Source organism: Zingiber officinale, chromosome 7B (genome assembly GCF_018446385.1).
Source record: "Zingiber officinale cultivar Zhangliang chromosome 7B, Zo_v1.1, whole genome shotgun sequence".
Taxonomy (NCBI): domain Eukaryota; kingdom Viridiplantae; phylum Streptophyta; class Magnoliopsida; order Zingiberales; family Zingiberaceae; genus Zingiber; species Zingiber officinale.
The window spans coordinates 92,622,877-92,725,943 of NC_055999.1; the positions used below are offsets into that span (position 1 = coordinate 92,622,877).

Here is a 103,067-nt window from a genome sequence, read left to right on the forward strand (position 1 = left end):
ACATTCGCCCATCGCAATGTATTCGGCTTCGGTGGTTGATAATGCAACACATTGTTGCTTACGACTAAACCAACTAACTAAAGATGATCCTAGTAATTGATATCCTCCACTAGTACTCTTTCTATCTAACTTACACCCGTCATAATCAGAATCAGAATATCCGATCAAGTCAAATTGCGAAGTTCTAGGATATAATATTCCTACATTAATAGTTCCCTTTAAATATTTAATAACTCTTTTAACCAATGATAAATGAGACTCTTTCGCATAAGTTTGGTATTGGGCGCACATACTGACGGCAAATAAAATGTCGGGTCGGTTTGCCGTTAGATAAAGTAAACTTCCTATCATGCTTCTGTATAATTTTAAGTCAACAGATTTTCCATTTTCGTCACTATCAAGATTTATGTTACTTGCCATAAGTGTTTTAATTTCTTTGAAGTTTTCCATACCAAATTTTTTAATAAAGTCTTTTGTGTATTTAGTTTGTTGTACATAGTTACCATCTTTAGTTTGTATAATTTGAACACCTAAGAAATAGGTTAATTCACCAACTAAACTCATTTCAAATTCATTTTCTATTAAAGTGACAAATTCTTTTAAGAATTTTGAGTTGGTTGATCCAAATACAATATCGTCAACATAGACTTGAGCTAAGAAAATGTCTAAATTAAAAGTTTTAATAAAAAGTGTAGGATCAATTTGTCCTTCTTTAAACCCATTTGATTTAAGAAAACTAGAGAGTCTTTCATACCAAGCCCTAGGTGCTTGTTTTAATCCATATAAAGTCTTTTTTAGCTTAAAGACATGGGTTGGTTTTTCTACATCCTCAAATCCGGGTGGTTGACTTATGTAGACTTCTTCCTTAATATGTTCATTTAGGAAGGCCGATTTAACACACATTTGGTATAACTTGAAACCTTTAAATGCTGCATAGGCTAGCAACATTCTAATTGATTCAAGTCTAGCTACCGGAGCATAAGTTTCGTCGTAATCGAGTCCTTCGACTTGACTGAACCCTTTCGCTACTAGACAGACTTTATTTCTTAATATTTCTCCTTGATCATCTAATTTATTCCTAAAAATTCATTTAGTGTTAATGACTGACTTATCTATTGGTGGAGGAACTAAATCCCAAACATGATTTCATTCAAATTGGTTTAACTCTTCTTGCATTGCAATTACCTAGTCAAGTTCTGCCATTGCATCAGTTATATTTTTAGGTTCAATTTTGGATATTAGGGCTATTTGACTTAAGTTCCTAAAAGCAGATCTTGTTTGAACTTGTAATTCAGGATTTCCTATGATTTGATCAATTGGATGATTAGGGTTAGTTTTTACTATTCTTGAAGTAGAATTTTCAAGTTGATTGGTTTGTGTAAACTTGTCTTCTTCGTCGTTATCAACTAAACCATGTTTATTAATAGACATGTCATCGTATTCGTTAAAGGTTACATTAGTGGTTTCTTCAATTATTAAAGTAAACTTATTATAAACCCTATAGGCTCTACTTGTAGATGAATAATCTAGAAATATTCCTTGTTGAGTTTTTGAAGTAAATTTACCTAAGTAATCTTTAAGATTTAATATATGTACATTACATCCAAATACTTTAAAATATTTTATGTTTTGAATTTTATTAAAATAAATTTCATAATATGTTTTATTTAGATATTTATTAATTGTAATTCTATTTTGGACATAACAAGCTGTATTAACAGCTTCAGCCCATAAATACTTTGGTAAATTATATTCGTTTAACATTGTTCGTGAAGCTTCTTGTAAAGTTCTATTTTTACGTTCTACTAAGTCATTTTGTTGTGGAGTTCTTGGACATGAAAATTCATGGTGATAACCATTTTCTAGGCAAAAATTATTAAAAATTTTGATTTTTAAATTCTCCTCCATTATCACTTCTTATTTTCTTAATTTTAATTTCTTTTTCGATTTCTATTTGTTTACAGAAATATTTAAATATTTCAAAGGTTTCATTTTTATTAGATAAGAATTTTACCCAAGTATATCTAGAGTAGTCATCAATAATTGCTAAGCAGTAAAGACTTCCACTTAAAGATTTTATTCCATGAGAATCAAATAAATCTAAGTGTAATAGGTCTAATATTCGATTTGTTCTGTTTTGATTAGTAGGTTTATGAGTTGATTTAATTTGTTTTCCTTGTTGACAAGAATTACAAAATTTATTTTTAGGATTCCCTAATTTTGGTAAACCCTTGATTAAACCATTTTTGTTTAAGTTTAATAAATTTCTAAAGTGGGTGTGAGCTAATCTCCTATGTCATAACCAAGTTTCATCATGATTCGTTAGAAAACATTTGGGTAATGTTTTAGGTAGATGAATTGAATATATATTTTTATCTCTAAAACCTTTGAGTAATATATTGGTAGAATCATTGTAACTAATTAAGCATTCAGAAGATAGAAATTTTACTTTAAATCTTGAATCACATAGTTGACCTATACTAAGCAAATTATAATGAAAATGTTCAACAAGTAAAACCTTTTTGATTGATATGTTAGATTGTAATTGAATTTCACCTGTTCTGATTACCTTTAGTTTGCCATTGTTTCCAAAAGCAACTGAGCCTAAGTTTTTGAATTCGATGTTTGTAAATTTATGCCGATTCCCAGTCATATGTCTGGAGCAGCCGCTGTCCAAGATCCATTTATCCATAGCTTTGGATTCCTACAAAAATGTAGGGGTTAAGCCAAAGTTTGGTTAAAGGATAAGTTTATGTTTTGTTAGTATTGTTAATAATTTTTAAGTTTTAAAATAATATAATTAAGTTTTTTTAAAAAAATAATAATTTTAATTAGGTTTTAAAAGGATTTTAATTAAGTTAAAAAATTTGATTAGGTTTTAAAATAATTTTGATTAGGTTTTAAAATAATATTTTAATTAGATTTTATTTTTAATATTTTAATTATATTTTAAAATAATTTTAATTAGGTTTTAAAAATAATATTTTAATTAGATCTTAAAAAAAATTTAATTAGATTTTATTTTAATATTTTAATTAGATTTTAAAATAATTTTAATTAGGTTTTTAAAATAATATTTTAATTAGATTTTATTTTTAATATTTTCAATAATTTTAATTAGGTTTTTAAAATAATATTTTAATTAGATTTTATTTTAATATTTTTAATTAGGTTTTTGAAATAATATTTTAATTAGATTTTATTTTAATATTTTTAATAATTATTATAATAACAATTATTTATTTATTTATTTATTTATAATAACAATTAATTATTTATTAAATTTTAAATTCTTTATTGAAAAAGGTTGTTGTATCCATGTTAGATTCAAACTTAGCTTTGGGTTAATCAAGCAAGCTTCCTAAGGATAAGCTTTCAGTTCAGTGGCGAGGCTTAAGGCCTTCTTGTATATCAATGGTGGACCACTTGCTAAGACTTTCCAAACTGTTCAAGCTCAAAAAACTTAATACTAAATTTTGGTCTAATTAGCCCATGTTTGACTGGGGTAGCTTCGGTCAAATCCACTAAGTCTAGTGCACCAGGTAGAATACACAAGATTCAGCCTAGACATGTCTTCGACAAAGTTTCCTTGACGTACTATCATCCCAATCCATTCTGATGCTATGTTGTAGGGTTTGGTAAACCTTTTTTATCTAGCCATTCTAAGCAGAAAATAAACCTAATCCTAAGTGTATGAGTTTGGTTAATCAAGTTTGTTGTATTGACTTTCTACTTGCTCCCCCTGAATCATAGCTTAGATAAGGTCTATCTAAGTAATGAATCTGACTCTTAGGGATTATGTATAGGTTTAGTTCAATTGGTTTGGTTAAAAGTTTTGTTTGAACCCATGTTTGGACTTGACTTCTAACATTTTGACTGATTAAAGATAAATATGATTTGTTTGTTCTATTCGGTTTATAACCAAGCCCCGATTTGTTGTACACGGCTCGTTGCGACCCCAGTACCATATTTAGGCATTTGGATCCCAGTTCGAACTTTTCTAACGTTTTCTTGAGTTGCTCGACTTGACCTTTTAAGTCAGAATTTTCTTCCTTAAGTTTTTCAACTTGAGTTGAGGTTCCGATTTGAACTTGGTTAGTTATTTTGTTTTTCAGATCTTGACAATTTCTTAAACAAACATTTAACTACTTTCAACAAATTAGACTTAGAATAAATCGTTACCATATTTGGATCTTCCTATCCGTGGCTTCTCTCAGACTCGATGCGGTTCTCAGACTCGTACTCTTCATCGGACTCGGACTCGGAGTCTTCGTTTCTTAGATTGTTCGTGTAATTCTAATTCACAGAATAACTCGTCTAACTTAAGAATTGAAAGATCCTTGGAGACTTTGTACGCATCTACAATTGATGCCCACGAAGCATTCCTCGGAAAAGTATTTAAAGCGTACCTTATCGTGTCGCGATTTCCCAGGTTGTGTCCGATCAGGTGGAGGCCATTAAGTACGTCCTTCAGTCGAGCGTGTAGTTGCGAGGCCGTCTCTCCGGGAACCATTTTTATATTAAATAAATTATTTAAGAGTAAGTCCCGTTTATTTAACTTCGATTCGTCGGTCCCTTCGTGTAGTTGGACTAGAGAGTCCCACAGTTCTTTGGCGTTGTCGTAGGGGCCGACTCGGTTCAACTCCTCCATAGTAAGCCCGCACTGAATGGTGTTGATCGCCTTGTAGTTTAATTGCGCCTTCTTGATCATTGGGGGAGTCCAATCTTCAGGTTCAAGAGGCGTTCCATCTTTTGTCGGGGGAGTGTAGCCTTTCAAGATCGTGAACCAGAGCTCGATGTCGGACTTCAAGTAATACTCCATTCTATTCTTCCAATAACTAAAATTTTCTCCTTTAAATAGTGGAGACCGAACAGTACTGTAACCTTTTTGATACGAGTTTGACATCCTTGCAAGAAAAGACTTAAAAAAATATTTTCAAGACTTTTGTCTTGGGATTAGTAGTGCTTGAAAAATAAAGATAAAAAAAATTAAGGAAAAGACAAAGTTTTTAAAAATGCTTTGAAAATTGATTAAGAACTTTCAGAGCTAACGAGGCTCTGATACTAATTGATAGATCGAATAAGAGCGATAGAGCGGGCGTGGGGTTGAATATCGTGCTTTAAAATCTTTCTCTTTTAACTTTGAAACCAGAGTCGTGCACAGCGGAAAGTAAAAGAATAGACAAGTTTGTTTACTTCGTTCGGAGTCTAGGTCGACTCCTACTCGAAGGCCCGCGGTACTCAAAGGCCCGCGGTTCTTGACCGCACCGATGGGCAAAGCACTATAACCATTCTTTCCGAAATCCTCGGAAAGAAGTGGATCGTACAGATACAAAGATGTAAGATAGTAACACTCCTACTATCTTATATGAAATTAAGTGCAGTACAAAATAAATATACCGACAGTAGGATTTGAAAGTCGAAGCTCGGTCGCAATAACGGACGGAATGACTTGCAGAGTTGATGAAGATTTATAGCACGAGCAGCTTGCAGAAGAGAACTTGAGTCGATCAGAAGTAAGTCTCAGCCTCAGACTTCGAACCTCCTTTTATAGGTATACTGAACGTTCGGTCGACTGAACACGCTCCCCTCCTTCCTGGCTGGAGTCTGACGCTGGCTCAATATTCTGCATTAACTGGTCTTTAATGGTTCGGTCGACTGATCCATCTTTTCGGTCGACCGAACAAGCTCTTTCCCTGTTCGTCGAAATCTGCCGAGATCCTTATTTAATGCGCCTTTAATGTTGATTGGATCGATCGACCGATCCATGGGTTCGGTCGACCGATCAGCCCAAGTTTCCTTTTCCTTCTGATTGACACCGATGATCTATTCTGTGCTGAGTCATCATAGTTCGGTCGATCGATAGTCCGGTTCGGTCGACCGATCAAGTTTTGACCGGACTCTGGTATGATATGTTCTGAACTGATAACTGCTTTGAGTTGACCTGGTTCGGTCGACTGATCCTCCTGTTCGGTCGATCGATCAGGTCGGACCTGTAAAACAGTGTTAAGCAAAACATCCTGCAAAACAAATGTTAGCATAATAATATTACAATGCATGAGTAATATAAAAAACAGTAGAACTGTCTTGATCTCAACTTGGAAACCTTCTCGGTTTCTTCAGTTGGATCAACGACCTAAGGTTGTTCCCTTCTGGAACCCGACCTCACTGTCGCTCCTCCAGTTGTTTACCTCAACGTACCTGCCAAACTTAGATCCTCTAGATCTAGTTTGGACTTTTCACTTAGCTTTGATCGGCTCGCCAGAACTTTTTCCTTGATCTTCGGTCTTGCAGACCTCTCGATCTCACCACCAAGCTTCGGGTCTCCTCAACCTACTTGGACTTGCACCTGGGTTCCACGATCTACTAAGATTTCTCCTGCCTAGCCTCCAACTAGGTCTTTCTTGGTTGAGTAAACAGCCTGCACACTCAGTCAACTTGTTAGATCACAACAAGACTTAACTTGAACCTTTGACAACATCAAAACTTAGGTCTGATTCTGGTGCAACTTGCACCAACACGTTGACCACGCAAATACATCATGATTTTGCTGCAGGCAAGGCGATCAACTCTGCCTTCTGCTTGGCTTCCAGATCGGACGCTATGAAAGATGTTGCCTCTGCTCGGCGAGAGTGGATTTGAACCTCCTCTTTGTCTTCATAGACTAGGGTAGGAGACTTTTCACTAATAGCGCTAACCTCTAGTCATGGGTTCTTCCGAGCGGACCTGGCTTCGGTCTTGATCATTTCGACATAGCAACGCCGGGCGGCAGCTGGTCACCCTTGACTTCCCCGACTCAGTCGTCTACCGGAAATTTGATCTTCTGGCAGTAGGTTGAAACTATTGCCCGGAACTCATTGAGGGTCGATCGGCCCAGGATGACATTGTAAGCTGAGGAAGCGTCTACCACAATGAAGTTTGTGGTCCTGGTCCTTCTGAGCGGCTCCTTCCCGAGTGACATGACCAACTTGGTTTGGCCGATCGGCAAAACCTCACTGCACGTGAATCCGTACAGCGGGGTCGTCATTGGCAGTAGTTCGCCTTGGTCGATCTGGAGCTGATCGAAAGCCTTTTTGAAGATTATGCTTCATCGAGCTCCCTGTGTCAATAAAAATTCGGTGAATGGTATAATTTATGATTACCGCTCAGATGATGAGGGCGTCATCATGAGGAACTTCTATTCTCTCTAGGTCCCGGGGTCCGAAGCTGATTTCGGGCCCGCTCGCCTTCACTCTGCTGTAGCCTACTGTATGAATTTCCAACCGTCGGGCATATGTCTTTCTGGGTCGGTTAGAGTCACCGCTGGTCGGTCCTCCTGCGATGATGTTTATTTCTCCTAGAGCGGTATTATCTCTGTTTTCCTCCTCTCGAGCGGATGGCCTGTTCCTCTCGTGCGCGACTCGAGAAGGGTCAGTACCTTCCCTTCGCTAATGATGCTGTTGTCGCTTGGGTGATCTTCTTGCATCTTCCTGTCGCCCAGCGGATTAATGCCCGTGTCGCCAGTTGGGAGAGGGAGATCGACGACGATAGACCCTCAGGGTTGGCCTGGCGATCGGTGTCAGGCCGCGACAGTCACGTGCGTTGTGTGACGCCGACTAGTGGAAAGAGCAAAATATGGACGTCATACCTTGCCTTTCGATGTCTTTGGCTGGCCGGAAGCCACATGCTGTACGACATGCGACCTCATTTCTTGGTGTGGCCGGCCTTCGACTCTTGGCCCTTTCGACGGTTGGTGGCTGCTCGATGGTCGGCGTTCGGTCGGCGCTGAGGGCTCTGCTGGTGCCTCCTTCCTTCTTATCGCCTGGGACTCCTCCATATTTATGTACTCATTAGACTTCTTGAGCATGTAGTCGTAGTCGCAGGGTCTTTCTGATAAGCGATCAAAAGAAATCCCCCTCAATGAGCCCCTATGTAAAGGCATTCATCATGGTATTGGATGATACCGAGAGGATATCCATAGCTACATGGTTGAAGCGCTGGATGTACGCTCGAAGAGTTTCTCTCGGCCCTTGATTCAGGGAAAACAAACTGATGCTCATCTTCTGGTAACGCCTGCTACTCGTGAAATTGTGTAGGAAGGCCGTTCGGAAATCCTTGAAGCTTTGTATCGATCCGTCCGGCAGTCTCCTGAACCAGCATTGTGCCGATCCGGAGAGTGTGGTGTGGAAGACCCGACACTTCACCCCATCCATGTATTGGTGGAGTGTAGCCGCATTGTCGAACTTACCCAAATGATCATCCGGGTCTGTCGATCCGTTGTACTCTCCGATCGCCAGTGGAGCATAGTGCTTAGACAATGGGTCATGCAATATTACTTCGGCGAAATGGCGGTTGATCCGTTCAGGAGACATGTCACCTCGCGCCGCCTTGCTTTTCCGTGCGTCCCGAACGGGCGCTTCGTCTGAAGAGGACCCCCGCTCTTGATTCACCTGTGCGATCTCTGAGGGCGTTTGGAACAGAGCCTGGTGGAATGATATCGGGGTGGGCGATGCCTCCCCATGGGTGTCAGTCGACCCTCTGTTTTATCCCCAGATGGAGAGCTGTTCCGGTCGATCCTCGTGCGCCACTCGACCCCCTGATACCGATGTTGCCTGCTGCGCTAGTCGATCGACTAGCGCCTTTTGCTGTTACTGCTCGACTATCTTCTGTGCTCGAGCCTGTATGAACATGTTGAGCTCCTCTTGGGTGAGCGTCACGATGTGAAGTCGTCCAGCGTCTTCCATTTTCTCGGCTCGGATGCAGTTGTATTCCCACAGACGGTGCCAAATTTGATCCTGTTCGAGAGTCGAGGCGATGGATGCTGGGGGACGTGACTCTCCTATTGACCGTGCGTGGACTCCGAGCTAGAGGGACCTGCAACCACAGCAGTATCAGTGCCGAGCCAGGTAGGGGTTCCAGGCGATGACCCTCCGACGCTCAAGTCAGTCACCGACGATGTGGAAACAGAGTAACAGTATGACTACAGTAAAGTTTTTCATACCTCCGTTGAAGCTTGGGACCCTTTATATAGGGCTCCGGGGGCACGCATGCACGCTCCTCGAGGCATGCACGCTTCTCAAAGCTTTCCTTGAAAAGACTTGTCAGGAAAGTGTCCCTGACACCATACCTTAACGACCCGAGCATAACTCTGATGTGACAGTGGAAGCTTCTGTCGTACGATCCATTGCCTGACCCTGCCGCAGACCATGCTGTCTGTCGGTGGCACGGGCTCGTAGAAGGATATCACATATCCTCCTTTTGTCCGTTATTGGGCTAATAGGGTGAGTCATTCGACCAACCATCAGCCATCCGGATGCTACCGTTCTCAGGCCGAGCAGGATGGCTGCTCGGACAACCTCCCACTGTCCAAGCTCCGCTTTGAATGTAATCTGCTAAGTCGTGGCTCCGCTTGGCTGGTTCCGAGGTTTGATGTAAGCTCGAGCGGGCTAGCCGCTCGGCGTGTGCCTCACCGACACACTTTTCTAAGCGTCAGAAGCTCAGTATGTGGCTGAGCTATAATGATATTGGGTCGGACCTTCTCTATTTCGGTCGGGCGAGTGGGCCGCCCGATCGGCCGGTGGTATAGGGGCGTTGACCGTCCTGACTTTGACTTCCACCGTGACAATGACCCTCCACTGGATGGGCCCCTCATTACCGCATCAATATTGATTTCATTTTAAGCTGGAGACAGATTCAGAATGTATGAAGTGAAAGATATAAAGATGGAAGATGCCAAGGCATGTTCTCCATGGCCAGGACCTTGAACGATTACAATGAGGTGATGGAAGATGCTTCGTGATTGCGATCTGCCAACAAAATGCATTTCGACTCGACAGTAACAATTGATGATTTTCTAGTGCATGCAATTACCAAGTGAAAGATATATATAAAGGGTGGAAGATGCCAAGGGATGTTCTGCTGTCACAATGGAAGTGAAATCCCTGGAAGGTTCCTTCATCAGCCATTAGCATTGTCAGGTTAGTGCAAAGCTAGCGATCAATGATAACATTAGGTCCCTGGCAGAAATCAAAAGAGAAAGGGGGGGACTGGAAAAGGCTGGCTCAATGGAATTGTTCCAACTTAAGAAGGTATATCCTGTGGCATATCCAAATCCATGCGCACACTGTCTCATCTCACCTGCTGCTATAAGAGGAAGGTGCGAGAGTTGCAGTAATGGCAGTGGACCTCCATGAGCAACAACAGCCTGAAGAGGAAGAGAAGAAGCATTAATTTTGCGAGGTTTGAGAATCACAGTGCAGTTCTCCTTTGGCAGGAAGGCGAAGTGAACTGGTGAATTAATAATTAGGTGGTGGCCTTTAAATTTGCTTTTCATGCCAAAGGAGAATTGCCCTGCCATTCACCTCACAAGCATCTCTGAAGTTGCAGGTTAAATGCCTCTCTTTAATTTTGTCTGCATTTAGTGGATCGTAGGAATTTTTAAGGTGTGAGAGATCATCTCACAGTATATTAACATTTAATCATAAAATTTCACTATAAGATGTTTAATTTCTTCATATAGGCTGATTCATTATGAAAAATATGAGCACTAGCTACAAATACAATTTACTTCTCATTTAAGAAATTTGAACTGGTTAATGTTATAAACTGCATGCATGCACTGCTACTAATTACAATATAAAATTAAGCAACATGGAGTCCTAATTAAACATCAACAAAACATGAACGATGACTGCACTGCTACTAATTAAAACATAAAATTAAGCAACATGGAGCCCTAATCTATCATATGTTAGCATCGAAGAGGGCGTCGATGGTGCCCCAGCAGCCCACCAAGCCCCATATCAGCGCCGGGTGTGCCCTCCAAATCCAATAGACTAATGGATTAATGGTTCAACGGCTTGTTAATTTGGCGCTGATCCAGCCAAGTTCATCAGTCGGCACAATCGAAGTTCATGTTCTTAGTTCAGTCGACAGAGACCACTTCAGTCGGGTTTTATAACTATAATCAAAATAGAATTTGTTGTTTCTCTTTTTGTTTTATTTTATTTTTTTTGAAATAAGACCTAAGCTCACTCGCAATTGAAGGGGAAAATGTTGGGGCCGATGGGAACCAGCGGCGGCGCCGGAATCACTTTCAAAGTCGGAGTCATCGGCACAGGAGTCACCGGCGACGTTGGAGTCGGGGGTGCCAGATCAGGAACGAGCGGAGTAGTGGAGGAGGAGGAGGAGGCGCAGTGGTGATATCACTGGAGGACCATGCATAGTATCCTCCACCGCGCTGCCGCCGGCGGCGGCCTGCGCGATGGCGTGGCACCATGTCTACCACCACTGCCGCATTAATATTTTCTTGAGGTGATTCAGCTAATTACGTGGGGAGTAGCAGCTCTTCTCGTCGACGAAGCCTCCACCTTCCACTTCTCCGCTCATGGACCGAGAAGCCATCTCGGAACCAAAGAGATAGAATGGAATTGCAGCGCAGGAAGTGACTGTGTGTGTCTATACACACACATGAATGAAAACAGAGATGGAGATGGAGAAAGCCATTAATGCAGCACGAGAAGGTACGCAGAGGATTAGTTCCAAAGAGTACTAAAGACTTAAATTTGCATGCGAAGATGGAGAAGACTCGTCAACACGTAGCGAGCAACGGAGAGGCTTCGTCATGGAAGAATTTTTCAAGATCTATTGCATGGTTAAATTAAAAGGGGTAGTTTCTAGGCAGATATGTACCAATTTAGAGATCAATGGAGTTGCCTTTGCTGCTCTAAATCGATTAGAACAAGATAAGAATTATGCACCAACAAGGGAGAAGAGGGCCGCTAGTTTCTCCTTCTAGCCGTTGCCGTTGTCTCCAAATCTAGAAGAGAAAGGGTCGGTATTTATTTATTTATTTATTTTTCTTTACTTATTTTCTGAATCATGATTCATGACGATAATAAAAAATAATTTAAATTAATTAAAATTTATTATATTTGGTATCACAATCAATATCATCATAATCAAAATAATCAAATAGCAAAAAATAATATTTCTAAATCTATTATATTTATTTCGATGCTTATAAATTATATGTCATATTTAATCTTTCTTTTTTAGACAACTTTTATAAATAAACCTATTGATTTTAGTAAATATCAATGAAAGAATTATTCTCTATTCTATTTCTTTTCATCTATTAGTTCCAACATAATATCAGAGTCATCTTCTCTTCTTTCTAATTTTCCTCTTCCGAATTTTTGTTACAGCAGCTAGAGGAGTTTCTACATCGAGATTGCATATCATCGTCTATAATACGACAACCTCGGTAACTTCGACAATGACAACTTCAGTAGCAGTACGATAACAATTTTGACAGCGTCAATCGTAGCAAAGTAAAGTTGTTATTCGTTCGTTTTATTTTTCTTTTCTTATCCGGTTTTTTTCCGTTTATGTTAAAAAAAACAGAGAAAGAAAAAAACGAGTAAAAAAACAAAAAGGAGGGAAAAGAAATGAGCGGACAAAAAAAGAAGAAAAAAATAGAGCAGTAAAAAACATAGAGACAAAAAAAAAATCGAAAAAATGTCTTCTTTCAGTTCTACTAAGATCTCTGCGTCATCACAAAATATATCTTTTTCTTTTCATATGATTTCTTCTTTTTCCGTTAAGCTTGATCATGATAACTATTTATCTTATGCTATTTGGTTTAAAAGGATAATTAGTCCTGTCTTGATTAATCTCATCAATTACTGAGTTTATACTTTCAATGCTCATTGGCCTCAACACCTCTCGTCAGGTTTGGAAAGCTCTTGATCATTCTTTTGCATCCCACTCTCAATCATGGGTTCTAACTTTGTCTACAATTACAGTCTGTGCAACGAGGAGATGCCACTATCAGTGGCTATATGCAATTAGTCAAGATCATTGCCAATAACCTAGTTGCAATTGGACATCCGGTATTTGATTCAGAACTATGAATACATGTTCTTGTAGGTTTGGGCCTTCAATATGATAGCTTTGTTCCTAGTGTGACAACTCGCATGGATCAAGTATCACTTAAAACTATTCATGGTATGTTATCCTCTCATGAAAGGTCCACAAATACATTCTCAAAGCATGTCAGATTCTATGTCTTTATCAGCATACATGATTAGCAAAGCTCCACAATATGATCAACACAATCATTCTCCTCCCCAACATGGTCATCAAAATCAGATTGGAGGTTTAAGAGGTCGAGGTCGAGGTCGAGGTCAAGGATGCTATCATATTTGCTTCAACTATAGTCATTATGCTCAAAATTGTTATAAAAGATATGATTTAAATTTTCGAGGAGGACTTGCATCATCAAATCGACCCCCTCCCTCATCTTGACAATCTAGTACTCAATCATCTCATTCTGGAGCATTCTCACTCTCTATCCCTCCTAATGCAACGACATCAATTCTTAAAACCCCATGATGACATCCAGATTCTAGAGCAACTCATCATGTTACATCGGAATATGATATTCTTACATAAGTTTTGCCTTATCATGGACCTAACGTGGTACCAATAGGCAATGACTCAGGTTTACAAATTGCTCACATTGGAAACATATCCTTTCATTCATATGGTCATACTTTTCACATGTGCAACACTTTTCATGTTCCTTCTATCACTAAAAATTTATTTTTTGTACGTCAATTTGCTCTTGATAATAATGTGTTTTTTGAATTTCATTCTTATCATTGTCTTATGAAGGATCTCGTGACAGGAACTATTCTACTCCAAGGGGACACTAAAAACAGTCTTTATCATCTTCAACCCACCTCTCTCAAAACCTTTGTTGGAGAACACATGGACAAATTCTCTTGCATGCACGTCTTGGTCATCTATCTCTATCCCTTGTTCAGGACATTATTAATCGTTTTGGTTTACTAGCTTCTTTAGCGTCATCATCTCATTTATGTGAAGCTTGTATGAAAGTAAAATTTCATAAACTACCTTTTGTATCTTCTACTTACAACTCTAGCTTTCCTTTGGAAATTATTCACTCTGATGTATGTGTTGGAATGTATACTAAAAGTCTAGCTTTTGTATAAACATTTATAAGAATCACATTGGTCAAGTGTCTACATTTATATATACCAAATGTAGATGTTCAATTAATTTATATTATAGATAGCATAGTGTGTGGTGTCACACACAGAAGATTGTGTTATCGGTTCTTTATAAATTATAAACAGTAGCTCACGACTAATATGGAAAGGAACAAACCATTGGAATAGTCGTAGTGTAATTAGGCATTAGTTTATCTTGACTAATAAATTACACTAGTACACTTTAAGTGTATTGAGCAGGATCATTTAAGGTAAGTTCTTTTTATACTGATTTAATAAAAGAACTAGACCTTAGTTATTATGGAAGTGTGTGCTCTTAATCCTAATATAATAACAAGCACATATATTTAATATTTATTTCTTTGACTTATCAAAGGGTGAGATTTAGTTCGATAAATCAAAATGCTCGATAAGTTGGGAAATGATATTACTTATAGTGTGACTTGTTGATTATAGAAGGAAACTGTGTCCTAGTAATCTAGGTTGATAATGTCCCCAAGAGGAGCTCATAAAGATTGTCATGTTAAACCCTGCAGGTGGACTTAGTCCGACATGACGATAAGGTTGAGTGATACTACTCTTGGACTAAGATATTAATTAAATGAGTTGTCAGTAACTCACTTAATTAGTGGACATTCAACATCTTAAACACAGGGAGACTAACACACTCATAATAAGAAGGAGCCCAAAAATGTAATTTGGGATTGGTGCGGTAGTTCAATAATAGTTCTTTAGTGGAATGAATTATTATTGATGAAATTAAGTTGTGTGTTCAGGGCGAACATGGGAAGCTTAATTTCATCGGGAGACCAAAACCAATTCCTCTTCTCGGTCCCTATCGTAGCCTCTTGTATATAGAAATTTATACCCACCACATACCCACCTTCTTACCCAACCTATAGGGGTCGGCCAAGCTAAGCTTGAAGCTCAAGCTTAGGGTCGGCTAAGCCTAAAGGTTGAGCCTTAAGGTGGCCTGCCAATAGCTTGGAGCCCAAGCTTAGGTGGCCGACCACATCATATTTAAAAGGGATTTTTATTAAAATTATTTCTTATGTGGATATCATGGTTTTAAAAGAGAGTTTGAAATTTAAATCTTTCCTTTTATAGCTTTCTACAAAAGATTTAGAAAAGATTTAAAATCTTTCCTTATTTGTAGATTAAAAGGTAGATTTTTATTTTTAAGAAAACTTTCCTTTTTAACCATGTTCATGATTTAAAAGAGAGTTTAAAAATTAAATATTTCTTTTATAAAGCTTCTACAAAAGATTAAGAAAAGATTTGATATCTTTCCTTATTTGTAGATTAAAAGAGATTTTAATTTTTTAGAGATAACTTTCTTTTTATCCACATGTTTAAAAGAAAGATTTTAATTTATAAAATTTTCTTTTTACAAACCATCATGGAGTTAAAATTATTGGAGAAATTTTTATAAATTTCTGGAGACAAATTAGGAAGTTTTAATTAATTAAAACTCTCCTTGTTTATAGCTTGTGGTGGTCGGCCATTATTATTAAGAGAAGAAATTTGTTTTTAATTAAAATAAATTTTTTTTTCATGGCAAAGAAATTAAGGAAGTTTTTATTTAAAATTTCCTTATTTGCCAAGACCAAGGATTATAAAAGAGGGGGTAGAGGTGCCTTAATTGCTAACGACTCTATTCTTTTCTTCCTCTCTTTTCTTCCTTGGTGTGGCCGGCCCTAGGGTCTCCCCTTCTCCTTCTTTTCTCTTCCTCCTTTGTGGCCGGCGACATCAACTTAAGGGAAGTCCATGGTGGCGGGTTCTAGCTAGGAGAAGAAGGAGAGAAAGAAGGCTTCGTTTCTAGCATCCCTTGGAGCTTGGTGGTGGTGGCCGGACCTTTACTTCTCATGGAAAATTAATGGTGGCCGAAACTAGCTTGGAGAAAAAGGAGCTTGGTGGTTCTCATCTCGGAAGATCGTTGCTCATACAACGTCCGAGATAAGAAGAAGAATACGGTAGAAGATCAAGAGGTCATTAAAGTTTACAAAGAAAGGTATAATTAGTAATTAATTTCGCATCATACTAGTTGTATTTCTTTTGCATGAATTCCAAACACAAGAGGCATTAGATCTAGTTTTTCGAATTAGTTGAAAGAGTTTGTGTTTTCTTCTTTTTCGAATTTGTGATTCGATTGTTCTTTTTGGTTAACCTAGAGTTATTTAAGGAAATTAAATATTAGCTTTCCTTAAAAGATTTTGTCTAGGCGGTGGTGGTTGCTCCCATATCCAAGAAGGCCATGTACCTCGCCATGCAGTCCTGGAAGCTAATTTTGGAAATTAATATTTAATGAAATTAATAACATAGGTGGATTTGAATCAATAGTGTTAAGTTCCGCTTGCGATTCAAATCTAAACCATTAAGAACATATAAGTTAAATTTGGAATCAATGATGTTAAGTTCCGTCTGCGATTCCTAATTTAACTTCTAAAGAACACAATAGGTTATTTAAGGAAAGGTTCGACACTTGTACAAAAAATTTTGTACAGTGGAACTGGTACGTTTTCCTAGGATTAACCAACAGTATGGGGTCCTGATCCTATTCTTTCTAATCAGGGTTTTCTTTACTATGCTATTTTTATTAATAACTTTAGCAAGTTCACTTGGATTTTTCCTATGAAAAGAAAATATGATCTCTTCGATATTTTTTGTCATTTTTAAAAGCATGTTGAGAGTTATTTTGATCGTAAAATACTCTCCTTTCATTCTGATTGGGGTGGAGAGTATCAAGCGCTTCATCGTCATCTTACTTCCTTTGACATCCTCCATCGAGTCTCTTGCCCCCACACTCCTAAATAAAATGGATCCACCGAGAGAAAATATCATCATGTGGTTGAAACTGCCTTAGCTCTTCTTAATCATGTCTCAGTTCCACTTAAATTTTAGGATGACGTTGTCCAAACCATAATCTACCTTATCAATCGTCTACCTACTCCACTACTTGAAAATAAGTGTCTATTGGAAAGATTTTATAATTGTCTTCCAGATTACTCTTTCTTTCATATCTTTAGTTGCGCATGTTATCCTTAACTACGACCTTACTCTAAACACAAGTTAAACTCTCGCTCTCTACAATGTGTTTTCCTTGGTTATAGTAATTTGCATCATGGGTACCGTTGCCTCCATATTTTGACCGAATGAATATATATTTCTTGACATATTGTTTTTCATGAATCTCTTTTTTCGTTTGCAGTTGTTATCTCGGATCCTCCTTCAGACAATCAAGGCACCTATCTAATATCACCGAGTACTATACTAGAATCCTCATATATTGATTCATCAGGACATATTGAAAGTACAAGGGGAGATGGTATCTTGGGTCATGCTCCATCTCCATATATTCCTGTAGACTTAGCAACTAGTGGTGATCTACTCTCCAGTTCTGATTCTCATCTGTCTAACCATTCATCTTCGAGTAGCTCTGATGATGATACTCCTCAGTGAATGCTTCCTCTAAGCGCTATTTATGCACGATGTCAACTAGTTTCCACTTGTTATCCTCTTCCACGTGCTCTTATTACTTCTTCAAATTTTGTTGAACCTTTTAGCCTTAAACAGGCAGTCAAAGATCCAAATTGGCGTACAACGATGACTATAGAATTTGATGCTCTTCTTCACAATACAACCCGAAACTTAGTTCATCGTACTCCATCTATGAATATTGTGGGCTCCAAATGGATTTACCGAATTAAATATCGTGCAGATGGATCTATTGAACGTTACAAAGCCAACCTTATTGTTAAAGGCTATAATTAACAACTAGGTATTAACTTTCAATGATACTTTTAGTGCAGTCATCAAAATTATAGCTATCAGATTGCTACTATCTATAGCCGTTAGTTCCAATTGGACGATATGATAATTAGATGTTTCCAATGTTTTCCTTCATGAACACCTTGAAGAAACTGTTTATATGGAGCAATCACCTGGATTCATCCACCCACAACTTCCAACACATGTGTGTCAACTTCAGAAATCTATATATGGTCTTCGGTAAGCACCTCATGCATAGTTTCATCGTCTATCTATCTGGCTTCATACTTAGGGGTTTCTGGTTCAAAAACTGACTCTTCCTTATTCTACAAATGTAATGAGAAATTTTAAATATTTGTTTTGATTTATATGGATGATATATTAATAATTGGTAGTGATCAAAATGACATAACTACTTTAATCCATCTTCTTTGTCAAGAGTTTCCTATTCGAGATCTTAGCAATGCTCGTTTTTTCTTTGGCATAGAGTTTCTCTCATATTTTGAAGGTTGTCTTCTCTCTCAAAACAAATATATTACTGGACTTCTACAACGAGCTAAAATCGATGGTGCACACCCTATCTATTGGTGCAATCGACCTCTAGGGTTTTGATGTTTGACAATGTATCTTAGTCTGGTTAGTTTGACCAAGGGTTTAATATTTGGAAGAGAAAATTGACCAACAGGGGTAAGTTGTAACCAAAGGATAAGCAGGTGAGAAGTCTACTAAGTGGCTAGTCCTAACTGGAGGTTAGGGAAGGGGAAGTCCTAGTGAGTGAAGCCGGACCCTAATGAATGAAGCTAGGTGCTGGAAGTCCTAGTGAGTGAAATCGGACCCTAGTGAGTGAAGCTAGGTGGTGGAAGACCTGGTGAGTGAAGTCGGGCCCTAGTGAGTGAAGCTAGGTGGTGGAAGTCCTGGTGAGTGAAGTTAGACAATGGAAGTTCTAGTGAGTGAAGCTAGGCATCCCTTGGGGGAGGTAACCCTGGGTAATATGTGATTGACCGGACCAGCGAATTATTAATAATGCTAACACTATTTTTCCTTACTATTTTTATATCTATTGTGGTAACTCAGTGTTGCAGGCAAGTCTTAGTAGATCAGCTTGGTCAGCTACTAAGCAAAACCAGTGAAAGTCCAAACAGGCTTGAAGGACTAGATGTTTGGCAAGTAAGTAAAGGTTGTTGGGGCAATTTTCCTAGGTCAAGTTTGACCAGTTTGACTAACCTTGAGTTGAGTCAAGCTTGAGTCGGGATTTGAGTTTTGATGTTTGACAATATATGGAGATTGCTGGAGCAATCGTCCGATTGTGGAGATGGTCAAGGGATTGACCAGGTTGATGAAAAGACAAGTCAAGTGGGTCAGTGTTGACCGGAGACTTGACCTGGTAAGTTCTAACTAGAGTTTAGGCAATGGGAAAGTCCTAACTGGAGCTTAGGCATCTGGGAAAGCCCTAACTAGAGGTTAGGTAAGAGAGAAGTCAAGTAGGTCAAGGTTGACAAGAGACTCAACTGGGAAAGTCCTAATTGGAGATTAGGCAAAGGTAAGTCCAACAGGAAGGTTGGCAAGAGTGAAAATCTAAGTAGGTCAGTGTTGACCAGACTTGGTGGTGAAAGTCCTGATAAGTGAGATTAGGCAATTGAAAAGTTCTAGTATACCTAGGCAAAGGGAAAGTCCTGGTGAGGAGCCAGGCAACTGGAAAGTCCAAGTGTGATCTTGGCAAAAGGAAAGTCCTGGTAAGGAGCCAGGCAATTGGAAAGTCCAAGTGTGATCTTGGCAAAAGGAAAGTCCTAGTAAGGAGCCAAGCAATTGGAAAGTCCAAGCATGTGGTCTTGGCAAGGTAAGTTCTAGTGTGACTTGGCAAGGAGAACTTGACAAATAGGATGAGACCGAAGGAAGCTCCTGAAGGCAAGGCGTGAAGGATGGGTAGATATCTGAGGGACGCAATGCTGATGGAGGAGGCTAGAAGGCTAGCTCGAGGTTGATCGAGTGTGGTGTATAATCCGACAACTAGGATGAGGCCGAAGGAAACTCCTGAAGGCAAGGTTCCAGATTTTATTAGAATACATATATTCTAATTCTGTTATTCATTACTCTTTGCCAAGATGTTGCATCTTTATCTTGGAGTGCTTCGTCATATGTCCGGAGATCAGGTTCATGTCCTCCAGGGATCAAGTCCAAAAAACTCTCCCAAAACATGAATCTTTTAAGGTTGCCTAATAACCCTCCCACTACGACGAGGCACTTCCTGCAATTGTGTATCATTTGTGATACGTGTTGTAGTTTCCTTGTGGTATCTTATCTTGTACAATTGGTACTAGATTAGACATGTCTTTTATTAAGAACAAATTTACTTATGGGCTTATGGTTCATTATATAGTCCTCTAAAAATCAGTCATTGATGCTAACAATGACCTTCTGATTTTTAAGACTATAAACCTACTTTCATTTCTCTAGGATAACCCATAAATAAGTGAATTTCTATCCAGCTTATCATTGTCTCTCTTCAGCATATGTGCTGGACTACCCGAATCCGAATATGCTTCAAAATAGGCTTACGCCTATTCAGCAATTCTATATGAGTAGAGAGTTCTGACTTTGAAAGGAACTATGTTCACTTTCTTTTCCAGAGTATATCCTTAAAACGAACTTGGTAATTTTCTGAATAACTCATCATCAATCTAATTATTTTCATAAGAGTCCTATACCTTCTTTCTACTACAACATTCTGTTGGGGTGAACCAGGTGCAGTTAGTTGGGAGTAAATCCCTACTTTTGATAAGTAACTCCTAAATTGTCCCAAGAGGTACTTACCACTACGATCTTACCATAGTGACTTGATACTTTTACTTTAACGTTTCTCCGCATCAGCCTTGTACTCTTTGAACTAATCAAAGCACTTAGTCTTGCGGCACATTAAGTAAATGTATTTGTATTTTGAATAGTTATCTATAAAATAGACGAAATATTCGATACTACCTCTTGACTGGATAGTCATAGGATCACACAAATCAGAATGAACCAATTCAATATATCTTTGGCTCCATACCCCTTAGACTTAAAAGCTTCTTGGTTATTTTTCCTTCCAAGTAAGACTCGCAGGTTGGAAAGATTTCCACTACTAATGAACCCAAAAGTTCATCAGCTACCAATGAATCCTACTCAAGTTAATATAACCTAGCCTTAGATGCCAAAGATGTAATTGGTTCATTTCCGAAGGTTGCTTTCTCTTAAAGTTAGAAGATGTGTTACTAATTTCCATTTGTTGCATCGTGGGAGTTATTGGATTATAATTTGTCAACCAACATACCAGAATAGATAACTTCCCTATTTTTCTTGATAACAACTTTGTTATCAAAATAGACACAATATCTATTCTATAATAGTTTAGAAACTGAAATCAGGTTCTTTCTAAACTTAGTATGTAAAGACAGTTTCTAATAATCCATATTTTATTCCTATTAGAGAATAAACCTCTCCCACTGCAACAGCTGTTACTTTTGCAGTAGTGCCCATGTGGACGGTGTTTTTATTTTCATTTAGTTGTCGGGTTTCCTGGAACCCTGCAATGAATTTGCAGACATGATTAATGGCATCTATATCCACACTCCAGGTTCTGGTAGATAACACCATTAAACATGTTTCTACTAATGAATTAAATACACCTATATTGTTCTTAGTTCTAAGAAGACAGTCAACCTTAATGTCCAAGTCTTATTTCCAATCATTACAATTGGGACTACTAAGTCTTTTCTATAGTATAACAACTAGGGGATTGACAAACATTTTAAATCCTAATAATCACAAAAATATTTGGTCAAGATCAATTCTTTAAAATCCCCATGAATTTTGTATGCCACGATAGTGTGGACGTATACAAAATCAAAGAGGAGATTTTATCCATTAATTTTATTATCTCGTCAACTTTACTTTATGACGAATAAAATTAATAGTTGATCTGTCTTTGATCAAATATTTGGTCAAAACTTTTTGAATTTAAAATAACATTGTTTCCTCAAATAATATTATTTAAATTCACCAACACCTCAAACACCGTAAATTTTGCATGCAACGATAGTGTGGACGTATGCAAAATTTAAACATTTGTAAGAGGAGGGTTTTACCCATTAATTATCTTGTCAATAAATCTTTATGACAAATAAAATTATCTCAAACACCGTGAATTTTGTATGCCACGATAGTGTGGACGTATACAAAATCAAACATTTGTAAGAGGAGTTTTAATTTTATTATCTTGTCAACCTACTTATTTGATAAATTAATAGTTGATTTTCTTCGGTCACACAAATAATAGCAGTGACTCCGATGGGGAGGATACTATTAGACGTGCCTAAGTGTTTACCATTACTTGACACTAAATCCATTAATAAGATTGTGCCTCTTCCGATGGGGAAGATCACACGCTCTCAATTAACTTCCTATAGTCATCCAAAATGGAAGTTTAAGCTAGTGATTCGCAAACAAGCTCATCCGATATGGAGGAAGGCACTCAGAGCCAACGCGTAAGCTTGTTGCATCACTTATAAACCAGTAATGGAGACCGTGGTATTTATTTAAAAATAAATCCCTCTCCCACTTAGTTATTTAAAGTGAGGAATTTTGACTATGCTAGCCTACTTAGCATGCATACTAACAAGCACACACAACACAACATAAAAAACAATAAATAGAAAAATTAATTTTCAACTATTATGGCTTTTTATGTATTGCTGTCCTCCGTGTGTCGCCAACCCTAGCTGCTGCTATCTTTGGCCACCGCCACCGGGTCTAGTTGTCGCATCCATCTTGCTCCTTGTTCCGCTGCGCCTCTGGTCCTCAAAAGGTTCCACGCCTTGCAAGATTCGATTCGCGACATAAATAGAATTTTACATTTTTCGATCCTATATTCCTTGAAGGAATGTACATGTAAACTAGATCGAACATAAAATAAAATTTACATCCATCGATCCTATATTCCATAAAAGGAATGTACATGTAACTAGATCAAAAAAAATAAAATCCTAATAAAACTAAATACAGCTCCTGCTGTATTTTATAATACAATCATGCACACACAATAAAATGTCCTTGACATGTCCAAGGATCCAATCACACACACAATATCTATAAGCCATAATAGTTGGATCCTGCATCCACAAAGTTAGCACATCCTACTATTAACCTACCTAAATTATGTATGACATGTGCATAATTAAACTAATACCAAATACACAGAGGCAAAACCCTAGCTCTGATACCAATTGTTGGTTGCTACTCGGAAAACCTAATGGTTCCACTGTACAAAAATTTTGTACAAAAGTCTGAACCTTTTCCTAGCTACTATGTGTTCTTTTAAATTAAATTTGGATCGCCTGCAGAACTTAACACATTTGATCCAAAGTTTAATCTATTTGTTCTTTTAGGTTTTGACTTGGATCTCCTGCGGAACTTAACACGTTCGATCCAAATCACCTAAGTTATTAATTCCATTAAATATTAATTTCCATAATTGGTTCCCAGTACTGACGTGGCGAGGCACAAAGCCTTCTTGGATATGGGAGCAACCACCACCGACTAGACAAAACCTTTTAACGAAAGCTAATATTTAATTTCCTAAAATAACTTTATGTTAACCGAAAGGAACAATCAAATCACAAGGAAAAGAAAAAACAAAGAACATAACATCGAAAACAAATTCGAAATACTAAAATCGTATGCCTTTTGTATTTGGTATTATTTCCTAAAATAACTAGTATGATGCGGAAAGGAAAAATACTAGTTATACCTTTTAGAAAGACCTCTTGATCTTCTACCGTATTCCTCTTCTAACCTCGGACGTTGTGTGGGCAACGATCTTCCGAGATGAGAAACCACCAAAGCACCTTCTCCTTTCTTCAAGTTTCGGCCAAGCACAATGCTTCCAAAAGATGAAGATCTTTTTCCACCAACCAAGCTCCAAGGGATGTAAGCTTTCTCTCCTTCTTCTCCAAGCTAAAATCCGGCCACCACTTGATCTCCAAGGAGGAAGAGAGGTTCGGCCACAAGGATGGAGAGAAGAGAAGGGGAAGGGCCGGCCACACCAAGGAAGAAAAGAGGGAGAAAAATAATAGAGTCGTTCACCCATGAAGGCACCTCTACCCCCTCTTTTATAATCCTTGGTCTTGGCAAATAAGGAAATTTAAATAAAAACTTCCTTAATTCTTTTGCCATGAAAAGGAAATATTTATTTAATTAAAAATAATTTTTCTCTTCTCAATTTACAATGGCCGGCCATATACAAATCTCCAAGCAAATAAAATTTTAAACACAAATTAAAACTTCCTTATTTGCTTCCAGAAATTTATAAAATATTTCAATAATTTTTATCCCTTCATGATTGGTTAATAAAAAGGAAATTTTATAAATTAAAATCTTTCTTTTAAACATGTGGATAAAAAGAAAGTTATCTCTAAAAATTAAAATCTCTTTCAATCTACAAATAAGGAAAGATATCAAATCTTTTCTTAATCTTTTGTAGAAACTTATAAAAGAGACTATTTAATTTTTAAACTTTCTTTTAAATCATGAATATGTTTAAAAAGGAAAGTTTTCTTAAAATTTAAAATCCACCTTTTAATCAACAAATAAGGAAAGGTTTCAAATTTTTAAACTCTCTTTTAAACATGTGGATGATTTACAAATAAGGAAAGTTTTTACTAAAAATTAAAACCATCCTTTTAATCTACAAATAAGGAAAGAGATTAATCTCTTCTCTTAATCTTTTGTAGAAAGCTATAAAAGGAAATTTTAATTTTTAAACTCTCTTTTAAATCATGATATCCACATAAGAAATAATTTTAATAAAAAAACTCTTTTAATATTCTAGTGGCCGGCCACCTCAAGCTTGAACCCAAGCTAGGGTCGGCCACCTTGAAGCACCCATGAACCAAACTTTGGCCTGCCTTAGCTTGGTCTCCAAGCTAGCTTGGCCGGCCCCTATGGGATGGGTAAGAAGGTGGTATAGGTGGGTATAGTACTCTATAATTAAGAGACTACGATAGGCACCGAGAGGAGGAATTGGTTTTGGTCTCCTGATAAAATTAAGCATCCCGTGTTCGCCCCGAACACACAACTTAATTTTATCAATAATAATTCATTCCACTAGAGAACTATTATTGAACTACCGCACCAATCCCAAATTACATTTTGAGCTCCTTCTTATTATGAGTGTGTTAGTCTCCCTGTGTTTAAGATAACAAATGTCCACTAATTAAGTAAGTTACTGATAACTCACTTAATTAATATCTAGCTCCAAGAGTAGTACCACTCAACTTCATCGTCATGTCGAACTAAGTCCACCTGCAGGGTTTAACATGACAATCCTTATGAGCTCCTCTTGGGAACATTCTCAACCTAGATTACTAGGACACAGTTTCCTTCTATAATCAACAACACACACTATAAGTGATATCATTTCCCAACTTATCGGGCTTATTGATTTATCAAACTAAATCTCACCCATTGATAAATTAAAGAAATAAATATCAAATATATGTGCTTGTTATTATATTAGGATTAAGAGCACACACTTCCATAATAACTGAGGTCTTTGTTCCTTTATAAAGTTAGTATAAAAGAAACGACCTCAAATGGTCCTACTCAATACACTCTAAGTGTACTAGTGTAATTATATAGTTAAAGATAAACTAATACCTAATTACACTACGACCTTCCTATGGTTTGTTCCTTTCCATCTTGGCCGTGAGCTACTATTTATAATTTATAAGGTACTGATAACATGATCCTCTGTGTGTGACACCACACACCATGTTATCTACAATATAAATTAATTGAACAACTACATTTATCATAAATGTAGACATTTGACCAATGTGATTCTTATTTCTAGATAAATGTTTATACCAAAAGCTAGGCTTTTAGTATACATCCTAACAGTTGAGTGTAGGTGAAACCACAAATGCAAGTGATCTTTGGAAAAAGATCATTGCCTATCATGAAAACCCTACACAAGTCCAAGGAGTGGAAGAGCCCAAGGAAAAGGGCTCATTGGTCCAAGAAGAGAAGGACCAATCTGATGTTGACACGAGGTCAACATCCGAAGAAGAGGAGGAAGAAAAGAGGCAATCCGATGTTGACAAAAGGTCAACATTCGAGGAAGAAAAGGAAGAAGAGGAAGAGGAGAAGGAAGATGAGGGGAGATCTTCTACATCCTCAAGAGAGGATGAGATGGAAGTATCCATATCCTCAAGAGAAGAAGAAGATGATGATGCCACCTTCGCAACACAAGAAAAATCGAATGGAGGATCAAGCATCAACCCTACAAGCAAAGGTATAAAGATTTCAATTATCAAAGATAAAAATCATATCATTTGCTTTGAGTGTAGGGAGCATGGGTACTACAAGAGTAAGTGTCCCAAATTGGCCAAGAAGAAGGGCCGAGTAGCATCCAAGGGCAAGGAGAAGCCCAAGGAGATTGGTCCCACGAAACGCAAGAGCAAGGAGCACATTGTGTGCTTCTCATGCAATCAAAATGGGCATTACCGAAGTCAATGCCCTAAAGGGAAGATGTCAATCAAGGTGATTAGAGGAAGCACGAATCTAGGGGGAGCTTGTAAGAGCAAACCCAAGGTAAATTTTATTAATGCAAATTCTCTTAGAAATGATGAAAAGCATGCTAAGTCAAATTTAAATCATTTTAATGCTATTTATCATGAAAATAGAATGCATGATAAACCTAAGGGTAAATACATACCTCCTCATGCTATATCTACCATACCGAAGGTTAGGAAGGTAGACAACTACTTAGGCAACAATTCTAAGGATTTTAGATATATGCCTAAGGCTAGCAATGCTCATTGGAATCAAGAAAAATCCAAATCTATGGATTTAGTAAAGGAAAACCAAGTCTTGAGGTCAAGACTTGATAACTTAGAAAGAACCCTAGCAAGAATGGAAAACTTGCTTAAGGGGCAAAAAGAGCATCACTTAGGGAGAGCTAGACAAGAGCCATCTAATGACTATAGAGGTTTGGGATACAAACCAAAAGTCAAGAAGGATGTGACTTCTTTTGGCTATAGGATTCCATATAGCTATGGGGTCAACCCTAAGCTTAGAGGTCAAGTCAAAGATACTAGGGAAGGAATCCCTAAGGGTACTTTTGGCAAGACCAATGTGACTAAGACTTCTAAGAAGTCTAATAATGTCACAAAGAAGGTCACAAGGGAGGTCATCCCTAGAGTTGACTTAGTAAAGGTGACTAAGGTCTCAAAAAGGTCCAATAAAATCACAAAGAAGGTTACAAGGTAAGCAATCCCTAGAAGTGACCTAGCGGAAGTAACCAAGGCTTCTAAGAAGCCTTGAAAGGTCCTTAGGAAGGTATCTAGGGAAGTCATCCCTAGTGAGTACCTAGAGCATCCAAGGAGCACCAATAGGTTTTGGGTTCCTAGGAGCATATTCTCTACACCCTAGATGGGTTTAGAGAGTGTCAACTCAAATTGGAAGGGTAGTTAACCCAACCTTGTTAAAGTTGACACTTGAGAGCATTTTCAAGGTTATTGTTAACCTTTGAAAATGAAGAGGATTATAGGGTTACTCCTTGAAAGAGTAATACATGTGCCAAAATCTAAGAAAAGTGGATTTAATTTAACTTGACACAATTGGGAAAACATAAGAAATACCAAATTAGGGGTGTTGGTATTGTCTTAGGATAATTAAAGGAAAATCTAGGTCCTAATGTAAGATGTTCACTCTTTGGAAGAGTAAAATGTGTCAAACTTTGAGGACTTGAACTTAAGTTAAATGGACACATTTAGAAAAGGATCAGAAATGTCAAGTTGGGGTTTTGACATTTTTCTTAGAAGGCTAAAGGTGAATCTAAACCTTAATTTGATTTCAATTACTCTTTGGAAGAGTAAGTTGTGCCAAACTTTGAGGAATCACATCTAATGTAAGTTTGCACACTTGGAAACAGGATAAGGAATTGTCTAGTTGAGATATTAGTATGTTCTTAAGGGATTAAGGGCAAATTTAAGTCTCAATCTAAATATTTAATCCTTAAAAGGAGTAATATGTGTCAAACAAATATTTGAGGATTGAATTCTTAATTTCAATTGGCACAAATAAAAAGGAGATAAAAGAAATGTCAAGTTGGGTTTTGACATTTCTTCAAGAGATAAGCAATCTAGGCTTAATTTTAAGGTTTTAGCTAAGATTTAAGGGTACTTAGATAGATTATCTAGGTATATTTTATTTATGCTAAAATTATATGATTGATTGTTTATTATATGTCATGACATCATATTTATTTTTGCATTCATTTCTATTATGAGAAACAAAAAACAAAAATATTGTGTCATGTCATACATACATCATGTAGTTATAGCATGTTTTTCTTTTAAAAATTATTTATTTTGATGTATGCTATTGATCATCATGCATTATGTCAATTTCCTTATAATTAAGGACAAAGGGCATTTATCATGAATGGTAAATATCCCAATTAGTGGGATTATACCAAATGACATTCTAGGTGAATAATCATAAGTCTTATAATGCCTAGATAGATATGCATCATCCCTTAGGTTAGGGTAAAAACAAATATGCATCTCACAAGAACTATAAGGTGACTTGAATATGTTTGAATACACATTAGATACAAGTGAGATGTTAGGATAGTGAACAAAACTCAAGATGTTGATTTAGTGCATCTTGTTGAGTTTTAGGTTCATCAAAACACATAGTTATGTGTCTTCCAATCATTGGGAAAGCTATTGTACAAGTCATGTGTTTTGAGCCCAAAGAACATGATTGGATATTGGTTTTGAAAATCTTTTAAAATGCTTTTGTAAAACCTTGGTGAAGACTATCTTTTAATAGTAATCATCATTGAATAGTTGAGCACAAACTTGGAAGAAAACACTAGAGTTTTTACAAGTTTCAAAGTTTGTGTCAATCTTTGAAAATAGGAAGTATTTTCATAGAAAACTATTTTTCCTTGATAGTATATACCCTAAGTAGTGTCTACATGAATTTTCATGATTTTTAGTTTTTTGTAGAATTTTTGGGGAGTTTCTAAAGTTCGCTGAAATTGAATTTCAGGAAATCAAAAACTCAATCGATCAGCCGATCGATTGAATTAGCTTCAATCGATCAACCGATCGATTGGGAAGTTAATTCCCGCGAATAGAAGGGTAGTGAATCGATCAGCCGATCGATTGACCCAGTCTGGATCGATCAGTCGATCGATTCAGAGGGAATTTCTGCGAGCAGTAGCTTGCGGAATCGATCAATGGATCGATTGAAGTGATTTCAATCGATTGAGTCCCAACTTCAATCTATTAGGAAGTCTGATTTTGGCCTAAAAAGTGTGATTTCAGCACTTCAAGTCACTTCGAGTCCCAATAACCATTCCAAACCCCTTGGAATACATTTGTACACAGTTAGGGGGAGTTTTCATGATGAAAACAAGTATGGATTGGTTAAAAGAAACCAAAGTGAAGTTTAGGATAAGGTTAAGTTTCAATTCTGAATTTTGGAACCTTAAAACTTCAAGTTTTGATTTTCAAGGGTCATTAACCATTCCTAACCCTTTGGCATACACTTGTATCCATTTAGAGGGAGTTTTCATGTTGAAAGCAAGTATGGATTGGTTAAGGTAGACTTAGGTGAAGTTTAGGTTAAGGTTTAGCTTCTTTATTGAATTTTGAACCTCAAAACTTCGAGTTTTGGTTTTCCTAATTATTTAGGAACCCCAAGTCATTGTTGGTGCAATGATAGAAATTTGACCATGTTTTTAGGGGAAGTTACTCTTTGAAAACATAAAAATCTTTTCAAAGACCTTGGAAGATGGGTTAAACCTTCGTAATGAATTAATACTCAGGGTCGAGTATTGGGGAGCAATGGAATATTAGTTATCTTCATTGCTAGGATGATAAATGATCTTGGACGAGCATTGTGGAGTAGATTACTGCTCAAGGGGGAGCATTGGGTTAATGAAGGGGATCGGACCTTCATTGGCAAAGTGAAACATGCTCTTGGATGAGCATTAAGAAGAAGATTACTACTCAAGGGGGAGCATTGAATACAATGAATGAGAGTTTCATTGGAAAGTTAATGCATGCTCTAGGTTGAGCATTGTGGAGTCAGGTAAAGCTTTGGAGACAATGAAGAGTATGTGATCTTCATTGTGAGGTTAACTCTTATGGGGAAGAGTTGTTTTCTATTTTTGATGTATGACAAAGGGGAGAATTGAAGGTTACGTTAGGCCTTCATTCATACTTTGTTACGAAAAGGTTAAGACTATGAGATTTAGCCTTGTGATAAAGAAGAAGTTAAAGCTATGAGATTTAGCCTTGGTATAAAGAAAAAATTAAGGCTATGAGACTTAGCCTTGGTATAAGGAAAAGGTTAAGGCTATGAGATTTAGCCTAACTTAGAGGAATTGTCAAACATCAAAAAGAGGGAGATTGTTGGGGCAATTTCCCTAGGTCAAGTTTGACCAGTTTGACTAAGCTTGAGTTGAGTCAAGCTTGAGTCGGGATTAGAGTTTTGATGTTTGACAATATATGGAGATTGCTGGAGCAATCGTCCGATTGTGGAGATGGTCAAGGGATTGACCAAGTTGATGAAAAGACAAGTCAAGTAGGTCAGTGTTGACGAGAGACTTGACCGGGTAAGTCCTAATTGGAGTTTAGACAATGGGAAAGTCCTAATTGGAGCTTAGGCATCTGGGAAAGTCCTAACTGGAGGTTAGGCAAGAGAGAAGTCAAGTAGGTCAAGGTTGACAAGAGACTCAACTGGGAAAGTCCTAATTGGAGATTAGGCAAAGGTAAGTCCAACAGGAAGGTTGGCAAGAGTGAAAATTCAAGTAGGTCAGTGTTGACCAAACTTGGTGGTGAAAGTCCTGATAAGTGAGATCAAGCAATTGAAAAGTCCTAGTATAGCTAGGCAAAGGGAAAGTCCTGGTGAGGAGCCAGGCAACTGGAAAGTCCAAGTGTGATCTTGGCAAAAGGAAAGTCCTGGTAAGGAGCCAGGCAATTAGAAAGTCCAAGTGTGATATTGGCAAAAGGAAAGTCCTGGTAAGGAGCCAGGCAATTGGAAAGTCCAAACATGTGGTCTTGGCAAGGTAAGTTCTAGTGTGACTTGGCAAGGAGAACTTGACAACTAGGATGAGGCCGAAGGAAGCTCCTGAAGGCAAGGCGTGAAGGATGGGTAGATATCCGAGGGACGCAAGGCTAATGGAGGAGGCTAGAAGGCTAGTTCGAGATTGATCGAGTGTGGTGTATAATCCGACAACTAGGATGAGGTCGAAGGAAGCTCCTGAAGGTAAGGCGTGAAGGATGGAAGATATCCGAAGGACGCAAGGCTGACGGAGAACACTAGAAGGCTAGTTCAAGGTTGGTCGGATATGGCTAAATGCTAGACATGGAAACCCAACAGGCCACGGTTGATCTGGAGTTGGGTTGAGGGCTTTGGACTTGAGTTTGAGTCAAGTCCAGGCAGTTCAATCCATCGGGCAATCGATTGAACCGAGCTCCAATTGATCGGTAGATCGATTGGAGTGTGCTGCGAGTGTGGGCTGGCTCCAATCGATCGGCCGATCGATTGGGGAGGAGAAGCTCTCGCGCGTACGCGAGAGCTCGCACAGAATGGTTCTGAATCGATCGGCCGATCGATTCAGATGGTCCCAATCGATCGGTCGATCGATTGGGAAGTGACCGTTGGGCAGGAAACAAGCGATGGACAGTTGGGATGAAGCGGTGCTGACGTGGCAATCGATTGGGGATGGATTGGATCGATTGGGAGCACTGTTTAAAGCCTTGGCGGAGCGTTTTCTCCGTAGTTCTTGGCGAGCTTCATCTGCGACTTTTCTACGATTCTTCACTCGAGCTTTCAAATATTCACTGCCAGTTCTTGAAGGCACTTGGAGGTGTTTCTCCAAGGTTCAAGAGGCAACAACGAGCAACAAGTAAGCAAGAAGAAGTGTATTTCATTTGTATTTCTGTATTCTCTTCTTGTAGTGGTGTTGTGTTGTTGTGTGAGTTTGTACGAGGCTTCTCCGCCTCCGACTGGGATCGAGAAGGAGGTTTGCATAGTGGAGATTGTGTTGTGTGTGTGGATCATTGGATTAGTCACCTCTTCTTGAGGTGGACACCAAGTAAACCCTCGGTATTAACATTGTGAGTATTTTGTTTTGTTTTGTCTTTGTATTCCGCTGCACATTATCAAGACGAAGCAAACGACGTAAGGAGTGCGACGAGATGCTATTCACCCCCCTCCCCTCTAGCGGACATCAAGGTCCCAACAAAGGTAAGTCACTAAAGGAGAGTGACTTAGTGAGGACGTGTTCCCCGTTGAGGTAACTATAGGCTTCGATCCAACTTAGACCCATTTGGGAAGCCTAAGTTGAGATCTTGACTAGATTCTAATTTCGAAGAGATAGGATCTAATTGCTACCTTATCTTGTATGTTTGCTAACTCTGCTTTGCAGGGTAGATATAATTTTTGATTGTCCAGACTAACCTTTTCTTGGAGGAAGAAGGCTGCTGGAGAAAGGACTTCGAGCGCCCGGAAGGGATCCGGGCGCCTAATGTCCGGGGGCCTGGAGTCCGAGCTCCCAAAGCAGGCTCGCCCGAGCACAGACGTGGGCGCCCAGGCAGTTCGAACTCCCAGACTTGGTCTAGGTGCCCGGACCTGAAAACTCATCCACAAGCTTATATGGAGCGCGTCGATTGACCGAACCACGTGATCCAGACACCCATAATGGACTTATTTAAAGGCCCTCATCCAGGAGCTTCAAAACAATAACGACTACAAGTTTTCTTCTTGCTCGGTGCTCCGAAAAGGCTCCCGCAATGCTGCTACGCTCCACTGGCGACCAAGACTTTTCAATTCTATTGTTGTTGGGTAACTTTTTCTAGTTCTTGTACTTAACTCCTATGACCTTTTGCGAATTGTTAGTGGATTGCCCAACGAAAGCACTCGACAAGTGCGGACATTGGAGTAAGAGTCGTCGAAGGCTCCGAACCAAGTAAAACTCTGTTTGTTAACATTGGTTCATTTTTTTCTTCCATTGCATACTTCGATTAATTCGATATCGATTTTCGCAATCGTTATTCTCCCCCTTCTAGCGTTCTTTTCAATCTTACACTATCTCGACACCAATCATTGAAGGTGGTTTCACTGCACCTTCATCATCCTCTTCAATGTCTGACCCTCAAATCTACCAAAGTATTGTTGATGCCCTACAATATGCCACCATTTCATGACCCGATATTGCTTTCACTATGAATCATGCCTGTCAATTTATGCATGCTCCTACTGAAAACCATTGGAAAGGTGTTAAGAGAATTCTTCAATATCTCAAAGGCACTATTCTACATAGTCTTCTTTTTTTTTTTATCAGTCCTCATGAGAGTTGATTTTCTATAGTGATGCAGATTGGGCTGGATCTCTCGAAGATAGACATTCTACTAGTGGATATATCATATTTATTGGACAAAATCTTATTTCTTGGCTTTCAAAGAAGCAACCTATAGTCTCTCGCTCAAGTACTGAAACTGAATATAAAGCTATAGCTAACGCAACATTAGAAATTATTTAGCTACAATCTCTTCTTTCTGAATTACCCTAAAATTTGATGTGATAATATTGGAGCAACTTATCTTGCGGCAAATCCTATTTTTCATACTCATACCAAGCATATAGAGATTAATTTTTATTTTGTTCATGAGCGTGTGACAACTCGACAACTTTCAATTTCTTACATCTCTACTAAAGATCAAATTATTGATATATTTACCAAGTCATTATCCAGACAATATTTCATCAAATTAGCACTCAAACTCAACATTCAGGTACCCCCGTTGAGTTTGTTGGGGGATAATGACAATAATGGAAAATAATTTTGAATTGATTTTAATCAATTGTGATTTATTATATTTGACATCACAATCAAGATCGACATCACAATCAAGATCGATATGAATCAAATAGTAAAAAATAAAACTTCCAAATCTATTATATTTATTACTATGCTTATAAATTGTATATCATATTTAATCTTTCTATTATTGTTTAGACAACTTGTATAAATAAGTTTATTGGCTTTAGTAAATATCAATGAAATAATTATTCTCTATTCTATTTCTTTTCTTCATCTATTAATTCCAACAATGATTTGATCAAACACTTGAGCCTAAAGCTTTACGCAGTCACATTCTTCTTCTTTAGTGGATGTTGCAAGAGCTCAATCGAAGATGGGAGTTTAGGCCACCGCCTTCGTTTTTGTTATGACTACTATTAGATCTGGCAAGCAAAAGGGCATGGCAGGTTACTGTGGCCATGACCGTGCCCTTGTTTCCACAGTAGCAACTCCTCAATGTCTGTGAATTGTTGCTGAATCAACACACATGCTACTGAGATGAAAAGAAAGAGAAAAAGATGCAGAGGGGCAAATAGAGACAAGAAGTGATCAATGGACATGGCAGAAGGGAAGATGGGGTTATTAGAAAAGAGAAAAAGGTGGTAGTGTAGCTACAACAGTAGCAATAACTATGACAGTAGAAGTGACAATTGAAGCATGTGGAAGAAAAAGATCTCGGCAAAAAGTGAAAGCGAAGAAAAAAAGGAGAGGAGGAGAGGGTTGTCGTCAGGAGGTAGAGGCAACATGAGAGGTGAGCTAGTGTTGCCTATGATGAAGGAAGAAGAGTAATAGCTCTAATGCCTTGAAAGAAATGAGATTGGACAGAAACTATGAAGGATAAAATAATAAAATTGTTGATTACTTTGGTTTGTCCATAAATGAATAATTTATAGATATATTATAAGACTCTGTCAATTGACAGAGTAATAAAGAAAAGAAATATTATAAGACTTCGTCAATTGACAGAGTAATAAACGAAAGGAAAAATTAACGAGTCTTAATTTTATTTTGATGTAATCACATTAAATGATTCTCTTTTATGATGTACTTCCATATTACTTTGAACTATTTCTCATGATACATAGCTAGAGATCATAATTTAACATTGATTATTCATAATAAACGAAACTTGTACACTAATGTTATTGATGTTGTGGGATCTTGTACTCTCCACGTGTCTCATGAGGTCAAAAGTTATACTAAGTTGTTAGTCAAAGTCAAAATGAGTCAAGCGTGATCCAAATGGAATTGGACAAAGCCCAAATTAAATTCGGGTTTGATCAAACTGGCTTAGCACACTCATCCCAAGGAATGAAGTTTGCCTGAAGACAAGATAATTACTAAGACTTAGTTTTAGACACCGACATCATCCCTGTCTTGAACTCAGTTATCGAAGACAAGATAGTTATTAAAACTTAGTTTTAGCCACCGACATCATCCCTGTCTTGAACTCAGTTATCGACATCCTCCCTATCTCGGCCTCAGATCCCTACATCTCACCTGTCTCGGCCTCAGATCCCTACATCTCCCTTGACTCGTCCTCGGTCGCTGACATCCTCTATGCCTCGACCTTAGTTGCCAACATCCTCCCTGCTTCAACTTTAGTCGTCGACATTCTCCTTTCCTTAGACTTGGATCCCAACATTATATATGTCTTAGTCTCATATCCTAGCATCATTCATATCTTGGCCTCAAATCTCAACATCATCCATGTCTTAGTCTCAAATCCCAATATCTTCACTGTCTAGACCTCAGATACAACATCTCCCCTAACCCATCCTTGATCGCCAACATCCTCTATGTCGCCGTCTCGATCGCCAACTTCACGACCACTCAACATCAATGTCATTTAATTCCTCATCCATCCTCGGATCATACCGACATTTTATAGGGCCCGCTGAAACAACGTGAGTGACATATGGATAAGGAGGCAGCACAATCGTCTCACGAATGAGGTCATTTCTTCCAGGAGATGCGGACAATGACTGGAAATATTTTGGAACACATGGTAGTGGATGAATGGAAATGTAGTCAACTGGTTGTCATATATAGTCTCTTAGATGTCCTCCTTCAAACATGTGGCACTTGGCGAATTAAAAGCAACTAACGATTGTCAGGTTTGGTCCCCTCACTGGCTCATACGAGGATGAGGGAGGAGAATACAACTCTGACATGGAAATGCTCTTCAAACAGTTATATAAACTTTAAAGAAGGTAAGTGCACGGGGACTCTTTCTTCGGCTCTAGGAATTTCTATCTTTCTTCTTCTTCCTCCTTCAGTTTCATACCTCAAACAAATCCTAACTTGAGCATTGGAATGACTTATCGAGATCCCTCTCTAACGTTATTCTAATTCTTTGTTGAAGTGCTTTTCAGGTCCTCTAATCCTCCTTGATGCGCCCCACGGTCCATGCCCAAGAAGTCCCCAAGACTCTGCCACAAGCAAACATGACCTACAGACGGAGATATAGTCCTAGTTCTTATGGACCTTAAAAATAAGGGATTGGAAACAACCCCGTGCTCGGTACACCCCTGAAAAGCTTAAGTCCATACGAACTCTGAGGATAAGAGACTGGGAACAACTTTGCTGGGTACATCCCTAGAAAGCTTAAGTCCTAAGGATAAGAGATTGGGAACAACCCTGCTAAGTAAATCCCTAGGAAGGTTAGTCCTCATGAGCTCAAAAGTAAGGGATTGGGAATAACCCTATTTATTGGATATATCCCTGAAACTCTCTGATGGTAAGGGTACTTTCTTAGGTAAACCCCTACCCGTCTTCACACTCTACAGCTTATGGATAGTCCAAGAGCATCCTCGCTAGGCAATGTCTGTGACCCGTTATCGAGGCTAGCGAGAATATCCCTTATGAGAATATCTCCTCTAGGTTCCTCCCCTCCAACTACTCTTTTTTACTGTCTCCAACGACACTCTTTTTACCAACAGTCCATCACGTGACCTGTCAAGCTGGCCGCAAGAATAGTCCAGAAGGATGTTTCCTCCCATGCCATCTAATTCCTTTCATCACGATGTCTCCCTTGACTCCCACAGAAATTGCGACGGTTAAACTAAATCGAATGTTAAATTCAGAAAGACATTTCCCAAATCATAAGGTGTCCCACCCTACACCTAGAAAGACAGGCCGTCACTTGACACCTAGGGATTGGTTCCTACGCGTTTGTGGCGGAAAAGAAGCAGGGCACATCAAGGCGTGCCTCTGACACCCTAGCATGGTCGCTTGACGCTGAAATGGTTTCTTGTCCATAGTGTATAAAGATGATATGACATGAGTGATGGGATAAAAAGAACTAGGTTTCATTTCTAGAAGAAGCAACGGAGGTCCGAATCAAAAAGAGATGAATCATCTAGGTCTTCTTCTCCTTCCTCTTGACTCCTCTTTTTCTCTGATTGCAATTGAAGCCTTCTTCTAATGGAAGGCACCCCAGCCCACAACTGGCTAAAAGCCTTCTCCTTTGAAGGCCTATCTTTTATAGCTTAAGCCCTCACTCTGAGGGAGACACTTCATTTATTCGTCCTGTTGTTGACTTAGGGATCAGAGGGGTGAAGCCGACAACACCGTCCCTCATTCACCGGTGTTCTATTTGTTGTTCAAGCTTGGAGGCGCACTAAGTTGCAAATAGAGAGATAGCAAAACCCTGAAGATCAAAGGATGATGGTAGGATTATCGAAAGCGAAGGCTCTACCACTGCGAACCCTTATTGAAGTGTTGTGACAGAAAAAGAGGTCCAGGGCAGTGGAGGAGGAGATTCTAACCGCATCACTCCTCACCAACGATCTTCAGAGAGTACGTATGTCAGCCCGTTCGATGACTAATAATTTGACCATCCACTATGGTACAGTGACAGGGCATCCAGGTTATCACCCAAGTACCTACGATTCGATCCTCAACTATGATGAATTTACATGAATTTTCTTTGAGTTTCTTTATCACCCATCGTAAGTGCTTCTCGATTTATCCTGATAGCCAGTAAAAAAATTTTATATGATTGAGTTCACTAACTGAGTTTATCATTTATTCATTTTTTTTTAGAATACTAATCATACAAAATCACAAATGAATTGCTACTTGAGAAAAAGAGATATGGGGACGATAGAAATTTCCCACACAAATAGTCCTTGCTATCCAACGTAAAAGCTCTTTATATAGACTCCAATTAGCAATACTATTATTGGTAAATCTCAATGACCAAAATTTGGTCAGTAAAAAAACTGAATATAAAATATTTCATTTAATACATGTCTTCTTAATTAATATATACCAGTTAAAAATTAAATATAAAGGTTGCATCCTAATTATCCTAATATTAAACATAGATTATTATTATTATTATCTTCACCTGCCTAACTTAACAGTTAGTCATATAATGATCATCGTTTTTATTCACGATCAGGCAATTATAGGGTAAATTTCACCCTGCCTGTATAGACAGTGCCCCAACCTCTCACAATGAGGTGATGAGACCCACTACTTAAGTGTGGGTCTCATCATCCCAATGTGAGAGGTTGGGGCACTGCCTGTACAGGCAGGATCGAATTAACCCAATTATAGATTCATCATAATTAATGATTTGACCGTTCAAGATTGATCATTAATGCATTCGTTACGTGTCTTTTTCCATGATTTTTTCGTTCACAATTTTTCCAACACGCTGCTTAGGGCATCTCCAATCCATCATCAAAATATCAAATTTGATATCAATTTAACACCAAATATGGTGTTGCACTATTCACATCACCATATTTGGTGATGTAGAGATTTTTTTTTTTTTGATTTTATTATATTATTATAAAATCAAATGTAATTAATTAATAATAATTATTTTCTTTATCTTTATTTATAGTATAATTAAATGTAATTATTATTTATTATAAATTTAAATTAAGTGTATTTAATAGCATATTTAAATTTTATTATGTATATTGGTAAACATTTAATTTATTAAAATTATTATTTTAATTTTATTTAATATATTTTAATTATAATTATATTTATAAATTATCACTAATTTCATAAACATAATACAATAAAATATTAAAATTTTTGATATGCATAAATATACAATACATTACCCATTTATTGACATACAGATAGCAATGACATTAAATTAAAATATTAAATTAAATATAATAATTATCATATAAAAAAATTAATAAGAGTAATAGAATATTCTAAAGAATATTTTTTTTTGGTATAATATGATGATGATAGATTAGAGTTGAAATAGTATTTGATGTTGAAATTGTATTATTTTAATGTGAAAATTATATCAAATTTGATGATATGAATTGAAGATGATCGTTGTGCATACTTATTCCTACGTACTCTTATCCAAATGGTCGTGCTTGATTGTGGTCAGGAACTCTTATGCATTGAGGATCATACGAAAAGTAATTTAGTTGAAAAAAGGTATTTTTGATTAATAAGATAAAAAAAATATATAAGAAGTCTTTTTATGATTTAAAAAAAAATGCACCGCCTCTTTGATTGTTGATCTAGGCTTTCAACTACCTTGAAATTTTGGCGCTAGATACATGAACGGTGCCTGTCGTTTTTTGCATTAATCTTGACAGTTGACAGCTAGCATCATGGTAAATTGACAGTGATTATCAGCATTATTCACATATATTTTTATTTTTTAAGTTGACAATCATGTGCAAAAGGAACGTATATACAAACCATCTGATTGTTATTTGTTAGGGTCATCGTTTTGATTTTTTCAAATAGGAAAACGGGGAGAAATTAAGACTTCAGTAAGAACAATTAAATATATAATAATATGCACAAGGAAAAAAATTTAGGAAAAAATTCAGGGGATAAACATATCATGTGATGGGTCCAAAAAAAAAAAAATGATGAACGAACTATAAATTTATGCATTCATACCTTTTTTAAGATTTTTTACTTCGGCATATAATTACTCTAAATATATAAACCCAAGTAGCCAATTAAGACGAAGTCCTTCTTGACCCGTTAAGCCGTTAAGATAATCCCTGATTTCCAATGCACGACCATTTCAATATTATATAGTTTCAAGTATACATTTATTTACTATGATTTGTAGGCGAATAATGATAGGCTGTCCATCTCATGCTGCACATTTCGTGTGTGTATATATATATATCTTAAATATTATACCCTAAACCCTATGACATAAATTCTAAGTTTTTTAAAAAAATTATACTAGGTGTACACGAGTACACAAGGTGAAACATATCAAATATCATTTATTCATTTATTCATTTATAGAGAGAGCGGGAATGATATCCTAGTTATCTTACGTTGCACGCTCGGTGTACAATGCTATGCATATTTTGTTTCACTTCTTTTAATCTAAGTACTATATCCTAAACCTTACTATTTAGTTAAAGGTAATCAGCACACTCAGTGCACACTATACATTTGATTGAGGGTTATCCTTGACATCTAACGTTATCAACTAAAACTTTATTTGGTTAAAGATAATATTCCCGAGTAATGATTCATATCCAACACGTCATCAAAAGAGACATACAATATGGAATTAGAAAATCTCAAAAAAGTAAAAGTTATCTTAATTCTAAGGTTAACACAATTTTTTGACAAAAAATATCCTCCGATATTTATATTTTGGGATAAAAATACTCCTAAAATTTTATTTTAAATTATAAAAACTAAATTAAAAAAATATGTGATATGTTATAGGAAAGTTAAAAAATGTTAAAAAACAACCAAGTTTAAAAAGAAAAAAAATAATTATATGTATAGTTGCAATAAAATATTAAATCATGTTCTACATTAAAATTTTTGTACAAATAAATTTTATTGTATTACCTAATTGAACAAATAATACTTGGTTATATGATTATACTTTATTCTTCATAATGTTAGTTATATAATAAAATTATACTTGGTGCGCATATATATATATATATATATATATATATATATATATATATATATATATATATATATATATAATATTTTCTTTTTCATATTTATATATATATATATATATATATAATATTTTCTTTTTCATATTTTTTTTCTTCTTCATCGCCGCTGTAACGAAGCCTCATCGTCGCTGGCCACCCGCCTGTCCGTCGCCGCTGACCACTGCCTCCAATCGTGGCCGGAGGCAGGTGGCCGGAATCCAGACGTGATCGCGCGGCCGGAATCCAGACGCGATCGCGCTGGAATCCAGACGCGATGGCGACGGAATTATGACGCGATGGCGTCTAGATTCCGACCGCGCGATCACGTTTGGATTCTGGCGCGATCACGTCTGGATTCCGGTCGCGATGGCACCGGAATACGGTCGCCTGCCCAACACGGCCGCGATAGCGCTGGATCGCGGCAGGAATCGAGCTGAGAGAAGGAACCCAATCTAGCGCGATCGCGGTCGGATTCCGGACGCTATCCCCGACGGGTTCACCTTCTGGTCTATAGTGTGGGTGGGTCCAGGCGCCTGGAGGCCGCCGGCGGTGGGCAGATGGTCGGCAGCCGAGCGGGTGGCGGGCGCGCGAGGAGGCGCGGTGAGCTGCTTCGGTTCGACGAGAACGATGGGCAGGCGACAGCAGCCGAAATCCGGACGCGATCGCTTTCCCATAATTCGGCAGTGGTCAGACGGCCGGTGGAGGGGCGGGTCGCCAGCGGTGACAAGGTGCGGCGATGAGGCGCGGCAACGAGGCACGGCGAGGTGACGAGCGAGGCACGGTCATGCAACGAGAACGGAGAAGCAGGAGAAATAAAAAAGAAAGAGAAAATATTATATTAAAATAATATGACATGACAGTGGTATGTAACAATCAGCAGGATATATATATATATATATATATATATATATATATATATATATATATATATATATATATATATATATATATATATATTCAACATACAGTACATTATTACAAGTGTTTTACATATAATGAGCCTATGCAATAGTTAGTTTAGTCGGCATATTTAATTGTTCGAACTCATTTTTTTGGTCATCTAAATAAATTAAGAGGTATTTATGATGATCCATTCAGACGTCATGTACACTATTTGATCCCGTCCGAAAATTGAATCGGATGAAGGCGGGCCTCAATGTACTGGAGGTTGACGGAAAGTCGCTGCGGCGTCCGATCTACCTAGCACTCTCCGGAAGGGTTCACACGGGCGGATGATGAAGGGTGATGACCGGGATGATGACGCTAGGGCTCTGCGCATACTCAGACGAGCACACGAGTCGTTAGAGACCAGAAACCAGGGAAAAAGTCCCCGGATCAGGTCCACCGATGCTCAAGTCAAGTACTTTTTCCCGAGCAACACAGAGAAAGGACAAAAAGTAAAGACGAGTAAGAAATGATGAGTGAGCGTACCTGCATAAGGGACAAAGCATCCCTTTTTATACTGCAACGGATGTTTCTGGGGTCTGGCGGGTGTCAGGAAATGTCGGCTGTCAGACTTTGTTTGGGGGTGAATGACACGCGGCACCTTCTCATAGGCCGGCGGCAGAACCAAAGGGGTAATGAGCCCCGACTGTTAGCATATTCCCTGACACACTGATTATTCTCTGACAGGAAGTTACGATTCCTTTGCTGGCTTGTCCTGTAGTGCCTGGCATCCTCCGCTCGTGATTGCTACACTGGGTCTTTACACTTGCTAACCCCGTTCTGATTTCTTGCTATCCCTGATCTAATATCGTCTCCAGACCTGTGCTTCTAACCTTGTCCTATGCATCTCCTATTGCAGACCCCGATCGGTCTTGCCTCTTATTGGCATTACATGTCGTGCCCTGTATACCTTAGTTCGGTTCTGTTTATCCCTACTCCCAAGCTGTACGTCTGACTTCGTCTGTCCCGACCTGTATGCCTGCCTCCAACTTTGCTTATCTTGGACCATGAGGATATAAATCCTGACCTGTATCCTTGGCTAACACATCCCGACCTGTACGTTTTATCGATCCACGTATCCTGAGCCATAAGACTATAAATCCTTACATGTGTGCATCGGTCTACTTCCGCTAATCTTGAGCTCCGACCTGTACTCTTTGATCCCTTTATCCCATGCCGTGAGGATGTAAGTCCCGACTTGTATCCTCGGTGAGCATATGTCAGGTCCATATATCGACCTGCTTCGGTCCTCCGTAATCTATGATTTGTACCTCCCGACCTGTAAGTCAAGTCTGTTAATCGACATGCTTCTATCTGCTATTATCCATGGCTCGTATGTTCCGACCTGTACGCTAGGTCTGTATTCCGACCTGCTTCTGTTTACTGTTATCCATGACTTGTACGTCCCAACCTGTACGCCAGATCTATATTCCGACCTGCTTCTGTCTGCTGTTATCCATGGCTTGTACGTCCCGACCTGTACGCCAGGTCTGTATTGTGCCGGAGGCCCTTCCTACCGCGCCTTTGCCTGACCTGTGGGCCCAATCCTTAACTGTACTTCGTCTGTGGGCCTTGCCCTTGACTGCTATCGAGGTTGGATCTTGTCCAACTTGCAATTCTATCCTTTGACTGCCCCGTCAGCTAGGACTCTGTCCATGGTCACGTAAGTTTGACTTCTGACCATGGTCATGCAAATTTGACTTCTGACCTTCACAGGGGCTAGACTTCTGACCATTCCATAGGTTTAACTTTTGGCCACGTCATCCGCTTGATCCCTTTCTCATGCACCATCGTATCACTATTCATTGAAGAAAAATTAATCTTAGATCCTCAACGTTTGGGGATTTATATTTAAAGATTTAACCATTGCATTTTATTGTTAAAAAGAGTAATGATATTATTCCCAGGTGTCTTTCGGAGTTCATCATCAAGTTATTTAATAAATTATGAAATAAAGTAATAGTAAACGGCTAAATAATTATGGAATGAAAAGAGTATTTTTATGAGAAAATGTGTCCGCCGAAATTTAACCCGGTCTTATTATATACATTTTATAAATCTGTCACCCAGTGGAGATGATCTAATCACTAAATCACCTCATGCGTAGATGTCATGATTAATCAGGCATTAAAATTTTATCGTATGATATTTTCATTAGATTTATAATGCGCAGAGCAATAAAGGACCATACGTTGAGATTTGAAACCAGAGTTGAAATTTCTAATATTTTTATTAACGTTAATTTATCTCGTTCCTTAAAGCGTAGCACCACAAGTTGTCGTAGTGTACTGCACTGGATAGAAAAACGTACTACGGCATGCAAAAATGGATGCGATTTGGTCAACTCTTTTTCTATCTCTGTCAGTCAGTCAGTGCGGTTATATCTTCTCGTTTTTTATACAGAGTCCACAATTTAATAAAAAAATATTCCAGCAGCTGATCTTGTTATCCGAAATTATCGAGGGATCATGAGTCGCCTTGGATCGCCTGCGGTGGCAGTTTGGTGTTTCTTCCTCGTAGTGTTCAGCGCCGCCGACGAAGCTGGAGCTCACCATGTAGGCGAAGAGCCCGACGCCGATGGTAATCATTATTTTAACCCGTAAAGATTGGTCACTTAATTTAAAATTAATCCGTTAAAATTTCGAGTGAGTTTCATTACATTAAACTAATTTTGGTCAAAATTTCCTAAGAAATCGATTGCTTTTCGTGTAGATTTCACCAGCATCAACTGCGGAAACACTGACGAAACTATCTACACCGACGAGGCCACCGGCATCAACTACACCTCCGATAGCTCTTACATCACCACCGGCGATGCCCGTTCAATTTCCCCCAGCCTCCTCGCCGCCACCCCGAAGTATCTTCAAACTCTGCGAAGCTTCCCCAATTCCACGGCGCCGCCTCGCAACTGCTACTCCCTGCAGGCCGTAAAGATACAGGAGTACCTGATACGGGTCACCTTCATGCACGGCGACTACGATGGGAGCTTCGCCGCTGGAGGAGGCGGGCTGCTGTTTGACCTCTACGTCGACGTCAACCTCTGCAGGACGGTGAACGTGACGGAGGCGTCGAGGGCGTACGTGGTGGAGGTGGTGGCCGTGGCCGTGGCAGGTAATATATCGGTGTGCTTGGTCGACAAGGGGTCGGGGACCCCGTTCGTGTCGGCGGTGGAGCTCCGGCCGGTGCCGGATACGGTGATGCATTCGTGGTTCAACCAGACCCAAAATCTTATTCTGTTTCTGAGGGTCGATTTGGGGACGACGACAGATAAGGTCTTAAGGTACGTATGCCATTAATTTAAATTGTTGCCTATTTTTCACATCTTAAAATAATCTATTTTCATAATTATCGAAATTCACGCACACACACAAAACAAAGATTTGAGAGTACGAAAAATTAGTAGATTTTTTTTTTCAATATTAGGAGAATTTATTGGGCTTTGTCGAAAATTATTTCGGCTTGTAAATTACTAAATTTTGACTAATTTTGCAGGTACCCCGATGACCGCATCGACCGGCTTTGGGACCCCTACAGCACATGGGCCCACTCGCTTAATTTCCGGCCCGCCAATTTAAACCTTATCGCCGTCACCCAGACCGTCGATAGCGACGAAGACTTCAAGGAGCCGTCGACGGTGATGCAGACGGCGGTGGCGCCGGCCAACTCATCCATCTTGGAGTTCTCCTGGGACTTCGCCAGCTCCGGCGCTACCGACAACGCGTTCTACGCCTTCCTCCACTTTGCCGAGCTCCAGAACACCTCCAGATCGTTCAACATCTACCTCAACGGTGATATCCTACAGGCCAACTTCACCCCGAGCCCCCTGAAAGCAACCTACTTCCCCAATGATGTCCCCTTGGTGCAGAGTCCCCGGTACCAATGGACTCTCAACTCCACGGGCTTGTCTAACCTTCCGCCAATCCTCAACGCGCTCGAGGTCTACACGCCGCTGCATCTCACCAACACGCCGACTGACGATCGAGATGGTACGCCCTAAGTTTCCCTTTTTTTTTTATAAGTTCGCCCAAATCCTCAAAAGCGAACCTTATTTACTGGAAGTCTTATTTTGCCCTATCATAATTGTTATTTTTGAGTAAATGCCACTCCATTAGCATCCATGGATTTGCAGCTGCTGCCATTGTGCTAATCAGGAGCGATTACAATGTGAAAAGAAACTGGATGGGAGATGCATGTATTCCAGTTCAATATGCTTGGGAAGGCTTGAATTGCACCAACCGTGAGGAATCAGCAAGGATCGTCGGCATGTGAGTGTTTTATTGAAATTGATGAACTTTTTGATGATTTGAATGTCGGGCAGAGGTCCGTAAACATGCATAAATGTTTTGCAGAAATTTGTCGTCCAGTGAATTAACTGGCTTCATATCATCTTCTTTTGCATCGCTCTTTGCGATGGAATCCCTGTAAGTGCTTTTAGCATAATGCTTTCAATTTCTACTGTCTGCTAGGACCAGTTTAACTAAGCAGAAGATATGAGAAATGAAACTTAAGAAAATGAAGTTAATTGTACGTGAAGGAAGAAGTTATTATAAGCTTATTACACATCTGAATATGGAATATCGTTGTTAAGGATGGCTGATCAGCTAATGTTCTCTGTCTGATTACTACTTTCAATTTAACTTGAGATGCATATCACTAATCACTTATAAATCACATCCATCTCAGCGACTTGTCTGGCAACAAACTAACAGGATCGATACCTGAAGAACTAGGCAATTTGCCGTCACTCAGATACTTGTGAGCATTGAAGAGCGTTAGTTCCTTTTCCTCTTTTCCTTGAAAAAAAAAGACTGATGTTATTTTCTTTTGTGCTGTGCAGAAATGTGTCAGGAAACAGTCTAAGTGGAGACATTCCTGCTGCTTTGCAGCAAAAAAGAAAAGAAGGGCGGCTTATTTTTGAGTATGTTATTTGGTCTTTTGATGTATTACTGGATAAACTCTTTTTTCCCACTCTAGTCATTGAAGAAAGCCCATAGTAAGCACAATAAAGGGATTGGAACCTGGTAAAAATATTTTTCTTAGTATCAAAATTATGTTATGAGTGAACTACTTATTCCCATCAGCATGTGATTTCATTATTGTTTTCTTGATATTTATGTTAAGCATGTTTAGCACACATGACACACCCGTAGGGATGGGATGGTTCGTTTATTTGTTTAGTGAGAAAAAATTAAAACCAAACTGAAATATTTCTGTGTTCGAAGATCCAAATCAAAACTGAGCCAAATCCATTTTGGTTCACTTTGAAACCAAACTGAAAATTTTTATTTGATAAAATCCAATTAAAAACGTTTCCAAACAACAATCCCATTAAGATTAATCATTATAATTTAAGATTAATATTGATTAGGGAACATAAAACTAACGACAAATTACTAAACCACATAGGAAAGTTTCCAGAATATCCAAATCACGTATTATAGTTTTAAAATTACCAAATCACGTACTCAATTCCATTTTACCCCTCTTAAGGTTCCCAATCGATTGGTAAATTTAACAATCGATTGATTGGTAAATCTTCCAATCGATTAGGAATGATTCTGTAGCTATATAACATTCCACCAATCGATTGCTACAGTGTAACAATTAATTAGTGGAATTTAACTCAATCGGAAATGAGTTCAAAAAATGACTGCTCTCAATATAGAGTGTCAAACTAATGTTTGAAAGCATGAATATAATCAGGAGAACTAGATGAACACATAGAACCTGGTTCCATGTGTAAGTCCGGTGAGGCCAACTAGAGGGGGGTGAATAGCCCTGCAAGTAAGTTAGAATTTTCTCTTGCTTTTCAAACTTAGCAAGGATAGAAAATTAATTAAAGCAAGTAATTAATATAAAAGAAACAACTTAAAAATAAGTAAGAAGGCCAGAGTTTACTTGGTTACAACCTAGTTGGTTGTTAATCCAAGGTAATGAAAGCACTAAAAGAATCTCCTTTGTTATAGACGGAGAAGTCTCTTACACTCTTTGAAAATCTCATAAAATAACTAGGAATTGATTATAGAAGTTATTGATTAATTCCTATCTCCAGGGTGCTTTTTATAGCCTCCTGGAAAAAGTTATCATTGGTTAGAGGTGCCTCCAAAGTATTCCAGGGTGCCTCCAAGTAGATAAAATTTTATCCACACTTCAACGGTCAATCAACGGCTAACCAACAACTTTTTGCGTTTGAGGGCGCCTTCAGCTTCCCTAAGGGCGCCTCCAATATGCTTCAGGGCGCCTCCTTCGAATAGGCGCAAGGGTGTCTTCCATCACCTTGAGTGCACCTTTAGCTTCGTCTAGGACTCTAGGGCACCTCCAATAGGAGGCGCAAGGGTGCCTCCAAATCACTTGGAGGCATCTCTAGTCCATCTAGTTAACCTTCAAAATGTTAACTCTTCCTTGCGCTCGCTTGGGTGATCATCTGAGTCCAACTCCGACCTTCTCCTCGGGCAGACTTCCTCCTCGGCTTCTCATCCCTCGAATGTCATGCATGTCCTTCTCGTCCATCGGTGTACTCTTTCGCAACTTCTCGTTCCTCGGATGCACCGAGCTCATCGGTTCCCTTCCCGTGTCGTCCTCACTAGCCGCGTCTTCCGCTCTACTTCCTGTGTTTCTAAGCTCCTACACACTCAGACACAAGACATGAAAACGGTAGGATCTAATTTAACCCGGTTGACCACATCAAAACTAACCTGGGTACTTACACCATGTCATTCTGAGCTCTCTAAGTCCATTAGCCGATTTTAACTAAAATCGGTTGATGGACCTAGAGCGTTCGGAATGACATGAAACTAGGTTCTATATGTTTGTCTAGTTATCTTGATTATATTCACGCCCTTAAATATCAATTTGCCACATTATATTGAGAGCATTGATTTTTTAAACACGAATCGGATATTTTAATCGATTGCTATAGTATAACAATCGATTCAAGACATTACTTTGTTGATGAACAGTGGCTGTCTGAATCGATTACTATACTAGCAATCGATTTGGAGGGGTAAAAATGAAATTGGGTGTGTGATTTGATAATTTTGAAACCAGTGTACGTGATTTGGGTATTCCGAAAACTTTCCTACGTGATTTAGTAATTTTTCGTAAAGATAAATAGCAATTGAAAACCTAAAAGTACTATATATATTATAAAAAATCCCGACTGTTTGATTTTATATAAGCTCAAACCAAAACCAAATCAATAATTTTACTTAATATTCAAATTGAAACCAAACTGCTAGGCTGAATTTTTTGGTTTGGATCGGTTTGGTTTATCGGTTTCGTGATATAGATGTCCTCGTCTACATGCCTTTTTGATTTATGATCCATTATAGGGTACAACCTTCAACAGTGAAGCTGAGATAGGCTATAGTTTTCTCTTGTAGGGGTTCTACTAATTATTTGTGATATAGACAAATCATTTCGTTGGTTATGGACTCTGCAAGCCGACCCTACCTAATGAGATAAGGTTTGGTTGTTGTTCTTGTTGTTGGTTATGGACTATGCATCTCCAAACTTTTGTTGGCTTATAAACCATGTTTCTTCATGTCTATCTCAAGATAGATCCAAATGTTTCTGGAAATTCCTAGTCCAAGTTATATATGTAGACATATAAGATCACTTGAAGCATACTAATACCAAAATAATTCTTGGTGGTAGATTTGAAGGCAATCCTGATCTTTGTACTAATGTAACTCAATGTGAGGGAAGCAGAAAAACAAAGAAGCTCACAATGCCAATTATTGTGGTTTTATGTTTAGTTTCTTTTCTGCTGATATTTGTGGTCATATTCATGGTGTGGAGACTCAGAAAGTCAGAAGGTATGTTTATTTTTTGTGAATTGCATTACCATTCACTTAAACTAGCTCTTTGATTATTACTGTGGAAGGCTCAATAGCTGGTCTTTGTGGAGCCAGGTAACTTCTCAAGATTGTTAAAGGGACGCCGAGATAATCCATTGCAACTTGAAAACCGAGAGTTTACTTACAGTGAGTTAGAGAGAATAACTGACAACTTTAAGAATAGCATTGGCAAGGGAGCATTTGGTACAGTCTACTATGGTTTGTTGGAAGATGGTACTCAAGTTGCAGTCAAACTGCGCTCTCAATCATCATCACAGGGCACTAAAGAGTTTCTAGCCGAGGTAATTAGTGTAACTAGTTAGATTAGTGGTATGTCTATGCTTGAAACAATGGTTTTTCTTTGTCGTATCTGAATCTATTTTTAAATACAATTTACCTCTTATGAAATACTATCTCTCTACATATTTTGATAATTAGGCATATAATGACATTGGTTCTCATTACAGGCTCTAAACTTGATAAGGATCCATCACAAGAACCTTCTCACTTTGGTTGGCTACTGTATGGATGGAGATCATTTGGCGCTTGTCTATGAATATATGTCTCAGGGGACCTTACATGATCATCTAAGAGGTTTGAGTTATGCTTGTCATTTTTTCTTTATTGTATGGATCTACGGTAATTTGTAGTACATGGTTATTTTGTTTACATAATAATGTTTTCTTTTTTAATGAAACTAAGAGATGGGTTATTGTCAAGTTAGCCTAAGTTCCTGAGTTATTACATGCAACATTCTATACCAAAGTTTGTTTCAAAGGGAGGCACTCACTGCATAGAAAATACTCCCTAATGCTTGTTTTATCTGCAACACATGTTAGTCCATTTAAGTCTCTATGAACTTTATTTTTTTGACAGATAAAACCGGGCGAAACACTTCTTTGAGTTGGAGACAGCGACTTCAGATTGCTGTTGAAGCTGCACAAGGTCTGGCCATTATGCGTAGTGTTTTTTTTCTTTTTTTTCTTATTGCCATGCCACGAGCATTTGTTTACTTCATTTTATGTTCACGGGCTTTAAATGATGTGCAGGTCTGGATTATTTACACAAGGGTTGCAAACCGCCGCTAGTCCATAGAGATGTGAAGACCACAAATATCCTATTAAGTGAAACTTTTGAAGCCAAGATAGCAGATTTTGGTTTGTCCAAGGCTTACCAAAATGACGGCGATAGCCATGTGTCGACAAATGTGGTTGGAACGCCAGGTTACCTTGATCCAGAGTATGTCATGGATTCTGTCTTCTTATCTTTGCGATTTATGAAGTAATAAACTAACAAGAATTTTAATGAGTTTTAGACATAAAATCTTATGGAAACTAATTGTTGGTACTTATGTTTAGATATTACTTGAGTTACCAACTCAGTGAAAAGAGCGACGTGTATAGCTTCGGGGTGGTTCTACTGGAGCTTATCACCGGCCAGCCTCCTGTTATAAAAGTTCCTCACAACACTACTTTGATCCAGTGGGTTCAGCAACGGCTTGCAACAGGGAATATTGAGGATGTTGTTGATGCAAACCTGGGAAGTCAGTACGATGTCAATTCGATCTGGAAGGCTGCTGATGTCGCACTTAGATGCACCTCACAAACATCACACCAAAGGCCGTCTATGGCTGAGGTAGTGTTGGAGCTGAAGGAAAGTCTGTCGCTCGAGGCTGGTCCAAAGGCACCCACGTTAAACCCGGATCTAAGTGGCAAGAGGCTAGACACTGGAACTCTTGGAATGAGCCAAACAAGTGCACATGATGATATCGAATATTTTCCTGGGATTTCTCCGGCAGCAAGATAGTGTCACAACTATTCAATACCTCGTGTCCCTTCGGAGACAGACGACTTTATCCAAAACTGATATATTAGAAGAAAGATCAGCATGTAAAAATTGTAAAATTATGAAAGTTAATTATGTATGTTGTTTCTTTTTGAACTTTGAAGAAACTGTTTTTTGGATTATTAATGTTTCCAATTTGTAGTGTTGATGAGTATTAGCATCTATATGATGGTAATGAAACTGTCAACTTCATGTTGTGGAAATTTTGGGCACTGTTTTATCTGTGAGGATGTCAAAGTGTAACGAGTACTCTTGTGTCTCAATCATCGGTGGGTCTCCCACAAAGAAGAAGTGGGAATATGAGAATGACAATTTGTATTTATTAATTGAATGGATTGAACGATAAGTTATTGGGCGAAGTCTTTGTGATTTATTTTCCTCCCTTCTGAAGGAACCGTTGAAAAACTTAATTCCTTATAAGTCGAAATGAGACTCCCTCAGACTCAATGTTTTTCCTCTCTATCTGAGGCCAAAAGCTGCTCCCTCGATTGCAAGCTGAGGCTGTGATGATCTCACTGCTCATAATTCTTAAATTTCCTCAGTAAAGTTCTTAATCCTTTTAGGCTCCTTAATGACAATAAATAAATAAAAATGACGATGAAAAATAGTCGAACATCGGATCTACTTTTAACTTTTATTTGTTAAAGTAATGCATAAACATCAAGGTTAATTAGATTCCATGATATTGTTGGCGAAACATTCCACGGCTGAGCACGTAATTCTTTGCTTGCCCCGCACTCCACGCCTGCTTCTCCACTGCCATCATGCCAAAGCCAACGCCAACGCCAACGCCAACGCCAACGCCACACAATGGAATTACATAAAAATAATACAAAATCATAATCCATATTAATTTTGGACAAAAATCAAATGACACCCTAAATTAATAAAAACACAAATTAATATGTAGCTAACTACTTTTGATTATGATTAATTAATATTCATTTAAAATATAATAAGTATTATAAAGCCCTCATCATTTGATTTGCTTATTAAAATATTATTTTAATCAACTTATAACTCAGAAAAAATAAAATCAAAATAATACAAAGTCACTATTGCAGAAGTTAACACGTTATAGAAGCTATGTGCTAACTTTTACATGATCTATTGTAATTAGATAATATTTATTTAAAATATAATAATTGTCAGTTCTAATCATTTATTTTGTTTTTATTAGGTTATCACTCAAATAAGTAAAGTAAAATAATATAAAGTATATAAAAGCTAGCAACTAGTTTATACAATGGTAGAAAATAACATCTAGTTTATACGTGTAGAAATTGCATCTAGCTTATACATGTAGAAATTAGCATCTATCTTCTACAATATTGTAGAAGCTAGTTGCTAATTTCTACACGGCCGTATAATTAGATAATATATTATACAAGCTAATTGCTAACTTTTATAAATTGTAGAAGTTAGTTGCTAGTATAAAGTTGAATGATCATCTAATATAAAGATATTTTTGGAAGGTCACTTTAAATGTGATGCTCATTTGATTTTAATAAAAAATTAAGACATTCATTGATGAAAATATAAATGATGGATGCCCATTTAATTTTTATCATTTAATTTTTCCCACAATCTATTCACTCACTTAGTCGAATTTAGAATCAACTCTAAAATTATTTTATTGGCTTCTTTTTAAATTATTCAGATTGTTTTAGGATGAGAGAAACCATAAAAATTTGCATGGTAAATGTGCAGGAACTCACATAAAAACATCTCTTGTCAAAATTAAGCATTTTCTTTCAAGTTGATTTTGAAATCGACTCATTTTAAATTATTCTGGATATTTTAGAGTGGGACGAGTATTGATTGATAGCTGTCTCTAGAATTTAATAAGTTGATTCGATCAGCAATTCTTTTAAAAAAAATAAATTTTTTCATTGAAAAAAAGATGAATCAGGTATATTTCTTTGTCTAGACCGTATCTAACGTGAAACTTCAAATTTGCTTTTATCACTGGCAAATCAGAAGTTGTCTTAGATTTACCAAAAATCTAAAAAAATTATATATGTAAAATCTATGTCGTCATCCACTAGATTTGGCTTTTGGCGGCTCGCGTGGAATTCGAATATCATAACCTACTGCCACAAACTAACCGTCACTACAACCCACCTAACTTTCAATGCGTATGAGTGTAACGACGGAGTCAGAAATTTTATATCGAAAGGATAAAATATATATATTTATGTTGAGGAGAGATGACCATATCGTTATCTTCTATTCATCTCTCTTTTATCCCCTATTCTTATACCTTATATACTTCTTATTTTTTAAAATTAAGGAGGTCGGGATGACAGCTGCTATCGCCCCTAGCTCCATCCTTGGATGAGTGTGTTGATGTTGTTTGCTAATACCATGAGTTTTAAGCTCGAGTGAAGTGTTTTAACATTGGTATCGTTAGATCAGATGATCAGCCCCGTCAATTTGATTCGATTTGAGCAGTAAAAGTAAATAATTTAGCTAAAATATTTTATCCATTTTGTTAAGGCAATCGCCACTGGCGGAGGCAGGGGGGCGCGAGGGGGTGCGGAAGCACCCCCTTGCTTTTGGAGAAAAGAAAATAAAAAATTAATTATGATTAAAAAATAAAAGATATAATTGTAATTTTTTAAAATTATTGAACTTTTTCATAAAAATATTATTAAAACACCTTTTCTCTCCTTTCTTTTCCTGCTGCTGCAACTTTCTTTTTTCTTTTCAGCCCCGAATCTTTTTTTTCCCTAAGTTAATCCTTCTTCTTTTAACCAAAAACTTTAATCGCACTAAGAGATTTCATTATTTCTCCCTGGTCTCCTCAAACTATTGCCCTCATCTTTGTCGCCTCTTCACTTCATCGACGCCTCACGCCAGTGACACCACTACTGTTCATGGTTTGCCTATTTCGTCGACACCGCTACCACTGTGCTCCGTCGGTGATTCTCTACAACAAGCAAAATTTCTTCAATTTTAGGTGAATCTTGTTCCTTATTTCATCTAATTTTAACTAGCAAAATCTAATGAATAAATTTTACAATATTTTCAACAGATGAACATTCGTAGGATCTAGTTGCCTCCTCTTGTTTGTATGTCTAGATCTGATGCTGGTGGTTCAAATATTAAAAAATAATTCCTTTATTGGTATGTCCATATTTTTATGTCTGTATCATTATCATTATCAATTTAGTACTCTTTTAATATTTTTTTTTGATAGAAAGAAATTTTTTTTAGTCTTTTCTTTGAGCACCCTTCTAAATTTTTGTCTGGATCCACCACTGCCAATCGCAAGTCAAAGAATGTTCATTGACGCGGCGATATAGGAAGACCCATTTGATACAACATCAACGGTTAAGGTGGAGGTCAGAATCAAGATGGTCAACGCTAGGATGTCAAAAGGTCGAACGGAGGGCAGTTGCAATGGCTGATCGTGCATTTAGTGCCCAACCGATAGGAGACATGCCCGAGCGGACCGCCCGTCCAACTCGGAATAATATGATAAAATAATCCGACGTTTAGTGTGGAGCAGTAGGACGCTTAGGAAATCAGATAGATTGTCTGAACAGGAGAAGACATGTTACTACTCAATTACTATAGGGAAAAGCAACTGAGGCCGACAGAGTGGAGGAGTCCCGGCCGAGAGGCTACCCCGCTCAACTAAGTAGCGGGACCTGGTCATGGATGGAACGGAGGAGTCCCGACCGAGCAGTTACCCCGCTCGACCAAGCAACAGAACCACTATCATATATCTCGATATCTTTTTAGGAGCTAGTATCGCTAACACGAGGCATGGTTGACAGGCGAATCGTACGACAGAATTTTCTACTACTTGTCAGGCATATGCATGCTCTGTTAAAGTATGGTGTCAGAAGTACTTTTCTGATAAAACCCTTTCATAGGACATATTGGAGAACGTGTTCACACCTCGAGGACCGTGAACATCACCTACCAAGGCTCTATATAAAGGGGATCCATCACTGGCGGATGTACGCTTTATTTACTGTTTGTGCATATATTACTGTTGTTCTATTTTCCAATTCTACACTTCTGGTTATTGACTTAAGCGTCGGAGGGCCAACACCAGAACCTCTTCTCTGACTTGGCACTGGCATTACTTGTTTTGTAAAGCGAAAGAGTTCTAGAGCCGATCAGTGAAGCCGTTATATCCCTAACTTTCCACTTCCTATTTCCGAAAGATATTATCTCATTCGTCTCTGAATTGCCTGTGTTTGGGACACTGGCTCAAAGCTTAAAAATGGTTGAGGGAGATGAAACCGTCACCTTCAGGCTGCCCCAAACGATTTATATTAATATTTAAATTTATTTATTTGTATATATTTTATATTTGTTCATGAACTTTCAGCTAGCCCGTACGGTTTAGGGTTCCTCCAGCCAACAGACTTTCGAAAAGTATAGAATCTGACAAAACAATTTGCAATAGTCTGTTTGGTGCTAAAGTCAACAAATTTGATTTAGTACCAAATGCCGCTGTCACAATTTTACCAGCAACCTAGTATTTTCATCTTCTTAATTAGCCGACGACCCACCACCTGTTCTTATAAATCAACACAATAAACTAAAAAGCTTGCTGGAATCATTCGATGTGGATATCCACTTGTTCTTCTCTTTCTCCGATCAAAAATTAAGATTCCACAAATAGAGCAGTAAGTTTGAACTCACTTTACATTAAGCAGCATACTGAAGAACACAGCTAGACATGCAGTATACAAGTTTGGGAGCTCCGAAACAAACAATTACAGGAATTATCCTTCCAAATTACAAAAGGTAGAAAACTTTTTTTCAGAGGTTTTCGACCCAAAAACAAAGCTTTTTTTTATCCAAACAATCTTCAAATATATTCCCGATCTTTGTTTCGGAGCTCCTACCAGAGATTTTTTTCAGCAAATTAAAACAAAAAAAAAAAATCATCTTTGTTATCTAGATCGACTTCACAAGTATTGACAAACTGTTTTGGGGAAAAATACCAACTTTTATGGCGAAGCTGATAGCTTTGATTCAATCCTTCACCAATTCTGACACCCATTCCAAATCCCGCGCCGCCTCTTCCTCGTCTTCCTCGTTCCTCCGGCCAGCAAGAAGCTTGGCTTCCTTTAAGCTCCAATTCGTCGTCGCCTTTTTGTCTTCTGTCGTTCTGCTCGCCGGAGACAGTGGAGGGACGCAAGCGGTCGCCAGGAACCCCGCTTCCACCGTTCGGGTACCAAATGGCATCGAAGATCTCATCTCGCTCAGCCTGAGCTTAGACATCACAGCCACCACGTCCTCCACCGCCACCGGCGACGACGGCGACGAAGATCCGTAAGACGGCGAATACATCGTCGCAGCCGCCAGCGTAGACGTCGGCGATGCAGGCATCACGGCGCCTCCGCACTTTCCCGGCGATCTAGGACTCGACGGAAGAACGACGCGGAGCTGCTCGGGCGAGTGCGCGAAGAAGCAGACGCGGCGGAGGCACGCGGCGCCGTCCTTGCAAGGCTGCGTGCGGTAGCGCGCAGGGTGGAGCCACGTCTCGAACACCCCGTGGGCGTACTCGCATCCGTCGCCGCGGCGACACCGCCCGCCTCCGATGCGGAAGCTCGGGCAAGGCGTGCCGGAGTAGTGGAACCGGCGAGGGTCGCGCCGGCGCGCCTTCTCGCCCGGGTGGGCGTAGGGGCAGTCGGTCCAGTCGTGGGACCGGCCGCGAGGGCAGCGCCGGACCTTGAACTCGTACATGAGGAAATCGTCGCCAGAGAAGGCGTGGGAAACGGAGTCCACACCGTCGTCGAAGAGACGGGGGGAGAGGTCGAGTGGGAGTCCGGCGAGGCCACAGGCGTGTAGGGTTGCATAGTTCATGCCCGAAGCGTCTCCGGAGAGGGTCAGAGGAGGAGCGTGCGCTGCCGGGTCGCGGCGGATATGCTCGCCGGGCGCCATTAAGTAGGGTCGAGGCGAGTTGAGATAAGGGGATATCGATTTCGTAACGGGGTCTGCGTCAGTCAGTTTATAGTGGCGCAAGGAAACTAAGGCGGTTATGGAAGGAGGAGGACGAGAAGCTTGTACGCCACTTCTACGACGATTCTATGATTCTATTCACGTGCGGTTCACGTGAGAGAGAGAGTGCGTGTGAGGGGGGCGGGGGCGGAAGGAAGGAAGCGCCCTCCGTTTTCGTGACTGACCGCTTTCGGTGGCAACGTAAGTCGCAGCATGGCATTGATCTCGCTGCACGAAAAGGCACGTTCCAGAAGGACATGGGTTGGCTGCTGGACGTGGCGAGGAGTGCTGCGTCACATTGAGGCACATTTGTGAGCAATCGTATAGACACCGAGACCAGAGTTTTAAAATAATAATAATAATAAATAAATTATAAAACAAAAGGTAAAATACCTTTAATCTCTGTATTTCCTATTCAGTAATATTTTATCGTTTGTATTTAAAAAATAATATTTAATTTTCTTTGACTAAAAGTCAGATGTAAAATTTTTTTATAAAAAATAATTATACCTTTATCTTATTTTATCATTTTCAATAATAATAATAATAATAATAATAATAATAAAAAAGGGCAAAGTACAGTAAACTAAATTGATTCTTATATCCTTCCATAAAAATTCTCATAAAATTAATACATATACCAATATAAACAACAGAAAACTAATAATTCTGAAAGGGATAACAAGTCAAAAATTCATTCCACCATCTTACCAAACTAAGAAAAATTAGAATTTTAAATTGATAAATCAAAATTAAATAAAGAGAGAACAAAGCTAATTATTAAAACCTACTCTTCATCATCAAATGTGGCATACAATGAAATAGAAGTGATTTTGATTCATCAATTTATAATTCTGACTCTTTTTTGATTCGGTAAAGATCGTGGAATAAGTTTTTGGTTAGTTATCCCTTTTAGAGTTGTTGCTTTTCTGTTGTTTATACATGTGCATGTATAAATTTTGTGAGGATTTTTACCGAAGAATATAATGGTCAATTCAATGTGTTTTTTCGTCTTGAGGTTATTATTGAAAAATGACAAAAAAGAAAAAGGCACAATTGTGTTTTATTCATTATCTGCCATATTTGATGAGGAGGAGGAGATTTTTAATGAATAATTTTATTCCATCTTCATTTGATTTTGATTCATCAAATTTGAATTCTGACTTTTTTTTTGTTTGGTAAGGGTGGTGGAATAAGTTTTTAGCTAGTTATTGTTAGGACCGAAAAGTAGCTAGAGGGGGAGGGGGTGAATAGCTCGGCGCGTGCTCGGTGCTTGACGTTGCTCGTTTCTTCAGAGATATGTGCAGCAGTAATACAAGAAACAAAAACATACAACGCTAACACTTGGGATTTTACTTGGTATCCACCTCACAAGAGGTGACTAGTTCAATGATCCACGCACACACACACACCTCCACTATGAAATACTCCTTTTCGGTAACTACCGAAGGCGGAGAAGCCCTACAAGACTCTCAATACAAGAAGAAAGGAAAGGGAAACAAAATACAAGCGCAAAGCTTACAATGAGTACAGAAAACCCTAACCCTAGCTTCTCTTCTTGGCTTTGATCCGCCTCTTGACTTGGAAACCTCCAAGATCCTTCAAGAACTGGCGATCTGAGCTTTGAGAGCGCTGTGGAGGAGCTGGCGAGAGAGATCTCAGATGAAAACAGTGGAGAGCTACTGAAGGAGACGCCCGCCTGCAGCTCAAATACGACGCAACGGTCGGATCCCGATCGATTCAAAAACTCCCAATCGATCGGGGAGGCTTTGGATCGATCCACGGATCGATCCAGAGCGCCTCTGTGCTCTGGAAAAATGCCTGGATCGATCCACGCATCGATCCAGCGCTTATCGCGCGAAGCAGCAGCGTCCCAATCGATTCACTGATCGATTGGGACCTCTGGATCGATCCACTGATCGATCCAGAGGCTTTCTGTGCGCTGGGAAAAGCCTGGATCGATCCACTTATCGATCCAGCTCCTGGATCGATCCACTGATCGATCCAGCTCTTGGTTTTTGCCCAAAACCAAGTCCGAAGCCTCTCAAACCAACATCCGGTCAACCTTGACCTGTTGGTACATCCTGCCTAGCATTTGGTCACTCCCTTGACCTGCCAGGACTCCCCATCAAGTGTCCGGTCAATCCCTTTGACCTACTTGGACTTTTCTCCTCTTGCCAAGTATCCGGTCAATTCCTTTGACCTACTTGGACTTCCTTCATCATGCCAAGTATCTGGTCACTCTCTTGACCTACTTTCACCTGATGTCTGGTCAACCTTGACCCATCTGGATTTTCCCTCGTGCCTGGCTTCACTCACCAGGACTTCCAATCTGCCTAGCTTCACTTAGGACTTCTTTTCTGCTTGGCTTCACTCACCAGGACTTTCACCTAGTTTCACTCACTAGGATTTTCACTTCTGCCTGGCTTCACTCACCAGGTCTTTCACCTGGCTTCACTCACCAGGATTTTCTCCTGCCTAGCTTCACTCACTAGGTCTTTCACCTGGCTTCACTCACCAGGATTTCCAATCTGCCTAACATCCCAGTTAGGACTTCCCATTCAAGTATCTGGTCAATCCTTGACCTACTTGACTCTTCTTCAATCCACCTTGTATTGTCAAACATCCAAACCCAAACCAAGACTCAAGCTTGGTCAACTAGGTCAACCTTGACCTGAGAGATGTTCCACCAACAATCTTCCCCTTTTTGATGTTTGACAATACCACAATAACACTTACAATACCACATGTAAGTTAGGCTAATCCCATAGCCTAAACCTTCTTCATGTCACTAGGTAATGGAAGCATAAGTTAAGCTCTTCATTCTTCCCCTAAGAGGGCAACTCCCTCTTAGATAATGAAGGCCTAACTTACCCCCTTTCATAAGTCCTTTCATTCTCCCCCTATTGGCACACATCAAACCATGCCCCATTCTTGGGCACACATCAATAAATCCACTTGTTGAAAACTCTCCCCCTGAAGAGTTGCTCATCGTTGTTCACAACTTCACTCGGTGTGATCAACACGACAATGAAAGTCACATACCCTTCATTATCCTTAACCCTACATTCTCCTATTAATGTAGTCAAATTCCCATCATAGAGCATTTTTAACTTAAACCACTTGAATAATGAGGATATCCAATCCCCATTAAAGTTCAAACGCTCAACCTTGAGCATTTTCTGAAAAGAAGGTTAACCACCTTCCAAGGTTCATGAAAAAAATAGTGTTCATGTCTTTAAAAAGTCCCTCCCCCTAAAGACATGGTGGTAACTTCTGTCATTGCACCAACAATGACTTGGAATCCCTAAACCTTTAGGAAACCCAAATTTTGAAGTTGTAAGGTTCAAATATTCAAAACTTTGAAACAAACCTCAACCTAATTTCAATATAGTCTTCCTTAACCAATCCATCCTTGTTTTCAACATGAAAACTCCCTTTTTATGTATACAAATGTATTTTGAGGGGTTTGGAATGGTTACCTAAACTAACATAGGTTCAAAATACTTAAATCAGGCATTCCCAGCCAAAATCAGCAACTTGGATCGATTGGAGTTAGGTTCCAATCGATTGAACCTTGCTGAATCGATCCACTGATCGATTCAGGATGTGTAGATCGATCGACTGATCGATCCAGCGAGCTTCTGCTCACTAGAATTGCCTTCTGAATCGATCCACTGATCGATTCAGGAACTCCAATCGATTCATGGATCGATCGGAGCTCTGATAGTTGCTGAATTTCAAATTCAGCCAACTTCAGAAATCCCTAGAAAATTCTACAAAAATCCAAAAATCATGAAATTTCGTGTAGACATTATTTAGGGCATACTTTATCATGAAAAAATAGTTTTCTATGAAAATACATCATATTTTCAAAGATTGACATATGCTTGAAAACTTGCTAAAAACTTTAGCGTTTTCTTCAAGTTTATGTCTAACTATTCAATGGTGATTACTGTCAAAAGCTAGCCTTCACCAAGGTTTTCCAAAAGCATTTTAAAATAATTTTCAAAACCAATATCTCATCACATTCCTTGGGCTTAATGCACATGACTTGTACATTAGCTTTCCCAATGATGGGAAAACACATAACTATGTGTTTTGATGAACCTAAAACTTAAAAGAATGCACTACATCAACATCTTGAGTTTTGTTCATCTTCATAACATCTCACTTGTATCTAATGTGCACTAAAACACATACAAGTCACCTTATAGTCCTTGTGAGATGTGAGATTTTGGTTTTGCCATATTCTAGAGATCATGCATATCTATCTAGGCATTTTAGAGATATTAGACATCCACCTAGGATGTCACTTGTTGATTCCACTTGTTTATAAATGCCATTTGTTTATACCACTTGTTGGTAAAAATATTTGTCCTTAATTTTAAGGAAATAAACATGATGCATGATTATGTTATGGCATACATCAAAAGTGTTGGTGCAACCTTAGGTCAAGGTTGACCTGGTTGACCAGACTCGAGTTGACTTGACTCGAGTTGTGTTTTGATGTTTGACGAGTTATGTTTGACAATGTTTGACGTGAACAGAAAAGTTGTATCTTGATGTTTTACAAGGATACAAGCTTGGGAGATTGTGGGTGCAACCCGTGGTCAAGGTTGACCTGGTTGACCCGAGGTGAGTTGACCTGACTTGGAAAAGTCCAAGCAGGGAGCTTGGCATGGGAAAAGTCCAAGCAGGGAGTTTGGCATGGTGAAAAGTCCAAGCAGGGAGCTTGGCACGGGAAAAGTCCAAGTATGGAAACTTGGCACGGAAAAGTCCAAGTATGGAAGCTTGGCACATGGGAAGTCGGAGAGGGCTCGGTAGCTCGTTCTCCGGACTGTGGTCAGAGAGGGCTCGGGAGCTCGTTCTCTGGACCTGATGGAAGTCGGAGAGGGCTCGGTAGCTCGTTCTCCGAACTGTGGTCAGAGAGGGCTCGGTAGCTCGTTCTCTGGACCGGATGTGGAAAGTCCTGGTGAGTGAAGCCAGGCAGACGGATAAGTCCTGGTGAGTGAAGCCAGGCAGTTGTGAAAACCCTAGTGAGTGAAGCTAGGTGAAAGTCCTGGTGAGTGAACATTGGAAAACCTAAGTTAGGGCTCGGGTTAACCTAACTTGATTATGAGTTTGATTATGGGTTTTGTCAAACATCAAAAAGGGGGAGATTGTTGGTGCAACCTTAGGTCAAGGTTGACCTGGTTGACCAGACTCGAGTTGACTTGACTCGAGTTGTGTTTTGATGTTTGACGAGTTATATTTGACAATGTTTGACGTGAACAGAAAAGTTGTATCTTGATGTTTTACAAGGATACAAGCTTGGGAGATTGTGGGTGCAACCCGTGGTCAAGGTTGACCTGGTTGACCCGAGGTGAGTTGACCTGACTCGGAAAAGTCCAAGCAGGGAGCTTGGCACGGGAAAAGTCCAAGCAGGGAGCTTGGCATGGGAAAAGTCCTGGTGAGTGAAGCCAGGCAGTGGGAAAGTCCTGGTGAGTGAAGCCAGGCAGTTGGAAAGTCCTGGTGAGTGAAGCCGGGCAGATTGGAAATCCTGGTGAGTGAAGCCAGGTGAAAACCCTAGTGAGTGAAGCTAGGTGAAAGTCCTGGTGAGTGAAGCCGGGCAAGGGAAAATCCAGATGGATCAAGGGTGATCGGACATCTGGTGTTGAGAAGGTCAAGTAGGTCAAAGGAGTGACCGGATACTTGACACGAAGAGAAAAGTCCAAGTGGGTCAAAGGGATTGACCGGACACTTGGTGGGGAGTCTTAGCAGGTCAAGGGAGTGACCGGATGCTAAGCATGATGTACCAACAGGTCAAGGTTGACCGGATGTTGGTTTGGAAGGTTTGGGACTTGGTTTGGGCAAAAACCAAGCTCTGGATCGATCACTGGATCGATCAGTGGATCGATCCAGTGATCACGGTCAGTAACCAAACAGTAGCCTACTGAGTGTTATCTGATCGGTCTGCAGACCGATCAGGAAACAACGATCAGAAGGCAAGAAGTTCGGGAGAAAAGGAAGGGACATGTATGCTGATCGGTCCCTGGACCGATCAGAGGAAGCTCTGATCGGTCCCCAGGACAGCCTGATCGGTCCAGAACTATCCGTTGGCTCACAACGGTCTTCTGTCTTCTGCTGTCTTCTGGTTTCTTCTTCGCAGGTGGATGCAGGTATAAAAGAGGCTGAGGGCTTCTACAGTGTGGTTACTGCTTCTCTTCTTCTTCCTACTCCTGACTGTGATCGAGCTTTGCTGAGCTCCGAAGCTTCGTGTGAGCTTCTTTGATTGAGTTGCTTGTTGGCATTCGTCCGTGAAGTTGGTGCTTCATCCGGGACTTCAGTCGACGAGAAGACAAGCGAGTATTCGTACATTCATTGTGTATTTTGTTCTTGCTCTTCTTTGTATTTCCATATTGTTGTTGCAAGCTAGTGTGGCGAGGTTTCTCCACCCACAAGGAGTAGTTATTAGCCGATTCTCCGGGGACTCATCCACCGACGGATTGATAGGGCTCGTCCACCTTACAGACATGCCGAGGAGTAGGAGTATCACCTCCGAACCTCGTTACATCCATCGAGTTTGAGGTTTGTCTTTTTCCTTTTCGTTTCTACAGTTTCATTTCCGCTGCGCTAACCCTAATCATAGGAAGAAACGAGTAATTTGGGGTCGACTATTCACACCCCCTCCTCTCTAGCCGCGTCCATCGATCCTAACAAAAAGGAGATAATTTTCAAAAGAAAATATCCTATAACTACATGATGTATGAATGTCATGACATGGTATTTTTGTATTTTTCATAATAAGTCATGAATGTAAAATACAAAACTAAAACATGATGTCATGACATATAATGGGCAAACAATCATGGCAAGGTTTAGCATAAATAAAATATACCTAGATTACTTATCTAAGTATCCTTAACCATTTAGCTAACTCAAAATACACCACTTGTTTTAACTTAACACGTTAAACCTTGATTGCCCTAAATGCTTCAAAGGAATGCCAAAACCTAAATTGACATTTCTATTTCTCTTGATTTGTTTATGCCACTTAAAAATTAAGCATATCCTCAAAAGTTGGCACATTCCATTTTTCCACAAGAGTAGCATTTTAAATTAAGGCTTAGATTGGCCTTAAAATTCCTAAGAACATACCAAAATCCCAACTTTGTAGTTCTTATGATTTTCCCAATTTGTGTCACTTAAAATATCATCCAATTTATCAAATTGTGACATATTTTACTCTTCCCAAGAGTAAACATAAATCCATTTCATTTTCAAAGGTTAATAATAACCTTGAAAATGCTCCTAGAGTGTCAATTTCTTCAAAGTTGGGTTAACTACCCTTCCTCTTAGAGTTGACACTCTCTAACCCTTCTATGGAGTAGAGAAAATGCTCCTAGGAACCCAAAACCTATTGGTGCTCCTTGGATGCTCTAGGTATTCACTAGGGATAACTTCCCTAGATACCTTCCTAGTGACCTTGTTCGGCTTCTTAGAAGCCTTAGTCACATTTTCTAGGTCAACCCTAGGAATTTCTTTCCTTGTGACCTTCTTAGTGACTTTCTTAGACTTCTTAGAAGTCTTAGTCACATTTGTTGTTGCAAAGATACTTCTAGGGATGACTTCCCTTGTATCCCTGACTTGACTTCTAGACTTAGGGTTGGTTCCATAGCTATATGGAACCCTATGGTAAGTAGGTACATCCCTTTTGATTTTAGGTTTGTATCCCAAACCTCTATGGCCCTTGGATGACCCTTGTTGTCATAAACCTAGATTTTGCTCATTTTGCCCTTTAAGGATATTTTCCATCCTTTTTAGGGTCTTTTCTAGTTTGTCAAGTCTTGACCTCAAGACTTGATTTTCCATCACTAAGTCCTTAGTTTTTGGTTTTCCATTAAATTCATGAGCATTTTTGTTTCTAGACTTGTAGCTAAAATCCTTAGAGTTTTTGCCTAGACTTTTATCTACATTCTTAGCCCTAAGTGTAGTGGTTTTAGCATGATAAGCTACATGATTTTCTTTAATTTTATCATGCCTCCTATTTTCATGGTAAATAGCATTAAAATGATATAAATTAGTGCTAGTATGCTCTTTACCATAATTTAAAGGGGTAGGCTCAATAAAAGTTACCTTTATTTTTACCTTGGAGGCTCCCCCTTGAATTAAGCTTCCTCCAAGATTCTTGACCACCTTCTTCTTCCCCTTAGGGCATTGACTTTGGTAATGCCCCTTTTGATTGCACAAGAAGCACACAATGTGCTCCTTGCTCTTCTTTGTTCCGGGGATGGTCTCCTTGGGCTTCTCCTTGCCCTTGGATGCCACTTGGCCCTTCTTCTTGGCCAAGTTGAGACACTTGCTCTTGTAGTGCCCATTCTCCCTACACTCAAAACATATAATGTGATTTTTATTTTTAATTGAAATTGTTATACCTTTGCTTGTAGGGGTGACATCTTCTCCTTTTGATCCGGAGGTAGAAGCTTCCTCTTGATCCGAAGATGATACTCCTCCAATAGATTTGACTTGATTCGTGGAGGTGGAAGCTTCTTCATCCTCTTCTTCTCTTGACCCGGATGTGAAGGATTCTTCTTGCTCTTGATCCAGTGTCAATGAAGATTGCTCCCCCTCAATCCTAGAGGTGGAGACTTCACCTTCATCTTCATCCTCTTATACATCAAACAAGGAATATACTCCTTCCTTGCTCTTTTGATTGCTCTCCTTTGAGGATGAAGCTTCTTCTTGGACTTCTTCTTCGGAAGTTGAGCATCTCTCAACTTCGAAATCCTCCTCTCGGTCTTGCTCCAATGAGTCGCCCTTTTTAGATTTTTCTTGGCTTGGTACAGTGGAGGAGATCTCATGAGTCTTTGCCAATTTGCTCCATAGCTCCTTGGCATCTTCAAACTCTCCAATTTGCTCCAAAATGTGGTTAGGCAATAGATTGACCAAAAGCTTGGTCACTTTTTCATTGGTCTCACATCTTTGGATTTGTTTTTAGCTCCATTTGCTCTTCTTGATAATTTTGCCCTTTGAATTTCTTGGAGCCTCGAAGCCTTCAATAAGAGCAAACCATTGCTCTATCTCCATCATCAAGAAATTTTCGATTCTTGATCTCCAAGAATCGAAACTTGTCATTGTAAATGGTGGAGGCACCCTCGTGTCAAATCCAAGTCCATCTTGGAATTGCATCTTGAAGTTGAGCTTCTTTAATTCTTTGACTTGATGAATTTGCTCCAACTTCTTCATCCTCTAGCTTTTCTTGTTATGTTTGCCCCTTTCGGCGATGATTCCGGTGAAGAGCGACCTCGCTCTGATACCACTTGTTAGGACCGAAAAGTAGCTAGAGGGGGGGTGAATAGCTCGGCGCGTGCTCGGTGCTTGACGTTGCTCGTTTCTTCAGAGATATGTGCAGCGGTAATACAAGAAACAAAAACATACAACGCTAACACTTGGGATTTTACTTGGTATCCACCTCACAAGAGGTGACTAGTCCAAGGATCCACGCACACACACACACCTCCACTATGAAACACTCCTTTTCGGTAACTACCGAAGGCGGAGAAGCCCTACAAGACTCTCAATACAAGAAGAAAGGAAAGGGAAACAAAATACAAGCGCAAAGCTTACAATGAGTACAGAAAACCCTAACCCTAGCTTCTCTTCTTGGATTTGATCCGCCTCTTGACTTGGAAACCTCCAAGATCCTTCAAGAACTGGCGATCTGAGCTTTGAGAGCGCTGTGGAGGAGCTGGCGAGAGATATCTCAGATGAAAACAGTGGAGAGCTACTGAAGGAGACGCCCGCCTGCAGCTCAAATACGACGCAACGGTCGGATCCCGATCGATTCGAAAACTCCCAATCGATCGGGGAAGCTTTGGATCGATCCACGGATCGATCCAGAGCGCCTCTGTGCTATGGAAAAATGCCTGGATAGATCCACGCATCGATCCAGCGCTTATCGCGCGAAGCAGCAGCGTCCCAATCGATTCACTGATCGATTGGGACCTCTGGATCGATCCACTGATCGATCCAGAGGCTTTCTGTGCGCTGGGAAAAGCCTGGATCGATCCACTGATCGATCCATCTCTTGGTTTTTGCCCAAAACCAAGTCCGAAGCCTCTCAAACCAACATCCGGTCAACCTTGACCTGTTGGTACATCCTGCCTAGCATTTGGTCACTCCCTTGACCTGCCAGGACTCCCCATCAAGTGTCCGGTCAATCCCTTTGACCTACTTAGACTTTTCTCCTCTTGCCAAGTATCCGGTCAATTCCTTTCCGGTCAATTCCTTTGACCTACTTGGACTTTCCTTCATCATGCCAAGTATCCGGTCACTCTCTTGACTTACTTGGACTTTCACCTGATGTCTGGTCAACCTTGACCCATCTGGATTTTCCCTCGTGCCTGGCTTCACTCACTAGGACTTCCAATCTGCCTAGCTTCACTCACTAGGACTTCTTTTCTGCCTGTCTTCACTCACCAGGACTTCTCTTCTGCCTGGCTTCACTCACCAGGACTTTCACCTAGGTTCACTCACTAGGATTTTCACTTTTGTCTGGCTTCACTCAACAGGTCTTTCACCTGGCTTCACTCACCAGGATTTTCTCCTGCCTAGCTTCACTCACTAGGTCTTTCACCTGGCTTCACTCACCAGGATTTTCTCCTGCCTAGCTTCACTCACTAGGTCTTTCACCTGGCTTCACTCACCAGGATTTCCAATCTGCCTAACATCCCAGTTAGGACTTCTCATTCAAGTATCTGGTCAATCCTTGACCTACTTGACTCTTCTTCAATCCACCTTGTATTGTCAAACATCAAAACCCAAACCAAGACTCAAGCTTGGTCAACCAGGTCAACCTTGACCTGAGAGATGTTGCACCAACAGTTATCTCTTTCAGAGTTATTGTTTTTCTGTTGTTTATGTTGGTGCATATATGAATTTTATGAGGGTTTTTACCCAAGGATATAATGGTCAATTCGATATATATATTTCCCCTTTTGAGATATTATATATCGAAAAATGATTAAAAAAAAGATAATGACACAATTATCTTTTATAAGATTTCTTACATTTGACTTTTGGTCAAGGAGGATTAAATGTAATATTTTAAACATAGGGGGACAAAATACGGTTGGCACAGCGGGGCCGGTAATAGGAGATGAATTGTTTGTAAAACGAAATGTCTTTTTAGTTCTTTCAACTCAGATTAGTAGCAACGGTATAATTATAAAAATTAAATTAAACAACTATAAAATGAAAGAAGAGGCACAAGATTTACTTAGTTACAACATAGGTGGTTGTTTATCCAAGACAAATGAAAAGCTATAAAAAGTCTCTTTCGATAAAGGCGGAGAAGCCTCTTACACTCGTTGAATGCTCAGACAATTGCTAGGAAATGAATACAAAAGTTGATGATTAATTCCTAGGTCCAGGGGTCTTTTTATAGCCCTTGGAAAATCTTATCCGAGACTAGAAGGCGCCTCCAACAAGCTGGAAAGTGCCTCCAGCAAGGTAAGAAAGGATAAAACTTTATCCTTCGCCAACGATAATTTTTGCCTAGTTAAAGGCGCCTTCAAGTGATTGAAGGCGCCTTCCATGAAGGGTTAAAGGTGCCTTCAATAGCTTGAAGGCGCCTTCCACCAAAAAGGTGCGAGGGCACCTTCAATCCACTTGAGGACACCTTCAGCAGCTACTATCGAGCTCCAAGTCTTCTCCTTTGGCTCTTCTGTTGCTCCGCTCGCTTGAGTGATTTCAGGCAATTGGAATAGGGCTCACCCGAACTCATTTTCCGACCTTCTACTCGAGCAGTATTCCTCCCCGACTTCTCATCCCTCAGACCGTCACACACGTGTAGGCGCTGCGGGGACCAGCAAGACGGGGTGAATTGCCTGAAACTAAAAGTTACCCTCCTCAAAGCTTTTCAACTCTAAAATAAAGCAACACGTAATAACAAAACAAAATAACAGAAAAGAAATGAAACTCATCTATTTGACTTGGTTACAACCGAGACGGTTGTTAATCCAAGACGGTGGAAAGGCGCACTAAAAGAGTCTCCTTCTCTGAAGGCGGAGAAGTCTTTTACACTTTGACAGCACAGTAGTTGCTAAGAGAATAAGAGTACAAGAGTTGCTTTTTTGTTCGTTTTCGTTGTTCCCTAAAGCTGCCCGAGACCCTCCTTTATATAGGGGTTTTCGTTGTTCGTTTTCGTTTTCGTTGTCTCCTGCTGAGTTGGCCCAATTAAAATGCTCGACTGAGTCTCTGGATAAACTTGGGTTCGGTCGACTGATCATGAGGTTTAGTCGACCGATCACTTCACCGCTGGCTGATGTGATGCTGATGTGTCACCAACGGCTGTGCTCTGATGCAAAGGGATTCGGTCGACCGATCAGGGTGTTCGGTCGACCGAACCATTGACAAGTCAACTTCTAGTTGACTTGTTCTGGTTCGGCTTCCTTGGGTGATTTCGGCCATCCGGAATAGGGCTCACCTGAACCCAGTTTTCAGTCTTCTCCTCGAGCAGTCTTCCGTCGCGGCTTTACATCCCTCGAACGCCGCGCACGTTCTTCACGTCCACCGGTGTACTCTTCCGCAGCTCTCTCGTCCTTCGGACGCACCGAGCCCGTCGACTCCCTTCCCGTGCCGTCCTTCTCGCTAGCTGCGTCTTCCGCTCGACTTCCTGCGCTCCTAAGTTCCTGCACACTTAGACACAGGGATCAGACAAACAAGACCTAACCTAAACTTGGTTGATCACATCAAAACTACCACGGGGTCCAACAATCTCCCCCTTTTTAATGTGCATCAACCCAAGTTCAGGTTAGGGTAAAATAAAGATATAGTAATTTAAAGAAATTACTAAACTAACAATTCAGGCATAATTTTACAATTTTAAAATAAATTGCAAGACGAAAAATTTATACTAAGATAAAAGATGAAAAATTTATACTAAGATAAACTCCCCCTTAACTGAACTTATCTTTATTCTCCCTCTTTGCTCACAGCAAAAACGGAGTACGAAAATATTATCAAAGTCTTTTGAAAAAGATTTTTTTAAAAAAAAAATTTGGAGAATTTCTAAGAAAATGTTAAAAAAACTTTTCAAAGCATTATTTAATTCTTACTTTAATGCTTTTATCAGAAAGTTAATTAAACATTTTATTTCGATATTTCGGCTTCCAAGTCGTGGCGAGGCACTAGGTTTTCTTGGTTATTGGAGCAATAATCACTTCCTTAGACAAGGCTTCATAAAAAATTATTTAATTTACTCGTTGTTAAGCTCTAACTTATATAGTTTTTAATTTAGTAAAGATTTTGGAATCCAATAAAGATTCCTTCCTATAGGATTAATTAACAAACTTAGGGGGTACATAGTTTCTTGGTATTTTCCTAAGTTGACTCTGATACTTCCTTATGTACCAATTTAATTTTCCATATAACTTTATTTTTGAATGTGGAAAAACATTTTTAAAACATGCATCAGTTTTCAATTTTTTAATTTCTAATTTTAAAATTTCATTTTCTGATTTTAAATATTCATTTTCCTTTTCTACTTTATCTAATTCTTTAGAAAGAGCTTTAATAAAATGAAATGACTGTTTAGGGTTTAGGGCACGTACCTTACTTACCTCTGTTGGGAATTTGGGGCCGCAAAAACCGCTTTTTCGCGTTGCGGAAACCCCGATTCCCATGCCACCGGATCCGTGCGAAGTAAAATAAAATAAAAATTTACGTGTACGAGTTTCTTACATCTAGATCTACACTAGAACTATATGGTTAAGAGATTTACCCTTGATGCGAAGCCCTTCGCAATCCCGCTCGTCCAAAGGTTCGCCGGATCTCGAGATCGTCAAGTGTACGATCCTCTAGAAGTATCCACACGAACAAACTAGGTGGAGAAGACCAAACAAAGGTGTGCTAGCACCTTAGATGGTTCAGCCAAGGGAGGAGAGGGAGAAGAAAATTGAGAGCAAGAGGAAGAAGATGGAATGAATGCCTTGAATGAAAAAATCAATCTCATCCACACTAAAGGTGGCCGACCACATTATGGCTTATAACCCCCATGGAATATCAAGAGTCAAGTCTCTTGATCTCTTCCATGAGGTGACATTTGGTCAAGTCAAACTTGACTAAATGAAGAAGTCTTGATGATGTGGCATTGGTCAAGTCAAAGTCAAGTCAAAACTTGACTCTTCATCTTCCTACTTAAGTCAAGTCAAACTTGACAACTTCTCTCCCTTTGGTTGATCTAATCAAACCATTTGATTCAAGCTAATTTAATATAATGAATCTAATTCATTTAATTAAATTGATTCAATGAGTCATAATCTAAATTAGACTTATTGAAAACATGAATCAAATTGAGTCCAACTCAATTAGTTCAATTAGGATTACTCTTAATCCAATTTGATTCATCACATGAATCTAATCCTCTTGGTTCATCATATGAACCTAATCTCCATCTAATTGTCCTTTGTGTGTGACCCTATAGATTCTTATAACGTTGGTAATGCTCCTAAACCCATTTAGAAGCATAAGTAATGAGCGGTATCTAGCAACACATCATTACTACCCAAGTTATAAGAATGTTGAGATCTAACATCACCTTGTGACTACTAATTGTGACTCCTCACAATATATGACATTGTCCTTCTATCCTAGACATCTAGATTGATCAATGTGAGGTATAGACCGTGTCATCCTCTAATCAATCTAAATCTTGAACTCTAAGTAGACTCACTCAATCAAATAAGCTCAATATCTCATATTGACTCATTTGGGCATGACCATGTACTTCGTGGTCTCACTCTATCAAAAATATCGATGTCGCTCCCGTCATATAGGAGGGATAGATCCCATCTACATCACTCACATCCCTCTGCATAATTCGTTACATACCCAGTAATCACTTTTATAGTCCACCCAGTTACGGGTGACGTTTGACGAAACCAAAGTACATAACTCCTTATGTAGGGAACCATGGTGACTTCAGGTCCAAGGACTAGTAGTCATACTAATAGTCACATGAGAAAGTATATGACACTCATATAACAATACATGATACTTTCTCATGGCAGGTCATTCAGTATACATTCTCCAATGCATACCCATGTGTCAACTTGATATCTCTATATCCATGACTTGTGAGATCAAGTCATTGAGTTGACCTACATGCTAGTCTTATTGCATTAACATTATCCCTGAATGTTAATACTCGACTATGAATGATTAAAAGTAGTGTTCCCTATATCATCTCACTATCGGTTCAACTAACCGATTGATATAGGTAAGAACCCTCTACTCAAAGACGCTATTATACTTAGTTATTTGGCACCAATACAAGTAAGTATAATAACCAAAATAAATGTCTTTATTAATATACAAGAATATGATACAATGAGTCTATACAACAATCATCAAATGATTGACTCTAGGGCTCTAACTAACAACCTCGTCCTGCGATGCTCCCGCTTCATCATAGATTTCTTCTTCTTCTGTTGTTCCTCCCCCTTCATCTATGCTCATTTCTGAGCTAAATGTTTCTTCTAGCTGATGGTTGGCCATCAGTGCTAATCCCGGGAATTCTTCGACTTCGGATTCGGAGGACGATGAATCATCCCATGTGGCCTTTAGGTTGTGTTTGGGTCGAGCTGGCTTCTTACTCTTTACTTTACTTTTACTCTTCAGTTTTGGGCAGTCATCTTTGATATATCCTTCTTCGTTGCAATTGTAGCAATGAACCACCCTTTTCTTTTGCTGGAGCTTTTTCGACTGCGATCTAAATTTATTAAATTTAAAAAATTTATTAAAGCGTCTTACCAGTAGTGCCGCTTCGGATTTGTCGACCGAGACTTCGGATTCAGAACCGTTTATTCTTGCCTTTAAGGCAATGTTCTGACTAGACTTCTCTACTCCATTGGGCTCTGCAACACGAGATTCGTGAAGTTCAAAAGTAGAAAACAAAGGTTCAAGAGTACTTACCTCGAAGTCCTTAGAGATGTAGTACGCATCTACTAAGGAGGTCCACTCGGGAGTTCTCGGGAAGGTGTTGAGCGCGTACCGGATCGAGTCCCGGTTCGTTACTTCTTCTCCAAGCTTGGTTAGTTGCGTGATCAGCTCTTCGATCCTTGCTTAGAGTTGCGCTACCTTTTCGCCTTGGTTCATCCGGAGGTTCGTCAACTGGGTCCGGAGGATGTCGCGTCTTGCTAGCTTCGCTTCGAAAGTACCTTCGTAAAGCTCTAGGAATTTTTCCCAGAGATCTTTCGTGGAGTCATAGCTTCCGATCCGATTTACCTCCTGAGGTGGCAGAACGCTGAGCAGGTGGAACTCAACCTTTTCGTTGGCGACAAAATCGACTTGCTCCTTCTTGCTCCACGTGTTTTCTTCTTTATCTTTCGGCGCTGCATATCCATATTTCATTATTAAAAGTATATCAAATTCAGTTTTAAAGAATACCTCCATTTTTCGCTTCCATGTAGCGAAATATCCGTCGAACTTTGGGGGGTGAATGTTCGCGCCGGTCATTATTCTGATCTTTGTGCTACAGATGGCGGTTAGTCCCTTTGAGGCGATTGGGCTCTAATACCACTTGTAGGCGCAGCAGGGACCGACAAGAGGGGGTTGAATTGCCTGAAACTAAAAGTTATCCTCCTCAAAGCTTTTCAACTCTAAAATAAAGCAACACTTAATAACAAAACAAAATAACAGAAAAGAAATTAAACTCAGCTATTTGACTTGGTTACAACCGAGACGGTTATTAATCCAAGGCGGTGGAAAAGCGCACTAAAAGAGTCTCCTTCTCTGAAGGCGGAGAAGTCTTTTACACTTTGACAGCACAGTAGTTGCTAAGAGAATGAGAGTACAAGAGTTGCCTTTTCGTTCATTTTCGTTGTTCCCTAAAGCTGCCCGAGACCCTCCTTTATATAGGGGTTCTAGAGCTTATCGGATGACTTGATCTTCGGGATCAAGTTTTGACTCGAGAGGGATCGGTCGACCGATCCCCAGGTTCGGTCGACCGAACCTGCTGTACCTACCCAGTCTTCCGTCCAGGTGCAGTCTCTGTGGATCGAGCTTGGGTTCGGTCGACCGATCCTTATGTTCGATCGACCGATCGGCCAACGGTCTCCAGCGTAGTTGGCCCGATTAAAATGCTCGACTGAGTCTCTGGATAAACTTGGGTTTGGTCGACCGATCATGAGGTTCGGTCGACCGATCACTTCACCGCTGGCTGATGTGATGCTGACGTGTCACCAATGGCTGTGCTCTAATGCAAAGGGATTCGGTCGACCGATCAGGGTGTTTGGTCGACCGAACCATTGATAAGTCAACTTCCAGTTGACTTGTTCTGGTTCGGCTTCCTTGGGTGATTTCGGCCATCCGGAATAGGGCTCACCCGAACCCAGTTCCAGGCTTCTCCTCGAGCAGTCTTCCATCCCAGCTTTACGTTCCTCGAACACCGCGCACGTTCTTCATGCCCACCGGTGTACTCTTCCACAGCTCTCTCGTCCTTCGGACACACCGAGCCCGTTGGCTCCCTTCCTGTGCCGTCCTTCTCGCTAGCTGCGTCTTCCGCTCGACTTCCTGCGCTCCTAAGTTCCTGCACACTTAGACACAGGGATCAGACAAATAGGACCTAACCTAAACTTGGTTGATCACATCAAAACTACCACGGGGTCCAACAACACGTTCTTCTCGTCTGTCGGTGTACTCTTCCGTAGCTCCTTGTCCCTCGGATGCACCGAGACCGTCGTCTCTCTTCCTGTAACATCCTTCTAGCTAGTTGTATCTTCCGCTCGATTTTTTATATTTGTAAGCTCCTGCACATATAGACACAAGGATCAAATACACAAGACCTAACTTAACTTGGTTGATCACATCAAAACTACCACGGGGTACTAATAAATACTACTAAATAGAAAATATAGGAGTTAAAGGTATCTTACCTAAAAAAGGATGAGGCCAGGGAGTTGAATATGTCATATGTAATATGATAATTTATAAATTTCTGAATTGATAAAAAAATACATTATACTTTGATATTTATCAAAAGGCATACTCAATTGCTTGTTATTCCCCTTCCATCTCTTCGGCCAACCTCGCTTTCTCTCTTTTATTTTCTCTCTTCTTTTTCCTCTTCTATGCATACAACCTTTTCTCTCTTTCCTCTCATCTCTTCTATTTCCTCTATCTTTGACATGAATGCATAATTATATTTGTGCGGTTTGTACTAACGGTTTAACTCAGGCTTTGATGAATGACAAGTGAGTTAAGTTAGGCTTTTTTATGATCTAATTGTTTTATCGAGTGTGCAAAAATTGACGAGTCCAATAGACCGGACACCAGGCTAAAATTCAGCTAGGTCCGCGGGACCGGATAGATGATGCAAAGTCCAGATAGGTCAAAGGGTCAACCGAATATCTGACAGGAAGTCTAGTTAGGTCCATGGGACCGGACAACCGGCAGAAGTCTAGTTAGGTCTGCGGACCGGACAACTGGCATGAAAACTTGGTGGGTCAGAAGACTAGTCAAACCAACTGCAAGATGGTAAGAAAAGGTAAGTCACTGGAGGAGAGTGACTTTGTGAGGGCGCGTCCCAGTTGAGGGACAGTAGGCGTCGGTCCAACTTAGGTCTATTTTGGATCTCTAATCTGAAACTTTGAGTAGTTCCTAGTCCTGTGAGGGCATGAACTAATTACTATTTCTTATTTTTCACTGTGTTAACTTTGTTTTACATGTTAGATGTTTTAGTTTTAGATTAACATAACTTGTAGGGCAAAAGGAGCAAAAAACCTTCGGATGAACAGAACCCGAAGGTGCCTTCAATGGCCATGGAAGGCACCTTTGCACTGTTCATGAAAGGCGTCTTCAATGACTTAAAGGCGCCTTCCACAGGATAGAATTCAGACCTTATTGCGGATAGAAGCCAGGTTGTTTGGGATCAAATTTCTCGGGTTGGAGGTGCCTTCAATGGCTATGGAAGGCGCCTTCCAAGCTCTTTATAAGGATGCTCGCCCAAAGCTTCAAACACAACTTCTATACGAGCTTCCATGCGATCCTTTGGGCTTCCAAGTGCTGCTACTTCGTCCTCCTGCTGTGCTGCGAAGCAGCTATGCCCGACAACCATTCTGAGGACTTCCGATCATGGATGACAGCCTGACATCAACAAACAAGCGTTCGGACTTCAATTCTTACTTGTTGGTGATGAAGCTATTTTGTTAAATTTAATTCTGCACAAAGGAAAGTGTAGCCTGTTACACTTTTCTATTTCTTATCCTGTACTTGATTTCCTCTTTCGAAGGTACCGAAAGAGGTATTTTAGTGGATTGCCCATCGATAGGTCCGCGGACCTGAGTCTTGGAGTAGAAATCGCCGAAAGCTTTGAACCAAGTAAATCGACCTTGTTTTCTTATGTTCTTCTTTTTTTTACTTAATTTTCGTTGTGCGTACTTTTGATTTCAAAATGAAAAAGATGAATTTTCAAAACCACGTGATTCATCCCCCCCCCTTACGTGCAACTCGATCCAAAAAATTATTGTGGTACTAATTTTTAAAAATCAGCACCACAACTTAATTATATTATCATTCAGCATTATCACAGGTCCGATTTCCCAGAGACCAAGATCACGTTCTAGTTGATTCTTCTAATAATATTTTTAACACATTCGGAGAAGCTAAAATAAGCAATAGAAGACACTATTGGACTCCTTGCAATATTAAAAATCCACAGGACCTAAAATAGGTTCATTAGTGGGTTTGACTGTGGGCCTAATATGAGTTCATATCAAACCCAATGTTGGCTTGATATGATTCATATCAAGCCCAACATGGGGTTTAGAGTCGATTTTTTCAATAACATTTTAACATCTTCGAAGATGCAGAAATAAGTAATGAAGGGCATCATTGGACTTCTTGCAGCCTTAGAAATCCATAGAACTCAAAATGGATTCAATTGAACCTGTCTAAGTCTGTCAGTGGATTTTTACCAAAATCCATTGATGGACTTAGATAAGTCCGATTGGATCCATTTTAAGTATTGTGGATTTTTGAAATTGTAAGGACTCCAAATATGGCTCTATTATTGTTTTTGGCTTTCCTAATGGTGGTCCAAAAGTTTTGAAAAAAAATCTTCTTTTTTTTCTTCTTATTTTCTCATACGTTGGGGGTCTGATATGGGGATATCAAGCCCAACGTAAACATGATATACTCTCATAGCATGACCAAGAATAAAAGAAGATTCATTATTTTTTCAAATCCACCGGACTACCACTAGAAAAGTCAAAAATAATAATAGAGTATATTTAGACTCCTTGCAACTTCATAAACTCATAGGACCTAAAATAAGTACAATCTTAACTCTCTAGGTTAATTAATTGGTTTCCATTAAAATTCATTGATCGATCTAAAGATATAAATTATAATCATTTCAAATTATGTGAGTTTTTTAATTGTAAGGAGTCCATAATGCCTTTCATTATTGTTTTCGATTTTTCCTAATGGTGGTGTTTGAAAAAATTAAATAAATTTGAGTCGAATAAAAATGGATAGATGAGAGAGAGGGGGAGAGAGAATTACTCAAGTGCATGAAAATTACCTCTATACTGAAATTCTTCTGCGATGAAATTCCTCTGCAATGAAGATAATATGCTTCTTGGCCGTTGTTCGTTGTTTGAGGTTTCGCTGTTGGAGATTTGTCTCCATCGCGTTCTACCTTTGCCTGTTGAAATCACGACTGAGTCATGATTGCACCGTCATCGAAAACAGTCAATACCTGCGACTGTCATTAGAGAGATGTTAAGGTTCTAACCAGTTGGAAGGAGTAGAACGGGAAGGCCGGACAAATTAGCACACCCTTTAATAATTATCAAAATATGGTACATTTTTTATCAATTCAAAAAATTGGGTACATCTTTTGATACGTATATAATATATCTCATGACAAATTAGAAATCGATATAATTTTAAAGACCAAATGTCAAATCTTGATTAGATGCTCATTAAAATCCAAATGCGGTGTATTTAAATTTATGACATCCTAGCTCAACTAATTGTACATTTCTCCTAATGCATTATTAAGTTTTACTTATAAAAAAACATAGAACCACAATATCGAATCTATTGTTGTTGCCTAAAACAATTGTGAGCAGTTAAATTCACATGCTACTCCAAATTACATACAGTATTGAATCACCATTCCAGTGATGAAGATTAAACTCCACTACCACACTCAAATGCTGTAGTTTTACTCGTACAGATACACCTTTGTTTGACAATCTAAATCTGACTTCCACCATTGATGTATTCCATGAGCACTCTTGAAATCAGGAGAAGGACTTGAATTCACAGTCATATTTGCCGATGGCAGAAGATGCAATGACTCCGACTCCACTCCGAAAGCACTGAGAAACAAATCTTTCATAGAGTTCTTCGTTGCCAGCTTCTCTATATTTCCTGCTCCGATTTCTTCCATCTTCTTACGGTGCTCGAAGTAGCCAATATATTCCGAACAGATGTCGTCGGACTTGTTGACAAATAGACATGGCACCCAGGCTGACAACATGGTGAAGGAATTGCATTTGTGATTGGGGCCCTTCAGTGCCAATGCGAGCCCTGCAGTTACAACGCTTCCCGCAATGCGAATACCATGCTTGACCTTCCAGTTTTTGATCCTCTCTATTGGTGCCGAGAAGAATGGTGGGTTAAAGAGGAAAGCCTTAAGGTGCATGCCCTCCTTGGCCATGGTTTTTCCGGCCAGTGTTGCCATGGCTGCTCCTAGAGAATGCCCAGCAAGCCATACATGTTGATGTCCGAAAGCTGCAACTAAGCTACGAACAGCTTGCATTGCGATCATAAACCGCGATGTTTGATGGAGATGATTTTTTAGTACTTGCAGATCCAACTTAAGATCACGAGATAAAGATTCTTTCTTAGTGACGGTACCTCTGAATACAATGACAAATTTAGGAGGATTAGGAACTGTGGAGCCATGGGAATTTGTTGGAGGCTTGAATTTGTAAATGGCGCCGAAGATGGAGAGATCAGCATCGTCAATTAGCTTTCTGGTGACTTCAAAATGGAACCTCTCCCACCAGGGAGGAGCACAAGCCTCTTGACGGTTCAGCTGTCGATCGCGTTCCAGGACATACGCACCTTGAACCAAACTGGCTGCAACAGAGCGTTGATGATGAGGGCAATTCCTGCTCGAAACAAGTGTAGCAAAAGAAAATTAAGTTCAGATACGATATAAGCACGATGCTGCTCCAATAGGTCTAAATTAACGAGATCATATTCTCATTGTATTGCATGTGAGTCATTAAATCTGTCTCTTGGATTGACAAAATTATACTCGAATTGCAGCACACCGAAAACATCTGTAAAAAGAATCCCACTAGTACCATAGAAATTTTAATTATTCTCTCTTAATAGAACTTCAATTAAAAAGTAACCGACTGTGAGAGCATGAATGATATTTGTGACTAGTGAATGAGAAACACTGAAATATAAAACTGAAAGAGGCAAGTGATTACATTCTTGTGCATTCTAATTTATATTTCTCTGTAAGAGATTCCGTCTTTATGTATTTTAATTTGTATTTTTCTTCCATTTAGACCTTTTTTATGTTCTACCTTGCTGAAGAACTCCCTTGCTGGAAAGTAATGGGCCAGGTCAATCACATAAAGAACAACAAGGAATATCTATATCTTATATAGTTGCTGATCTGTTACCTTTCTCATTACTTGGGTTTACTGATGTAGCCAAAAACTAGATTATATCCAGAAACTAGAATACAGGTTTGTGAAAGGTGGATCATCAATTTAATGAAGGAAACATATTCTTCACATTCGCTTGTCCTTCAGTATATATTTCACATGGTAAACGAAATTACCATATCATTTCCATCATGGACTAGTCAACATGGTCATCATAAACAATCAGGTATTCAAACAAGGTGTTAGTGACCAGGTTTGAGAGATGAGGATATATACAAAATGCTAATTTATATATCGGAAAACATCATAAAGTGAACGGAATCTGGTGATTGGAAAGATTAATAACAGATAAGTACAGAACATATCATCAAGGAAAGGTTTGCAAAATGTAGAAGATTGAAAGGACTTACCAATTTATAGAGGTCAGATGTACGGGTCCTGATATCTCAAACACATCCCTTTGTGATATCATTTTCTTCTGTCAGGCAGTTCTTGATGACTCAAAGAAGCAGCTGTTAAAACATGAGGGCGAACAACAAAAGCTGTGATTATTGACCATATAAATAAAACAAAGTAGATCTGCAACACAGCATTTACACAACAGACAAAAATTATATGTTTCAGGTAATAGATGATCGACATAAGCATGTAACACTGAGCTAAGTAACAAATTAGTTGACATCAATAATTTGAAACGAATTATGCTGTAAGCCTGTGACAGAATAGTTACAAAGACAATCAAATCACGAAAAGGAGAAATATACTTTTCCTAAAGTGAGATTTCAAGAATAGAGTATCTGAATAGGTCTCTTGATCAAAGTACCTCATCTAAACAAAACTATTAGCTCACTGAGAAAGTTCTCTTTCATTCGAAAGAAACTGGACCTTCCCAGGGATTAATTATTTGATGGAATTTGCCAAAGATAAGAAATTAAACCCTACGGTAGCAGCAAAAAACAAAAACAAAAAACAAAAAACAAAAAAAACAAAAATCCTAATATCAAAAATCAAAAGAATCAGATCTTTAATTTTTCAAACCCCATTGTCCACAACCTCCAAAGTGTTCTTGATATCGGCACTAGGGGCCGCGGATCTACCTTTTTCCAAAATGTTCTTGATATGGCAGCTAGATTTCAAAGTATTAGATGAAATTGGGTGAAAAAAATCCAGGTATTAAGAAATTGGGTAGGTATTAAAAGAGTGAAATACTAAAATAAAGTTGTTTGACTCATTCAGATTAAACAAGTTGCAATTTTATTCTGACAAAGCATCCGACCTAGCGATTCCATCATCCTCTGCTGTAATATTTCAAAAAATGAATAGATCAACGAATCAGTTTACAGATCCAAAAGGCATACCCAATGCAGCGCGATTCAAGCACTGGAGGTACGCAAGATAACCAAATTGCAATCAACTTTTTAGACACGGATAAGAGAGCAGATGCAGCCATTAAGAAATCACGAATCAAGCTAAGAATACCCCACAGAATATGATATAATAACAGTGTAAGCAAAAAAAAAAAAAAACAACTTTTGAAATTGAGGAAGACAAAGCGCACCATCATTAAAACAACCAATCGACACAGAGATTCCAAGCTTACTCTAATCGACCCGATTCTAAAGGGCAAGCGGTGAAGCCACCAGGAAAACGACGGGGAAGGGCGTTGTCTTTTTCTTGAATTCGAGGAAGAGCACGATTTGGTAGAAACCTGGGAGAAGAAGCGAAGATGACTCCATTGTCGTGCAGTCTCCACGCGAGGAAGGGGAGAGAGGATTATGATTTGTGGTAGAGCCAGCCAATGACGTCGCATGAACCAAGTCCTTTCGGGCTTTGAGATTTGTGCTAGGATCCGGTATTCGAATTATGCAATATGGACGGCTTGATTCAGTTCAGTGGTAAATGGGCTTGGATTGTTGGGTGACGGGAAGGAAGAAGGTAAAACAGTTGTCAATTAGTTTAATAATCGACCGTCAAATTTAGTTTCCTCATCTTCAAGCCAGGTAAATTGAATGAGTTAGTTGAGTTGTTCAAATCAGCTAATTAAAATGGTCGAGTGGGGAACGTTACATTGTTTGGCCCAACAAGCTTAATGACTTGATCACTTATTCAATTTGCATAAAGATGAGAAATGGGTCTCCTCATAATGATTTAGCAGTTACTACATGCGATATTATCACAATGAAGTCTCGGATTTAAATTTTGGTATATCCAAAAAAAATATTTCTTTCATGCGCTAATCACTATTTCAAAAATTAATAGTTATATATGATTTATCTTCTTCGTATTGGTCCTAAGATAGATTGAGAGGGGCGTTGAAAACGAACATAATCCTCTTTTATCAACATAAAAATAATGAAATAGGAAGGACAAAGGCACATAATTGATAAATTGAATAAGTTGTAAAAGTATCTAAATTGACTTTTTTAATAAAAAAAATATTCTAAAAAGTTTTTTTTCATTAATGTAAATATAACAAAAATAATTTTATGGAAAAAAATTGAAAGATATTTAGTAATTTTTAATAAAATCTACTTATAATAATGGGAAAGAGACGTCATTTAATTTGAAAATGAAAAATATGAGAGGAAAAGTGAATAAAGTTATGTCTTAGAGCATCTTAGAAGGTTTGTAAAATGAAAAAACTAAAGGAAAAAAAATTCTAATTGCAAAGTTTAAGGTTTATAGTTAAGAGTGATAGTAAAATTTCAAACTTACTCTGTTTTATCAAAATTAACAATATGGATGGATAGATTTTTATATTTTGATATGGCATTCAGGTGAAATATTGAAATTTAAAAAAAAAAACTCATATTAGAGATGCCCTTATAGCTAACAAATTTTGATATATGATCAGCAAAAGAATTAATCATTGTTCTAAATAAATCATCAAATAATCATCCAGCAAATTTTCTTGATAATTTATTCCCTTCATAATAATTACCAATACAATATTGACATTCTGTAACATCCTAGATAATGATTGCTCACTCCTTTTTCTCAAGTTCCAACTTTGATGAGGTATACTAAGCACCTAAATCAACCACTACCATATCCAACAACCAATTTGGCAAAGCTAAACATCATCACAAATTTCTCATATTACAACAAATTTCTCACTTTTTTTTTCCTTTCACAGAGACATAAAACCAACTCATTATCATCATTCAACTTCAGTTCTAAGCAAAGGCAACACTTAAACTTCACTCCTCTTCAAGCTTCTGCTTATCATTTGGTTTTCTATTCTCATCAGTTCTAATAGCATCCCACGAACGCAGCTTCAATGGGGCTTCATTCAGTCGCCTTCATCCTTCCGATCGTGATTGCAGCCATCACTACTGGAGCTCAATCAGATAGCTGCGAGTTGGAACTCCCAGCAGCTCTCAGAAACTACTCTGGCCTCTCATGCAGACCCATCTGGAACAACTTCGTCCTCAGAGTAAGCCAATGCTAATCATGTCTGATCTTTACCTTAAATGGTCGGAACTCACAACTTTCTATTGATGTCGACTTTCTTATCGCAGTATTCTCAGAACGAAGAAAATGTTCTGAGCATTGTTCTGTCCACAATCTACACGGTTGGCTGGGTAGGAATGGGATTCTCCATGGATGGAAGGATGGTTGGCTCCAGTGCCATGGTAGGTTGGATGGGCAAAACTGGGATCCCCCACATCAGAGAATTTTATCTGCGAGGTAAATCTGCGTCGGAGATTGTAGCAGATCAAGGGCAGCTGCTCTCCACTGCAGTTCCACCGAAAGTTCTTGTTCATCATGCCAAGATTTACCTTGCCTTTCAGCTGAAGTTTCAGGCCCCTCTTGCTCAGCAACACCTTCTTTTTGCAATTGGGACTTCAACTCCGGTTCATAAGCACCTGAAAAAGCATTCTGATAAGATCTCTATTTTGTTTGACTTTTCAACAGGTAATTTTTGCATGAACTTAGTAAATGAACGTGACAATTTAAATTCTCAACGTTATCTGACTTCACAGGAAGTTCATCTACTTCCACTTCTAACCTATACAAGCTGAAGCGGAGCCATGGAGTGCTTGCCATATTCGGGTGGGGCGTTCTGCTTCCAATTGGTGCGATCATTGCAAGATACTGCAAACAGTGGGGTCCCTTGTGGTACTACCTCCACACAATCATCCAACTCATTGGATTCATGATTGGACTCGCCGCCGTGGTAACTGGGAAACTTCTCTTTGATGAGCTCCATGCAACTGTATACAGTCACAGAGGCATTGGCATCTTTGTCCTGGTTCTTGGAATTCTTCAGGTTTTGAAGTGAATTTGAATCCTACAGCATGAAGTTCAAATTATGTCAAAAATTGTCATCTCATTTGTACTTACAACTCATGCAGGTGATGGCATTTTTTGTCAAACCTGACCAAGATTCCAAGATACGTAGGTACTGGAATTGGTACCACCACTGGGGAGGAAGGCTCGCCCTGTTCTTTGCGGCAGTCAACATTGTTGTAGGGATTCAAGTAGGAGATGGAGGGAGCTCTTGGAAGGTTGGATATGGCTTCGATCTAGCCATTCTCTTCATCACTTGCATCATTTTGGAGGTTTTGTTGTGGACGAGATGGTCCAAGAAAAATATTCCTTCACCAGCATTATAAGTGTCATAAATGGATTAAACCACATTTGATGTTTTGGGAGGTAAAGTTGTTGATGGTGTAATGTAATAGCAGTGATTCCACTGGTCTCCTTATGAATCAAGTTTGTTTGTTTGTTCTTTCTTAAAAGAGATTGAGTCAGAAAAATTAATCCTCATTCATGGATAAAGCATAATTCAGCATTGCCAAATGCCAATTTTGTTATTAGCTTTCAGTCTGTGCTCTTGATAAATGAATATTGCTCTTCACATAATAGCAGGGGTAACTTTTGAGGATACGGCATCACGGTCCTTAACCCTCACATGTACATCACAGCCCTTAATCACAAGAGCTTTTCTTTTTCATGAAATACTAAAATTAACATGACCAATTGACAAGAACCAAACCCTGCAAATGAATTGAAAAGACTAGGACTCACCAGTAAAAGATTAGAGAACCACGACCAAATAAATCTAAAGAAGGCGAGAACAACAGTTCACAAAAGACAATAAGAATAACAAAACTATTTTGTAAACAGCAGCATATATTTGATGGACTGAAAGTAAAAGATTTCCTGGTGTTTACTTACCAGTAGCATTAGGTTGGAAAACAAAATTATCATCCATTGCAAAGAATCGACTTTAAAGTTGACAATACAATTAAAAGGCAAGAAAAGCAAAGGTCTATGAATGTGAATTGCAAAAAAAATGGTTAAGGGATCTTATAAACAACAGTATTCATGTTGTATAGTGGCAAATTCCATGTAAGCTGAGCCTCTCCATGTTACCACATTACCTCCAATTCCGGCCTTCTTGGTAGGATTTGTTGGATTCCGCTTAGATGAGACAACTAACCCACTCATCAAAGTTTATAAAACTTCTGTACACAACTCTAAACTGGAGTGTCGCACTCACTTATCTAAGTTTATAAAGCTTCTTTTCACAACTTTCAACTGGAGTGCTGTAATCTCCCCTGTTTAAGGATTAACACCCCCAACAAAACTCAATTTTGAACTCATAACTAGTACCATTCCTACATGGTGGCATGTGAGACCCAATGACAGTTAGACCATCATGCAATCAACCCTTTTCAACAGCCTAAATTAGGTTCACCCAATATTAATTGTCACATTTTGCTTAAATAGGAGAACTAGCTCAGGACCAACCGCTAACCTAAAATTCTTAAGCCCGAGTTAATTGTAGCACTCATCTAAGTTTTAAAGCTTCTTTATTAGCATACAACTTACCATGAAGGATAGACTTCGTTTGCATTATAGTTAGTAGACTATAATGATGCATAACGAAATCAGAATAAGGAAAATTAATCAGCAACGGTAATTAACGCATGTTAAATGCTTCTCCAACCCAAAAGAAAGAAGAAGTATCAATGCCCCTACCTACGGGGTTGACATAGGAGAAATGCGGGCATGATTATCTCATCTCGTGGAACTATGTTCCTTAAAGAGCATGCACTGCAATATGCGAAACAGAAACGTAGTCCTTGGTCCTTTGGACTTCACTGTAACAAATGTGCAAGCTCAAAACTAGATTTACAATATGCTGGAAATCAGTAAAACCTCGCATTCCGGTAATTAATCCAAAGTAAATGACAACTGCAACTTACAAATTTCACAGATAACTAGAACATGATCAACACCTTATTAGGGAGCAAATCCCGCAGATAAGTTGCTACAATCCACACAAAGTAAAGACCACGAAGGACATAAAGATTTCATTTCAGTAATGCAAACAAGAAGCACAAGAAATGGATTGAAGAAGAGACAATAAGCAGTTTAGACGTACCATGTGACTGGACTGGACGATCTGGAAGTTTGTAACCCTAATCGTTTTCATCTCGCATCGTTTTAGGGATTTGATTGCAGGATTACACGGGCCGTGCTGGTCCAATCATTACAAGGATTTGTATCATGTTTTGGTTTTACTTTATAATTTCGCTGAATTTTTGGATATTTTCACAAAATTTAGTCTAATTTAAGAATTTAATTTAAAATTTCCAATCAATTATAGGAATTTAACAAAAACACATCTTTCTTAAATGGAAGTTATTTATTTATTTATCAAGAAAATCTCTGATATATTTTTCTTCCAAGAATGTTTTTAATCACAGATGGAAGTTTATTTATATATTTTTAAACATGTAACTCGATGCATTTTACTTAAAATATCTTAAAGTTCATGATAATCAAAATCTTTGAAATTTAATAATAAACTTAGGGTTTTGATTATATAAATGTTTGACTACCTAAATTGTCTGATATTTTATGTCTAAAAAATTAATCGTAATAGAAAAATAAAGATTTATGAATTCCTCAGTGCGGAAAGTTCTTTGGCTTCATTCAAATTTTATATTTATGAAATTATAAGAAATTTAATCATTTTATAATATGGATAAACGGCAATCTAAACTTAAATGAACTATTCAATCAATTAATTATATATATTTATAGCACGTGCTAATTAATTAGTGAATTATAAAATATTATTAATGTAACTCCACTCGAAGAATAACTGTAAATATAAAAAATCCAAAATTTTCAATTGGTTCAGTTTATCTGTTTTTCATTTAAGTCGAATATATTGATTTAATTGCACCTTATTTACTTTTAGCCTCTTCTCCTTTCTTTATTTATAAATCGATCCCCTACGCTGAGCTCAGAGCAGAGGGGTATTTTGGGAACGTCAAATTGAATGGAACTCTGGGGTTACAGTTCTTATTATAACCCATCCGCCTTCTTCCTTCCCCTGTTCCTTCTCTTCTCTCTGGTTCCTATCTCTTCCATAGCTCTCGCTCCCAATTTGATTGCTTTTCTTTCTCAGTTTCAACCTCGGAGAACCATATGAAGAAGAAATCCAAATAGAAGTACGAATCTCCTGCGAAAAAAGTCTGTAATCTGCGCGATCTGCTCAACGATTGAACCGCAAAGAATGGGAAGAAATGGACCTTGAATCCTCTTGAACTCGGACATGATAAGGTTACTACGATCATTTGCATCTCTATGGTTTTGTTGGTTCGACTTTTCCAGTGTTTTTCTTTTTTTTTGGGTGCGAGAAGCCTTGTGCGACGAGATCGATGGATATTTTATTTTGCTTTTGTTTTGAAGACGATTTTTATTTTCCATTTCTGTTTCGCCGATGGTCTCTAATGACTCTCAGGGTGGTGGATTGTGGCGATTGTTACTGGCTGTCGCCGTTCTCAAAACTGCGATTTGTTCGGGAGTTCTTCCTCCATTGAGCAGCGGAAGTTTGATTTTGGATGGTGTTCTCCATTGAGCCTCCGAAAAGCAATCCGACCATGTCTTCTATTAGGATTTTGTTCTTCTCAAATCGACATCGCGCGGTTGCAAATCGCTGGTTTTGGTGGTTTTCACGAATAAATCGCTTTGGAAACCTGATTTCTTTTTGCAGACATTTCAGATCAAAAAAATTTCCAGTTGTTTCTGTTCTTTCGACTATTTCCAGTGAGGAAATGGCGATCGCTTCGTATGCGGCTTCATGGTAGGTGTTACTCAGTGGAGATATGAAGTTTTCATCTATATCTTCGTTGTGTGTACATACGGCTGCTGTCAACCTTCTTCCGTCTGAAATTGAGCTGTGAAGTATCTTGTTCTTCATCGTTTTGCAAGTGGTACTCGTGATTTGAATCTCATTGATGCATCGTTGCTTCTCGCTTGTAGATTTACGAGGTCTTGTTTAGTTTCTCCTTTTGGTACCAAAAGGAACGTCTTTTCTAAGGTATTGCAGATTGAGGATTCTCAATTGAGTTCCCGATGGATCCGTATCCAAAATTTAAGTTTCTCTTAGCAGATTTCTGGTTCTTTGTTCTCCATTTTTTTTTTCTTCGTCTGAACTTTTTCTTCAATCAGGTTCTTCTTCCTTGGATGTTTGAAATTTGTTGTCTTGATGTGTTTCCTTCGCCATTTCCAACCTTCCATGTTGCAGATTTCAGAGCCCAGACGTTATCGTCCTCGACAATGGTAGAAAACCCATCTTGAAAGCCTCCATGGAAGAGTACGACGCCGAGGGCGTCCACGGATTCCCAAACTGCTCCCCTTTGGAACCCAAATTGTTGAGGGTGAAACACAGCTCCGGATCGGGCTACCAGTCCCCCAACCGCGATCGCCCCTTCTTCCACATCTCCTCCTCTGAAGCACCCCACTCCAACGCCTTCAACGGAGCGAGCCCTGACGACGTCCTCTTCCAGTGGGGGCACAGGAAGCGGTCGCGATGGCTGAGAGCCGAAGGCCGAGCGTCGGTCGCATCGGCGGAACGCGGCGACGATTCGCCGATCCACTCGAGACAGGTTCTCAAGCTCCATCGGCGGTCCTCAGCGGCCACAGCCGGAGCCGCGGTCTTGCCTCCGCCCTGCGGGCCGTGTGCCACCAGCACGCGGCGGTCGTGCGTGCCCGGCCGTGGTTCCACGGCGTCTCTCGTCACTAGGTACACAAAGTTCCTTCCTTTCTTCTTTCATTTCAATCGCTTGTACCTAATTTCTCCATTAAGTTGCCTTCTGCGTCTTCCACTCAACTTTTTTCACCATCCTTTATTTTTTTTTGTTGTGTGTTCATCTTGTTCTTCCATGGACGCAGAGTACCCCTTGTCTTTGACCCGATTACTAACAACTTCAACTAAAACACTTTCTTTTCTTTTTCGTTTTTCTTTCTGAATAATAAATCTGCACCGGTCTTTAAGCCACTGCAGTCTGCTGCAGGTGGTAGCGTCAGACCTCTCTCTCCCTGTGTATATATATATTAAAAGATACAATAATTCCATCTCATTTACTATAATTTTCAGTTTAGTGGGCATTAGAGTCTGTAGACAGAGCAGACCTGACCATCGTATCTTTTTTTCTCCCGAGTCCCACCCACTGACCGACCTCTCTCCTCAACCCCTTGCCATGATCAGGAGCGTCCAAGAGCGATCGGAGGGCCGAGCGCGTCCTGAGGAGCGCCGCTCGCCGGAGAAGCCCCCGAAAACCTCGCCCGCTTCTGCCTGCAGCGAGGCCGCCGATGCGTCGATGAATCCAGACCCCGTGCCCCCGTCCGATCCGAAGCCGACGGAGAGAATCAATCTGGATCATTTCGAGTGGCCCAGGATCCATCTCTCCCTTTCGAGAAAGGAGAAAGAGGATGATTTCATGGCGATGAAGGGCACCAAGCTCCCCCAGCGGCCCAAGAAGAGGGCCAAGAACATTGACAGGACGCTGCAGGTACAAAAACAACAGCACCGCTTCTTCCATATTCCATCCACGCTACGGACTTACAGCGAGCAAAATCATCGCAACTCGCTGCTCATTTTCGAAAGCCTTAAAATTCAATTATATATTTTTGTCTAACTTTTTTTTTGGGAATTTCGATTCCAGTTCTGTTATCCAGGGATGTGGCTGTCGGATTTGACGGCGGCAAGGTATGAAGTGAGAGAGAAGAAATGCAAGATGAAGGTATCCATTTCGATATCCCCCTCTCGTCTAAATCTCTTGCTATGCTATTCGTTGCTTCATCTTAATAATTTTGTCTAATTTTATGGCTTTATTCGACCATTTTGCTTTATGTCTTTCGATGCCCCATGTCTTTGTTGGCCCTTTCAAACTTTTATCATTTATTGATAATTCATTTTTTCATTGAGGAATATTATCTTTGGCTTTCAGCAGAAGAAGAAGCGAAGGGGCTTGAAGGGAATGCAGAGTATGGTGGATTCAGATTCCGAGTGAAGATGAACGACGAGTGGCGATTCCTTTTATTTTTCTAAGTTCACGAACAATTCCTTGCAAATATAGTTTTTTTTAAATTTTTTTACCTTTGTTTTTTTGAGATTGCCATTGATACAAAATATTCTCTCTTTTTTTTCATTCCAACTCATGAATAATTTTGTTAAATCTGAGAGGATCCGACATCAATAATTGATCATCGACCGTGCCACTGCCACTATCTATTTTCTTCGAAAGGTCTATATTTGATAAATTTAGAGGATGAAATAGCAAAACTTCAATAGAAATCTGGAGGGCAAAGTGACTCGAGACATTTCTCAGTTCTCTCTTGCCTTCCACATAGCGATGATCAGCGCAACCCCATCGGGTCGGCTCTGCCGACCGATACGTGCTCTCGACCGTCGAATCCAAACGTCGCTGACCTCAGCGTGGACCCCAGCGGACCGGTCAACCGCACGCAACTCTTCCACTGCACCAGCTCCGGGTTCGGAGAACGTTCCGCTCCCAACCGTTGCCCGTCCGATCTCCATCCAGCGGCCGTGATCGTCCTAGTAGAATAAAGTCGCTCCTGTTCGTCCCCTTCGCCATTCGCCTCCTCCCCCGTCTTCGTCCTGGGTCGCGGCCACCATCTCGCAGGTGCTCCCACGGCGACGGCGTCTTCTTATCTAGATCCGATCCAGCACTCTCGCCTTCGTTCTCGTCGAATCATCGAAGCCGAGGCCGTTTCGTTGTTTTCCAAGTTCGGCGATGGATTTCAACTGAAAGTTCCTGATTTTGACTTGATCGGCCGGTGGTTTTCCTTCTCTTGGCTGTTGCAAATTACTTGGCTCCGTTATATTTGTGGTATATCAATCACCGTATCCTCCCTCCTCTTCGGATTTCTTATTCAAAAGCTTGAAAAAGGTTCCCTTTTGGTTTGCAATCCATTATATGAATCAAGTCGCGCTTCGAATCGTCGATTTGTAATAGTTATGGCATCTATCAGAAGAAATATAACCGCGTTGCAGCGGGGTGGAGATTTGCACTACGGTGATGAAATTTTAGATTCCAGCATCTCCGACAAACTGTCTCATTCTGATTTTACATATGTGAGCGGGAGAAGTTTGTTGAAGAGGCTTCTGACTTCATTGTCGAGTAGGATTCCAGATAGATTTACTAGCCTCCTGCTGCGACCAACGTCTCGGCTTGTGGATAGGTCGAAAGCGAAGGGTGTGCGTTGGAAGAAACTGCTCTTCCGCATTGCCCTTTTTTTCTCAGTAGGCTTGTTCATTGGTTTCACCCCATTCTTTGCCGTGGATATTTCTGAGGATTTATCTCAGAGACGTCAAGATTTCTCCTTTCCAGAAGATCATGCAAATGCAGAGTCCCACAAGAACATTAACACGGCGCGAAAGGAGGCGGCTGAAGAATTGGATAAAGTCAAGCTTTTGATTGTTATCACTCCGACTTATGTTCGGCCATTGCAAGTCTATCATCTGAATCGTCTTGCCCACACATTAGCCAATGTTTCTCCTCCTCTGCTCTGGTTAGTCGTGGAGAAGTTCCAAAGGTCCGATGAAACAGCGAGGATCTTGAGGGGGTCTAGGATCATATACAGACATCTCGTGTGCAAGCGCAATGTGACCAATCAAAGAGATGCTTGTCTGAATACAGCTCTTTCTCACATCGAAGAACACCATCTCGATGGAATAGTGCACTTTGCCGATGAGAATGTAATATATTCAATCCATCTCTTTGATCAAATGAGGCAAATCAGGTACGGCTCCTTTTGCTATGTATATTGATTTCTGGATTTAGGCGGAAACTGATTGATTTCTGCTGAGATTAGAAGGAAAAAATAATAATTAAGGTGTAGAATTAGTTTTTTTTCATTAGGCATTTGCCTCTTTATGGTCCGTAATTCTCTGTTGCTTTTGGCAAATATGATTCGTATGAAGTGAATCTGTTCTTCACATTAGATTGCATAAATGGATTTCAAATCCAAGTGAGATTGGCTTCAAGGGTTGTCCTTCCCACAATCCTATTACTTTTAATTCTGTATGATATAGTATTCTTATGGTTTTCTGGCTTTCTTATTGTCAAAGAGAAAGTAGTTGTTTTGAATGCCATGAACTCAATTTGCTTAAATGCTGAAGAAAATTAAGTAGCATTTTGTCGATTGCTCAATTGCTTACTCCATCCTTCTTCAGGCGATTTGGTACATGGCCTGTTGCAGTTGTCACTGCTGCTCAGAAGCAGTTAGTGTTGGAAGGTCCGGTTTGCAACGGCAGCCAAGTTATTGGATGGCATAAAAACAGAGGGAAGCTAACCAGAAGGTCTCATTCTTTTACAGCGGGATTTGCATTTAACAGTACCTTACTATGGGAACCTAACAGATGGGTCCGTATCAACCCTGCGCCTAAACGAAAACATGGATTGATAGAGGAGGATTCTGAGGTTGCTTTACCTGTTTATTCTTTGTAAACCATATCTTTGATGCAGAGTTTTCTTTTATGTATATATATAAGGGTTGTATTTTTTCAGGAGACTGCTTTTGTTGAAGAACTCTTTGAAGACAAAGCCCAAATGCAAGGGCTAGCAAATAATTGCTCGTCGATTATGGCCTGGCGCCTTGAGATAGAAGCTCCAAGGGTTCTTCATCCCAAGGGCTGGTAAGTTCACACAACCTAGTAACTTCTCAGATGATGTTCATCTTCTTCTTCTTCTTTTTTCCTTTTGATTTAACTTGGCCATTTCTGCATGGATTATCGCATCGTAGAAGTGCTCACTGAAGGAACTTTTATCGCCATTGGAAATTCTGATCAAACATGATGCGACATCCAGCAGATTGTCGTCTCATTGAGTTTGCACTGGGCCGCTGCTACATGAACAAAATTTTGATTGCCTGAAGAGAAAGCAAGGCCTGGAGACTATATACTCATCTTCTCACTTAGTTTATCTTCTTGAGCAATTCAATAGTGATTTTGTTCAAGATGGTTCACAAAAGTTGGAGCTTCAGAATTCAGATCCATAGAGTTTGTAAAAATTAGGAAACATGCTTCATTAATCTGTGCTTGCTATGTGGTATAAGTTTATAATATGTTCATAGAATGCTTCAGATTCTTGTAACACCTAATTCTTTGTTATTATGTCATATCAGAACAGTTCGTCCAATGCATTTTTAACATGCTAGCTTCTTCTTTATTGCAGTATAATAATAGCATATTTGAAAATGCCAATTATAGGCATAAAATGATAGAATTCCCTTCCTATCGAATTAAAATTAATAAAAGAAAAATCAACGTAGTGTCTCTACGTTTCTTAAGGTAAATAGTTGAAGGAGAATATTTTTTCCTAGCCTTTTCACGTTTTAGTTATTCATAAATCCAACAGAAATGAAACTATTAGCAAAAATTTCCAATCAATTATATATATATAGGCGTGCAGCATAACAAGACCCTAGATATACTAGTAGCTTTTTAACTTTAACTGATACATGGGGATTAAATCACGAGCAATAGAATGTATCAAGATCTAAAGCGATCGCTCTGAATCAGACTCAAAGGAGTTGAGCTTTTTCTTTTGAACCAGTTTTGGAATATAATTTTTGCAATTTCTGGTTTAGCAAAGTGCACCGAATGATGCATCCACACCCATGAACACAAGTAAAGCGATAAAAGTTTGGAGGAAAGTTTAGTAGTATCAGTTACAAGTCTCAAGGTGCACCTGATCGAATTAGATTTTTGAACTTTTCATTGGCTGCGACTAAGGCAGCAGCAATTCCAGGTTCATTAGCAGAATGACCAGCATCGGGAATTACCTGTTTTACCATTAAGAAAAAAAAGAGATTAACTAATTAATTTGGTTCATGTTGAGTTATGCGAAAGGCTGCAAGTAAAAAGCACATCGACAATGGAATCATGATCTTCTATTCATATTTATGAGTCCTCACGTTTATACCAGCTATTTTACTTTAGGAACAGCAATCCATTTTTCTTTTTCCTTTTTTTTTTTCATTTTTCATAGAATGCATATTCTTATTTTACCGGATTTTCTGAAGAAATATGTTATGAATGAGCAGAGTAGGCTAAACAAATGGATCAACCACACTGAATGAGTCAAACAAGCTGAGCGTGTAGTGATCAAGCTAGACATGCACCAGTTGTAAATAAGAAACACAGGAAGGTTGTACTGAAGATAAAGAAGTTTTCAAACCTTGAATTCTGCTTCAGGCCATGCTTTATGGAGATCCCATGCAGACATCATCGGGCAGCAAACATCATACCTACCCTGCCAATCATCAAAACTCAGCTTATTAGAACTCCAATAAACTGAGCAAACTGCAGTGCCTTGCGTTAACAGCAATCATATGAGTATTATGTATTGGTTAGTACAGGGACATAGTGTGCTGTCTATAAAACAAAGAAACAGCTAAATACATATACCAGTTCAGATCAAATCAAGCTGAGTACTACTTCTTAAATAGATGGAACTGGGTTTAAGTCATACTGATACTTGTTTAAAGTCAAAACAGAAATTTCTTCCCAGTTCTACTCGTTAAAACTTCACTTCGGAGGACTGGAAACTGACATGTATATAGATTTCTCTATCTCTCAATCTCACCTTCTTCCAATCAGTTTTAAGGTCATTGTTAATAACTCTCTAAATAAATTATATGATATGAAAAAAGATTATATTTTCAAAATAAATTTCCTTTACAAATAGATCCATGCATGTCAGCTATTTATATAGTTACATCAGGTCGTGTCACTTTCAAGATTTATCTCATGTTTCAGATCATTTCATGAGTTTGTATCAAATATTGCCAAACGTACTACTGATAACTATCACTTCTTTGTATAATCTTTTGATGAACAAAGGCAATCCTAACGATATAATCATTGATGAACAAAGGCTAATATTTGGCGGGATATTAAAAAAAAGAAATATTTACCTGTACGATAACAGTCCTAATATGACGGATCTTATCCACATTATCTAATATGTATGAACCAGAGGGAAGGAATCCCTTGTTTATAAAATAGTGATTCTCAATCCGTGCAAATGCCTGCAGAGAAACACAATTGAAAATGAAAAGGATTAGATAACTTTCCATTGTGAAGTGGCCAAACACTGGTATCATTGAGAGTTGGGGAAACAATAAGTGAGAAGGGTGTATAATTCAATCAAGATTGTAGAGATACAACAATCAGTTACTAAAGATTTCTTTGACCAAGATTACAATCAGGTGTAGATTGAAATCAGAGAAATTAGGTAAGATTATATGCACATGCTCAAACTCAAAGACCATATTATATTATCAGACGAGTCGAATCATAGACAATGCTGCTTAGTATAATTAAAATAGTTCTAAGTGATACGAGTTTTCCTTAATCTGTAGTCATATGGAGTTCGGTGTTCAATTAGTTTGGACATAGCTAAGAAGAGAGGCTCATCTATGACTGATTTTTACCCAAATATTATACTTGTTCGAAGAAAATGACTTTGATATATATAAAGCTTTGATCATCATCAAATCAATGAAAAAGTCATACCCAAAGCTTTTGCATAAATTTAAGATGTTTTAACAATTTGATGTCGAAGAATAAATAAGCAATGTCAACCTAAACATTGTGAACCTTAGCAACTGACTTTATTTGAAAAACTCAGCCAATTGGCACATTCCAGACTCTCAATGTTCTGCTGCTTGATGTATATTACTACTACATATGATAGATATGACCAAATATATGTCAGGAAAGAAGCATAGAACTTGCCAATGAGAAAATGTCATCTTCACCCCTTTTGACATTCTCTTGATTTTGTAGAAGATGGGCAGTCATCAATTCCCATGTAGTCCAAATTTTCGCAGCCTTAATCTAAAAAGAAAACAAACAATTAATGTGCAGTCAGCAATAATGGAAAACAGAAGGCTAGAAATATAGTGTGTGAATTCTCCATAGCCTAGAGGTATTACAGCTCAACAAATGCCTAGAGGTATTACCATTCCACAAATATATCAAATTTAAAACGTAACCTCCATAATAGGTCAAATTTAACAAAAGAAGAGATATTAAGGCTAGAAACTAAGGACTTCAACAGCATTTTGGACGAAAGTTAGTTGCTTCTCGAACTTGACACCAACCAGTACACTCTCTCATATCTACTTTCCAGAAATGTCAGATTATTTGTCTAAGTATAATCCAACTTGGGGAAAAGAAATTAAGGTCAACATGACTTGGTGCTGCATCCATACATGCATGCAGAGAAAGAGCTTTTGTAGTAAAGGAAAACGGAAGTAGGGATTGTATGATCTGTTACTAATCCAGCAAATTAATATGATTACCAGATTCAATTGCATATGGATGCACAAACTTAGTTTCCACAAAGAAAAAGGAATATGTTTGGCCATGCCTAAGATTTGAGTTTGACTTTGTTTGTCCTCTGCAAATGGGTGTAATCGAGCCGAGCCGAGCCGAACTCTTGAATGTTTGAGCTTGACTCGTTTATAATCGAGCCGAGCTCGAGCTTTATTTAACGAATATATTCATGGCTCACGAGCTTATTCGAGCTTTTATCGAGCCTAAATGAGCTTAATAAATATAAATCATAAATTTAAATATTCATTAAAAATTAAATTATATATTTAGAGAAAATTATAATATTATTATTAAAATTTATAATTTTATTCTAATAAATAAATTTAATATATTTGTCTATATTTTTCATAAGTAGAGTGTAAAATCTATAAATTCAATATCAAAACTTTTTTTTTTTTTTATTTAAAAGTTGCTTAATGAGCTTAACGAACATGTTCACGAGCTAACGAGTCGAATATTGCGAAACTTGAGCTTGGTTTGTTTATCTTAACGAGCCTCATTAAACGAGCTCAAACGAACTTTTATCGAATCGAGCTTCGAATAGCTCGCGAGCGGCTTGGTTCATTTACACCCCTACTGCAATGCTGCACTCCTATCTCCAAGAGGCATGAGAAATAAAACTAAAAAATTGTTTTCTGTATGTACTTCTTATAATAAATTATGAAGTCATACACGAAAAACCCAAATGACAACAAATACTAATCAGACGTCGGATCTGAAAGCTACTAGAAGAAATATAATGTTGATATACCTCATATCTACTTTCCAGAAATGTCAGATTATTTGTCTAAGTATAATCCAACTCGGGGATAGGAAATTAAGGTCAACATGACTTGGTGCTGCATCCATACATGCATACAGAGAAAGAGCATTTGTAGTAAAGGAAAACGCAAGTAGGGATTGTATGATCTGTTACTAATCCAGCTAATTAATATGATTACCAGATTCAATTGCATATGGATGCACAAACTTAGTTTCCACAAAGAAAAAGGAATATGTTTGGCCATGCCTAAGATTTGAGTTTGACTTTGTTTGTCCTCTGCAATGTTGCACTCCTATCTCCAAGAGGCATTTGAAATAAAACTAAAAAATTGTTTGCTGTATGTACTTCTTATAATAAATTATGAAGACATACACGAAAAACCCAAATGACAACAAATACTACTCATCAGACGTCGGATCTGAAAGCTACTAGAAGAAATATAATGTTGATATACCTGTACATCTAAGTCATCCGAATTAAGCCTCTTGTTATATGCCAGAATGAAATTATCCCTTTCTTCTTCAGGAATGAAATCTCTGAACGGTTCCCATGCTGACAGCACAGATAGATGATAAATTTCAATAATGACAGTGATATATAGATCAGAAATTAAATAAAATACAGTTCCAGAGGCTTAAGCAAATAGCAATTAAGCTGAAATCTGGTAATGAATGTCACTTCCTGTGCTATGCAACATTGACTATCAACCATGCAGCACCGTTAAATATGCAGGAAAAAAAGAAGCCCAAATGGAGATAAATGTCATTTCAGAATTTTATTAATGGCAGAACAAATTTTGAAGGATATACATGGTTAAGGTTTTTAAGTTACAGGCTCAGCTCGATATGCATAAGAGCTCTACAAAAACTGACCCAACTTCATTCTGAAAATGACTATTCCTTCAACAGCTATTGCAAGAGAGGTGAAAGCATAAACATAAAAGCTTTTACACATGTTATAAAAGTAATTGGAAGCATAAAGGTTAGCCGTGCCAAAAATTCATATATTTTATTTGACTGTTTGGTGGTTGAGAAGCATTTAACAGAATTCCTTGTATATTTGATAGAGAAAATAAGATACATAGATATAGTTATTGTGCATATACAACAACACTAATGAATCTTGAGAATAACCTTTGAATAAAAACCCTCAATACATCACAATATCACATATTTTGTGTGCATGTAAATTGAAATAGTTGAGTCTATTAGGATAGTTATTCGAGAGTGTATTCCTGCTTATGCAAGAACTTTATTATATCTAAAATAGTCCCATGAAAGTAATAAAGTAAAATGATAGCAATGAGAAGGAAAGGTGCAAATTCAACTTTAGAAAAATGTTATATTGAAGAAGGACCGAGGACGGTCATATATATACAAAAAGAAAAAAAAAATCATACCATCTGGGAATATGGCTGCTGCACCACCCTCATAAAACCAATCAAGCTCTTTCTTCCTTAGTAAGAAGATACCTCTAAGAATAATACCAGTGACCTTAACAAAGGGATAAAATGTCAACATATACTTTTCATTTAGGAATATAACATCTTAAAATCTTAATCTCATAGCAAACTCCCAAAAGATTATTTAGTAATACACCTTGTCTGGATGTAATTGGCTGTAAGCAAGTGCCAATGTGCTTCCCCATGACCCACCAAAAACCTAAAATTATGTACATGCAAAGGTTAGGTTTTATACCATAACCATAGAAATCTCAAGAAATAATTTCACCTGCCATTCTGGTATCCCTAAATGCTCCCTTAGTTTTTCAATGTCACCAATCAAATCCCAAGTTGTATTATCAACTAAGCAGGCATGAGGCGTACTTTTACCTGCACCTCTCTGAAAGGAAGCAACTTAATTTGTAAATAAATTTCATTAGAAAAACATGTATAATCCACTAAAATTTTACCTGGTCAACTTAATTTATAAATAAGGAAGAAACCTAATTTGTAAAATGCAAGAGAGAAATTATACCTGATCTAACAAGATAATCCTATAAAATTCTGGGTCAAAGAATCGTCTATTGCTGGCCGATGTTCCAGCTCCTGGTCCACCATGAAGGAACACAACAGGCTGGGGAGGATTTCAAAAGGAATAAGAACAAGATTTTTTTTAAAAAAAACAGCTGGAATGTATTATAGAGGCAAATGAAAAATGATCTTTTCACATGAAATTACATCTGTAGGCTAGCAATTTTGGCTCTTTAAGTTCCAGTTGTTTCTACTGATACCTCCAAAATCAACTAGTCATAACAAATTCCATCTGTATTTAGAAGAACCACTTTCTTGTAACTGTTCATTAAGGTTTCTCCATTAATAAATAAAAATGATCAGTTTTTGCAATTCTGTCAATTGACATCAGATAAAGCTGAGAACTTTCAATGAGTTTTAGTCATAAAGGGTACCTTCATTGCAAGAAACACATTCAATTTATGGTCTATGAAGGACTCATGAAAATCATCCATTAAAAAAATATGAAAAAGAGTAGACTAGGATACTTACATGACCATTTGGATTTCCTGATTGTTCCCAGTACAATGTGTGGATATCTGAGACTTTTAAGAACCCAGTACTATAAGGCTCTATGTGAGGGTAAAGATTGGAATTGTATTCCTGTGGTTCCTTTGAAGATCCCATGAACGTGTATTGCTGGACAACAGGAGTGCTACTTTTCTCAGCACAAACAAGTATCTTGTAACCTCCTGCAAGTCACAGTTGATGTATCATAAACCATGGCAAGAGTGTAAAAAGTAGTTTGATCATTGATGTGTAGATTCAGATATCACACTGATATAATGAGCTCAATATTTTCAGGAATGTTTACTGGATGCACAATTCGGTTTTGCCAAAAAGGAGATTTATAGTTTATTTTACAAATGATATTTCTTGATATACAACACTTACTTAGTTAAGATTACTTTAAATTCAAAGAAATGAAAGTGCAAAGGTGGATCACCCAAATACATGTTAAAATTAGGTAGCTAGTCAATGCCTCCTTAGTAAGATACAAAGGCAGCTTTATTTTGAAACTTTGGGCCAAAATTTAATGAGGAAAAGAAGGAAATTTGGTTCAAACATATTTGACATATTAATACTCTGATGGCCAACCTTCTGAAGTGTTGAGCTGAAATGTATGCCAAGCTTTTGTTGCAGGCAAATCAAATCCATTTTCCAATACATTTCTTCAGTTAATGCAACTTGATGGCTTGCGAATCAGAAGAAAAAATGCAATAGTTGAGAAGAGAAACACTTCTGATTTGGAGGAGTTGCTGAAACGTGAAAGTAAGCTCAGATGGAATAGTTGAGGAGCTGATGAACTGTTCTTTGCAAGTGAGTGCCTTGGAGGAAACAAGAGAAACCTAGTTGCAAGAAGGTTGGATACGGGGAAAAGTCAGGGCCGGTTCAAGAGACACTTGACAAGTTTCAAGTGTTGAATTCCGTATGTTCTATCACTTATGATGAACGTACATCAATTCTAGCATTGTCCAGTTTTGATGGCCGCAACATGAAGCAAGTCGAGACACCTATGTTCAACTGGCATTTGAAGAGGAGATTGATTGGATGTTGACATCCTTTTTGCGAGCTTTGTCGAGAATGTGTTGTGTGCTATGTTTTTTGATTGACATAAGTTCATAAATTTTGGTTTGTAGGCATGCTCATATGCATGTTAGGAGGGTACAAATCAAAAGACTGGCGTCAGGTGGATAAGAATTCCGTCCAGGTGGATTGCCGTCACGTAAATTATCCTTCGATTTTGGATGTATAATCTCGAGTAAAAGTAATTATATTTTCCTTTTATAAGAGAAACATTCGAAAATAGACGCCATGAATTCCTACAGCTTCTTAGGCAGTCAACAAATCTACCACACTTTCACCTCTAAGGTATGAAAATTTGACAACCAATTTATCAGGGGCGACACCGATCACGGAAACCATTAGACAAAAAAAATCTAGGAAAAGCAACTAGAGTAACGACGATCGATGCGATGCGATGCTGGTTGAATCAGGCTGAGTCGGGATCTAAGAAAGATCGAGGGAAGAGAGTGCGTACCCAGCAGAGGCTTCTTCGTGCGAAGCGTAGGAGACAGGGAGTGGTAAATATAACGGAAAGAGAGCGGGGTTGAAATTCTAACTTGACGGGGGCGAGGTGGACGGACAAGAGAGGCGGAGGCGGCAGTGCCGGCACCGGCGACGGTGGTGGCGAATTTGGCGATGCAAGTGGAGTTGGGGATCTGCAACCCTGTGAGTCTCATCGCACGCTAGCGATTTGGATTTTATGGGAGGAAGAATCCAACGGCGCTTTTTGATCGCATTGGATTCGAGCGATTAGTAATTGGAATAATGACGTGGATTAGAATTTGTTGTTTGTTATTAAAAATTATTTGGGTAATGCTAAATGGTCAGTGATCCGGTTGCAAGAACAGGGGACCCCCGTCCGATATGGTCAATGCCACGTGGAAGTCAAAGTGGCAGGTGGTCGGCCGGAGAGGGGGTGGGCCGACCGGCCGGGCGGCCGGCCGGTGTCTAGTTGATGGTTAGAGGCGCCCTGTCGAAAGTCAGGGTTCCAGCCCTCAACGGACAATATCAGAGAGCCGAGCGGATCGCTTGGCCAAATACATGAGGTAGCATACTGCTAATAGTCTCCTCAAAGCACCCCATCGAGAATCTTCCTAGACCGTTATATGTATGTGCCTGGTCGGACGTAAGGCGGAGGCGAGCCGGCCGGACGCTAGTTCGGGAACCAAGGGGAAAAGGACAAGGGACATCTTTTTCTGACAGCGGGTATGTTCCACATGTAGGCCATACTCCAAATCTTATGATAGGGGGTTCCGCTGTCCCATCGAGGACATGCTTTGACTGTAGCAGTATGGGTCAGGTAAGCTCACTGACAAGCCCTTACTGGGGCATGGGCCACGGACACGTGTACACCTCGGTATGTATACACTCGCTTCTCCGCTGCCCTATATAAAGGCCCTCATCCTTCGCCGGAGGTACACGTTCAACACCTTTGGAGCCACTTTTTTCACTGCTTGCTTGCCTGACTTGAGCGTCGGAGGGCCGCCGCCGGGAACCCCTTCCCGGCCCGACTTCTGTGCAGGTTCGCCGGAGGTTCGTGCAACCAGTCGAAGATCCACGTCAGCAGCCGGGGAGCGCCACGTGCCCAGCGTCCATTGATTCATGTATGAATGTACCAGGGTATTTTAATAATATCATATTTATATATTAATTACATGCATGTACATACATGCATTATAATTAGAAGATAGAGATTTCTAGCTGACCAGATTCTGGCCAACAAGATTTACTGAAATTATGGGTAATGCTAAATGGCCAGAATCTGGTTAGCCAAAATACATGCATGCATGCATGCATGTACAAGAGTATTTTAGTAATATCATATTTATATATTAATTGCATACATGTACATGCATGCATTATAATTGGAAGATAGAGATTTCTAGCTGACCAGATTCTGGCCAACAAAATTTATTGAAATTATGGGTAATGCTAAATGGTCAGAATCTGGCCAGCCAGAATATATGCATGCATGCATGTACAAGGGTATTTTAGTAATATCATATTTGTATATTAATTACATGCATGTACATGCATGCATTATAATTGAAAGATAGAGATTTCTAACTGACCAGATTCTAGCCAACAAGATTTACTGAAATTATGGGTAATGCTAAATGGCCAGAATCTGGCCAGCC

The 103,067-nt window shown here is 39.1% G+C and overlaps 6 protein-coding genes and 1 long non-coding RNA gene across 12 annotated transcripts; 3 read left to right on the plus strand and 4 right to left on the minus strand.

Annotated features, from left to right (window-relative positions):
- Positions 1-43,995: 43,995 nt before the first annotated feature.
- On the plus strand, positions 43,996-51,407 carry LOC122006272 (putative leucine-rich repeat receptor-like protein kinase At2g19210). The gene is made up of 13 exons (XM_042561716.1): positions 43,996-44,156; positions 44,289-44,856; positions 45,069-45,562; positions 45,706-45,841; positions 45,926-45,997; positions 46,260-46,331; positions 46,414-46,494; positions 49,233-49,393; positions 49,490-49,716; positions 49,882-50,008; positions 50,291-50,359; positions 50,464-50,653; positions 50,773-51,407. The coding sequence occupies exons 1-13, from the start codon at positions 44,045-44,047 to the stop codon at positions 51,218-51,220; spliced, it is 2,757 nt and encodes a 918-aa protein (XP_042417650.1). The 5' UTR covers positions 43,996-44,044; the 3' UTR covers positions 51,221-51,407.
- Positions 51,408-55,919: 4,512 nt separating this feature from the next.
- Positions 55,920-57,216, minus strand: LOC122003933 (zinc finger CCCH domain-containing protein 2-like). Its single transcript, XM_042558898.1, has one exon. The coding sequence runs from the start codon at positions 57,170-57,172 to the stop codon at positions 56,261-56,263; it is 912 nt and encodes a 303-aa protein (XP_042414832.1). The 5' UTR covers positions 57,173-57,216; the 3' UTR covers positions 55,920-56,260.
- Positions 57,217-78,256: 21,040 nt separating this feature from the next.
- LOC122006273 (GDSL esterase/lipase At4g10955-like) lies at positions 78,257-81,698 on the minus strand. 2 transcript variants are annotated; one of them, XM_042561717.1, is made up of 3 exons: positions 81,512-81,698; positions 80,322-80,423; positions 78,257-79,398 (listed from the first exon to the last, which is right to left on the minus strand). In XM_042561717.1, the coding sequence occupies exons 2-3, from the start codon at positions 80,381-80,383 to the stop codon at positions 78,444-78,446; spliced, it is 1,017 nt and encodes a 338-aa protein (XP_042417651.1). In that variant the 5' UTR covers positions 80,384-80,423; positions 81,512-81,698; the 3' UTR covers positions 78,257-78,443. The 2 variants fall into 2 exon arrangements, with proteins under 2 accessions (XP_042417651.1, XP_042417652.1); XM_042561718.1 differs by having other exon boundaries at positions 81,470-81,698.
- Positions 81,699-82,802: 1,104 nt separating this feature from the next.
- On the minus strand, positions 82,803-86,415 carry LOC122006274. The gene is made up of 6 exons (XR_006118667.1): positions 86,309-86,415; positions 86,130-86,194; positions 85,903-86,024; positions 84,292-84,914; positions 83,924-84,205; positions 82,803-83,780 (listed from the first exon to the last, which is right to left on the minus strand). It is a non-coding gene; the product is annotated as an uncharacterized LOC122006274 (long non-coding RNA).
- An 838-nt stretch (positions 86,416-87,253) lies between these two features.
- On the plus strand, positions 87,254-90,398 carry LOC122006275. 3 transcript variants are annotated; one of them, XM_042561721.1, is made up of 6 exons: positions 87,254-87,498; positions 87,680-88,021; positions 88,466-88,963; positions 89,429-89,732; positions 89,886-89,963; positions 90,171-90,398. In XM_042561721.1, the coding sequence occupies exons 3-6, from the start codon at positions 88,527-88,529 to the stop codon at positions 90,231-90,233; spliced, it is 882 nt and encodes a 293-aa protein (XP_042417655.1). In that variant the 5' UTR covers positions 87,254-87,498; positions 87,680-88,021; positions 88,466-88,526; the 3' UTR covers positions 90,234-90,398. The 3 variants fall into 3 exon arrangements, with proteins under 3 accessions (XP_042417655.1, XP_042417653.1, XP_042417654.1); XM_042561719.1 differs by lacking the exon at positions 87,680-88,021; XM_042561720.1 differs by lacking the exon at positions 87,680-88,021 and having other exon boundaries at positions 90,174-90,398.
- Positions 90,399-90,600: 202 nt separating this feature from the next.
- Positions 90,601-93,413, plus strand: LOC122006276 (probable beta-1,4-xylosyltransferase IRX9L). Of its 2 annotated transcripts, none has more exons than XM_042561722.1 (4): positions 90,601-91,986; positions 92,420-92,666; positions 92,754-92,881; positions 92,992-93,413. In XM_042561722.1, exons 1-4 carry the CDS (start codon positions 91,202-91,204, stop codon positions 92,999-93,001), a joined length of 1,170 nt encoding a protein of 389 aa, XP_042417656.1. In that variant the 5' UTR covers positions 90,601-91,201; the 3' UTR covers positions 93,002-93,413. The 2 variants fall into 2 exon arrangements, with proteins under 2 accessions (XP_042417656.1, XP_042417657.1); XM_042561723.1 differs by having other exon boundaries at positions 90,604-91,986; positions 92,989-93,413.
- Positions 93,414-93,758: 345 nt separating this feature from the next.
- On the minus strand, positions 93,759-101,624 carry LOC122006278 (proline iminopeptidase-like). 2 transcript variants are annotated; one of them, XM_042561724.1, is made up of 11 exons: positions 101,405-101,624; positions 99,856-100,055; positions 99,329-99,427; positions 99,083-99,193; positions 98,951-99,013; positions 98,752-98,845; positions 97,807-97,904; positions 95,987-96,088; positions 95,164-95,277; positions 94,425-94,499; positions 93,759-94,029 (listed from the first exon to the last, which is right to left on the minus strand). In XM_042561724.1, exons 1-11 carry the CDS (start codon positions 101,604-101,606, stop codon positions 93,925-93,927), a joined length of 1,263 nt encoding a protein of 420 aa, XP_042417658.1. In that variant the 5' UTR covers positions 101,607-101,624; the 3' UTR covers positions 93,759-93,924. The 2 variants fall into 2 exon arrangements, with proteins under 2 accessions (XP_042417658.1, XP_042417659.1); XM_042561725.1 differs by lacking the exon at positions 101,405-101,624 and adding an exon at positions 100,462-101,260.
- Between the last annotated feature and the right edge of the window lie 1,443 nt (positions 101,625-103,067).

Bases quoted from the DNA above. Each gene is read 5' to 3' on its own strand.
- LOC122006272 (XM_042561716.1), top strand. From the start codon at position 44,045: ATGAGTCGCCTTGGATCGCCTGCGGTGGCAGTTTGGTGTTTCTTCCTC. The intron at 45,842-45,925 runs GTGAGTGTTTTA...AATGTTTTGCAG, and splicing joins TCAGCAAGGATCGTCGGCAT to AAATTTGTCGTCCAGTGAAT. The intron at 50,009-50,290 runs GTTTGAGTTATG...TTTTTTTGACAG, and splicing joins CTTACATGATCATCTAAGAG to ATAAAACCGGGCGAAACACT.
- LOC122003933 (XM_042558898.1), bottom strand. From the start codon at position 57,172: ATGGCGCCCGGCGAGCATATCCGCCGCGACCCGGCAGCGCACGCTCCT.
- LOC122006273 (XM_042561717.1), bottom strand. From the start codon at position 80,383: ATGATATCACAAAGGGATGTGTTTGAGATATCAGGACCCGTACATCTG. The intron at 79,399-80,321 runs GTAAGTCCTTTC...TGTTTCGAGCAG, and splicing joins CATCTGACCTCTATAAATTG to GAATTGCCCTCATCATCAAC.
- LOC122006275 (XM_042561719.1), top strand. The intron at 89,733-89,885 runs GTACAAAAACAA...TTTCGATTCCAG, and splicing joins ACATTGACAGGACGCTGCAG to TTCTGTTATCCAGGGATGTG. The intron at 89,964-90,170 runs GTATCCATTTCG...TTTGGCTTTCAG, and splicing joins AGAAGAAATGCAAGATGAAG to CAGAAGAAGAAGCGAAGGGG.
- LOC122006276 (XM_042561722.1), top strand. From the start codon at position 91,202: ATGGCATCTATCAGAAGAAATATAACCGCGTTGCAGCGGGGTGGAGAT. The intron at 91,987-92,419 runs GTACGGCTCCTT...ATCCTTCTTCAG, and splicing joins GATCAAATGAGGCAAATCAG to GCGATTTGGTACATGGCCTG. The intron at 92,667-92,753 runs GTTGCTTTACCT...GTATTTTTTCAG, and splicing joins TGATAGAGGAGGATTCTGAG to GAGACTGCTTTTGTTGAAGA.
- LOC122006278 (XM_042561724.1), bottom strand. From the start codon at position 101,606: ATGAGACTCACAGGGTTGCAGATCCCCAACTCCACTTGCATCGCCAAA. The intron at 98,846-98,950 runs GTGTATTACTAA...CCCTTTGTTAAG, and splicing joins GCCAATTACATCCAGACAAG to GTCACTGGTATTATTCTTAG. The intron at 95,278-95,986 runs GCAAGTTCTATG...GTTTCTCTGCAG, and splicing joins AAGATGACATTTTCTCATTG to GCATTTGCACGGATTGAGAA.